Source organism: Lepidothrix coronata, unplaced genomic scaffold (assembly GCF_001604755.1).
Source record: "Lepidothrix coronata isolate B3197 unplaced genomic scaffold, Lepidothrix_coronata-1.0 Scaffold30, whole genome shotgun sequence".
Classification (NCBI taxonomy): domain Eukaryota; kingdom Metazoa; phylum Chordata; class Aves; order Passeriformes; family Pipridae; genus Lepidothrix; species Lepidothrix coronata.
Window position 1 is genome coordinate 1,931,107 of NW_016690210.1, and position 142,443 is coordinate 2,073,549.

The 142,443-nt window shown below is 44.0% G+C and overlaps 5 protein-coding genes across 6 annotated transcripts in view; 3 read left to right on the forward strand and 2 right to left on the reverse strand.

Annotated features, from left to right (window-relative positions):
- The window catches only part of LOC108495304 (mucin-12-like), a 15,280-nt gene extending 14,189 nt beyond the window's left edge, over positions 1 to 1,091 (forward strand). The window contains exon 11 of the mRNA XM_017810872.1: positions 1 to 1,091. This exon is cut by the window's left edge and continues 1,067 nt beyond it. The gene's annotated coding sequence lies outside the window, so the exon portion shown is untranslated.
- Positions 1,092 to 19,777: 18,686 nt separating this feature from the next.
- ABCG1 (ATP binding cassette subfamily G member 1) lies at positions 19,778 to 73,990 on the forward strand. Of its 2 annotated transcripts, none has more exons than XM_017811017.1 (15): positions 19,778 to 19,909; positions 22,845 to 23,088; positions 53,361 to 53,478; positions 54,225 to 54,357; positions 55,781 to 55,831; positions 58,304 to 58,449; positions 59,114 to 59,237; positions 60,333 to 60,447; positions 61,118 to 61,266; positions 61,447 to 61,548; positions 62,929 to 63,097; positions 63,848 to 63,948; positions 64,407 to 64,565; positions 65,797 to 65,915; positions 67,239 to 73,990. In XM_017811017.1, exons 1-15 carry the CDS (start codon positions 19,868 to 19,870, stop codon positions 67,465 to 67,467), a joined length of 2,001 nt encoding a protein of 666 aa, XP_017666506.1. In that variant the 5' UTR covers positions 19,778 to 19,867; the 3' UTR covers positions 67,468 to 73,990. The 2 variants fall into 2 exon arrangements, with proteins under 2 accessions (XP_017666506.1, XP_017666507.1); XM_017811018.1 differs by lacking the exon at positions 19,778 to 19,909 and adding an exon at positions 20,337 to 20,441.
- Positions 73,991 to 81,203: 7,213 nt separating this feature from the next.
- Positions 81,204 to 84,106, reverse strand: LOC108495305 (trefoil factor 1-like). Its single transcript, XM_017810873.1, has 3 exons — positions 84,028 to 84,106; positions 82,912 to 83,058; positions 81,204 to 81,364 (listed from the first exon to the last, which is right to left on the reverse strand). Exons 1-3 carry the CDS (start codon positions 84,104 to 84,106, stop codon positions 81,204 to 81,206), a joined length of 387 nt encoding a protein of 128 aa, XP_017666362.1.
- Positions 84,107 to 107,762: 23,656 nt separating this feature from the next.
- Positions 107,763 to 127,131, reverse strand: TMPRSS3 (transmembrane protease, serine 3). The gene is made up of 13 exons (XM_017810880.1): positions 127,114 to 127,131; positions 125,648 to 125,795; positions 123,603 to 123,713; positions 122,602 to 122,718; positions 121,069 to 121,192; positions 119,899 to 120,024; positions 119,128 to 119,171; positions 118,230 to 118,395; positions 116,595 to 116,764; positions 114,939 to 115,034; positions 113,716 to 113,858; positions 112,126 to 112,278; positions 107,763 to 108,392 (listed from the first exon to the last, which is right to left on the reverse strand). The coding sequence occupies exons 1-13, from the start codon at positions 127,129 to 127,131 to the stop codon at positions 108,372 to 108,374; spliced, it is 1,437 nt and encodes a 478-aa protein (XP_017666369.1). The 3' UTR covers positions 107,763 to 108,371.
- A 2,052-nt stretch (positions 127,132 to 129,183) lies between these two features.
- UBASH3A (ubiquitin associated and SH3 domain containing A) overlaps positions 129,184 to 142,443 on the forward strand; it is a 20,255-nt gene continuing 6,995 nt past the window's right edge. The window contains exons 1-8 of the mRNA XM_017810867.1: positions 129,184 to 129,296; positions 132,828 to 132,881; positions 134,215 to 134,401; positions 136,298 to 136,496; positions 137,001 to 137,170; positions 138,010 to 138,218; positions 139,032 to 139,158; positions 141,325 to 141,433. Of these exons, the coding sequence (XP_017666356.1) occupies positions 129,184 to 129,296; positions 132,828 to 132,881; positions 134,215 to 134,401; positions 136,298 to 136,496; positions 137,001 to 137,170; positions 138,010 to 138,218; positions 139,032 to 139,158; positions 141,325 to 141,433 (1,168 nt within the window). The remainder of the gene's footprint in view (positions 129,297 to 132,827; positions 132,882 to 134,214; positions 134,402 to 136,297; positions 136,497 to 137,000; positions 137,171 to 138,009; positions 138,219 to 139,031; positions 139,159 to 141,324; positions 141,434 to 142,443) is intronic.

Genomic DNA, 142,443 nt, shown 5'->3' on the forward strand with positions numbered 1-142,443 from the left:
CCTTGTGCTTTAGAGCAATTAAAAGAAATGGCCTTTACCTGTTTTCACCACTGTTAGCTGCAGTCTTGGTGAAGTCACAGTCTGTTTATCCCGTGGTGTAGTTTTTCCTACTTGGAATGTGCTGAACAAATGACAAAGGGCAATGTATTGCTGTACATATTTTCAGTAGGGTTTATGTGTTTCATTTCAAGCCAGTTCTCCCTGTGTCTGTGTATTTTGTCAATATGCCTGTGCTGGGCACTCCTGTTGAGGCACTGAATGTCCTGTGATGTCAAGGTCCTGGCTCACACCTCCTGAACAGTTCAGGGCCTTCGTTTTTGGGGATTATGCTCTGGTTAGCTGGCACAGGTTAGAGAAAGGAGGTGCCTACAAATGTAGCACATTTTGGGACCTCAGCAGGCAAAGGACCTCAGCAGACAAAGGTGGTGGTGCCTGAGCAGTTCTGCTCTCCTCTAGGCACAGCCAATGTTCCTTTTTTTTTATACCTCCTTTTTCTGGGCAACAGTTCAGCTCCTCAGAGAACCCTGAAGAGGACCCTGGTAAGCAGATGGGTGAAGCCCTCTCATGTGCTGCCTCACTGCAGAAAGGCTGATTAGTTCAGGCTGTATCATGACCCTGCTGAGGGAAGTGCCCTCCAGCCTTGCTCCTCTGTCCTTGGCTTGGCAGCAGCGCTGCTGTGTGAGGCCAATGGGCTGTGCTGGCAGAGAAGGCAAGATTGTGTGAGCACTTTAAGGTGTCTTCACACACAAAGTTGTGCTGGTGGTTTATGTTCCTGTCTGGAACGTTATTTTTATTTGCAGGGACCTGTGAAACAGGGTTTTGCATGCTTTGCTCTCCTTTTGCTTCCGTGTAGTGCCAGCTTGGCTGTCCTTCTGATCAGGTCTGGGATATGGGGCCACAGCCCACCTCACTGGTGGAAAGTCAGTGTGATTAGCATTTGTTAAATTTATTGTATGTGGGTTCCAAATATAGCTAGCTCTGAGCAGTCACTCCACAATGTATAGTCTGTCAGTAAATTCAAGGTCTCCAGTGAGCTGTGTTGAAAATACAAAAGAGTGCTCTTGCTTATGTAAATACTGTTTCCTTTCTGTTTTGAGGGATCTACTTTGAATAGCAAATTCTTATTGTCATTAACCTTTCTGGTGTCCTTGTAAATAATGTTAAATAAGAACCATGTACAGCAGAAATCCTGGGATTGTTCATGAAAAATATATTTAATATTTTCTCAAAAATGCTTTACAAATAAAATCTCTTTTTTTTACAATTGTGCCTTCTGAAGGAATCTGTTGTTCTTATTTTTGCATGTAATTTGGAGCCTCTTCTACCTGCAGGAGGAGAGGGTGGTGAGTGCTGTCAACACTTGGTCCAGTATGATTACATAGAGAGATGATGTCTTTAAACAAGATTAAACAAGAGAATCTATATATAATGAATATAGCCCCTTTTTCCCTTTTTCCCAATAAAAATCCCCCTACCACCATACTGTGGTGTCTAGACTCTGAGAACTCTCTGAAAAGAAGAGCAGGAGGAGCCAGATCTCCCCTTTCCACAGGGGATCATTTCCTCACTTCCAAGCAGCATTCAGATGGGCTCCTCATGCATATTCCCTACTCAGAGAGACACAAGTCCAGCAAGTGGGACAGAGAAATAAATGGCTGAGGGTAAGATTCTCAGAAGTCTCTAGGTAGCTGACTCCTGTTGATATCAGTGGGTTTTAAGCAGTTCCCAGATCAGGGTCTCTATGACCGAGGAGAGGCACTTTACCTGTTTCAGACTCACTTTTTTTGCCCTGGAACTGACTGACACTATGACCCAGAAAAACTTGAGCTGCTCTGGCTTCAAGAGAGAGGAAGACCTGCTGCCTGAACAGCAGAGCTACACAAGTCTGGTTTCCTAGGGGTTGGATTCCTGCATGCTCTGTGCCCCATCACTGCTGTAACACACCTTCCCATTGCCGTGGCCTCCCCTGCCCCCAGTCCATGGTCATTCCATGGTGCCAGCTTTTCTCCCACAGTGCCTCCATTCTTGCCTTCTCCATCTCATCCTCTAAATCTGCTTTTGTAAGAAATGGCATAGTCTAAGTAAGAGCTGAGCTTTCTCTTAATACAAGCAGCATGAGAAGTCTCTGATTTCCACCATACTGCAGTGACCTTGAGACCTCTGGGCCTCTCTCCAGAGACATCCGTGTTGTTTCAAGTTTAACTGCTTGGACAAGAATTGCAGAAGTTTTTTGGAAGGTCAGCAGCTGGATAACCAGATGGGCTGGTAGAACCATTGTCAGCTCAGTCACACAGGTCTTGTCACCTTAGAAATAGTTTTTTTCAACAAGGACTTCTGGGGCCAACACCTTCTGGGATGTAGCACCATACTTACCCCTGGGGTGCTACTGTTGTTTCCCATCTGAGAAGCAACCTGGGAGCTCTCCTGCCTCCTGTTTCATTGAACCCTGATGTAAACCCCTCAGCATTCCACTTTGATGTAGGTGATTGGGGTCTCTCACCACTTACAGGGTCAGTCACGTGGGAGGAGAGGAAAATGTTTTCAAACAGAAGAAATTCTGCAGATACACGTGCAGAGGGGAGGAAGGTTCTGGGGCAATTCACCTCTGGGACTGCTGGGATTTTCAGCCCAAGGGAATTCTATACCAAACAGTAAAAATTAGAGGTAAATTGCTTAGGTTCATAAATTTGGAAGATAATAAAATGAGCAGTCAGTGGAGATTTAAGAATGTTAGAAAGCATGTATGGTAGGACAGCATGAAATATGTGCCTGAAAGCAGGACACTGACCAGCACACACCAACCAGAGCTTAATATATCCCCCATTTTTTGTAGAGACAGGAGAAATGTAGCCAGTTAATGATAACACATTTTGCTTATGTGAACCTCTGCAAGATGTGGCCTCTGGAGTCTTTGAGCTGGCATTCAATGGGGACTATCAGGTAATGTTCACCACACATTTTAAGCTTCTACCTTGTTTTGGAACAATTCCAGTATTTGGATGTTCCAACAGCTCCTTATGATTTACTTTGTAGTAAAAAATCTCATTTGTGGATCTCATCCTCCAGTGAGTGGTATCAGTCCCTGCTGCTCAAGCTTTTAGCTAACTTCTAAGTGCTAGTCACTGAACCTGCCAATCCCTTCATGCATGCTGGGATCACCAAGGTCTTAGGGAACATTGTGTTCTGTTCTTTTTGGAACCCATAGCAATGTCCCACATGACTTCCTGGTGGGATTGAGGCCCCAGCCAGCCTCTGTCCTCTGTCATGTCATGTGGTGGCCACAGAACTGATGAGACGAGACTCAAGTCTTCTGCTTATTTTTCAATAATTTCCCTTTGCCACAATTTATTATTCCCATTGCTGTCAATAACCAAAAGCTTTGCTCCAGCCTCATGGGTATGTTTTAGACCTTGTGGTGAAAATGATGGTGCTCTGAAACCAGGACCATGCTCAGTCACTGAACTACAGTCCCATGGGCACAGGCAGTATGGGACTGGATGTAGCCATGCTGTGGAAGAGCAGGTTGTGCAGTTGCCATCTTCTATCCAATTGGGATTATGTAGGCTATGCTAGGAATTTCTCTTAGTGCCCTTGTCATTGTGGACTTGTGATGGAGAGCAGGAACAACGCCTTGAAAGGGAGGAGAAAGCAACAGGACATGCTCTCAGACTTAATAAGACAGGCCTGGGAAACACTGGGAATGTCTTGTCTCCCCTGCTGTCCCCAGCCTGTGAGCCAAGTGCCAGAGGAACAGAAGGAACTGGTTGGTGAACACAGGGAAGCCACAGTGCCAGAAGTTCCCTCTGCAGAGAGCTGGCTCTACCCTGTGCTGACACTGGAATGAGAAACTAAAGGTTCTAAAGACACTCAAGTCAGACAAATTAGGAACAAGAGGGGTCAGAGCCACAGACTATCTAAGCCAATAGCATATTGTGCCTTACCCAAGCTTAGCTGCTTGCTTTCCTCTTCTAAAACAGCAAGAAAATGCTGTAGGACTTCAGCACATGCTAAATATTTGTTGGTCTATAGAGCAAGGAGTGCATGTGTGCACTCAGCACGGCCTGGAAAAATGAACTGTGGGATTTGGGTCTGCACAGGACCTTGGCAGCTGGTGCCTGGAAACGTGCATGAGCTGCTGAAACATCAGCCAGCAGCTCCTCAGGGCCACATTACCTGCACAGGATTATTGCCTGGCTTTACTAGGGACCATGGTTAGTCCTTATGACTAACTCTGTAATAAAAAAGCTGCTGACATCTGCTTTCAAGTGTAATAGTGTGGAAATAATCTAGGAACAGAAACATTACTGTTAGTAATCCAAGCAGACCTGTGTCATTTTAGTCACTGTTATGAGAGCTGGGCTGTCCCAGGGCATTGCATTCTGGGAATCCAAATCAATAACCTGTTTAGCTACCATTAAATGGATCGAGCTGGTGTATCCATCTGCTGGAAACACAGTTTTCCCTTTCTGTGCAGATCCAGACAGTGCTGCTGCTGAAAAGAGTTACCTTAAACATTTTTGCTGTATAAACACTGCCAATTGTTTCCAGTGTCAATGGGTTCTTTTAAGGACTCGGTTTCCAAATATCCAAGAAATTTAGGGCTGTGCTTAATTTTTGATGAGAAAGCTTGCAGTGAAAAGCTGGCATTTGTCCAGTTCACGTCCACTCTGCTGTCCCATGGCCCCAGTTAAAAGTTTGCCCTGGGGAAGTGAAGCTGTTTTGTGCTGCAGGTCACATCTCTCTTCAGTTGCTGCGAGGGACACTTGATCTTTGCATGGTGGAATATATGTGAAACGGGGAGGCTGAATGAATAAAACACTACATCTGAGCTTCCAAAAATCTTCCAAAAAGCTTCCAAAAACCTTGATCAGACATTCACGAAGGATTAGGATCAAGAAAGTGCTGCGCTGCTCAGCAGGAACCACCAGATAGCGCTCCCTGCACCTGTATCAGCTGCTCCAAGACCTGTTTGCACCAAAACCTTCAATAATTCCTGAATTTTTGGCTCAGTCTGTAGCACAGGGCAGCCTGGAAACTCGCTTCCCGTTCCCTGAAGTGGTTAAGTGCGCTTCGGTTCTCTCTTAAAGCCGTGTCTTCTTCTCCAGCACGTGAGCTGGGAGATGACCAAGTTTCATGACTCTGGAGGGGGGACATGGAACAAAGAGAGCCTGGACAGACAACGGGAGCTTCTGCTGCCCTCGGATCACCCTGGCTGTGTCCTGGCAGCAGCCTCTGTGGCCGTGCTGTCACAGGCATGAAGAGCCACGCAGCTCCCTGGTTACACACGCAGTTAAGCTCATGCGGGAATTACAGCCAAAAAAGGAAGGGATAAAGGTGTCTGTGGGATCTGAGTGTGACCCTACCTGTCTCTCAAGCGCCTAAACACCAGCTTAAAGCACAGCCCTGAACCCCGAGGAAACACTGGAAGAAAATGTTTTTGTTTTTCCTCCACAAAATTCCTCTTCCACTTGGTTTTGTATGTCCCGGGTTGGCGCAAGGTGAAGCGAGAACATCACAACGCAGGGAACCGGGAGCAGTCACCTGACTCTCCCCTCAGGCAAGGGATTAACGTGTTTGTTGGACTTTGCCAAAACCACTTTGTTATCGCCGTGGTCTGGTGTTGACAGCAGCTCCTAAACTTCTATTCATCTCGTCGCAACAATAAACACACCATTCAACTGATTAAAAGGCGAATTGTCTATCAAGCAAATTAAAAATCCTAATTTGATTTGCCTTCTCATAATCAGAAAGTTTAAGCAGAGCAAAGACTCTTTATTTTTTTCAGTTGTTTCTTGTGGAAATTTTTCACACTGAATTCACCGAATCAGCAACTTAAGTAAATTATTATTAAAAGGAAAAGATAAAATTTCACAAGCATGGCCAAATTATCTGTGTAAAGAACCACCCAATGAATCACAAATGTAATTAAATATTAGCTTTCAGCTAATTAAAAAATGTGATAGTCCAACTGTCATTTTCCCTGTCTATCACTAAGGTCATTTCACATGTCTAATCATTCCTCTTGTCTGAGGAAAGGGATAGCTGCAGAGTGCCAGCTATCAGTGAGCTTGAGCATCACATACAAGAGCCTGAATATGGTGCCAGTAGTTATCAAATACTAATTAGTATTTAAGGAGAAGATCCTTTTTGTTCAATTCTGCTGAATGGGGTCTAAATCCATGACTGGTACTCGCTGAATTCACCCCTGGAACAAGGAAATAAGAATGTATGAATGGTAATAGATGGTAATAAATGGGTGTGTCACTGCTGGATTGCTCAGTTTATAGGGCAGGTAATTTGCCATAACCCTATAGCTACTCACCAGTGAATAGCCCTACAGGGCCAAAGGGATGGGTGGAATAATCTCTTGGCTCTGCTTTCTGTCATTCCATAAGTGGACTCAGGAAGGACTCTCATCCTTGGCCAGGGGTGGGGATGGGTGCTGCCACCCAGCAGGATTGTCTAGGAGGAAGGAGCAGGAATCACAGCTTTGTCCCTTCCCAGAGGTGCAGCTGTATTTGCTGTGTGATGTTGTGGCAGGGGTGAGCCCATCTGTCATGCTTCAGGCTGGCCTCTGCTGTCAGCAGAGGAAAATGAGCACCTTCAGGACATAATTCATCTGCCCTGCTTCAGGTGTCTGCTTCAGATGAGATGAAATCACCCCGAAATGGCTGTTTCCCTCCACTGACTCTGAAGGGAATCCAGAGCAACACTAAGTCATAGACATCCCCATTACAGGACAGCTGTAGGGCCTCAGAAAAAGCCCCCTCCCCAGCTTTCATGACTTGGAAGGAGGCACCAGCTTTGTTCATCGTGCCAACACTTGGTGGGGTGGGTTAGGAGATCTGTGGCATTATAGACTTGGGAAAGGCATTATACTGGGTCATGGAGAGAGAGCAGCAATCTTTGCAAGCTTGGGGAGTTCAGCAGCAGCAGCAGCACATACCTGGGAGATTGTGGCTCTGCAGGAACGCAGCTGGCACAAGAATTTTTCTCTCTTTTTAAGGATGTTGCCAATAATGGGTCTACTTACCACAGCACCTTTCATGACTGGTGTTTTTCCTCCCCTCTTTGTTTGGAGTATCATGGAATCACAGAATCATTTAGTTTGGAAAAGGCCTCCAAGATCATGGAGACCAAGCTATGACCAAACACCACCCTGTCAACTAGACCAGAGCACTGAGTGCCACATCCAGTCATTTCCTGAACACCCCAGGAGTGTTCACCACCTCCTCCCTGGGCAGTCTGTTCCAATGCTTGACAACCTTTCTCATGAAGAAATTCCTCCTGATGTCCAACCTGAACCTCTCCTGGTACAGCTTGAGGCTACATCTTCTAGTCCTGAATAACTGTATGATAGGGATGGGTGTCACTAACAGGACTTTGGCCATAGGGGAAGACATGTGGGATGGCACATACATCCCTTTTGTCTTTCCATCCCATATCTCTCTCACCATGCCTGCCAGAATGCATCTTGACCCCAACACACACATGTTACAGAAGAGGCACTGTTGCCCGTGCCCTTGTCCCCACTGCACATAGAGCAGCAGCCAGGTCTTGTGTTTCAGCAAAGACTGGGCAGCCCAGGAGCTAACAAAGGAATGTGTGTGTGCAGATTATGTAGGAGGAGTGAGGAAGACAGAAAGAAAGGATTAAAGCAAGGATAAGCTGAAAATTCCTTTAATGCTAACTTAGTGCAGATGGGTAGAGGTAGGAAAACTAGCTAAGGGGAGTGGTGACTGCCTCAATCCTTCATGGCAGATCACTGCCCAGCCTCATGAATGTGTTGTGCCTCCTGCATGGAGCCCTTGGAGCAGGGAGAAAGCAGGGACATGTTATGACTGTGCAGGTCTGACAGGAGACACCTGTTCTGATTCTCACTGCCAGCATCCTGCCTGCCTCAGACAGGCAGCCGGCAGCAGCCAGTGTCTCATCTGATACTGTGATGGAAACCAGATAAACCCCTCCTCCTCTTGGTTTTCTTTTATTCTTTATGTAGGCACAAAGGCCTGTGGTTGGCCTGTTATTAATAATAAGAATGCTCCCACTGAATGCTCTCTGAAAAATTTCCTCAATTCTGGCAAAAAAATGCTGAAAAACTTAGTCAGAAGAGAGAAGGAATTTTCATTTTTATGCCATGCTTGAAAACTCATTTTTCTTCGAGTTGTTCACTCTCATGCCAGTAACTGGTTCCTGCTTTGCTGTAGCAACTCTGTGTTTGGGTTGTCCTTAATGCCTTTTGCAATATGATGGTGCAAATGCGTGCAAGGTATTTACAGTTCACTCACAGGAAAATATGGTCTAGGCTGTCACTGCCAAAGGAAGCTCTTGGGTCACTGTAAAGGGGAATCTGATTCTGTTCAGCTTGTGCAACGGTCAGAAGAGACTGATATCTTAAATATGAGGAAATGGATTTTCCTGCTTTGTCCTACAGCTTATACTGCAGTTGTCTCTGTCTCATTCTCTTTTATTAAATGATCTCTCCATGGGCAGCTGGGAACAGTCTCCCTCTTCATTCTCTACATTGTACAATGCAGTCTGTAATTGTTTCATTATGACTTTAATTAGTCTTTCTTTCATTAATGTTCCAATCATCACATATAGTGATTTTTTTTTTTTTGTGGGGGGGACTACTCAGCTCTTAAAAGAGCTGGGGAAGTTGAGGGGCTTAAAAGAGAGTGAAATGGCTACTCAGTTTTGGAATTACCTCTGGCACAGGCTCAGAGTCCAAAACTAGTTGTCATTTTTTTCAGGCCAAAAACATTACTCTGGAAAACTGCCAAAGTCAAAAGGCTCTGTAGGATCCTGCTGGTTTTCCTGTCAGCTCAAACTGGCCAGGGAGGCTGCAGGTTCTGGCCTTCAACCCACTGTGCCAGCAAGGCTGGGTGGGGAGCTCAGCAGTGAAAACTTCCAGCCATGACTTGCCTGAAGGCTCCTTCTTTCCCTAACCATCTTCTCCTCCTCACCTTCTTCCTTTCCCAGCAAGAAGCTAGCAGGCTTTACAAAAGTGGAAGTATGTCTTGAATAAAAGGATGCTGTGGAGTAAAATAATAATAAAAATACCTTGAACAAAATGATCCATTGTGGGGTTATGGGTCATGGCTATCGGGCCTGTCCTCCTCTACACAGAATAGTTGTCTGAGCCAAGTTTGAGGAATTTCTGTGTTAGTCTGGGATCCCCACGTGTGTGTTCTTGCCCTTAACAACACAGCCTGTTGGCATGGAGTGTGTGATACACCATGGACATGCACATGCATGGAGAGGAAAGGAGAGGAGAGAGAGGATGGTTTGGGTTGAGAAGAACCTTAAAGATCATCCGGTTCCAACCACCCTGCCATGGGCAGGGACAGCTTCCACTCCGCCAGTCTGCTCAGGGCCCCATCCAACCTGGCCTTGAACACTTCCAGGGATGGGGAAGCCACAGCTTCTCTGGGCAACCTGTGCCAGGGCCTCACCACCATCACAGGGAAGAATTTCTTCCTAATACCTAATCTAAACCTCCTCTCTTTCAGTTTGAAGCCATCCCCTCTTATCCTGTCACTTCACGCTCTTGTAAATAGTCCTTTTCCATCTATCTTGTGGCTCCCTTCAAGGTACTGGAAGGCCACAATTAGGTCACTATGAAGTCTTCTCTTCTCCAGGATGAACAATCCCAGCTCTCCCAGCCTTTCCTCCCAGCAGAGCTGCTCCATCCCTCTGATCACCTTGGTGCCTCCTCTGGACTCGCTCCAACAGCTCCATGTCCTTCCTGTGCTGGGCCCCCAGAGCTGGAGGCAGCTCTGCAGCTGGGGTCTCACCTGAGGGGGCAGAGGGGCAGAATCCCCTCCACACCTTCTGCCCATGCTGCTTTGGATGCATCCCAGGACACGTGGGGGTCTGGGCTCCCAGAGCTCATGGTTGGGGTATGTCCAGCCTCTCACCCCCCAGCACCGCCAAGTCGTTCCACCAGGGCTGCTCTTGGTCTGTTCATCCCCCAGCCTGGATTACAAGTAAGGCAACAGGAATCAAGTCCCAGCAGTGCTCTGTATATGGGACAGACCCGCTCTGAACCTGACATGACTCATAGCAATGCAGAAAATAGCACAGTAATTTAATAAAACTTGGAAAGGAGCTGCATGGTGTGAGTAAATCAATGAAGACAAAGAAGTGCTTTTCAGACCCTTAGGATGAAGATGATGTTACATAGCACTTGTAAGCTTGTAAGTCAATGGCCTGGATAGTTTACAGTTGTGATTGCTAAAAATACGTCTACAGAAAACCTTGAACACGTTGAATAAAATATGGATTCCTGAGGAAATACCATTCCTAAAAATGTTGCATCAGAATTCAGAAAAGGCTGGAGCAATGGCAGTATTAGATTGGGGTCATCAGATCAAGGCAAAAAACCAGAATGGTTTTTATAGTGAACTACACTATCAAACAATTGAGTAATGCCATGTGTTGAGAAGATTGTCCTTTCCTGAGTCTCCCTAAGCCAGGACAGACCTTTTCTATGAGCAGGTACAAAACCAAATTATGAAAATATATGCATGTTTACATATGATATAGCTACATTCTGGTGAGGTTTAACTTAGCATCCTATGACAATCTGTCCAATACTGTGCAATATCATAAAATAACATAAACAGTTTAGCAACGGGTAAACTAAATACCTCAAGGCAGTTATCACTGGGGAAACTTCTAAATGGGCATGTTTTGATTAAGATCACACTGTAGGCAGTGATAGGCCTGAAGTGATTAAATATTTGAATCGGTGATTTGGAAGCAAATATAACTCCTCCACTGATTAGGGTGTGTGACTTATGCAGAATGGTAAACAAAGAGGCTCGATGGTTGCATGCAACGATCTTGACTTCTTGATAAGCTTGACACACTTAAGTGAAAAGTATTTAAGTAGCTGACTGCACAAATGCACTTTTAGGAACAAGGAATGAAGGCCATGTCTACAGAACAGGATGCTGTATCCCAGCAGGGATGGATTCAGAAAAGGATTTGGCAGTGGGAGGATAAGCAGGTCAGTGCGAGCTCCCACAGTGGCCGAAAAAGGTTAATGGGATGCTTGGATTAACAGTGCACAGGCAGGGCAGAAGCAGGGTAATGTTCACTCTGAGCATGGCATTAGTGGGATCAACACTGAAATGCTACATCAGGTTTTGGCATCAACTGCTCTAAAGAAGGGCTGGAAATGCACAAAAAAGGAACCACACATGATTAGATGGCAGGAGAAACTGCCTTAGAGGGAGCCCTAAAGGGTTCAGTACGTGTAGCTTATAAAAAAAAAGAAGATTGGACACAATTTGATTATGTCTTTATTATTGTTATTGTGAAGTATTTACTTACTTGGAACCAGGGAAGGGAAAAGTACCAAGCCGTAAGGGGCTTTTTAACGTGGTTAAATACACATATAAACAAATAGTTGGAAACTTGAGTGGATACGTAAATACTCCACAGATTATTTTACAGCAAATGACAAACTGGGGGAGAAAAAAACTATCAAAGGAAACCTTGCTCTTCTTTGATTTGATACCTCAAAATAAAGCCAGGATAGCTGTCCAGGAGAGAATGGAACATTGCTGACTCCCACACAGGGTAACTGCATGGATGAGGGACTGGTGAGATTCCAGGGACTGGATTAGCAGATATGGCCTCTTGGTCTGACATGCACCAGCCTATCAATGGCCAAATAGGTGTGAATTAGGAAAAGCTCATCGTCAAAGGCTTTCATGTCAGGCCTGTGGACAGACCAAGGAAGTCAGACACTGCTGAATTCTATGGCTGTGAGGTTTGTGACAGTGAGAAATCATTTGCAGGGTTCCAAACTCGCCAGTCTCAAGCCTCTATCAGCTGTGCCAGGGACTCCAAGGAACTCATCTCTCCAAACTGACAGACTGTCACTGCAATAACCATGACAAATTTGAGTGGAGCCCGGGGTTTGCAGGTTGGCTCCCTCACGGGTAATGGCAGCTCTGCTTCCTTGGGAGGCTTCTTGCTGACCAGGCACCTTTTGCAGAGTGCATCACACTCATTTCCTGTTCCTAGATGGAATTTTGGACAAAAGCACTACCAAGTACAAGTAACAGGCAAACACACATGTACTAAGCTTACCAGCTCCTGCTATGTTCCTTTCTGCACACAGTCCTGGGAGCTGGTTGATAAAAGTTGGTTAGTGCTTCATTCCCCTGTCAGTCTCGTGTGGGCTCCTGGAAGGAGAGAGTGGGACAACTTTTCCAAAGCCTAGTTGCTAACTACAGTTTTGAGAGGGTTTGCAGCTTTCTTCCCCTCAGCTAAAGCAGAATATGCAACTTGCCCTTAAGACTGAAACTCCAGCAGACTGGTTTTGTTGCCTGGTGATCGTGGTCATTATCTTCCAGGGACTTCAGTTCTGCAGGAAATAAATGTATACATCTTCAGGGAGCACTGAGGGAGGCTTATGTCACTTACAAAATGATCTTTGAGATGTGCCAGATGGCTTGGTTGTGGAGAATAATCAGATTTTCTCTACTGAGCCTCAGAAAGAGTCTAAAATCTCAAATCTTCTGCGGTTCTGCTGCCAGTCATGTACAAAACCACCTGTACCTTGCCAACAGGGTGGGAAAAGGACTGTTTTTCCTTCTGATGTGGATGGTCAGAGCGCCCATCTGGCAGGCACAGTCACTGCTCCACTGAATCTGGAACTGGTGAGGTTATTCAGTCTCCTGCCCTTTCTAGAAGAGCTGCATATCCTGTGGTGAAACCCTGAACTTCACAAAGCTGTTTCACTTCACACAGAAACAAAGAGGAAACTGGCATTCACATCCCTTCCCCATTTGGTGTTGAGTTGCATTTTCAAAGCAGAACAACTCTGAAGGGAGAGACAGGCAAAACTTTCCCCAAAGAGCACTTGCTAGCAGTGACTCAGACCTTGTCCTGTCCCACCAGGCATGTCCAAAACCTTTCTGGAAACCAAGCAGAGACTGAATTTGAAATTCACTTTCCAGCTGCAGGATGAGTGCTCAGGGCAGGGCTGTTGGGTGCTGTGGGATAGGTGCTGCTTGCAGCTTTCGGTGAGAAAAACATGAGTTTGTGTCATGGCTGAGAATCCCCTTTGGAAACAGGTGCTAACTCCAAGTCAAGTCCCCTGGGTAATCTTTCCTTGGCATTTCCTTCTGCATCCCTTTTCCAGGTGCTTAACTCTGTCCCTTGGCACTGCACAGGGAGGATAAGCCAGAGGATTTCAGAAGATTGGTGCCATATCTAATTTTCACATTGCCTTGTGAATCGAGACTGCAGCCTTTTCATCAGACCGGGAAAATATTTATTTTCTTCACCTAATCTGCTCGTGACAGGTTTGCTGAATGTTTTCCCCTTGGCTATCACTGCACGAGTGATAGTGTTATCACTTGCTCCCTTCTGCCCAGACCTTGAGGCTACAGCCTGGGAAGGTGGAGTCTGGGGAGACATGATGCCTAAAATCCAGCAGCTCAGTCATTACTCTGAGCAATGTGCACCCGTGCCTGGTTAGAACAAGGGCAGTATGATCTGAGGGGGCCTGCACTGTAGGAATGTAGAAACATGTCCGAAATAGCCCCTGTGCTGAGGATCCTTTCCCCATAGCCCTTGTCTTCTCCCAGCATGATCTATGCATGGCAGAAAAATTTGCTATTTTTCCTTTCACGATAACTGCAGGAAAAGTAAATTTGCTGCGAGCGTGCTCTGTTTTCATCAACTGAAATTAGTGAGTTCATATAAATTATGTTCAATCTCTGACAAAATAACTCTATTTGTTGGAGCAGGAAGTCTGACAGTGCGTTTTCTTTCTCTCTCTTAGTGTGTCTTGGGATCAGCTGGCAACTGAGGGCTACTTAGACACAGACTAATGAGCCACCATCTCTGGCAGAGCTAAGCCAAGCCATTGCACCTACTATTACTTCTTTCCAGTGTTACCCCTTTTCAGTTTGCTTGAGCAAAGATGTTCAGACAAATAACTCCCCTGCATCCAGGGGAGGGCTGTACACCCTACTGATTGCCATGAGTACCACAGAGAGTAGCCACAGACATGAACTGCAATAGGTTGGTATTTTGCTCTTGAATTTCTTGCCTTTGGATCTCAGGAGAGGGACATTTCAGCACCCAGATGTAAAAATACAGGTAAAATCTTGTGTAAATGAAGCCTCTTGTGTTATTCCTGGAAATGTCAGTTGGAGACAAAAGTGGTGTAAGGACACAGCTTAGGTGGCATCTGTCTCTGTAACACTGGCCATGGCTATTCCAAGTCAGGTGTCTGGAGCCCTCCCCAGCTTCCAGGGAAGCCAAGATGGACCCAGAATCTATCCCAAATCAAGGGGAATATTTAAAAAGGAAAGCCTGAATTTTCTTTTGGGGATGCCCATTTCTCTCCACTGACTGAAAGAGAATCTTTGTGACTAGCTCAGGTGCCAATTTTCTATGCAGCTAAAATTAGAGACAAATCCCACCCATTATACAGAGTATACCCAACCTGAAAGGAATGACTGATCATGTACTTAAATATTAAATAAATCTGAAGGCAGATCTGTTTAAACTGACTGATCACATTCTTCTCAAATAGCATTATGTGGATGTTTCCAGTATGGATAGGGAAGTATTAATGTCATGTGCAAAAAGATGTGACAAAACTGAGAGGGGTTATGACTGTTTTTCCAATAAATAGGAAAGGGGAACAACAGGAAGGGATGTAGCAGTGAAATCAAATCTTCTAGGGAAGGTAACTTTGAAATTATAAAAGGCAGAATCAAAGCACACTCAGGGTAGACAGTCTCTTTTAACCATTACAAGACTTTGTTAAAAGTATGTGAAGTTATACTCTACCCCACACTGGTTTTTTTCCCCTAAGAAGTCTGTAATTTGGCCAAACTGTCTTAGGTTTGGCAAGAGCCACAACGTCACATCACAAATTATGCCATAGACAGTTTCTCAAATGATGGTTATAAAGCATGGGGAAAAAAAATCTGACTCTCCTTCTATTTTGGCCTCCAATATGATTTTATCCTGTCTGAAGATTCTTTCCCCAAGAAACCCAAGATAGAAAATTTCAGATCCAGTGGCTGAAGCTGAACAGGACGACAACTATTTGAAAGCAGAATTTCATAACAGAACATGCCAGGTAACCTTATGAATATGTATTACTAAATAGAAATAGAGAATATGGAGGTGGAATGCAAGACAGCCTCCCATCATGGATGTAACAAGCAGTTCAGGTGACAGAGAAAATATAACAAAGGTTCATGAGCTGAGATGAGGACAAGGAGACATCACTCACTGAATGCTGTCACGGGCAGAACAGACTTAACTTGGGGATATTAACTGAATTTGTTACTAAAAAAATCAGAGCATGATAAAGATAAGAAGAAGCAGATCTTAAAAACATCTTCCCCCCACACCTCCCTCCTTTCCAGCTCTATCTCCTCCCCCCCAGCAGCGCAGGGAGATGGGGATGGGGATCATGGTCAGTTCATCACACACTGTTCCTACCACTGCTCAGGGAGAGGAGCCCTTCCCCTGCTCAGGGTGGGGTCCCTCCCACGGGAGATGGTTCTCCATGAACTTCTGCAGTGTGACTCCATCCCATGGGCAACAGTTCTCCCCAAACTGCTGCTACGTGGGTCCCTTCCCATGGGGTGCAGTCCTTCAGGCACAGCGTGGGTCCCCCCCAGGGTCACAGATCCTACAGGAAACCTGCTCCAGCGTGGGCTCCATTCTCCATGGGTCCTCATAGGGCTGCCTGGGCACCTCATCCCATTCTTCCATCCCATTCCACCTCTTCCCACAGGTGGACCTCGGGCAGATGCAGGTGAACCACAGACAGGACAGGCAGAGCCAGGCCTTGTCCCTCTGTGGTGCCCTGAGCAGTGAGCCTGTGGGACACTGGGAGCCATCACTGGGAACCATCACATAGATGTAGGGAGACCACAGGGAATGGGGCTGAGCGTTTAGCTCAGTTGCTTGGAGCACAGTGCTAAGAATGCCGAGGTCATGGATTCAATCCCAGCCAGTGGCTGTCACGGCTGGCCTGCCTAGAGAGCTCATGGGAACCATCACAGAAATATGGAGAGACTGGACTGAACATTTAGCCCAGTTGGCTGGAATGTGGATCTGCCAAGGCCACAGATGGTGGGGACACCATGTAGGACCTCCCCAGCACATCTCTGCCAGTGCAACACAAAACTGTGAAGGATCTGAGCCTTGTGCCCAAGAGGGAGCTGAAGCCCCACAGCAGCAGAAGGCAAGGAGCCAGAGCAGAGCACAGACTTCCCCTCAGGAAAGCCAGCCAAATTCTCCAGGATAAGGAGACAATATATCTAGTTAAAACTACTCTCTTCCAGAAAGATACTGATTTGTTTTCCTCACTGTACTTTCCTTTCCTCTGTCCTTTTTTCCAAGGGCAATGCAGACCCTACCAGCTGCCAGAAACCCAGGGGCTCAGCCTTGCTCAGGATCAGACCACGAAATTTTTTTAAACTTCATCTTTAGGCTGTTCAAACCTATATTCTTTCCACTTTTATTTCCCTAAACCTATGAAAATAATTGGGGCAGGGCATAATAAGAAGTTCAGAAACTTAGTTCAGAAACAATCCAAACCAGTATGGCAAAATGACGCTCCAGGATAAACTGTTGTTGTTGGGCTTTTATTTAGGCAAATTATTGCATGAGAATTTCACAACAGGCTGTTTCTTTGTGCTCTCAGCTTGACTTTTTATGCAGATTTATCCTTGAATATTTTCCACAGACTTCCTTAAACTCTGTCCAGACCAGCTTAAATTAACAATAAGTTGCAAATTATTAAAGTTGAGGCATGTTTTTAATGAAAATCCAGTCTAAAATATTTTGCCTTTTACAGCTCTAACTTTCTTTTTCTCATCTGCCTCAGCAGTGAAGTCCACGCTGGCCTCTGCATTTCCCCAGGCTGTAGCACTTCTATACATGAACTAGTTCTTGTGGAGACACCAGAGCCATCAGTGCTGCACTAAAATGCCTCCTGTGGCTCTGCTGTAAATCTGCCCTCTCTTGCCGTTGGTGCATTTCCACTTTTCCCTGCCCTTTCCAGTGCATTTCTGCTTGCAATGTTCTTTTCCTTTCCTGTGGGCTGCACCAATCTACTGTCTGTAAAGCTTATCCTGCTGTAAAGCCTGGAAGCTACTACTATTTCCTCATCTATTTTAGGAGTTCAGTTTTGTCCCTGCCTGCTTTTCCTCACCTTCATTTGTAACTTCTCTCTCTTTTTTTTTTTTTTTGCCCTGGATTTTTTTTTAAACATCGTTTTATATCTCTCCCTTTTTTTTTTTTTTCCCACAGAGTTGTGTTCTTGATCTTTTTGTCTGCAGGGACAAGGGGATCACCTGTAAAGTTAATGGAAGAGTTAATGAGGGAATGTAGGAATGCAGGAGATGGCTATTTTTAGCATGCTTCATCTTATGTAATCTTTTTTTTTCCTGTGTGGTATCAAAATAGATACCAAAATACCAAATAGAACTTGGTTTCTGATAAACCTGTTTTATGTCTCTGTGTTTTACAAGAAGCTCCTGTAGATACTGATACTGCAGCCACCATGATGAAAATAAGTCCTGAGGATCTGATCGTGTGTTCTTGCCCAGGATAAACTTTTGTGGAAGGCAGTACCTTAGGACCACAAACTGCTTACAGACAGAGCTGAAACTTTTGTTTGTGCAGCAGATCTCAGTACTGTACATTTCCTCTCTCTGTATCTAGTTCCACCTCACAGTTAAATAATAATGTTTTACCCTCTAAATGTCTTAAGCATATATATCGGTATTTCACAGCCCTTCTCAGTTCCTGTAGGGAGATAAAGCAGCTTTCTCAATGTTTCTAAGGGAAAATACAAGACACAAGCTTGAATAAATTTTAGGTGCTATACACATGTTCTGAATCAAGATAATTAAAACCCTGGACCCTCACTTGAAGAATGGACCATAATTTCTCTTTATTCCCAATATTAGGAGATAATCATCTTTGAAATTTCTACTCAAACACAGTTTAAGCCTTCAGTGAGGACTTCTGGGTGGGCCCATCCATGTTTGGTGTGGTATTCCACAGCAGGTAGATATTTCTTCATCAGTACACAAGTTATAAGTAAATAACATTCTGCAACATCTAGGGACTGAATCCAAGGCTTAGTAAGTCTCCACACTATTCCTTGACAATAGGTTGTAGTGGATGATAAAAGTTTCTGTGTTTCCAAGGGGGAGCCTTGTCTCATGGAAGGGATACTGAGGGTTATTAACACATTCAGGAGGGACAACTACATCAAAAAATCCTTGAGCCAAAAAGGGCTGTAGGCTGTGAGAGTATCAGGGAGAGATTTAATACAAGTCAGCCCTGTGCTTAAGCGCTTGTTTGAGCATCCATCTCCTGGCCACGGCCAGGAGGGAGGGTACTGCAGGAGATGGGCCCCATCTGACCTGGCACAGATGTTCTGTGCAGCAGTTCCCTCCCTGCTGCCTGCAGTAAACACCCCTCCACAGCTCAGCAAGGATAAAATACTTACCTACCCTCCAGGGGCTTTGTGAAGATTACTGCCGTGTCTGTACAATGCTACACGAGTACGAAGCATTATGGCAAGATCCCTGCTTGGGAGATTCCTCACAGATTATAAACTCGTGTACATAATGTTTCGTAGATGCTTTGAATCCAGTTCTTGGACAACCTGCTATAATTTATTCCCTCTTGCTGCTACTTCCAGAGTGTCTTAGCACACCCCAAAAGCAGGTCCAGTGGGTATGGGGGCACTCAGAGGGTTGGTGGGTCTTCCAGTACCTGGATTCTTGGTGAAGTGGTTGGGCAGAGCCTTGTACCAACAGGCAGCATGGCTAGTGAATCTAAATCAAAACATAGTCATGGGTCTAGATTCAAACCAGCAGTGCCAACACAGCCCTAATGGCAGGACCTCTCTTTATAAGTATTTGAAGGGGATGTCAGAGGATGGCGCTTCTTGGTGGTTCCAAGCAATAGGACAGGAGGCAACGGGCAGAAACTGATGCTCAGGAAGTTCCACCTGGATATGAGGAAGAACTTCTTTCCTGTGCAGTGACCAAGCACTGGAACAGATTGTCCAGAGGGGATGTGGAGTCTCCCTCACTGGAGATATTCCAGAACCGTCTGGACACAATTCTGTGCCATATGCTCTGGGATGGCCCTGCTTAGGCAGGGAAGCTGGACCAGATGACCCACTGTGCTCCCTTCCAATCTGACCCATTCTGTGACTCTGTGACCCTGCCGAAATGCAGGTCTCTGATTTGAGGAATAAACGAACAGGGACTGTAACTCAGTGACAGCTTTCCTCCCTCTCCATTTCTGAACCACAATGGCTCGCTTGTAAATCAATGGTGTGCGAGTCCCAGGGTCAGAAGACCCATCTCGTCCTCATCCCCGGGCGGGCCGGCACAGGGCGCAATTAGACGGTGCTTCGAAACCCGTTTCCTCAGGGAATGCCATCCCAGTCCCCTCCGGGAGCCCATCGGGAAGCCGGGCGAAGGGCGACCTATGCCTGTCATGAGCTTCCCATGTCCTGGCGAGCGACCTTCGGTCCGCAGCCCCCTGCAAAATTGTCTGCCGCCTGTTTGGGTTGAGGGACAGCCACATCCATCCGCGGGATGGGGACACGCCGGATGGGGACACGCTGGATGTGGACGCGCTGCCCACCCTCCCCAGGGCGGAGGAGCTCCCCGACCCCCCGGCTCTCCCCATCCCCGCGGCGGGGGCGGTCCGGGACGGAGGCGGCCCCATCTCCATCCCAATCCCCATCCCCATCCCTGCCCGCCTCCCGCAGCCAGTCGGGGCGGAGAGGCGGCACTCGAGGGCTCCTCCGCCGGCAGCCGGGCGGGCAGAGGGACACATGGCATGTCTGATGGCGGCTTTCTCCCTGGGCAGCGCTTTGGTAAGGCGCGCCCTGCCCTCTCTCCCTCCGAGGGGCGGGCGGGGGGCGAGGGGTGCGAGGCTTGGGGGGGGTGGAGCGAGGGGTCCGCGGGGCGATCCCCGAGTCGCTTCCTGAGACGCTCCCCGAGTGGCAAGCGGGGCCGGCGGGTGGGTCCCAGTGAGGGATGCGGGATGCAGGATGCGCGGTGCGGGATGCACAGGGGATGCGGGTGTGCGAGGGGCCGGCGGCGCACGGCGGGACTTGACCGCTGGTTACCTCTGTCTGTAGCTAAGGCGGGGGGGATTATCGCCGAGCATGCTCCCTGCGCCGCTGCGCCCCGCCGGCTTCCCGGAGGATTTGCGGAGGGACCGTAACCTTTGCATAACGCGCGGTGCCCGCGGGGGACGGGCCGGGCAGAGCCCCCGGGACCCTCCTGCCGCTGGGACCGGGCGGGCGCTGCCGTCCCCGCCGGGCGCCCCGAGCGGCCCGGCCCCTCACGGGAGACGCGAAACTACATGGGAAATAACCAAAACTGTGTAAAAGCAGCGGAGAGGTGAGCGGGGTCGCGGGGAGCAGCCGCTCTCGGCGTGCCTGGAGCGCAGGGGTCGGGGATGCGGGGCTGTAGCATCACAGCGGTCTGCAGGTGTTTGGGGCATACGGAGGGTTCAGGTGTTTGGGGCATACGGAGGGTTCAGGTGTGTCTGTGCCTTACAAAGGGCTCGGGTAAGTCCGTGGGTGTCGTGGCCCCGGGAGTTGCCCGTCTCTTTCCAAGCGATTGGGAGCCACTGGTGCCGTGCCAGGTACTCGGGGGACCCTCACCCGTAGCAGGTGGTCCCTGGAGAGGAGGCAGGTGTGTGACAAAAGGCTGCTGACAACAGGCATTTCTGTCCACCGAGTGATTGAAATTGTTTATTGTCCCGGTAGCAAAAGCCTCTGGCTTCGTACTCCCGGATGATTAAGTAGTTAGAGACAAGGAGCTTATCCAAAGGATGCTTGGTGTTTGAATTGATCCAAACTGGAGGAGCTCTGACTGTCACCTGAACAATCAAGGTGACCTGCTCGTTGCGAGTTAGTTTTTGGGTGTTCCCTCTGATGCGGGAAGGTGCTCAGTGGTTCCTCAGAACAAAACAGCTTATGAGTGCCAAAGTAAGCCTTGGAAACATTCAGGGAAGAATACTATTAACTCTCCTTCTCTTGGTTTTTAGGGAAAAGGGAGGTTTCCTTGCTTTAATTGTTGAGTTCTGAGATGTTTCACATTACTCTTGTTATGTTCAAATTACATACCATTGCAGTCAACTGTTTAAGAAATTGAGAATAAGTGTTACTGGATACCTGACCTCTGAGTAAGTTGAGAGCACAGCTAAAATCTTTTCCTTGGGAAAAATGTGTTAAGCAGAGCTGATTTTTACATCCAGAACTTGGTGCTTGTGCATGAAGAATGTGAAGACACTAACTGCAGAGTGGTTATGTAGGACTACTTTTTTTTCATCAGTGATTATGTAGGACTGTTTGTTTTTTAATGTTTTCATCAGCATTCATGACAAGTTGACTGATCTGAGCTGCACTGCTTTTGCAGCATAAATGGGAAGACAGAAATCATTAGGGAGAGGATGGAAGTGGCACAGTGAAGAGGAGGCAATGTGACTTCTTAGTTGCATTGGAGGACAAAGAGGGGGAAACAGTGGCAGGACCTGCAGCTCTGTTTGGGGGTGTCCAACACCAGTGCCTTGAAAAGTAGTGCAGCACATATGATTTCCAAGAGATACCTTTGGGGACATGTAGATGGTTGGGCAGATGGGCCAACATGGAAATCCTGACCAGCTACAGAAATCTTTTCCAATACAGATCCGCATTAAAAATACTGAATTTTCTAATAGACAAATGTGCAGATGTTGGGCCCTGCTTATGACACCCTCCAAACAACAGATGACAGTGATCAGCCTCTGAACTCTTCAAAAGTATGTTCAGCTGAAGAAAATTCATGAGTGTTTTGCTTTTGACCTTACACACATTCTGTTGATATTGATGCAAGGTACCTGTGAAGGTAAAAGGAATGGAAGAAGTCCAGATTTTGTGTGCATAGTGAAAAAAGAAAAGAAAGGCAGCTGAAAGGCCCTTGTCATGAGAAGTCAGGAGAGGAGGAGAAGGGGATTCAATCCAAAAAATGCCAAGTGGAATTGCACTGAGTGCTGTAATGGGCAAAGCACAGCAAAGGTATGGCTGTGAGCACAGTTGACCTTACAGTGTCAGCTGTGCAAGTACTGGAGCAGGGTTTAATATGTTTATGTAGCTGATAAGATTTCCATTAGGGATCACTATCAAGCAAGGAAAGCACACAAGGCTTTTGGATGGAAAGCCTGTGTGCTTTCCTAAAAGACCTCCAGAAAAGAAATTGTACTGTTCCAGGTTGCAAAGTCTCCAAAACTATCAGTGCAGGAGCAAATAAGGCCTAAAATAGTACATTTAAAAATTTGCAGAAATAAAACACATTTCACATTTGCAGAGTATATTCTGATCCAGAGGAACAAGAGCTCTTAGACTTTTTGAGTGGCTGTCTTTTGAAAGGTCTGCACAAATAATTGTTCACCCAGCTCCCTTCCCCCTTCGGCTCTGTCCCAACACAAGCCCTGGAACCAGAGTAACTAGAACCAAATTCTTTGAGTGCATGAGAAACCAAATACAATGGGAACTGAACTTATAAATGTATTAATCTGGTGCAAGGCCTAAAAGGGAAACCAGTGCTAAAGGAACTGTGTGCTGCAAGAGCTCTTTCACCTCTTCTATCAATGCTCAGGCAGAACGAACAAAAGATTGTTTTATTTTATTCCTCTTTCTCCCTTCAGCGCGTTACTGTGCTGGATTCTTGTGTTATTTAGATCATAATTCTTCTAGTGCAGGGGGGTTTGAAATGTGTTCCTAAACAGAAGCCTTTGAGCTCTCTCCATCTTCCCTGCAGAACGGCAGCAGTTCCGGGTGCACCATGGCCGAGCCGAAGTCGGTGTGTGTTTCGGTGGACGAAGTGGTCTCCAACGGCACAGACACCCAAGACATTCGGCTCATGAATGGACACTTAAAAAAGGTGGACAATGCTCTGACAGAGGCTCACCGTTTCTCCTACCTACCCCGCAGACCAGCCGTGAACATTGAGTTTAAAGAACTGTCCTACTCCATCCAGGAAGGGCCGTGGTGGAGGAAGAAAGGTGAGGAAGACAGTGCTTCATCTACAAGAAACTGTAGATGCAGCAGTTTGTACAACTGCTTATTTTTGCCTCCCAATTCTAAAGTATCTGAAGTAAATATGGTATTGCTGTGCTGCCAAATATCTGTCCTGTGATCTTGCATGTCTACAATTTATTGTTGAGGGTGGGTAGAATATGCAGCAGTTTAAAGATGGGGGTGGGGGGGAAAGAGGAGGCTTTTTTCTTTTACTCTTGCAACTGGCTGTTTTGTGAAATGGTTATTTTTTTCAGTACTCCTTCGGAACAGCGAGTATCTCAGAATTTCAGAAGGCATCTGACACCAGGATAAAAAACATTTTCTTAAAATGCTGAGCTTGGAAATAAATGCTTTGAGCTGTAGGAATGTCAGCCCATCCGTGCCTCTTGGTGTTCTACGAGGGATCTCTCTAAGCTGATAATTCCTTTTAACTGATGGAATCACTGGCTCTTGCTAGGACTGAATCCTGAGGTTTAGTCAAAGACAAAGATGCTCTTTTGCTACCTCCTTTGGTGATATACACAGCAAAGAGTTCACAGCCTACAACACAGGGCGTACCAAAATGATACAGATATTGGGGGCATCTTCAGAAAGAGAAGTGTTGGGAGTAACAAGGGCATATTCAGCTCTGTTCTTTATATGCCATTGGTCAGTTCCATCTCTGAAAAGTTGATGTAAGGTGACTCTGTCATTTCTCCTGGGCTTGGCATCCATTCCTTTTATACCTTCACTTGCTTTGTGTAGCCTTGTGTTTCCTAGAGAGTTTTTGGGTTTTGTGTGTGCATGTGACTAGTCATCTCTGAAAGGAAAACTAGGTCGTGCAGTAAATTCCTGCTAGTGAAAAGAAGTATGCCCAAGAGAAACTATTGAAATCTGCGGGAGAATTTTGTGTATTAAATGGCATAATTGCTCTTCCTTGAGGAATTCTCTCTCAGTAATGTAAACTGGTATGGTTGTGTGCTTTAGTTCTTTTAAGAGATAAGCCCCTGCCAATGGACTGCTCACCTGAGCCATACTTCATACCTGCACAGGCTCTGCATCTATAAATCCACTGGCTTAAACATTACACTTGAAATTGTTTCACAAAGTACATTGCTGCTGTCTGGAAATTGTGTCATTATCACAACATCAAGGCCTTAATGGTCTAAAAATGTGTGGTATGAAAAACACTGGAGCTGTTGCCATGAAAGTGCTACTGTACATGGACAGCCTGTGCATACAATTATTCATTTGTTGAAGGATCTACAGATTTCATGCTTTAATGGGTTTTTCAACATCAGAACTGTATGTACACACACTGGCCATCTTTTATTTATCTATTAAAATTGCATGGAGCCGTGCTGTCCATAGGAGAACAATTGGTTTGGCAGCAACTTCGGTGCATTCAAAATTATGTTTTATCTTATCAGAATGAACTCAAACGTCGAAATGGAGCAAGGCCAAGATGTCTCGTGTGAGATTTAAAAGCTTGAGATCTCTAACTGGGTGTCTTTCTCACTGGCCAGAAATGATTGAGGGGTTCTTTGTTCACATTTGCTGACATGCCTTGACTTGGCTTGAACTGAATGGCACGTCCTGGCAAAATGTCCTGCTGCTGAAAATGACCTGTTGAGGTATTTAGCTCTAGGGTATGGCTATGACTGTGTCACTACACTTAGGTTTGAAAGAGGAGATTAAACTTTTCTAGCTGTCTGTGTTCTCTCCTCCTCACTGTGTGTCTTTCCTGGGGCCACCGAGGGCACCCTCAGAGGGGCTGTGAGGTTGTGTCTGCCAGCAGGGCTTGGCATTCTTCTTCTTGACAAGGACCTAAAACAGCTCTGGGAGGTCTACAGTCCATGCCAAGTGACTGTGAACCAAAGTGTGCTCTCATTGCCAGTAAGATAAACCATATAATGTACTGCCTTTGGAGGCCATGGCCAGGTGGAGCCAAGTTGTTATCTTTCCTGGCATCAGTGAGAGCACAACTGGGATATTGTACCCATTGTTGGGCCCTCCAGATCCACAGAGATATTGGGAAGCTGGAAAGGGTCTGTCAGAGGGGTAAAAAATTATTCAGGGGGCCTACAAAAAATAGCTGAAGAAACTCAATATATTGGTTTTAATAGAAGAGATTTTTCATTAGAGAAAAGAAAATTGAATTGCCTGAATAGTCTCCAGTGAAGGTAAGGCCCAAACGATCAGATTCCTTGAATTGTTTTAGTGGTTCTGCGAGCAAAATTTTTTGTGTGTGTGCAATTTGGGATATTCTCTGTTTCACACTGATTGATTTGTAGATGAATGAATTACATGTAAAACTGTTCTAAATGCCTTATACTGGTCTCTCCTCCAGTGGGAAAATGGGACTTTTCAGTGGGTTTTAATCTGCCACTGCTCAACAGAAGGGCAATACTGGGCCTCCTAACACTGGTGGTGGTCGTAGTTCTACACTCCTTGTGGATTCCCTGTGCTAAAAGTCTCAGTGATGTGATGTGAAATGTTTGAATTCACTTTTTTATGAGAAGAGGAGCAGAAAACACTAGGACAGTCCAGTATAGGAAATGCAACTGAAGTAAAATTGTGTGCACAAGTTGGGGGAAAAAAAAAAAGGGAGATGTCTCAGTTCACATTGTTCTTGAGTGCTGGTTGTGGTAAGAAGCGATAAGGGAAGCTGTTTAAAAAATGTGCCTTTTAAATTAATGGTGTTTCTATTCTGAAATGGAGCTTGGGAAAAAAAAAATACTATTTCTACATCATTCTCCATGACTGTAATGAATTAGTTAAACCCCTTCAAGAGTGTTGGATCACAAAGGCAGAAGCATAGTTTCCTTACAAAGCTGATTCCTGCCAGAGTGTTGGAGAGGAATTCAGCTAAAGAGCAACTCCCTTCAGTAAAAATGGTATTGCAAAATGATGTTAAGGTTAGGCTCCAGATTAACAAAAGGAGGAATAATTAGTAGTGCTGCCACTGTGTTCTGTACTTAGCTTGATTGTTCAGAACAATGAAACTCATGGTATGTCATGTCATTTACTTTTCATTAAAAGCACAAAAAAGGTAAATTTGCATTGCTTGTCAACAAGAAAGAAGCTAAATAAGCTGTAGTAGACTTCAAATTAGAATTTTTCATTGATTTGTGTGTCAGCCTTTAAATGCCTAATTTATCTATTGAATCTCTTTTTCTCTTGTAAAGGAGGGAGGGGCATTTTGATTCTAAGGTTTATGTGATAAATGCCTCTCTGCTCATGGTGTTTTATCAAATTCATAGCAAAGATTGGTGTGACTCTGGAGCTGATTCATTCCTGGTGTAATTCCTCTTGTGGTCAGGGGCATTTACAGGGAAGGAAGGTGGCAGGTCAGTCCTTGATCAAAGCTTGATGGAATGGTATGTGACCCATTCCATTCAGGAGGAGCTGTTGCTCCTGTATGGGAATTTGGAAAAGCTGACAGAGGTAAAAGTTCCAGAAGGTCTCAGATGACTTTGGTGTTTTCCCCATAAAGCTTTTAGGGAACCAGTCAACAGAGAGAGTCAAACTGTTTCTTTAGTTTTGAAGGATTTTTAAGTGACTTGATCCAGATCAGGTCAAGGATCTTCCATAACTGAAAATGTGTCTCAGTCCTTGTTCAAGCATGTTCTGGGGGTTTCCTGTGGGTCAGCGAGTTTCAGGATTTATTTAAGAAAGGTGCAGGACTCCTGGAGTAACTGTTGTAAGATTAGTTAGTCCAAGAATGCCTTCTCCTTTCTTTTAGGACAAGGGAGCCAGCTGGCCTGGAGGTGAAGAGAAAAATGAGAGTCTTATGTTAGATCCAGTGTGGCTCTTTAAATATGGGAATAGCAAGATCTGCAGAGTTTCAGAACAAAATGTGACCAAAAGTTGTACTGTCTCATAACAAAGCCATTTATGTAAGGCTTGAGAAAGAGATGAAAGTGGGTCTTATCTTGGCTTCTGAGCTGTTTGTTTAAACTGCAGTTTGAAATGCAAACCACAGAAACCTAGATTGGTTTTACCAGTTCGTAGAAAAATTAGAGACTTGTAGGTTTTAATACTAGGACTGCCTGAAAACTGTTTGCAGGGGGATTTCATAGAAAAGTCAATGCCTCAGGTTTCTGCCATTTTTTGTTAAAAGCACCATAAAGTAATCTGAATTGTGATTTGGGGATGAATTATGTATGGGCCCACATACAAAGAGGGCAGGACAAGTACTTTGGAGCTTTCCGTCTTGGTCAAATTCATTCAGCTTTACCTAAAAAAGATACATATGTTCTATATACCCAGCAAAGGACATTTGTTCTGTTGTTTCTAGGTGGTTTTGCTATAATACAGGATGGAAATGGAAATATTCTTCCTATAGAACTTGAGTGCACCCGGGAAGAAAGTAGTAATAAATTTGCTTTCAAAACTCCACAACAACTCAGGGATTTCTTTTTTTTTCCCCCCTTCTCCGCCCTCCCCCCCCCCACTTGTCAGTATTCATGGTTAATTAGGCAACGTTTTAGTTGGAAATTTCTCCGTTGTTATTTTTAGGACTGTAATGACTCATTTGTGCTGCGTTCAAGAGTAAGTTCTGCTAGGATTTGGTCTTTAGTAACCTCGGAGGGAGCGGGATTCAGCCGGTCAAAATCCAGCCGGGTGCTTCTGTGGAGGGGGTTTGGTACCGATACAGAAATTCATGGTCAGCAGAAAAAACTGTGCTATTTCTTGTTATTTTGGGTTTGTGCTAATGGCTCAAACCCTGTGGAAGCAGTCAGCTGGAGGGGTGCTGTCTTTTCTGTCAAGGTTGTTGTTTAGTGGCTTTGAGATTCAGGAGTGGCAGGGGAGGAATGAGGGACTGGGCTTATCCTGGGTGGCTCCCTCGTGTCCGGTGGGGAAGCACGGAGTCTTTGGCAGGTTGTTTGGTATTCGTGAGCTGTGAAAGGTGGCCATCACAGTCCGAGATAGTGTCATCAGAACCGCGAGATCCCTGCATTTCAGCTCGGAGGGCTGTGTATTATGTTAATGCTGTTCCCTGCATAAGATGGAAACTTCACCCGCTGTCAAATCATCAGCAGAGATTTAAACAGCCTGGGTTTTGCTGATTTGCCTCGGTGCTGTCTCATGAATTAGTTCTGGTACACGCACTCGGACAGACCCGTTTCTTTCTATTTAGTTGGGGCTTTTTTTTTTTTTTTTTTTCCCAGCATCAGCATCATCAGCATCCTTTCTGTGACTTCATTTAAAAGATTTCGCACCCCCCGCTCCGGAGTTATCCAAAGACCCAAACGAAAAGGAGAGGCTGGGGGGTGGGCGGCAGGGAGGGATTTGCCCTAAATTATTTGCTAATCCTTGCTGGAGGAGTCGGAAAAAGCCTGTCCTCATCCGTGGCAGGTGCACTGCGGTAGAGGTGCCGCATGCCCGCTCCGGGCGAGCCCGGCGCGGTTACTGGCGGGCAATGCACTGCAGTAACCCGCGCCAGCCTGGTTGGCTGCTCCAGGCTCTGTTGCTAAGATGGGAGGAAGGAAAAGATGCAGAGCTAAACCCACTTTCCGAAAGCAGGGTTTGGGGGTTTTTGGTGTTTGGTTTTTTTTCCTTTTTTTTTTTTTTTGTCGTTTTTTCCCCCCCTCGCCTGTCTATGACAGATGGGTTGTATTGTTCTCGACCATTTTTTTTTTTTTCGCCTGCTTTGTCTGAGAGAGACCGCGCGTTTTCATCATCTCGGAGAGATGCCTGTATGCAAATTGAGATCCATATGTCGGAAAGAATAAACAAGTTAGGCTGCAACCCTAGTAAAAATCTCTGTGGCCAGCTACTGTGTGTGACCAACTATTCTTTTTCGGTGGCTTAAAATATTAGAGAAAGTAGAAAGGGAACGCGATTTTTTAGCGGAGGATTTCTAAGCGCGCGTTTCAACCTTGATAAAATCCGTGCAGTTTTTCTTTTTAACACTTAAGCTGTCTCAAGATGGTAAAAATATACTGAGTACTCACTGTTGCTGGAATAGTTCACAGTGTTTTATTAGGTCATATATAACTCCTCGTAGCATGGGTTGTATAAAACAGAGGTTATTGGGAACAAATCTTGGTCAACCCCTTTGTCTGATCCTTCTGTTTCCCAGCTGAGTAAGACCTTACTTCATCATTGCTTATTTTCCTCCAAGCAGAACCCGTTGTTATTGTGGGTTTGGCTTTGTTGGGGTTTGGGTTTTTTGTTTGTTTGTCTGGGGTTTTTTTGGGCCTGGAAATGTGTCTGAGTTTGACTCAGTGATTTTTGGTCACTGAGTCTTTGTGGGAGTAGAACCTATTTTTCTTTTTTCTCCTTGCTGTATTGTTTATTAAAAGTAAACATGACAATGACCTGACTGTTTTTAATTCTAGCTCGTGTTTTAATACAATAAATTTTATTAACCACCTGTTGTGAAAACTTGTGACTGAGGAAGGAAGTTTTAGAGAGAGAGAGAGAGAGAGAGAGCAACTAAAACATTTCAGAATTTATATGGCAGGAAGTGGTGATGGCGAGCTGTTGGGAGTCTGAGCTGTGGTCTCTGCTGTTTCCATCTCCCAGTAACTGTGTGTTGGGGGCTGGCTGTAACTCACCCTGACAGCCTTCCACTACAACTTTCTGTGTGCTGAGTGGGATTTGATGAAATGCTTTGCTGTCCTCTGCCCATAGGCAGTCATGTCTTGCTCGAGGTGTTGCGGAGGTAGAGATGAAGTGCACCATAATCTCGGTGTGCTTTTTTCTCATTTCAAAGTAGACTTTGGCTTCCGTAGTCTGAAGAAGTCTGAAGGAAGATGAAGCAAAACTCATTTTGCAATCGAAGCCTTCAGACATCACATGGTTGATCACAGTTCTCCATAACCTCCCTAAAAGGAAAGAGAAATCACAAAAGCAGCCAAGAATAGAAACTAGCTCGAGTGAAAATGCCATTCAAGTTCATTTTTTGTTGTGTATTCACATGCCATTTTGAAAAAGTGCTTTCTCGAAGTCCGTGGGGTCTAAGCTTAACCAGCTTACTAGGGCAGATCTTTTGTTCTCAGGGGTTTTAATATCTCAGAGTTCAGCTCTGTATTCTCTAAGAAATTAATTGCTTCACACTTCCCTGTAGCATTGTTCCTGTAGGTAAGCTGGCTGGCTTTGGGAAGACAGGGAACATGATTCTACTCAAAATGTGACAGACCCTCCACTGCTTTGTAATTCACCGCTGTGTCCATTAAACTGATGGGTACCTTTGTCCTCTGTTAGAAAACAGTGTTTAGCCTTGCTATTAAAATTAAGATCTCAAAACTTACACAAAACAACATGCAAGGAGAATCCCAGCAAAATCTGAATGGTAGTTGAGCACATGGGAATGAACTGCTTTGGATTTAAAATTAAAGCATTGCAAACTGAAGAGTGGGTGTTCATTCTCAAAATGAACATCCCTGGGGCAAGACCTAAACACCTTAGGTATGGTTTACCCCTGGAACCTCTGTGACTCACCTCTGCTGAGGGGCATAAGGATATATGTCCAACCTAGAGATTGAGTTTTTGACAATATAAGGTGGAAGTTTAGGTCAGCTTGCCCTGTGTCCCTTCTCTGACAGCAGGCAGAGCTGAGTGTATGGGGAAGAGTTCAAATCTAGGGCAGGCAGGTGTGCAGCAGTGTTTCTGCAGGTTCCCACAGCCTGCAGCTCAGAGGTTTCCTCATCTAGGTGTGGTATCTTTGTGTATCCTAGCTCTAGCTCTCACTGGGTTTTATTTTCGTGAAATCATTCCCTTGCTCTCTGAACCTTTTGTGTTCATGCTGTCACCTCGTTCTTTGCCTTGCTTTTTCAAACCATTCAGCAGTAGGGTGGACACCACGTAATTCCCTGAGGCTCAGGGGTTAACTTGCTTCACTGGTTGACCACTGACTCCTACTCTTTTGTTTCCTGTTGCTCTATCTGCTTTCTCATTTATTTGAGAACCGGCCATCTACCTTCTTGTCAGGTTAATTTATTTAAGAGCTTTAATGAAAGACCTTGTTGAAACATGACATCCATGTAAGATGACAAAATGCCCCTCTTTTTTAAGGTATTCCTTCCAAAAGACATCACATGCATTTAATATTACCAAATCTTGTATCAGAGGCTTCTGCACAACATCGTTTTTCTCTGTCAAAAGCTTTGGGACAGCAAGAAACTGAGGTGTTAGTGGTTCAGATTGCCTGTCCACTGTGCAAGATTTGAACCTAGAAGTTAGCAATTTTTGGTTAACGCCATTGGTACAGAGGGCAGCAAATCCACCAGCCCTTACTTAGACTGTACCATGTGGAAAACTTGGTTCTCTAGTGTGAAGGCAGTTTGCAAGTACAGCTTTAGTGCCGAGGACTGGCAGAGCCCTCCTCACCAAGCCAAGGACCAAACCTTATAGGCATGTTCTTCTTGATATCAAAGTCTGTGTTAATTAGGAAATGGGAAGACTGAGTGTCCTCAAATTGTCCAAATGTAATCACTTTTTTACCAACTTCATGAAAAGAACATATAATACAATATGTATGGAAGAATTACTTCCCTTTTCAACCAATCCTTTGACTTGTTCATCCCCAAGTATGATGGCAAGAGGTAACAGCACATACATAGAAGGCCAGTTTTGGTGGTTTTCAGTGGCTGTTTGAATCTCAATAGCTTCCTACAAACATCAGGAGGCCTGTGGAAATACCTCATTAATGATGATTCAGATTTTGAAAGTGGCTCCCTTGTGAATTATGTGCTTCAGTGTGGACGTTTGAGCTTAATTTGGCCTTTGGACACTTAGTCTCTTAGAAGATTTTAGAATGAATATTTGATCAGAATGTAAGTGGTGGCATAAAATCCGGAAGGACTGGTCCCGTGTAAGTGTCTCTGGAACGGGGACAAAATAATTCTGTCTAGGAAATGGCGTGGCTGGAGATGCTGCAATATGTCTTGAGTCACGCTGTGGGAACCTGTGCAACTGCATTTCCTGATTGGACTTTACTTTCTTGTCGCTGTTGGGCTTGTATTCTCATTTCCAGTTCATTTAGACTTTGCTGATTTCAGGGGAAGAAAACAGATGCGCTCTGAAGACTTAATTCTCTTCAGAGGGTATAGGGCTGAAGCCATCCAAATTCTTATCAGGCAGAACTATCTAGAATTACATAATAGTCAGATGGAGTTAACCTCTTGTTCTTTGTCCATTTTTTATTTTTTTGTTATGTATCTGTTCCAAGTAAAAATAAATGGCAGAGACCTTGGCTTTACAAGCTAATTTACCATCTGCTTCTCATCTAGCATCTACAGCCTACATCTTTTGTGTAAGAATCATATTTCTTCCTGCTTAGCGTGTTTAGATTAATGACAAATGTTGTTTATAATTGCAGTACATCTGCTACAGGAGAGAGGAGAAGATAGAACATGCAGTGGTCAGGTTCCTGGGGGAATGAGAATGGACCTGTGCTCTGTCTCTTGCTGATCTTTAGAGGGTAGGCTTTTATGCCACACAGGAGAAGAAAGAAGTTTCAAGTGAAGTCATGCACCTGGTAAAGATAAATTTAAAGAAAAAAATCGGAAGGTTTTAATGCCTTTGCTAAACAATGGAGTTAAATTCTGTCCTGTTGCATCTGTTTTGTTCTTGTGGAAGCAGTCAAGTGGATGAGGCTGCACCAACAGAGCATGGCTAGTATAATTTTTTTTTTTGTCATGATCCAGTTATTACCTTAAGTGCTTTGGAATTTAAGCACTCTAATAACACCAGCATGACAGGGCTGGAATTGGTAAATGAGTACACAATTAAAAGAAAGGGGATTGAAGCTAAATTTGCTATTAGAGGAAGGGAGTTATTTTTTCTGGGTCAAAAAGCCACAAGCTTCTGCCAGATTATTGCATATGAATATCAAGGCCTGATTATCTAAAATAGCTATTTGAGGCTCATGGAGCTGAAGTCTTTGGGTGGCTGGCTGGGACTGAGTTTCTCTTCTGTCTCCACTCAGAGAGATGAAGGTCATATGCTGACAGAAGAGAAATGTAGGAGTCAGAAAGGCAAGGACAGTGCAGAGGGACACATCTGTGCACAGCTGGCCGTGAAGAGTTATTCCCCTGGGTTTTCATTTTGACTCTGAGTCTTGAAGAATTACTCAAAGGAGAATTTGTCCCAGAGGAACAAATTGACAGTACATAGATATGAAGTGTGCAGGTGATTGATGGGAGACCAGCTGGGTGGGTCTGATTTGTAATCAGAACTGTGAGTTCTTCACAAGAAGTTTGCAAGGGTTTCTAATTGTGGTGATTGTAAAACCAGACTGTTGGTAGTAGCTGAACCTGGTGGGGCTTTGGGACCATTCCTCTCCTCTGGCAGTTTGTGGGCTGCACACACACCCCCCCAGACAAGGCAGATCTCTCCACCAGTGTGTTTTGGACACTCTGTCAATCCAAACACTAGTCTGGGCTCTGGTCTCTTTCTGTTAGTGGTACCTGGACCTACAAGCCCTCAGGTTTGCAACCTCTCACTCCAGCAGCTGATGTGAAAACTTCTGCTACTCACCACTGATATTTTATGCACACGAGCGCACAGCAGTGAGTGCATTCACACAGTAGAAAGTTGGGAATAGTGTATAGCAGGAGTGCAAGTTGGATTGCAGTGTTTAGGCTCTTGGTCAGACAGGTGTGCTGACCAGCCACCCCTTCACATGTGTCTGGCCCCTTTAATCCCCATTTAGACACATCTTGGTGGGCTTTCCTCCAGGAACAGCAGTCCAGTCCTTTTCCTTGGAGCATCTTCAGAGTGGCTGATTCAGGGGGCTGTGTTTGCACTGGGTAAGTTTGTAGAGTTGGTGCTTTTAATCTCATAACTGAGTAAAGACCATTTTAGACCTTCTTGGCTGATTTGATTTGTTTTTTAAGCTTTGTTTTTGAAAACAAATGAAAAAGTAAGGCTTGGCAGTCCTTTTTTTGAGCTCATGGAAAGTTTCCCTCTGTTATATATCATCATAGAAGTGGAATTCACATTGGCACATTTTTTACCCTCTTATGTGAAAGTTTGAGGGAAGTTGTGAGTAACTGCAAATGGGGGATCGAGTTACTGCCACTTGTGATTATAATAAATCAGGTTCTGCTGTCTTAAAGGCTGAGTTGTGACAATATGTGTGAGCTGCTATATCAGAAACAGTCAGAGGAGCTTGACAGACACTCCTGAAGGGGGTTGACTGCTTGATTTCTTGTCTGGGAGAAAGATGATGTAAACCTCAAGGAGAAATGCATTACCTGAAGTAGTCACAAACCCGTGAACCCTGGGATTACTGTAAGGCTTAGTGTTCATAAAGAATGGTTATGTCTTGTCCAGTGGTAGTTTGACACCTGAGGACACCAAAAGAAAGATGAAACTTAAGAATATACATAATGATACTTATAATATTTACCCTTTAATCTCCAAAGAGAAGCATTAGCACTGGTCTCCTGAATCCCATATATTCCAAATATACCACGTGCACATTATAAAACCAAACAAACAAATAAAAATAAAGCAGCCTGCCCCATATAGGGCATGGATATGACATTTTAGCACTCAGCATTTGATTCCTATTGGCAGGCAGTAAAAATAAGCTCCCCAAGCAAAGTGAATTGGGATAAAAGGTGGCACACATTCTGCAGTAAATAAAAATAACTTCAAAGCCAACCTACAATTCATCTCAGACATTCATACTATATTGCTTTAAAAGTACAGAGCCAAGTGAACCTTGAAATCACTGCAGTGGCATATTGGATGGAGTTTACCCAAGGAACAGGTATCAGCATTCTGCCAGGACTGTTGTCTTATGATAGAACATTTTGAACCAAATTCGTTCCTGATATAAATTATCTGAAATGAATAAATCTTGCTGAAGGAAGAGTATGGCCTGATACCAGAAGACAGTTTTTCATTTATTTGTATGTTTTACTGCTAAAACTGCATTCTAAAATATACAGAAGCCAGTGCAGTTCATTTTAAATGTTAGTGTTGAATGCCACCAATATGCTCTTTGGGCCAAATAGACTTTAGGCTACCACTGTAATAAATCAAAGGCTGTTTTTTCCCCCGCTCCCTCCCATCACCAAGTTTTAATCTAAGAAAACTTGCCCTGGCTTGGATTCCAACTCCTGTCCAGATATTCACCATTACAAGTGAGAGAGTGCAAGCAATGTTTATATGGTGCTGGAAATGTGTCAGAAGGCAACATCCAATTCATGTTCAATATTATATTTAATATCTCCATACAGATACCTGTAAATATAAGTGTGTGAGTATATAAACATATGGGTTATCTCTGTTTTCATATATATAGATGTATGTATACACCCATACACTCAGATGTGCTTATTTATGTACAAAAACTGACTGTGTATCACTATAACGAATATTTTGAAGATAACATTTTTATAGAGGTGTATATTCCTCCTCCTCCTCCTTTGTAGTGACAAGATGATGTAATTATAGGAAAGCAGCAACAACCTTATTTCTTTTAAATGAAAAGCAGAAGAGTATCAGTTGCTTAGAAGTGGTTCAGGTCTGTTGCTACTGGATTAACAGCATAACAGGCTAAAATAGCAGAAAAAATTACTGTAAAATGGAAGCTGTTTTATCTACCTGAGTGCCAGTGGTGTAAAGAATGGTATAAAGAAAAGACAGCATTTTGTGGATGCTTTTCAATAGGGACTTATTACATTACATAAGCTGAGTAATTTTCTATTCTCAGTCATTTCTCTCGTAATCATATTGTTTGTGCTTTGTTCTTGTTTTCTTTAGAAGTTCTAGGAAAGAATGGGTTGGAGCTCTCATATGTGTTAGTGGTGGGTCCAATTCATACCTGTTTGGGCAATTTGGGCTGTTTATAACTGTTGACATCATTGTCTGAATTTCTTTCTTTACATAGCTGAGCATTATTGCAACTTGCTTTCCTGCTGGGTGTAAAGGAGAGTATGCTTATGTGCCAGATAAACGAGTGCTACTTCTGTTTGTTTGAACAGTGGTTTGCTGGTGAAAGCTGGAAGGAGTTGTGTATCTTGGGGTGCAAAAGGAAAATACCAAGGTTTTATGCAGACAAACAGAAATGTGCTTTGATTTGGAAGAGCCAGCAAGAGAACGGTGCAAGGAACAGGAATGTGGCAGAGATGTTCTTCTGACAGATTTTCTTGGGGGCTAGAAACTTTCCATTTGCCTTCTCTTAGCACCTTGGGGGTGGAAGGGAAAGGGCTGGTGAGGATATTGTCAGCCTTGGGAGGATCCAGACTGGGTACCCCTTACACCTGACACATCTCGGAGGTGTGAACGGGAGTGCTCCGTGTTCTCTTCTTCACAGGGATGAGGGGAGTGGGATAGAGCTGATAAGAACTGTATTGGCACTTTCTTTTTTGCTAGCCACACTGGCACTAATACATCTCGTGATCTGTGTGAGTTGCCTACTGTGTTTTAGAAGATGGTCCCTCCTGTCTCCTCCAGCTCCACTAATTATCCACACTCGCAGCCATTCTGTGGAAGTGCTGACACTGAACACATAAGAAGAAGTGGCTCCAAATGCCTCCAAGGTGTTTACAGCTGTACACAAGGAAAGGAGATTGGGGATATAGTCAAGATTAACCTCTCCTTTTGTATCAGAGTATCATTATCTAATGAGATCAGAAGCAAAGCCCGGCAGCTTAGTCAGTGTTACAGCGTAGGCACCCATTTCAGGAGGAAGCCTTTGAGAAGAGCAATCTTCAGCCGTCCACCTACACCATTTTCTTTGTGGCTTTGCAAGATGGAAAAAGTGACAGATGTAAACCTCCCCAAAAGCAGTTGCATGTTCTCCTTGCATGCATTGCCTTCGGAGACTTTTGCCCCCCAAACCACTGACTCGTGGACGAGCTCCGTCGGTGCCCCTTGTCCTTGCTGTCCCTGGACTGGCTAGGCACAGCCAGAACTCTGTGCTCTGCTGGAATTCAGTGAGGAGACAGGCTGCTGGTTTCACATCATCCATGCTATTTCCACTAGACCAGGTCCCATTCTTGGGCTTTATGTACGTTGGGACCCACGCCCAATTCTCTCGTGTTGGTTCTGCATCAGTTCCTAAATGACCTTCTGGTTTAGGTTCATCACACATCCCTCTACAAGAGCATGCCTTGTGCAGTTTCCCCAAGCATTATTCTGACATAACAGATGGTGGGATATTTGTAGGCAAAGCCAAATTATAAATTTGATTATGTTTTGAATATACCACTCTATGTGAAACTAATCCTGGTGTGATCTTTACTGGCATATGAGGGTCTTGAGAGCACTGCTTTGGATTCCTCTAGGAAGTGTAGCAAACCCTTCAATTGTATAAGGACAATTTATCATCAGCAAACAAATGGAGAGTGCGGGAGAGAAGAAGAGATCAGATTCTGTCCCTACTCCAAGATCTTGATCTTAATAGTTCATGTCAATAGACTAAGAACATGGGGCCAGGGCATGTGGAAGCTATTGTGCTAACAGTAATATCAGCTGTAAATATAAAAGAACTCTTCCAAATATCACAAATGCAGAAGTAGAAACTCTTCTGTTGAGGGCAGATAGCAGGGCTTAAAAAAAGTTTGTTGTGTTTCGCTCAGGTCTGAAATTTAAAAATACAGCAGTATTTTGAAAACATTGTGATCTGGTAAGAGAGCAGCGTTCTGTACTTGTGCCATTACACAGATTGTTGCAGCCCCTGTCAGCATAAGGTAATCTCACCTGTTGGCACAGGGACAGAAAAGGCACAGGTGGTGCATTCATCACTTGCACATGATGATCAAAAGCATTTAGGTAGCACTGAAATGAAAACTCGCAATATTAGAGGTGCTTATTTTTCCATTTGCACACAGGCTACAGCTGTCATTACTTTCCCCTGTTCTGTCACATCCACTTAGAAAAAATTACTTGAAGACTTCAGACTTGAGCATCACCCGTATGGCACTGAACACGCTGCCCCTAGAACTGTCTGTGGCCTGGCAGACCACAGTGGCTTTATCACTGTGTGTAATGGAGCTGCTCAACTCACAATGAGATTTTAAATTAAAGGTCTATCAGGTGTTTTCAAATACATGGATTGCATTAGTGGTTGTACCTAGTAGGTAGCACACCACGTTTTCCCTTGGGTGTTTTATGGTAGTGAGAAACAGGCTTGACAGAGTAATAGAAGTTGGGTTGGAAGAGATCTTAAAGATCATCTCGTTCAAACCCCCCTGCCATGGGCAGGGACACCTTCCAGTAGGCCAGTGTCCAACCTGGCCTTGGACACTTCCAGGGATGGGGCAGCCACGACTTCTCTGAGCAACCTGTGCCAGGGCCTCACCACCCTCAGAGTAATGAATTTCTTCCTAATATCTGATCAAACTCTACTCTTAGTTTGAAGCCCCTCCCAGCTTTTGGCACACTCCAGCCTGCTCTATAAGAAGAAAGCCTTGACTTTGTGCAAGCACTGCCCAGGCAACAACAGCCAAAACACACCGTGTTATCAATGCTGTCACAGCTCCAAAGCAGCACCCTGGGGGCTGCTCTGCAGAAAATTAACTCCGTCCCAGCCAGACCCAGTAGAACAGCTCACATTAAATGTTTGTGTTGTAGATGTTTGCAGCAAAATCTCATGCTGAAATTTTGAGTTCCTGCTATTTCATTATTCTGATGTGGAAGGTTTCCACCTTCCAGTCTTTGAATCCTTGCAATACTGCCTTGTGTCTGGGTTGTCATGAATCCCTGCTTTTGATCCCTGAGCCTGTGTCAGCTGCTGAAATAGCACAAGCCTGTGCTGCTGTATATTGATTTTAGTGGTGCCGTGTTTCTTGACGGGAGCTGAGTCTGGAGAGGGCCTGTGATTTTTAGGATCAAAGCATGTGTTTTGAGGTGACAGGGATATTTTTCTAACTGTGTCTCTTCATTATCACTTTTAAAGTGACAGTATTTGTGAGGAAAACCATGTAAACACCCTGGACTCTTTGTCTCCTTTTTCTCTCCTGTGTGTACTGGTGTGTTCATAGGCAGCAGAGATAAATGACTTACAGAAGTATGTTAAGTGTAGGTGGTCCACTGATATAAAATCATATAGGAAGGGAATAAAGAAATGTCAAATGACAAGTCAAATTTGATTTTCTGGTAATGTGTCCAACCAACATTTTTTTTGAAATGTCGTTGTCAGTTTAGTTGGTGGCCAGGACAAAATGGAAACGTGTTGTTCTGACTTTGGAAAAAAATGTATTTTGGAATATGGTTTATAGAGGCATCTAATTAGAAGGATGTGAGATGACCAACAGTTTTTTATGTGAGTTTCTTTTATAATGATATACATGAGCCTTCGGACCATTGACATAGTTCATCTCTTTTGATGGACTTCCAATTTGTGGAGGAAGCAGCTGCTTTTACTACCAAGTTTTTCCTGTCTAATTAGACCAGTTGGATCAGCCAGCTTAAGTCAGTCCATAGTTTGCCCGTTGCCTCTTCACTGAACAGCTGAATACCCTAATTGTAAAGAAGGACAGAAAGTGTCAAAGGACGTTACAGTTGTTACTGGGAAATGAACCAATGCAGAGAAAAAAGTAGGAGGGAGAGGGCTGTTAACACAAAGGGCCTCCTGATGAGCCTATAGTGAAAGTCCCTCTGGAAATTTTCAATATCCTCTTTTGGTTCTAAAATGACGGTGCATCAGAGTAGAAACATGTTGTTTCTTCACTGTATGTTTTTTCTGACTACATTTTCATGGAGATTTGTTGGGTCGAGGACTTTGTAGTTAGGAAGACAGAAAATCCAGTCGAGTGGATGCGACCAGATCTCTTCAAACTGTAAGAGACCCAAGTTGGAGTTCTTGATCTGACTCAAAGACTTAGGTTTGGTTCACCCTTGCCTCAGTGAGTTCCACTGGCCTCTGGACTGGCTTGATTCTGGTTTGCCAAGAACACAACCAAGCAAAAAATCTGCCACCAAACCTCAAAGCTGAATTTCCTTTCTGCCTCAGAATACGAATAAAATGGAGATCTGAGGTGAAAATCATGCTTTTGTGAAATGAGTTCCCGCTTCCCAACTTGCTTCACTAATAATTCTGTAGATAATTTAGAAAAGACAGGATTTCCAAAATGCTGATTGATTCTGATGCCTTATTTTAGCATGTCCTGAAGTTATGAATAAAAGTTCATTAGGCTTTTTTTTAAAAAAAACCCCTTCCGATAATTTTCATTGTACATTTGAATTTTTTGGGTGTGTGAAGTAAAATTTAATCAGTTTGTTGATACCTGCACTGCAATCTCAATGCATCTGAAAAAATGTTTAGGGTTTTTTTTTTTTTTTCCCATTTTGTGTGTGAAATGTTGAGTTTTTCCTCTTGAAAATTCTCGTCTTTACATGGGACATATTACTGATGAAGCATTCAGTTGCTTGGGATATATGGTTAGCAGGAAGACTCTAACTTTCTTCATGCTGCTCTATAAGCTTCAACTAATCCATAACATAAAATGTAGGTCAGCTGGAGCTTTTAAAAACAGATGGAAATTTAGTAGTTTACGGTAGTCCAGTGGATATATGTCCCAGCAAGGCTGCCAACTTCTCCAGTCCCAAACTGCAAAAAAAGCAGAAATCATGCTGCTGAAAAGCGCTTGTTCTACTTCATTTCCATTCCAGAAGTAGCAATGCCCTGTGCAATGGGCTTTGTTTGTAACATATTCAACACTGACATGCCACAGAAGATGATAATTAGTTCAGTGGTGTTTAGAGGATTTTATATTTAGTTTGCTGACAACGAAAAGTGTTTTAATTTGGGCAACTTAATAGCGTAAATATTCTAGAAGAGAGACAAAACCACAGTTGTTCTAAGTAAAATGCAAGAACTGGAGGTAATCCAGGGTTTATTTCGGCACAAGCTTCAGGTTTTCCTATAATTTTACATTCAGGCTCATAAGTTGTATCCGTTACTAGATCAGTGCTAAAATAAAGTAAATATATTATCCTGTGGTTTTGTTTCATTAAAGTGTTGAGGAGAAATGATCAGAATCAGTTTGGCTGTTTCTGAAAATAGAAGTCTCCCAGGACTTGTGCTCCAGCTGTCCATATGGCCACAGGGATGTCCTGCTGCCAAAGGAGCTTCTTCAGCCTCAGCAGTTCTCCCAAACACAGCTCCTGTTCTCACTCACCGGGCTCTTCCAGGTTGGAAGGCTGATCACGGAATTTTCTATCCCTGCCTCTGCTCCTGGGTGTATATAGTAGGATTAAAGACTCAGTGCGTGAGTTTAACATTTGCTTTTTTGAAACACCTCTGGTATTTGCCTCTGAGTGCATTTCAAAAGGTCCTCCTGGCTCCAAGCGTTCCTCGACCTGCCTGTGGGAGAGAATGGGGATGGGAGCAGTGGGAATGTGAGGGGATGGAAGTGTATCTTGCAATTGGCAGGGAGGAATTGGTTCGAGAGTGTGAGAAGAGGCAGGAGAAGGATGTGCAGGAGTTGTTTAGAGGGTCAGATGGCCGAGGTGCTCAGCAGGTGCCTGTTCTTCAGAGAAAGTTCCTGCACCAGGCTGTCATCACTACTGCAGTTGAATAAGACTGATGTGAAAAAATGGTATTTGTTTGGAGTCAGATGCGGTATTTTGAGTTATCAAAGCTGACTTGTGAACTGTGGTGGTTTTTTAAATCTCAGACGGTGTGGCAGGTTTTTAAATTGCGGCGACCACAACTGAAAACATTTTTCAAAAATCCAAGAAATGCATCTCTTCACGTCTGTAAGGGCTAGGGGCACAGAGTGTTGTCTTGTGAGCGTGTGAGTCATCACAGAAGTCTGTTTCAGACAACAACTTTTGTTTCAAACACTCCGGGAAAACGTATGTTTTTTTCCCTATGCAGTTTACAGGAGACATTTCATCACATTCCACTTTAACCTAGACTTTGTGATGGACGTGTACACAGAAGTGTGAGGGAAAGCTTTTCTTTATGCACCATTTGGACTAGATATTGCCATGAAGCCCAGTTTGGAGGAAAGAGATGCAAAATAACTTCAGCTGCTTCTGCTGTAACTCTAGAAAGCCCCAGGGCTTCTTTTCTAGCCCTTGCACAGGTGGGTAGGAGGAGAGAGCCAAAGTTTTACTTCTGCTTTTTTCCCCCCTTGCTTTGGGTACACGTGGGTGGGGATAAGTTGGAAGGAGGAAGGGAGGGGACTCTGAACATCAACAGAGGAGACTCAGTAGTGTTCTCCGAGGGAGGAAGGTTTTCTGTCTCCCTTGTTGCAGAGTGACCCAGCTGGATCCACACTTGGAAATATAGGCAGATGGGGCAGTTCAGTTCACAACAGCTGCTGGGCTATTTTGGAGTATCTCCTACTTGAAGATTTTATTTTTTTTTTTTTTTCCAAAAGGAAGGGATGCTGGGAAGGGTTCTGGCTTTATTTATTTGTAAGACTGTGAATAATACTATTTGTACTTGGAGGTATGAAGGTACTTATGAGAAATTGCTTTCTGCCGGGCTGTCACACGTAAACAGCTTTCATCTCAAAATGTGTGTATCAGGCTCGTGACTTCAGTTTGTCATTCGAGGAAATGTGTCAGCCTTTCATTTCAGATTGTGTTGGCTTTTCTTTTGTCAGGAAAGACCTTTCTTACCCGCTTAAGTAACAGAAACAAAGGCAATTAAAAAAAAAAAGGCAACGAAAAGCAATTATCAAACAAGGATTAGGCTATAGATATTGCTTTGAAAAGACATTTCCACTAGATTCATAAGAAAGATGAAGCTGTGCGTCATTCATACTTTTTTTCCCCCCCTCTTTCATATTTCCTAAGGGTTGAAGATAAATTAGGGTAGCTATTTTCTGTGCAGGCGAAGTACAAGCTATGCCCCAGATCTCCAAATGCTTCAACATGTAAATACTGCTTCTGAAGCCATCAGGTCTTGCTGCAAGTAGAGATTTATTTGCATTCATGTTTGAAGGTTACTCTCGTTCATTGACCTATTTAATTGTCATTCTCTCTCCTCAGTTGCAGGCATATGGCTTCATGTGCATGTGTAGGGAGAGAGGAACAGCTTTAACTCTCTCAGGCAGAAACATTCAACAGAAAAAACGACAAGAACTGAATCTTCTTGTGGATGTATCTGATAACAACAACAACAACAATAATAATAATAATAGATAGGACCCATATATAAGCATAAGCATCCTGTAAACCTCAGCAGAAGGCTGTAACTGTGCTCTAGGACCAGATAAAGGGATACAGAAAGGGTGAATCTGAGGAAAGGCTCAAAGCAGCTGTCCTAGTGGAACTATTATCAGCCAATATGAGATATTTCTGTAACAAGAAGGGTGTCTGGTAGTTACCTGGCCTCTTACTGGGTCAGGTTGCATATGCAGGTTACTTAAGGGCCTCAGCTCTGCCTGGTTATAGCTGTAAAGAGCATAGAATTAAAGGGCACTGGCACAAACCCATCCATCTCACATCGTGGTGGGGAGGTGTAATCAGTAGTTGCAGGATCAGGGATTTTGCCCACAGTGCCGCTGACACCTGTTCTGCTCCTCTGTACTCTTGGAGAAACGTGTGTCAAGAAAGTCTGTAAACTCTCTGTCCAGAACAGAAGCAGCACTTCAGTTTCCTGTCACTTGGAGGTCTGAGTTCTCTGTACGTAGACCCCAACTTTTCTGTAGAGAAACTTTGCCTGGCCAGCAGTGCAATCCAGCCAGACAAGGGGAGTGGGGGTTTATAGTCCAGTAAACCTTCAAACTAAAAATTAGGAGGTGGCAGAGCTTGCAGCCCAACAGGGTGTCAAATCTAATTAGTTATTCTGAAGAAGAGCTGTATTCAGATACTAAAATAATGTGATGAGCAGCCTGGATAATAGAGAAAGAGCATGGTGCACACAACTCTTCAGAGTTTCAAAGGAGTGAAAGCTTTACTTAGTCAGGGCTTTTTTTTTTTGTTTGACTGCACAATGTGAACTGTCAGAACCAGTGTCTTGCATAAGTTTAATATCTAGTCCAGGGATCTGAGAGAACAATTAAAGGGACTTTTCAGATTCTTTATAATCTGCAGTTTAAGATTCTCCCTCTGCTAGAACTTGGTTTCTTGTCTGGATTGCAATCTTCTCATCTTTCTCTGTTATTATAAAACATGGCCCAGAGTAACCAGGGATTTTGTGTCACGAATCTTGGCTTGGGGGCTCATGATCTCCCTTTAGGCTCTACTTTACTGTGTGGCCACAGAAGGAAAGCTGACACGTTTAACACAAAGGGAAGTGCACTGATAGAAGTCAAACCTGAAGGCACCCATGCAAACAAAATTCAAAAACTGCTTTAAAATTAGTTTTTATACATTTAGCTTTCCATTAACCTCTATCTTCCAAAGCATATTTGGATTTTTCAGTCTTTAAAGTGTTTTGCTTAAGTTTGAACCCAGTGCTAGCAATACAGTGCTGTGTGCTTGAGTTAGTAGATTACTTGAAGAAAAAAATTGCAGTTTTGAACTGTCCCCAGTTACCAGAGTGCAAAGCAAGTGCTAACCACTAAAGACAGAGTGAAAACACAGTGTCTGATAGGTTTGTACATCCTAGGAAGCATCTAAATATGTGAAGTGTCAATCCAACTTGGAGACTTGGACTGTGCAATTGGTGTGTTTAACTGCTGCAATTGAGGGACCACAATCAAAATTGACATTTAAAACCGCAGAAGATGTCTTGATATTAATTTTATTTGTGACTGATACTAAAACCAGCTGTAATTTCCTTGGCAATAGATGAGATTTCTCACAGCTTTTAGAGTCTTGGTGTCTCACCTAAGCTAATTGTCCTAAACTTCCCACTATAATTAAGAGAAAGAGGCCCTTCCAGAGGGTTATTTATCCCTTCCCAGAACAGGAATGCAAAACAGGTAGAATTACTTACCCGTGAGGTGTGCTGGTTTCTATCTATTGATATTTTGCAGGTCCTAAAAATGAATTTAGGTTAAGCATCAGACATTCAGATGTGTAAAATTAGGTAGATTGAATGCTACAAGGCTCGCTGTGAGCACGGGCTAAGCTCTCCATCTGAGTTCCGACTAATCTGTCCCATGATCACTAAGTGGGAAATCGGCTGCGGATCAAGAGCAATATGTTTAAGAAGGCCTGGCCGTGGGCTATATTAAGAAATGCAGTTTAGTCCACTACAAAGAAAGAGCTTTGCTGCCCACAGGGGAATTTCTTTTTTTTTTTTTTTTTTTTTTTTTTTTTTTTTTTTTTTTTAAAGGCTTGAAAGACTTATTATTTTAGGTTGAGAGGAATGAATTCCTCATTTCTGAGTTGGAAAGGACTTTGAGGCAGAGGAATTTGATTTGGTTACTTCAAGCACTCACTTAGCTTTTCTGCCCTTTCTGTCCTGATGTTTTGGTGCCTGGCAAGCTGTTTTATAGACATTTACATAACGAAGGTCGTTTCTCTGAGGCAAGGTACAAGAACACATTACAATTGTAAATTCCCTTAATTGTCCTAAAGCAGGGCTCAGAGCTTAGACAATGGAAAATCCTATTGTTCTATGTCCCTGAGAGACGTGTGAACAGAATTGAAATATATGGATGGGTTGATTCTAAAGCTGGAATGGAAAAATGATTCATAAAAAGGTTTTTTCACTTGTGATACACAATGGATGGTGGAAGTCATGAACCAAAGATGTATGAGTTTATGTATAGGTTTTATTTGGTAGACAGTTACCTTAAACATGTTTATTCCTTCTAGTGTGACTTTGCCCCCTAAGGCTTTATAGGGGTACAGTTCAGGCCAATATACAATTAAGAAGGTTCTTGTTATTAAAGCAATATATTTTTTTTTCACTGTTTGTCAGGAAAGCTATTTCTGTCCCCTGCATTTTCTGGAAGTTAAAAAGTGCCTTTTTTAATTCCCAAATATCGGTACCTGTAATTCACTTTAACTTAAACTCGTTTGAACTCAGTGGGGAGCTTGGGAAAGAAATGTCCATTTAAATAATCCCCATCAAGAGGGTTTTTAAAATTCAAATTATTTAAATAATCATCGACTGATACAGATAATCCCTCTCAACTGAGAATTTACAAACTTAAACATTAACAAACCCTGTTGGTACCACTGAGAGAGAGAAAAGCATTCTGTGCTCCCAGTAGTGAGTGGGGAACATGGTGTCCTGGCTGGTTAATAGCAGGATTAGAAATACATGGCAAACATCTCCCTGACTATATGCCAGGTTAGGGAAACACCCTGCCTTTGTACTAGCAGTGATTTAGGTGAAAAGCCTCGTGTTACTTCGTCTGATCACTGGAAAGTGATTTAACTTTTGTTTTATACTAAAACAAAGTGAAAAAGCAGTCCAGTTTGGAGTGAAATGGTTTGAATGGCCCAGCATGAATTGTAATGAGTAAAGGGGTAATTTAATTTAACTCCTGTTTGTGTTTCAGAATGGAAAAGGTAGCTTGAGAGAGTGATTCCTGGGGCCCCAGCTGCTGAAAGGACTGTCCCACCACCCCTGTTCCACCCAGGACTTTCCCTGGCAGACAGCCCTGCAGGCAGAGCAGCTGGAAACAAACCCTCTTTGCTCTTAATTTCCCAGGGGAAATTTCCAGGTAGATGGGCTTGGTCGTTCCTCACTTCTGTAGGTGCACTTGAAAGCCAACTCAGGGAAGGTGTTCTGGGGGGAGAGGGCAGAACAACATCATCTTCTAGTGCTGTAAACTGCTTCTGAAACTGCATGTTCCAGATATCCCAGACCCACAGAGTGGGCCAGTGCTTTGCAATGGCTGCTGGTCACTCCACACATCCCCTGGAACACGTATGGCTACATCATGTTTGCTGGCACAAACTGGGTGTGTGTGACTGCCGAGTTGTCAAATGGAACTGTAAACCACCAGGAGCTAGTTCACATGTGCAGTTGCATTGTTTATGTGCAAAGAAGAGGAAGCTGCACCTCTTTTCACGCGCGGACGGACAATGTAGTCGTGACTGTGCGCTCTGAAAGTGGCACAGCAAATGCAGGGTGTTTTCTGTCCCTGCCCTCAGCGGTCTGCAGTGCCAGCCTGCTGCTCTGCTGCATGTGCAGACCTTGCTTCTGGGGTTTGGGGAAGGTACTCACTGAGTGCAGGGGGAAACGGGGAGAAAAGCATGAGGAGAACAAGAGAGACTCCGTGGAATGGCAATATGGGGTAACTTTCTCCAGGGACTCCACATAAATCTCTCTACTGCCACTGCTTGCTTACCCCTGTCCCACAGAGTTCAAATTAGATGAAGCAGGTTGGTGTAGTCTCTGCTGGTAAACACGTGGATGCTTTGCTATGAGAGTGGCTTCTCAGGAGTGAGAAAAGGGCTGAGATGCAGAAAGTGAATAATAGGTTGAGAAGGAGCAGACGAGCGAATTTTTTGTTGGCATATTTACACCTCAGTGTGCGGAAAACGATGATGTAAAAACGATAAAAATGTTTCCTAGCTAGTGTTTTATTACATCTCCAAATGTTTCCAGTGCAAATCTGGCCTCGAGCTGTTATCTGTGTGTGTGTGTTTCTCGTCTTGTGCAGAGTTTCTGCCAGTGTTCCCCAGCCGTTCAGTTTTCTGATATAAATCTAAGGAGTCTACAAAATTAAATGTCTGCCACGTAACACGAGGATGGTTTTCCACGTCTGGATGGACTTCTGCAAGCTCTTTCTCTAATCCATAAGTTACTAAATTGCCCTTTAATATCGTATTTGGCTGAGTTAGCCTGTTTTTTCCCTCACTTGTGCAGCTGTAGACCAGTACCTGAACCAGAGAATGGCCTTCAGCCGTCGGGGTGTGACTGAGGTGGATCTCAGGGGCAGCAGCGAAGTGGTGACTTTTCTAGGAGCATTTTTGCATAGTAGGAGGACTCCCCACTCCTGCCTCAAGGGGAAAGATGTAGGTGTGACTCCTCAATTCCGCTTTCCCTTATTCAGGTTTTGCAGAGGAGAATTCCCTGGACTTTGGCATAGTATTTTTTTTGGATTGAAACAAGAGGAAATGAGATGAGGGTTAAGCCCAAAAATTTTAGAATAGGAAAATACAGTGGAGTTTCTTTAATGGAACAGGGTCAATATACAGCATCAAGAAATTGCTGCACTTTCTTGTAATGATTTAAGAAACAATTTGACCAATGATACTGTAAGAGAACAAACTTGTGTATTGAAACTTAAACTGCTGTTTTTTGTTGAAGGTATTGAAGTGAAGCAGATTAGTAATATAGTACTTGCCAGGGGTGCCTTCTGTATTTCCAGCTGGGTATTTCACATCCTATGTAAAAAAGCACCACAAAAATACAAGGAAATATAGTCCTTTTGTAATTTTTTTTTTTTTAATAAAGAAGTGCTACCTTTTTACCTGGCAGGGAGTCTGGAAAGAGCAGGTTATGACATCTCTGGTTTTGATTTTTAAGTGCCAAATGCTGATTTCTTTGTGGCTCAGTTTTCAGTTGTTTATAGTTTTGCCGAACGTGGACTTTTTGAGTTGAAATTTCCTATGTTACCTTTTGCTATAGTAAATTTTCTGAGAAGCCTTTGAGCTGTGTCAGGCCAGTGGCACTTGCAGGGCAACAGTGGTGATTTCCTGCCTTCAGAAGAGCTTGTGATGAAAGAGAAGCAGTTCAAATACATCGGGAAGGGCAAACACTGCTCTAATTGCAGCAAGCAGGGAAAGCCTGCTGTGCTCACCCTGGACCTGAGACGGGCCCTTGGTGCCTACTGATGGATGCAGAATTAGGCTACAAAGCCCAGAAACTTCCAGGAGTCTGTGTGACATTTCTCTGAGTAACAAATGAGTATGTTGCTGGCAATGAAATGCAAATGAATGAAGCACTTCAGTCAAAAACCTAGAGGCAGTGTTTACCTGAGGAAATTCACTGCCAGGTAGGAGTGAGTTTTGGTTATGTTTTTGTTGGTGCTGACTCATACACATTCTGAAGCATATGCTCCTACCCTGAGGATGAGGAGGGGGTGGCTTGCTTGATTCTTTCCAGGTTGATTATAGTTTCTCTGAGAATGGGAAAAACGAATCTCCCCATAAATCTTGGTAAAATCCAGGAGGTAGCAAATAAAACCATCAACACGCTTCTCTCTTGCTGAATCCATTGGCAAAAGCTTTGTAGACCTGAGCAATGGGAGCACCTTCATCAGTGACATGAGGTCACCCTCTGCTCGCTGAAAAAGGGGCTGCTGTGGGTTTTGTGGTGCTGCCAGGCAGAGAGGGAAACCCACCTCCTGAATGGGGGGGGCTGGTCAGGCCAGTCAGGTGCTTCTGGCTGAAAATATGATCTAATATCACAGTGCCTCACATTACCTTCATGGGAAATCCTAACATGAGAAAAAAGCCACACATTTTGCTTCTCAGGAGAAGCAAAACCTTGAACTCTGGAATGCAAAGTGTGGTTAAATTAAGACCAAAACATTTTGCATCACTCGAATTTTCTGTTTAGGGTTTGATTTCTTACTTTTGTATTCAATTTTTAGTGTGTTGGACTGAAAAATTTCAGAGTACTTACTCTGATTGGTGATGGTGTGTTAATGTCCTGTTAATGAATCTGTATTTTAAGCAGTTCTTGAAAACTTGTATTTGGATTCCCAAGGGTTATCAGCCCCTAAATATATTTTTAATGGTGATGTCACAATAACTTCAGGAAGGGACATTGGAAAATTGAAAGATTAAATTTTCCATTGGAAATCAAAACGGTTTTAAGAGAAATAACTGAAAATCAAGATGCTAAACTTGCTCCTGATGTAAGTCCAGTCCAAAGGGAAACAGCTGCTGTGGTGCTGGAACTGAATGGCCTGTAAGGTGCTTCCACTTTGGGGTGAGTTGGCTTTGAGATTCAGCCTTTCACTAAACTCTGTGTTACTTAAACTCCTTCCTGCATGGATCGTGAACTAAGGAAAACGAGGTGGTCTGGAATCAAAGGTAGCGAGAAATTCCTAATATATGGCAGATGGACATGAAACAGTCCCTGTACTGTAAGAATGCAATCCCCTTCAAATGCATAATCTGTTTCTCGTGAAAGACATGTGGCCTGATATAGAAGTTTTAGGTCAACTGATTCTGTTGAAGATTAGCCTCGATATTCTGAAAAAGAAGACTGTAGTTACTTAGGGACTTTAATTCCTTATAAAGGATTATACTGGGCACCACACTACTGCCACAGTGTCAAATCTTTCTCTGGGTTTGCTAAATTAACCTTTGTAATAGAAAAGCTCTTTATGCGCTTCCAGTCAAAAGAAGAGACGGGTTTGAGTTTGTAGCAACTTAAAATGCCAATGATCGGGATCCTAATCTAAAATTCATAGGGGTTTTTTTTTCCATTTCTTCTTAAAGCATGTTTCTCTACTGTATTGCAAATGACTTGCAGAGAATTTTAGGAAGAATTTCTTCACAGAAAGGGCTGTCAGGCACTGGAATGGGCTACCCTGGGGGGTGGTGGAGTCACCATCCATGGAGGTGTTCAAGGAATGACTGGATGTGGTACTCAGTGCCCTCGTCTAGTTGACAGGGTGGTGATCAGTCAAAAGCTTGGACGTGATGATCCTGGAGTTCTGTTTCAACCCGATTCTGAGATTCTGTGATGTGCCCTGCTCTGATTTAACGTTGTGTGCAGGATTCTTAAAATGGAAACCTGCATAAGAGGGGCAGAAACAAGAGCAGGTCATGAGGGGGAAGATACTACAATTAAAGGTAAACTGATCATCATTTGTGAGATTATGTTTGGAAACATGAGTTTAATATATGTGATGTTAAATCTCACAGTCGTATGTAGTGAGAGGAAAGGTTTCAGTTTTAGGTAATGGTATATACATTACTACACATTTTCAGACAATGAGTGTGTTTTTTAGGTGGCACCTTCCTCATTTATGGCAGTACATGTTTTTATCCTCCCTGTTAAGTTTGTGCAATATTTACTGTCCTGATCTTGAAACTCATGGTGAGCTGACTACTACAGAACTCTGACAAGAACCCTTTCCCCTGGAAATATGGGTCAGAACAAGCCCATGCAATAGAAATTGTCGTGGTGAAGTTGGCATGAGATGTTCTGTCATGTTAAACAGCTTTGCAGGGCAGACAGGGAATAGAGACAGACACCTAACCCGTGCACTGTGTGTGGGACCTGGTGAAAGAAATCCTGTCCCAGTGGAAGCTCAAGACAAGGCACTTTGGCCAGCTTGTGACCAGTGTGAGAAACTTTCCCAACTACACATAACCTGTGTGCACGATGGGTGGGTGCATAATACAAATAATTGGAGGTACAGTCTAGTGTTTGAGTCCTTTACAGGTTTAATAATAGGCTTGGGAGGGAGCTGGTTCTCTGTAACGAGAGGGATAGAATGAAGGACTTTGTCTCTCTAGATCCTATTTATTAAATATTGTCATGCCTGAAAGGTCTGGCCTGTCCTTGCACTTGCCCTTCAGATGCTGATTTGGATGGTGACATTGGTGTGAAGGACAAGCCTGTTGGCCTTGCCAGGGTGCCATGAATTTCTCTCTTTGAAATAGCTGTTCCTTTTGATAGACTGTCCTTGCTTTTGTTCTTAGAACTTGTGCCATGAACAGGCAACATGAGTGCACTGCTATTTTCATACCCGTGCTACCTTGTAGCTTCCAAACAAGTTGTTTTCTTTGGGTCCAGGAGAGGATTTGCAGTGAAAAATTACTGGCCTGTTTAAAAAAAGGCACTCAAGAAAATGGCTATTTTGAGACATTTGGTCAGTTATTTTTTCTAAGACATTTGCCATGAAAACAGTAGGATCAGATATTTCTAGAGAGCTTCTGTGGCTCCTGTTTCCCCCCTGGGCTGGGGGATGCTCAAGGAAGGGGATTTGCTGTGGATTTGGGAGACCCTATGGCAGCATGACAATGTTTTTAGTGCAAAATTTGCTCTCTGTGGCATGGAAGGAGTACCAGCTCAGACTAGAGAAAAGAAGAATATTTGAAGAGAATGCTAAGTGGAGATGAAAGGAAAACAAATCACGGAGTTAGGAAGAAAGATAAACCAGAAGAAGATAATCCACCGTTCTTTTTTCTAGGAGCTTGCAGACAATGAAGTTGTTTGTTTGCTTTTTTTACAGCATTTCAATGTTCCAGCTACAACCTGTGCTAGAGATAATCAAAGGACTGGGATAGTTTACACGTGAAATATAAATTCTGCCTGCATATGCACCAGTGTGCAAAATGTATTGTCAAATCCTAACACTGCATGTAAATGGATTTTCCACCCTTCTGTTTCAGTTTTAATTTAACTACAGGAACATTTTCAGCATTGGAGGTTGTTTTTTGACACCTTACTTAACTCTTTTATTATTAAAAGTTTTCACTAAAAGCACTTGTAATTAAAATGAAGTAAGCAAGCAAAAAAAAAAAAAATAAAAGGGGAAGAGTTCCTGAAAAAATTAAATGCTGGTCAGGGCTCTCTCCACCCTCCCCACACAGTTCTTATGCCTTAACATGGGAATCATGCAGGGCAAGGTGGATGCAACTAGTCCAAATCTGGAATTCTCACTGGAGCCCAGTTTGCTTACACCTAGAGCAACAAGGAGTTTAGGCTTTAAATAAAGATTTGTTGACAAAGGTAATTCATTCAGGGATAAGTTGAAGGAGGTGTTATCCTAGAACATCTTTGCCTGAGGATGTAATTATCGTGGCATGACGTTCTGGAGTGGATTAATCTAAATGAGAAAAAAACTGCGTGTTCTTAATCCAGAGTAAGTATTTCCCTAGGAGTTGTTTTTACAGAGTTACTGTGGTCAGCCTCCCTGTCTAGACAAGCTTTTGGAGTTGTTAGGATAAGAGAGTCCTTGTGGTAAGATATTGAAACAGGTTTGTGTGTCTCCTTTTGCTGCATTTCTTGTCATACCTCTTTTAGTGGGGAATGAACAAAGGCAAAGGGCTTTGCCTTTGAGGTCTTGGCTGTTGCTTTCTCTAAGTTGTTGTTGTTTTGGTGAAGAATTTTGGTATTGAAGCTGCAGTGGTTGGAGGGCAGTCTGCTCCAAGGCTCTGGAGTCATGTTAGCTTTGGAATATTAGATATTTTCACAGCATTCTAGTAAAATATTGTGAGAAAGCACTTAGAAAATGGCAGCAAGTTTTCATAGCCCTGTTTGAAAGTCTTCCTGGAGTGAACCGAGAGCCTGTGATCCTGTAATCCCACCATACTACTTGTGTTGCAGGAGGAGTCTGCTGCTCCCACTCATAATTTGGCTTTTGATAGATGTTTTTGACAGTTCTTGCAGTGTGCTGATCTCAGGCATCAACCTCTCAGCAGGTGCCTGCTAATGCCTGTTTGTCACCAGCATTCAGTGGAAATGAACTGTCATTGCTCCCCAGCCGTGATTGTTAAGGGTTCAGTGAACTTTTCTTTCTTCTTCCAGGTTATAAGACCCTTTTGAAAGGAATTTCAGGGAAGTTCAGCAGTGGAGAACTTGTTGCAATTATGGGTCCTTCAGGAGCTGGGAAGTCAACGCTTATGAACATTCTGGCAGGATACAGGTGGGTAACATTGAAAATCCCAAGTTCAGATAAGCAGAGGAAATATTACCCCAGTGTTTGTAGAAAATAGGTATTTCACAGATTTTGAATTAGATTCTTCCTGCTTATATTGTTTCTGTTTGTCCCATTCTGTTCCCTTGGGAATTTATCTCTTAACAAGTGAGATCCAAAAATAAGAAGCAATTTAAAACCCAAAACACACACACACAAAAAAAAACCCAACTAAAAATCTCCTTTTTGGCTCTGTAACAAATCTGACTCAGTGTCTTATGTTTGTGGTGGTTTTTAAATCACATTTTATAAACACTTGAAGAAATTACTCTCTTTAGTCACCACTTCATAGTGTTAATGTCTTCTTGACCAAACTGCAATGACTGAAGTGATTCACCCTCCTGAATCCCCTCCTGTATGGCCAAACGCGAAGTGTCTCCGTGTTGTTGTCATTTGGGGCATAAGGAACAGGATAGAGAAACCTAAAAAAACCCTATTTTTAATGTTTTGATGTTTTTTTAGGCACCAATATAGGACAGCACACATTTTGTACTAACCTTGAGTAAAATTTTCAGCAGCATTGCAAGAAGCCTTGTATGAAAGAGAGCACAATCAGGAAATGAAACGATTTCTAGCCACTGCATCGGTTTTATTTCATGGTGGCAATAATTAGCTAAGACTTCCACACACTGAGGCCTCTGGCAGCACAAGGGAAGGCAGGATTCACCTCTGGTTGTTTTCTGGGTTGGTTTCAGAGAGACGGGAATGAAAGGAGAAATCCTCATCAATGGGCAGCCCCGGGACCTGCGCTCTTTCCGCAAAGTCTCCTGCTACATCATGCAGGATGACATGCTCCTTCCTCACCTGACCGTCCAGGAAGCTATGATGGTGAGGTTTTTCTTCTTGTTCTAATTTATCTGAGCAGGAGAAAATGAAAAAAAAAAATAATCTCTGTGTATTGTGCACGTGTTCCCACTCCTGGCAACACCACAACCCGTCGTCTGTGTTTGATCCTGCTCGGTGAAAGTGCTTGGACTTTAGTGTTGCCTCGAATTCCGCTTCAGGCTCATTCTTCTAAGGGTTGTGCGAGCTTTTTTAGCTTTGTGATTTTCAATTTGTGACCAGCGTTGTGATGTAGAAGAAGATCTAAGGCTCTTCTCAGACCTCCTAGAGAATGGAACCCGAAATTCTTCACAAATGCATCTTTGTAGGGACGATCTGTTCTTACCTGATGAGTAACCTTGTCTCTCCCTTTCTCCCCATCTTCCATGTTCTGACTGCTAATTATTATTTTACTTTAGCATGGTCTCTCTGTGCTTTCTACTCTTTTGTACCTTTTCTTTAATAAAGGCATTGTATAAAATCTCTTTCATTTCTTCGTGGGAAAACAACAGGAACAGAATAATTCCAACATATACAGGCAACATAAATTCTTCTTACTCCTTTTCATGGCATTAAGAAGTTTGAAAATTGCCAACTTGACCAGTTAGTCTAGAAGTGCCTGTTACTCAGCCTGAGAAATGAGCCAGTTTTTCTCAGAGGTTGTTCCCAATACAAGGCTAAGGATGCTCACACTGTATGCTGGCATCAGTTCACAAATTTTAAGGCCAGAAAAAAAAAATCACTGTAGTTTTTTTTGTAGCTAATTTTTCTACAAAAGTTCTTTTCTGTGATGAAGTTTTTCTTCTCTTTTGTTTACTTGAGCATTGTAGTCAGAATCCCATAGGACCACTTTCATAGAATTGGGCCCAGGTTATACTTGCTGTCTAAATTAATCAATCAAGGCTCTGACAAAAATAATTACCTAGCAGTTTAATTGCTTTTAATAAAGGTTAATCATGATGTTTTGCGGAGCTGCCTCTCAGGACAGCAGATGACATCTTTCACAAGATTATTTATTTCTGTGCTTGTTTGTTTGCATCCTGGAGAATGCAGAGTTCAGTTATCCTTGTGATATGGATGAAGCACAAATAAACTGGTTTTTTCCAGTGTTGCCTGAGAATTTACTGGCTGTGCAAAAAACATGACTCTTTTATCTTCTTCTCAAGCTCTTTGACTGTCAGAGTGGCCTTTCTAATATGTTTTTTGTCAGGTGCTCCAGTGATCGTTAAGTCAAATTACACTCAGTTAGTGCACAGGCATATGTGCTGCTTGTGATTTGAACATTATAGTTCAACTTCAGATTTGCTGACTGGGTTTAAAGAAGTTGTTTAAGTTAGACTTTGGGATGTTGTGCCTGAGGCAGCTGCTGTAACTGGTGGTTGTGCTTCAGACCGGTTCAAAATCCAATTGCATTGGTTTTGCATTCCAGGTATCTGCTCATCTGAAACTTCAAGAGAAAGATGAAGGGAGGAGAGAAATGGTATGTACACTGTCCATCAAACTTAGAATTTTGGGGGATGCCAAGGCCATGAAGTGAGCTCTGTAAAGCAGACATTTTTATCTGACATAGAACTGCACTGGATTTGTGATGACAGAATGAATCACAACCTCGAAGCTGACAGGTGTCATTAGGAGGGATTGTTAACTGCAGCCTCCATGAAAGTTGCTTTCAGTATGAGACTGGAAAATTGTAGAAGATTTGCTGAAATAAATGTACAGGTTTTGAAGGATTCCTTCTAATGTACCTTAGCACCTTAGGTTCTCTTATGTGTGTGTGAGGGCTCAGGCATCTCGTGTGTGGTGAGATACATCAGTCACGTGTGGCAATGGTGAGTGTAGCCCTTAATTTTTCCAAGGACTGATAAAAAGCTCAGCAGTTCTTGTAACTGCTGCAGAAATCTCTGTGCTCATGGTTGAAAGAGCAGATCTTTATGGCAGTTGCAACTAATGTATTTTGAAGCTGTGTTGGGTGACTGTGGGTTGGACAAGCAGAAAACCAGGCTAAAACATGCACATGTATTTCCTAAACCATGTGAATGAGCTGCACATTTGCTGCACTGCCCTGCTTCTGCCTCCTGCTGACATAGGGCTTTCCTGAGGGGGAGAGGAGTCCTGGTATGTTTTTGCCCATGGAAACCTGTAACCCAGCTGGACCTGCACTAGGAAGTGTGCTCCTCTCAACCATCCATGGGGAAAAGCGCACGCTTTTCCTGAAATGTGAAAACTGTGTCAACTTCCTAGGTAGAGCAGCTATTTTTGTGGCTGTCCTCTGTCTGTATTTATTTCCAAATTGGAGCAATTGACATTTCTCTAGACTCAGAGAATCCTTGAAAATCAGAAAGAGCTCCACAGAGGGAAACTTAACAGGAATCTTGATAGCTCAAGATTGATTGGATTCTCTCAAATACTTTTTTTTTTTTAAATAAGCTGGACACAGATTTTTTTTCATTGGGAAAAATTTTTCAGAAACAACTGTTGATTTTATTTGTACTTCGAAAGTCTTAAGTCATTTACACTCTAGTAAGTTAGGCCAGGCAAGTTAATTCACTTGTTTACGCTGTCACTGTAATTGCAAAGAACTCTGTGAGTCAAAAAACTGTGCTGTATGTGTTTATTCAACACATGTTAGAAGGGCGTTTTCTGGTTAGTGTTACTGGCTGAGCTGGACTAGATAATTCATTTTATTGTTGTAAATTTTAGTGTAAGTATTTATCGTAGATGAACATTATGAATTTTATGCACTTGTGCTAGCAGGATTACTTGTTTCAAACAGGGACAAGTGAAAAATCCTCCAGTGAACCATAGTTTATGTTTCTAGTTGGCCTAGCTTGTGCTGCCCGTGTCCTGTGGCATCTTTCCTAGAGATAAAGGGAATGAGGTAGTTGAGATCTCCTCTCTGAGAAGAAGAGTTAGTGGGTTGTGTTCTTTTTTCACTCTCTCTCACTGAGAGAGGTAACTCCTGGAAATTAAAATCAGGACAAACAAAGACCATTTTTTAGCATGTCAGCCACCCTTTCTGGTAAACTCCCCCCATCCAAGCAATTATCACTTTCAAAATGATGGGCTCCTTTTCCTACACTTAAGTGAAATGTTAAATGCCCAGTTTTGCTTCCTACCTTTGAAGTGGTTCACTTTTTCGATTGCATGAGCAGTGTACCTTGGATTCACTCATTTTTTATGTCCATGCTTTTACCGCTGCCAGAGAGCTGCTTTTCTTGTATAGCTCTGCCAGGCCAGATCTACAGTCACTGAAACAGAAAAATTCATAGTGTCTGGGATTGTTCTCCTTTTGCTCCAAAGACCCTGGGACAGGCTGTGCCCTTCCTGGGACTGTGCCTTGAGGAAATCCCGAACATCTGAGAGTACCTGTGACAACTGAATCGACTCTGGGGAGCATGAAAACACTTAAAATCAATGGCTGCACTTCAAAGAGTAGACTGTGAAGAAAAGAACAGATTAGATAAAGCAGGTCATTGCTCTATAGAAACCACTGACTTTTGTTGTGCAGTTCTCCAGTCTCTTGTAGATACAACCCAGAAGTTCTGTTGAAAGAAACTTCTTGGTCTCTCTGTGTAATAACCCCTCACATGCTGCACAGCTCTTTTGATGTCAGTGCCATATCCATATATATACAGCAGTAGGAGAACTGATTTCCACTCCATTTTCACAGGCAAGGCTTCTCTACTGAGTAGTGAGGTCATGTAGGACAAACAGGTAGAATTTGGGTCGAAATAGTAAATGATAGATTTGTTAAGACCCGCTGAAACTAATAAATGCTACATTAGATGGGAAAAGGCTTCGGTGCACGGATGATGAAACAAAGTTATGGGCTAGTTTACAATCTGCATGAAGATCAGTAAAGAGGCTCTTTTTTTTTTTTTTTTTTTTTTTTTTTTTTTTTTTTTTTTTTTTTTTTTTGTGCTGACAACTTGGAATGTTTTGTTTCCTGCAGGTAAAAGAAATACTGACAGCCCTCGGTTTGCTGACCTGTGCCAACACGAGGACTGGGAGCCTTTCTGGAGGCCAGAGAAAGCGTCTTGCCATTGCTTTGGAGCTGGTGAACAACCCCCCTGTCATGTTTTTTGATGAACCAACCAGGTACTTCAAGGCCAGAAATTAAAGACAAATACTGGTTTATATAGCAGAACAGCCCTACAGAAAAGCTATTCTCCTCTAAGTCCTTGGAAAAGGCTCATTTTGTGTTGCCTGTAAGCACTGAATAAGGCCACAAGAAATAATTTGATTTGGGTACTTAGTGCCTTGGGTCACTGCTGTAACTGCCAGACCATGGGACTATAAATAATACTTAAAGGAGGCACAAGCTGAAGCAGGAAGGGAGACAGGAAAATGTTTTCAGGTTGTGGCACGAATTTTCTTTTTCAAGCAAAGGTAGCTTGAATATAAACATTTTAAGATGTGACTCTTAGTAATGAATGTGATCAGTCTTTGAGGAGGCTGGGAAAGCTATAAATATGTATCTATTCATTAAAGTTGGGAGAATTTAAATCTGCAGTCTTAAAATGTAAGAAGTCCCTTAAGGCAGCTTTGAGAATACTCTGTTTTTCATTCTCAGGCATGCTTCCAACTTAATTAAAAGACCGATGGAGAAATACAAGCATAAGGTTGGCATATGATAAAATTAAACTGCTACAGAGAAAATTTGTAAAAGGATAATAAGGAGAGGCCAAGCAGCAAATCCACGTGCTGGTTTTGAGTGTTGCCTATGGACCTGTGGATAACAAACTTCTTTCTTTTTATTCAGTGGCTTGGACAGTGCATCATGTTTTCAGGTTGTCTCTCTGATGAAGGCTTTAGCCCAAGGTGGCAGGTCCATCATCTGCACCATTCACCAGCCCAGTGCAAAACTGTTTGAGCTGTTTGATCAGGTATTATTCTCAAACTTCCTCTCTATGCATGGTTTAGGTAAATTATACTTTCAAGGCTACCCTCTTTAAGTGAAAACGTGAATAATTTTGGTCTGTGGCAACAAATCAAATGAAGAAATTAAATAAGAGCGAAATATACTTTTTGGATATGTTTTTTTCCTTCTTCTCTGCCTGTTTCCATTATTTGCATATAATATTTTTAGAGAATCTGGTTGGTATGTTTGTGAAATCATGATTATTGTGCTTGTGATTATTGTGCTTGTGATTATCATGCCTTCACTCACCACTGCTCCTGTGCAGAGGGCTGTCAGTAAAGTAAATTGGAATAATATAAAAGCAGGAAAGGTTTAATGTCAATGTCTGCAATGTTGCTGGTAGATATTCTCATCCTTGATACATGGGTGTGGATTCAGAAGAGTTTATTCACATGAAATGATAATAATTGAAATGAAGTCAGTTGGAGAACTTTTCTCCAACCTAACAATGGGATGTGGACCATGTGTGTTTAGACTAGATATAAATTTACTTTAGTCTTGTTCGGAGATTTAGATTAGACCCCTGAGAGGTGAGAGAAAACCTACTACACCACAGGTGAAGAAGCTCTTGCAGACTGCCAGTCTGCCAGGGAGGTTTATTTAAAGCCAATAGTATGGCTAAAAGTAAGACTAATCAAGCTGTTTCCCGTTGCTGTACTGTCCCACCTCTCTTTCCATTACTGCATTCACCAGCCTCATCTCCCAGCCCAAAATATCCATAATTAAATGGAAATTAAATGGCTTGACTCTACAGTTTCTTGCCTATTTTCAGCATATGTCTGAGGCTGGAATTAGTGTGTTTCTATATTAATGTGCTTTAAGTCCTGGAGGGAATGTTTGCAGAACTCAAACCTTAAGCATTTAATTTTCCACTAGTTATAATTTCATACAGAAATTAGTTTCAAGTGGTGACAAATTTTCCCAAGGTGTTCTTCCCCCACAGACAAGAAGACATCATTAGGTTCATGGATTGGTGTCATACAGGTAGCAGGTTCAAATATTTTGATACTATTTCACGTTTTTCTTTCTTCCTTTTCTTTTTCTTTGCCTTGTTTTCCAGCTCTATGTTTTAAGTCAAGGTCAATGCATTTACCGTGGGAAGGTAACAAACCTAGTCCCTTACTTGAGAGATTTGGGTTTGAATTGCCCAACCTACCACAATCCTGCAGATTTTGGTAAGGACAATTTGAATAGTTCATTTAAATTAGTTTGTGTTAGATTAGTACCTTCAGGGTAATGGGGACCATGGTGTGTGGTACACTTTTGTATATATATTCTTATGTGCACGTGTACATATATGTACCAAAATTCAAAATAAAATTATTCAGATTTTTTTCCTAAGTAATTTGAATGCCATCTAGTGGTGCAGTTTAGTGAATATTTCTCTCTGGTGGAAGTCCAGGTTCAGGAGATGAAAGATAAAGTATATTCTTTAGTGTTTCATAGTAATTAGTGGCTTTTCAAAGTGGCTCCAGCATTCTGTTCTTCTTAATCTTGAACAATCCCACTGTGGTATTGTAGAGTTCATAACACTGAGAGTTTTATTCAGTGTTGCTTCTTAATTCCAAAGAAGCAGTAAGGACCACGAAAATAGACTTTTGTAATTTCTTTTATTACCAGGACTATCCTCTAAAATGGCTCATTTAACTTCCAGGATGAAGAGACCTCTCTGAAGATTTACAGAAAGATGATTTAAATGTTGCGTGTATAGATGGGAATTTGCATGTGGCGCTTTAGGGCCTGCTCCAGGCCAAACTTCTGTTTCTGTCAGTGCTGCAGAATCAATAACAAAGCTTGTAGCTCGTCAGTAGTGCAAACCAGCAACTTAAGCTCTGTTTCTTGTAGTTATGGAAGTGGCATCTGGCGAGTACGGGGACCAGAACAGCCGGCTGGTCAGGGCCGTGCGGGAGAGGATTTGTGACACCGACTACAAGAGGGATGTGGGTGGTGAGAACGAGCTGAACCCCTTCCTCTGGCACCGGCCTTCTGAGGAGGTATTTTGTGCATCACAACTACTGGACATGGCTGGAGGCTGGAGGGGGAGGAAGGGAGTTTAAAACCTTGGCCAGCGGAGGTTTCTGGGCACATTCAGATGGCGCGAGTGGGGTTTTGTGAATGAGAACCAAGCAAGGTACTGCAAAGAAAGAAGTTCATCCTGTGATGTGTTCCTGCAGGATTCCTCCTCCACAGAAGGCTGCCACAGCTTCTCTGCCAGCTGCCTAACCCAGTTCTGCATCCTCTTCAAAAGAACTTTTCTCACCATCATGAGGGATTCGGTAAGACTGCCTTTATAATAATGTTTGTAGCCAAAAGGTCTATTCAGTTGGGTGTGAGATACTGTAATACTCCTCAAAGGTCATGTCCAACAGCCCATCCATGAAGATTATCACAGAATTTCAAAGGAAAGAGACTGATCTTTCACTCTTGCTGTTAACTGTACCATTTTCATTGTGAACAACAGCTTTCTTCACAGCACTCAGAAGCACCTGGCCTAAAAACCTGAAGCTTAAATCCCCTTTGTGCTGGCAGGTTCCTTATACACTTATTAATCCTACTGAAAAGTGAATGAGAGGTTGTACTAGTGTGTCACAGAATTAGGTTTTCCAGAAAATTCAGGATGACAGAAATAATAACTTCAGTGTGATGCAAAGAGTTAATACTTGAAGTCTATTCTTGGAAACAGACAACTGGGAGATAAAAATTTTGCTTCTCTGAAAAGGGAACATTTCTGTTTTCATACATTTAATATCAAGATGAACTAAGTGTCATAATAAAATTCTTCATTCCCAAGGGAAAAAAAGAAGCATATCTTCCACCTTTTTTCTTAAAATAAACAACATCCATCAAAATCCCAAGCCCTGCAGTGTTTGTATCTGTTCAGTAAATGTTTTGGGAGCCTAGTTGTTTTGCCAGCACATTTCTTTGCCATAACTTGTTCTCTCTCACTGTTTTACACTTACATTTGCAATTTACTTTGCATTTGTCAACAAGGACTCATTAAGTTAATGAATTAAGATTATGGGAAACTGTAACTTATTTTCTGATGCATAGATTGAAAAACATTGTTGTTTTTAAGATTTTTTTTTCCTGCTCAACTCTAAAGGCTTGCAGCTACAGATTTTGTTATTTCTTTTGTTCTTCCAAGCCTCTTGTAGGAATACAGTATTGCAGAAAGGCACAGAAAGCTAATGTATGCCTGGTGAAGTTAGTTTGGTCTATACAAGCCTGAAATACCTTTCTGCTTTTCTTCTGCTCTGGGAAATTTATATTTTAGTCAAAGAGAAAGTGTCCTTCTCCTGATGAATGAGAGCCAGTGACACGGTCAGAGTAAGATTTCAGGTTGCAGCATTTGCAGTTTCTGCCTGTATGTACTGGAAGAAATATTCATGTATCTGATGGAAACTGGGAAGCTCATAGTTTTTCTTGGCTGAAGCCCAGTTTACCAGTAGGAAATGAACATTTTTCATGGCAGGGGGGTTGGAACCAGGTAATCTTTAAGGTCCCTTCCAACCCAAACCATTCTACGATTTCTGTGCAAGTTCTTCTGGACATAAGTGCTCCTTTTCTGCAGCCTGTATATCTGATTTCAGCCATGTTGCCATTGTTTTTGAGCCCAGACTCTCTGATCAGAAATACCCCTCTTTCCTTGCTCGTAGGTCCTGACACACCTGCGTATCACCTCACACATTGGCATCGGGCTGCTCATCGGGTTGCTCTACCTGGGCATCGGCAACGAAGCTAAAAAAGTCCTCAGCAACTCCGGCTTCCTCTTTTTTTCCATGTTGTTTCTCATGTTTGCTGCGCTCATGCCAACTGTCCTCACCTGTGAGTACCAGTAATTCTGTTACATCAGCGGGGAAGGAGTTGCAGAAAGATGGGAGGGTGTTTGGATGAATCTGTTTTGTGTAAGAGAACATTTGACTTGTGCTTCTACTTCTAAGACAGGTGCTGGGAGGCACTGCTGCAAGCTGAGAAAAGCTTGGCCAGTGGCACTTCTCTCTGCCTGCTTTTGTTAGTGTTTCTCAACAGTTTGTTCACTGTCACAGTCCTGGGCTGGAATTTCCCCTTGTGCCAAGTGCATCTCAGCCAGTGAGATGAGCTTGTGACTGGTCTTGGGGAGGATGTAATTATTTCTTTACGACTCCTGAGTCCTGACTTCTCCATAAAATCAGCGTATTCATGTGGTGTCAGAAGCAAACTCTTGCAGTATGGACTGCTTGGGAGCAGAGGACTTCCTTTGGGAGTGCTATTACTTTGGATTCCCTGTTAGACCAAAAAGGAATAACCAAGTTCTTTAAGTTTTTGACACCGCTTTTAATTGAAAAATCCTCTTTAAGTGAGGTTCAGATAACTGAGTAGACTGGTCTGTAGTCTGAACAGTGAGCAACTCTCAGGGCTGACCTCTTACATTTTATTACACGTCACTGGAACTGTTGCTGCTCTGTCAGAGACCTGAGAGTTCCAGTCCTGCCATGGGACTGCAGCAGTGCAGGATTAGATATGGATAAACCGTGTTGTTATGTGCAGCAATACTGCACACTGGCAATCCAACTTAATAATTTGTGTCCTCTGCAGTTCCCCTTGAGATGGGAGTGTTTCTCAGAGAGCATCTCAACTACTGGTACAGCCTGAAAGCCTATTACCTCGCCAAAACCATGGCTGATGTTCCTTTTCAGGTATATGCTCTACTCTTCAATACAGTAAGAACCATTTAAGTTCATGACAAGCCCACTTGCCAGGAAGATTAGTACTAGTATTTTATCCATCTGAATGGTGGACAAACTAACTGTCTATACATGTCTGCTGAAGCTTCAGGGCCAAGTCAGAAGCACCCTAAGAGTGCAGGACTTCACAAAAGCTGAGACCTGACCCAATACTCTTTTCATAAATAGATGACCATCTCTGCTTTTTTTGCAGAAGGGGAGTTGAGAAGGGCTGTAAGTGAGTGGGATCTGTTTTCTAATGCCCAAGTAAGATAGATATCACAGTCTGTGGCAGACTCTCTTCAGCCATGTTGTGTAATGGAAAGACTGAGACCTGTGGGTTAATTAGAACTCCCCATGTTTTTGTCTTACTCAGAGTAACAGCAAATGTTTGGCTTTAATGGACTAACTCCGAGTGTATCTCCCTGCAGATCATGTTTCCTGTGGCTTACTGCAGCATTGTGTACTGGATGACTTCACAGCCATCTGATGCTCTCAGATTTGTCCTCTTTGCAGCCTTGGGAACCATGACATCCCTGGTGGCTCAGTCCCTGGGCCTTCTCATAGGTGCAGCCTCTACATCCCTCCAGGTACTAATGGTGTTTTGTGGTCTCACGGGAACCCTGCTGTTTCCTTACACTACTTGCTGTGGCTGCTGCTGTGTCCCCAGGATATTTGTTGAGAGGTGACAGGCAAAAAGTTGTCTTGGTCTGATGGAGCTCTTGATGTTTCCCATTAGCATCAACTTAAACATGTGAGGCCCTGAAGTTCCTTCCCCACCTGAAAAGGGCTGTGCCTGTCCCTGCTTGAGGGGATTGTCATTTCCTGTTCATCGCAAACTTAGCAGGTCCTGGAAACTGCAGGACTGGTGCACTTCTGTTCCCCTACAAGGTGGAGGTAGGATCAATATCTCAGGAGAGGGTTCTTCATACACATCAAAAAGGGTTGCAGGAGGCAAGGTAGGAAGAGGCTTGCCCAGGAACCAAACTTCTGCAGAGGGAGGGAGAGAAGCAGCTGTTGGCATGACTGGAAGCTGGCTGTGTAACTCCATTCTGCTTCTTGTCAGGGGATGTGCTGAGGTGACCATTCCACAGCAGAGCTGTTCTGGGCTGCTGGTGATAACAGATGATACTGACTTCAACATGCATTGAGGATATCGAGATTTCTGCAGTAGAAGACTTGATTCCCTCTCTGTCCCCACTCTGTGGAGACCAGCATAGCCCTGTTGTGTGATCCCTGTGCTTCTGCTCTTCCCAGATACCTACATGGGTCTATGCCCTCAAGGGAATATAGAGAGGATAGGCTAGAGCTGGGTCCAGCTCTGTCATCCCCACCAAAGCCACCCAACTGGAGATGTTCCTAATCCTCTTCACAGTGTTTTAGGACCAGTTGAAGCTACTGTTTTTGTGGGATTTGGTGAGGAAGGAAATCTGTGTGTTCTTAGAGGAGAGTGAGGGGAAAAAAGATAGTATTTAGAAGAGGGGTCTTATACCCAGAGAAGCAAAGGAATCCCAGTGCTCCTCTGGCTCTGTAAACTTCTTGGTGGGTTCATGTCCTTCGAAGGACAGATCCCAGCACAACAGTGCTGTCAATGAGTAAAAGGGTTAAGGAAGAAGAGAGGGACCCCTTTTCCTCCACTAACAGCATCTCCTCCTCACAAGAAATTTGATAAGAAAAAAGAAATCAGTAATTTTCTTGTATTCAGAACTGTGATAATTTTGGGGAGTAGCATTACTCGCAAGAGTAATGAACAAAGCAACTTAATTTTTATTTTTTCCGCTCCCTTTCTGATGAGAAACTGTCCATTTGTTTTCTTCACAGGTGGCAACGTTTGTGGGCCCAGTTACTGCCATCCCAGTTCTTCTCTTCTCTGGGTTTTTTGTCAGCTTTGATACCATCCCAACATACCTCCAGTGGATGTCCTACATTTCCTATGTCAGGTACTGCTAAGGAGGCCTTCAGCCTCCCATCTGGAAATGCTTTCTTTTGCTTGCCTTTGCTTGGTTGGTTATTTTGGGTGCCAGAGAGACTGTTCACAGCATGTTCTTTCAAGAGTATAAACATATATATGATGTAAACCACATCGTGTCACTGCATTTTATGTTGTATGTGTTGTAAAATAAAAAGGAGCAGGTTATTGGCCACAAGTCCATGTCAGTCCCTTTGAAGTCAGTGGGATTCTTCCTGGATTTTGCAACAGTGGATTTCTGAAATAATGGGGACAGTACCCCCAACTGAGAAATTGATGCCAGTCCCTCATGTTGGAAGAAAATGTTGTATAAATGACTGTTGTATCCTAGATGGACTATGTTTTTGAGTTTTCCAGTAGCGCTGCCACAAGAGACATGGGATTTGTGTCACCCGTAATTTAAACTTGTGTTTTAAGATCCATAGGCACCTTATATCCCATCTATGTCTGTCATTCTCACTGTCTGACGCAGCTATCCTAAGATGGGACAGTTCCCATCAGGAAACCTCTGGAGCTTGGCACGGGTAGTTTAGACTAGACACTGAAATGTTTACAGCTGTAATTAGGAGGGGTGCCCAAACTGCACTATTACTGGGAAAACCCAAGCAAAAACACCCTCTCATTTGGCAGGTGAGGTCTTACACAGACACCTATCAAAGGTAACGAGACTGCATCCCCCCAGTTAACACCTAGAATTCAAGGTGAGGCCTCAGGCCCATGTGGGGGCTCCTGAAGCTGGAGGGGACTATCATGTGCATGGGATCCATCATGGGCTTATCTGCTTGGAAGAATCAAATGCTGGGTGCACCCAGTGCCAGGGGAGATGTGAGAACATTGTTAGTGGAACCATCAGTGCATGGAGGGAAACGGAAGACATGTTCCAGATCGATGCTGTTTTTAATATTTCTGACTTCAAACCGTAATTGTATCCTTGTTGCTTATTTAAAAAGGAAAGTAAATTAATGATGTCACATTTTAAAAGGAAATTTCTGGCTATGAGCTGAAATTGGGCTGCTTTCTGTTTTAACGTTTTTCTTTGGAGAAATTGTGCTATACACTAATTTGAAGCATTTAAAGGCACAACTTATGTCCTTGTTCCATCTTACATAAAATGCCAGTGACGTGTCATGTGCTTGATTGTAACAGGGATAGAACTTTGCCCCAAGACATGTGTGTCAGAATGGTATTGAACCCCCCAGTGTTTCAGCTGAGCCCTCACAGGGATTGTGTTGCTGGAGTGTTTCTGAACAGATCACCAGGACTTTTCCTTGTAATCCATCCCTCTTCTTTCCAGGTACGGGTTCGAAGGAGTTATTCTCTCCATCTATGGACTGGATCGGGAAGATCTGCATTGTGACAAAGACGACACTTGCCATTTTCAAAAATCAGAGGCCATCCTGAGAGAACTGGATGTAGAAAATGCCAAACTTTACCTGGACTTCATTGTTCTCGGAATTTTCTTCTTCTCTCTGCGCCTGATTGCCTATTTCGTTCTCAGATACAAAATCCGAGCGGAGAGGTAAAGGAGAAGCAGCTAAACCAATGCAGTAGGGAGATCTTTAGACATGCAATAGAGGGCACTTGACATTGTCTCACTGTGGCAGGCTGGTCCCCAGTGCCCAGCCAGACGCTGTTCTGACCGAGCCCATGGAGAGCCACAATGGGATAGTGGACATACAGTGTTAAGCCAATCAGTCCAGTTGGGTTGGGTCATGTTTTCATTACACTTTCTAGCTTTAACTAGGAAGAAGAACTAGAAGGGAATTTTACACCACAGAGTATCAAAACCGAGGCAGTGTAACTGTAATAAAAAACCTGCCTGCAGGAGCTTTCCTTAGGAAAACCAATTTCGGGATAAGGTTGCTGGGATATAAGTCCTGGTAGCCAGAATAGTATAATGTCCTCTCTAGTTGACAAGGTAATGAGATGCAAAATGAGGAATGCAATGAAAATAGGGTTCTCTCATCTTTTTAAATCTAGAGTTTCATCTTTGCGGTTTTTCTATATATTATTTTGCAATTCTTTTCCACAGAATTACCCCTTCTGGCCAAAAGTCTGTAAATGTATTAATAAGGTAAAGACATCTTTTTAATATGGATACTTTTTTAAAGCAAACCTAAAGTGATTCAAGTAATTATTTTTGTTTCTGTCTGAATTTAGAATTCTGGTGCTTTACTTGTCGAGCTGGTCTCCTATCTGAAAACTGTAATGATAGGAGGAAAAGGCAGATTCCGAGTCTGCACTAAACCTCTGGTCCTATTTGGAAGCATCCCTGAATAGCACACGCAGTTAGACATGTTCAAGCTGTCACTGAACGGTTGAAAAAACCATTATTTTGCAGTGTCTTTTAAATCCTTGGTATTTGTGATAGTCAAAATACTAACTCTGCTCATTACCTGTTTGATCTACCTCCTGTGAATATAAAAATCAAAGCACTCCAAGGCTCATTTTTTTCTTAAATTGTGAAAGCAGAATTTGTCCCTAAAGTGATTGTTAAAGCCTGATGGAGTGCAAGAGTTGTCCAGAGATCAAAGCCTGGGGTACTGTGTTAAAACACTTGTGACTGCCTCATACAGCAGGAGTCATTTTGTCTGCACTGTGTAGAACCCTCCTCAAACATACAGATGACCTTGTAATCCTGCAGATCTAATTATGCCAGGTAGTTCTGTTCTCATCCTAAAGTCCACGTGCACAACGTGGGAATTAATAGCTACTTCATCTAAACATCAATGAAACTGTTGTTTTGTGTATCTCAGCTGTGTAAATTTGGTAGGGGGAATTCTAGTTCCAAGCTGATGTGAATTTTGTCACCAATTTTGATGGGTTTGGATTTTCAAATCTTAAGTGGAACCGTGGGGCCCATACTTGTGTTGGACACCTTGGTGAACTTCAGTGCAAATTCCACTGCCTTCTGCCATTCCTGTGAATTTATCTTGGTGTCCCAAACCTCTGAGTGAGACCTACACTCTCTGTAAATGTATTATTCCTGTCAGGATGCTGAAGTCTTGTAGGTTGGAAGCAGCTCAATGTCAGCAAAACATGCAGGAGCTCAACAGCTCGTGGCAGTAGAGTAGATAAGAGAGACCTCGTGCATCTGCTGGCCCTCTCTGTTTTCAGAGACTCCATGGCTACGTCTGTACTAGTGAAATAAATAGTGCCAGGGCCAGCTCTGTTAGTCCTCAAATGACTGGGGCTGACAGGAATGGTCCCTGTACTGACTTCTAAACAGAGCCATTGTCTGGAAAAGCTCTGGCTGTGCTGGGCTGCAGCTCTGCCATTGTTTCCCAGTTTTTCTGGCCTATGCCCAGGCTCTGTTTAATTTACCAATACAGACCAGGTATATCTGTTAAACTCAGGACGTTTGAATTAAACCTGTGTTCTGGAAGACTTTAAATCGAGTCACATATTTTGGGAAGGTTAGCTGAACCTTCCCTGAAAGTAAGATTGGCCTTTGAAAGCAAGGTCAATCCAGTGTAGAGGAAAACCAAAATCCTTTCACAGCCTCTTTGCATAATTTTTGTTGCTGTTTTTTCTCCAAAATCTTTTGTACAGCTCTGCAGCTTTTCCAGGCGTAATCACAAGCAGGTATAGACCTGTATGGCTGTCAGATTTGAGAAATTAAGAATTTTAGGTATTCTAAATAATACTCATAACTGTGAACAGTTTGTAAATAATTCACAAGTCTGAAATCCCTCGGCACGACGTGCCTTGATTATTTCAAGACCCTCAAAGTATTTGTGAATATTTTACAGGCAGTTCAAACGCTGTTTGCAGGCAGACAAAAGAATACATTTGCCAAATGACTCTTTGGTTGCACACTTTTGGTCCAGCTGCAGGCTGGCTGAGTGTGAGAGAGTGTGACATCCAGGGCATTGAACACCTTCAGGGCTCATGTGTTGTGTTTACCAGCACCATTTACCAAATACCACACTGAAAATCCCTTGCAGTGTTCCAAAGGAGGTCACTTTGCTGACCATCCCAACACCGGTGACTTACACGATGCTGTTTTCTCCCCTCCAGACCAGTTTAGCAGTACGAGTTCCCTGGATGCTGTCTTGTTATCTGTGCCTGTTCCTCTGTCTGTAGACCTTCTTATCTTACCTCTTCAGTCTGCAACGTGTCCTCCTGTACTGTAACTTTGTATGTGTTATGGTAGCCAAAAGTCTGGTCCTGGCGGGTGTTCCTAATAAGGAAATGCAGGCTCTGGAATATTTTTTGTCACTCCTTTTTTTGTTAGATACGCTTTTTCCCAGCCATCTGCTGACAGCACTTAGCTGGAAGTTACTATTCTAAGGAACACTTTCAGACTGTAGTATCCCAGTAAAGAAATAATTCTCTGGGAACTCAGTGGTACTCATAGATGAGGTAATTGTTCTTTCCCTCCTTAGCCTGCAAATTACCTAATGATCTCTCTTTTGTTGCTACTGCGGGGCAGAAGTATTTAAAATCCATCCCAATTATGTTTTCATATACTGCAAAGATTTTTAACATAGTCTCAGGCTGGCTTTTTTCTCTTCATGTGGAAATAAATTCTAGCAGGCTGGTATAAAATGCATTCCTGTTCATTCAAAGCTGAGCATTCATGTGCTGTTGTGTTAAGCAGCACATTGTGAAGCTCTGGAGGCTTCACGTGGAAGAATAATAAGGCCAGCAAGGTTCTGAAGTCTTCAAATCCTCAGTTTGTATAGCCATGTATAAAGAGCCATAAACAGTTTGAAATCAATGCCATTTTTGCCATTTGAATCAGTCACAGTCTGACTAAAAGTTGCATAAGAGGCTAAAGGTTTCTAAAGGTCACTTGAAGACTGAATGTATGATTTCTGTTTTGATTGCAGGAAGACTCTAGTGTCCTGTTGGCCTCCTTATTATATTTTTACTTGTTTTGACATGTTGCTTTGGTTACTATGTGCATCAGTTAAGACTTTAGGTGCTTCATATTCTTTTTGTTGTTTTTTCTTTATGGAAAACTTGCGTATAATATGAAACACCCTGGAAGATTTTAAAAATTACCTGAAACATTATTATTTACAATTAAATAAAAGATTTGGAAAGCAGATTCTACCCATAAGAAATTGAGAAAATTTCATCTTTATAGGTCAAAGGGAGTAACAGAAGACTGGTGCTGAAATGCTCTTCAGTTCTTAGAATTTGGAGCCCAAGTTATTGATTTTTGTTAAAAGAGAGGAATATGTAGACATGTAATAGAAGAGCTGGTTATGTAAGTGGGAGATAATGAACACTTGAGTCCAAGTACTGGATGTATCAGGTGATTGACAGTTCCATTTATGCTTTTGTGTCAAAGCCTGTGTTGTCAACAGAAATGAGTGTTTTACGAAACATTTTTTCTGGACAGAAGTGTGGCGTATACTGACCTGTGCCACCCCAGTGATCCTCACAGAGGAGATCTTACCTGTCCTATTTACACAACGCTAGATGGATGTTCTTGATTCTGAGGATCTAAGAATCAGGGGGAAGGGCAACAAAGCAGATACCCTGCTGGGAGTCTGTTACAGACCACCCAAGCAGGGTGAAGAGGCAGGTGAAATACTCTATAAGAAGTCTGGTGATCTGAGCAGAGAAGGACTGGTGGGTGACGTGATGGCTGGAGGTTGTCTTGGGCACATCATGAAATGGCAGAGTTTTTGGTTCTTGGGGAAATAAGGAGGGGGATCAGCAGAACTGCTGCCTTGGACTTCTGAGGGCAGCCTTTGGCCTGTTTGGGAACCTGGTTGGCAGAGTCCCTTGGGAGGCCATCCTGAAGGGCAGAGATGTCCAGGGAGGCTGGAGGTTCTTAAGAAGGAAATCCAAAAGACAAGCCAGCGGAGAAGAAGACCAGCCTGGTTGAGCAGAGAGCTTTGGCTGGAACTCAAGGAACAAAATAAGAGTGTATCACCTTTGGAAGAAGGGTCAGGCAACTCAGGAGGACTGCAAGGATGCTGTGAGGTTACACAGGGAGAAGTTAAAAGGGCCAAACCCCAAATAGAACTCAATCTGGCTCCTGCTGTAAAAGTCAGTGAAAAATGTTTCTGTAGATACAGCACTAAGGAGAATCTCCATCCTTTACTGGATGCCATTTTCTTCCCAGAACAGCCCGACAGGGTGCAATTGCTCAGGAATTTCTTTCCTTTAGTTCTGTGTGGAGATGCATTTATAAAGTCTGATCACGTGAAAAGCTGTTGGGAACTAGAAGTGGGCAGCAAATGACACCGTGTCATGTCCTCTGTAACAGTTTGTGACAGGCTGATCATCGTGGTGCCTGTGACACTGCCACACAGCACTAGTGAGTGCGTAAATTAAGTGCTGAGTGTCACTGAAGTTAGTCATCAGCTCTGCTATTAGTGGACAGGGGCAGTAGAATTTTCAGGGATCATCTCTCGCTGTTCTCCTCTTAAATACCCATTTTCATAATACAAGAGGTTGTTGTAGTGTATCCCACTGAGTGACTTTTGTAGCCCCACGTATCATTCTTCATACTACAAGTCCAAAAGTTGCACATTGGGCGTGCAAGCACAGCAAGTTTCATTTTAATTCTGTTTAATACTTTGTTTCTGTACATTCTTCAAGTAGCGTTTCTGAAGGAGTAATAGCACAAAATGTACCTTCAGTGTTATTGTTACTTTGGAGTCTTAGGATAAACCATGATCTTATGCAGCTGTCAACTGTAGAACTTCCCTTTAAGAGGTTTAGATTTCTGTTGAGACCTGTTGCCAGCACAGTAAAACAGAGGGTGACCAGTCAAAATGTGTCTCCTTTGGCACAAGACATGCCCATGGCTCAGCCTGCGTTCTTCTCTGCGTTGTTTATGCCTTCAAAATCCAAACAAGTTTTTGTCAACCCATTTCCTTTCTGGGGGCTTCCATGCAGCTCAGCCCATGCCTACCAACTGCTTGTGTCCTTACTGCTGGGTATTTGTGGTTGCTGTCCACGTGAGGGTGGGAAAATGAGCTGCTTGGGAACCATGTGGGATAGTTAGAGGTGGAGGGATGACTCTTAGACTTCTTTGAGCTACCAAATACCCAATGTGCTGGATCTCTGGGTGTGCTTTACTCTTTCAAGAAGGAGAAAAAAAAACTTTAAAATGTCTTTCTAAGCAGATTGTAAGGCAACAAGGAAGTTTTTACTTCTAATGGTCATGCGGTTTTCTACTTCAGTGGCATCTGTGATGTCTTTTTTCCTGACCCCATTGTAGCTTATTTTAGTAGCCCATTGAGGGTAATCATGACACAAACTCCTTTCTATTGCTTCCAGCAACCAGCTTTCCTGACCTCAGTGATAATTGTACCAATCTTTAAAAATGTGAATTAGTTGTTGAACAATTTTTTAAAAATATGTAAAAAATGCTCCTAAATTACAGTAAAAGTAAATTAAATCTAAGAAGATTACACTGATATATCTAAAAAGAAGACAACAAATCCTGCAGTGGAGCCAAGCCTTTACCTGTGTCAGTAAAGATTTGTCAAACACCTTATCTGAGTCAGTTGACCTTATTGTGAGATACTGCCCTTGAATCTGTTACTGAATTATTTAACATTTGGTTCTTTTGTTTTCAAAGCAAGAGTCAATGCAAGGTATGATTTTAAATCGGCGTGCTAAAGTGTGCATATTCTGTATATCTAATATGTCATTGTTGTCTCTTGTTTCTGTAATGCATTTGCATTACTATGAATCAATTTTATTATGCTTCTCTAGAGACTATCGCTGCCTGCACGCTGTGATATATTTGCACTGTTGTAGATATATATATATACATATATGTAATTATATTATATAAACCATGTCTTTTTCAGGTTGCTTGTTACCTTTGTAGTTTACGCTTTACCGGTACAGTGGACCTGAGTAAAAAAATGTGGGATGTGGGGCATTCTGATGATATATCACAGTAATAGAGAAACCTTTGTATATTTCTGTATACTTAATACCTGTAAGAAGAGATTTGTATGTGCATTATTTTCCAAACTAGGGCTTTGTTTTCTGAGACTAGAGAACATTTATGATAATGTAACAAACAAACAAACAAAAAAATCAAATAAAGTGTTATTATTTTCCGAGAGATGCCTTTGTGCCTGTTCTCTCCCGGAGGGAAGTGCCAGGTGTGTCGGTAGTGATAACATTTCACTGCCCCTTGATTCTGACAGTTAAAATTCTTAAAAACATAAAGTGTGGTCACATTGGGGGTTGAAACTCAATGATCTTAAATGTCCCTTCTAACCCAAACAGAGGTGCTTTTCTGAGAAACCCTACACAATTTAAGGACTTCCTGAAGCAGTGCAATTGATAAGCTTTGTATTTTCATCCATCTTTGATGGATTTTTCTTCCACAGACTAATCTGCTGTTCATCTTGTCCGTGCTACCTGTAAGTGTCAACAGATGTTCCCCGTGCTCTTGCATTACAGGAGGCAACAAAGGATCATTCCCTGTTTACCTTCTGGAATGTATGAATTTCTTTCTCCCTTCCTCCCTGCTGAAGAGAAACCACATTTTATTTTGCCAGTCACACCTTTCCATTCCCTGTTTTACCAAACACCGTTCAGCCACACCTGTGCTGTGTTCTCCTGCAGCCTTCTGTGCGTTTCTGTCACCATGAGAGTCTTCAGCTGGTTTCAAAAGCCAGTATTTTTCCTGTCATGTTTCTCTTGAAGATCCATGTTGGCCAAGAAATGACCTGCTTGCTGTTTCTGCTGGGCTGCTGCTTCCTGGTGCACCAGCAGGGAAATTCTTGGGTAGAAAACTCGACCTGTGTAAGGCCTGAAGAACTGCAATGTCTGCAGGAGGCTCCAGTGTTGGTGTCCTGTGCTTTGCCATATATTTAGTTTGGCTGGGTGGCTTTTCATGCAGCTGTAAGGCTGTTTTGTAGCATTTGTATGTTGGACTTAAAGCCAAGCCTAGACAACATCATTTGTGCCATCCCTCCTGACCACCACAGCAACAAAATTACCTGCCTTGGTCACCACAGTTCAAGGATAACAGCCCTAACTTTTATAAGTTAGTTAAGTGTCCAGTCATGAAGAACATCAGCAGTGATGCTTAAAGGATGAATTGACCTAAGGATGCAATAGGATTGCATATCCAAGACATTTTTCTAATTATAACAGAGATCATACTTTATGTTACATTTTATAGGCCTGCAAATAAGACTGGGTCGGAGAATTATGGTCCCAAGAATGAAATGCCTCCCTGTGCCAACTATTATCCGTAGATCAGGAAGGGAAAGGGAGGAACAGTAGTCCTTCATAGCCTGAGTGCCAACATAAATTACTTTTAAGTATTTTATATTGCAGTCAGTGCTATGAAATAAGCCAACCATAAACTTCTCATTAGCAACGCTGCAAAAATTAATATACCTCACATGCAATTACCATCCACTGTGTACTCCAAGTAGATTCATAAAATAAAGAGCGTTTGGAAATAAAGGAAATTTTATGCTGCGCTTTCTAATAGCTATCCGTGTAAAACCTGCTTTGGAATGCAGGTTGAAAGGCATAGGAAGCCAGGGAAGGGGCTACAGTAAGAAGGGTGGCCTTGTTCAGCGTGGGAGGGCACAGGGATCTGAGCAGTGCCCAGGTGAGCAACGAGCAGCTGCTGTGCTGTCAGTTGTCAGCACTGGCATCTTCCCTTGGGAGAGCCTTAATGAAGGGCTTGGTGGGAAAGTGTGTGTTGCCAGCTCTATTTAGGGCAGAAAAGCTGTCAAGGGCTGGATTAGTCAAATTGACACTAATTGCATCAATTTCTGTTATTTAGTGTATTTGGAATTCCATAGCCTCATTTGGTTTCTTTTATGTTTTTCTGTGCCTTGAAGGTTTTTTCAAGATCTGTGGATTTTGTTATGCACTGTTAGCTTTGTGTGATGGCATTGATGGATTCCTGATGTTCCAGTTTTGTGCCTGTGCCCTCACACACATGGGAAGGATGAGAAGGAAGTCAATACTTGATCTTTTCCACAGATGGAAAGTATTATCAAAGCATGAAGCTGATCCATTGTCAGCCTCTGATTGCAAAACACCCCATGGAGTTGCACTGTTTCCCCCTAATTCTTTCCAGCACAATTATTCTCTTACTCCACTGCCCATTCTGCTCTGCTGGGCAGGTGGAATAAAGCTCCACCTGTTCCTAGAACCTTCTTGCTCATCCCCATGGCGTCTGTAGAGTCAAATATGAAGAAGATTTCATGGCTTCATCAAGAGTCTTAAAGGTGCTTTTTGTCTTTCTCCTGCGTAAGAATCGGGCAGGAACCCCAAAGTACTTAGAGAAGAAACAAAAGTGACACCAAGGTTTTTGATTTTGCTTCTTCTGTTTGTCAAAACTAATATTCTGTGTCTTGGTGAAGCGTCCCTTTGATGGGGTGCAACACCAAGTCTGAAAAAGGGGAAAAAGCAGGGGAAATCCTAATTTGTAGCAGGAAGGAGCTGGATTTTACTTAACAAATTTACCTCTCAAGAAGCTTTCTGGAACATCATCGACCAAAGCCACTGAACTGATGAAAACTGCTTTTAAACAATCATCAGTCCACTCCAGTAGTGAGTCATACCTAAAAAATTTACATGGGCTTTGAACCTGAAGAATTTCCTAGAGTTTCTGCAACAAGCTCAACAAAAAAAGGTGTTAGGCTCAGCTGCAGTGAAACACTTTGATTCAAAACTTCCAAAGTTTCATTTCAGTTGTGGTATTTTAGTATTAAATCCCTTGAAATTTCTGTTTACCAGAACAACATTTTATTGTGTTTGGAGATGGAAGCATGTGTGGAAGGAAGCCCAGGAGTCCCAATTCTGAGACAGATGGGACCAGGACCCTGCAAGAGCCTGTCTTTGTCTAGTGTCTTCTCCAGGGGGGGATTTCTGGGTGCCCCAAAGGCTGGTCACAAAGCACAGGAAGTCATTACAGCTAGATGAATAGATACACTGGTCTCCAGCAGAAAAGTACTTTGTTTTCTTACCCTGCCCACCTCCAGTAAATGGAAATTTTATGAAATAAATTTTTTTTTAATAAAAAAATGAAAATTTTACCATTCACTGGCAGGAGGAGGAGCACCCTAAGACAGCAGACACTGGAATAAACCACTGTCCTCTTTTGCATCCCCTGTGAGTGCTACTGAGCTGGTCCTAGCGCTTGAATGCATTCTGCTTTGCAGCACACCTTTTACAGCAAAGTCTGGCTGGCTGGCTGTTGTCTTCTAGCACTGAGGACACATTTGTAGTCCTGTTGTGTACCTGGTGGGGTGTACTGGGACAGGGACCATCCCTGCTGTCTAAAGTACTCAGGCAGTCACTGTTTTGTATACCAACACTGGCAGCTTTCACATGCTTTAGAAGGCAGCTCAGATGGGGAAAAGCCTGTAGAATAATAATAGACTGTTCTGCCCAAGGAGGACTTTTGTTTCTGGCACGTTTGTTCTTGGGGAAACTCACCTGAGAGCTTCTGAAACTCTCATCTGAACTTTGCTCTTAAGGAAGGTTTTGCAGCCTGCACCTCAGAGCAGTGATTTTTCCCTTTTGGACTCAGTCTCGCAGTGAGGGCAATCTGCTGGAAACTGAATCTGCATCTTGAGGTCATCATTCTGCCTGGGATGTCCTGACTGACGTCCTGACTGACATCCTGACACAGGAGTCAGGTTTGGCTCTTTTGTTTTACCTTCTGCTTTTCTTGGTTGTGTTTTCAAGTTTTAGTAAAACCAGTAACTTGCTAGAGACCTGTGGCAGCACCATGTGATTTAGCTGCTCTCAACAGAGGAAGATTTCAGTTTCCATATTCTTTTTCACTTCAGTTTAGCACCTTGTCTGAAACCTTCCTTCTGAACGCGAGCTTTGCCAGAGGAGTGTGTGATACTTGCTGTAGCAGGATGCACACCCTTCCCAGAGACATTTGGGACCGGGATGTGAACTAAGTGGGCACATTAAAAACCACGTTTTTGGAGGTGTTTGCAGTTATATCCCTTTTTCACATGGCTACAGGTTTGCTCTTTGTTGCTAGCACCCATCTGCTCTGAGCTCCTTGTCTGTCCTAGTTTTCTGCCCTGTTATTTCTCCATATCAGCCAAATACAGCTTTCCTCCACCGCTTCAAAATGAATGATTTCTTAGACCTTTCCCTTGGCTACAATTGCTTTAAAGACCAGTAGAATATCTTCACTCACTGAAGAACCACAGGCAATCAACCTGCAATGTCAAACACGTTCTGTTCAGCCTTTATTAGAAGCTGAAGCATTGGTTGCAGTCAGCTGCCATGGTTGCAGTTTAGGACTATTGGACATTTGTGATTTTAAACGTCATTCACTGCCTAATGGCCTCATCAGCACAAAGCCTTTGTGTCACAAATTGACATAAATGAGTTCCTGTTACAGTAGCACCTTTGCTGACAGACATCACATCCTGACCTACTTTTTTTCCTCTCCAGAAAAATATTCAGAACTTTGTTTACCTATTCAGCCCTCACTGTGCAGTGATGTGGGCGTGCAGACAGAGTTGCAGATACAAAAGGTTAAGTCTTCATTTGAGCTTCTAATATTTGCTTGTTAAAACTGGTTCATATTTGTGACAATCCTGCATTTTGGTAGAAGAGAAACCTCATTATGTGCTTATCCATCACCTCTCCCTAGACAACCCTTTGGGTCACTGTTGGACAGAGGGCTCTGAGGGCCTCACTCAGGACTGCTGTTCTTAGGGTCACAAGGTGATTGGCTTTAGTCACCAGTGAATTTTAATCCTGGACAAAGTCTGGGTCAGTAGATACTGGAATTTTCCTCAAAAAATCCAATAACAACACTATTGCTCCTCTCAGGCTACTATTCATACAAAAAGAAAGTTTCATGGCTATCTGCTGGAAAACAGAAGCTCATTAGGCAGCAGAAGTTCTGGGAGCAGACCGTGTTTCTGATAAGCTCAAGGGGAGTTTAACTACCCAGGTGCCACTAATCAAGGCCAAGGCCTAACGAGCATTCCTGGGATCATAGGCCAGCCTGAGGAATGAGGGATGCACTCCCACAAGGTGTCTTTTTCTTTCTGAGGGCTGTGAATGGGGCCCAGGGACACTGATTCAGCTAAGGGGAGCCCTCAGAGTGACCCTGAAGGGGAGGAGGAGAGGAAGGTCCCTCCTTCTGTAGCCACATCTCTGCAGGTCCTGCACACTCCTCTTCAATGTGCATTCCTGTTTTGGGATCTCCCCTTGCTCTGCCTTGGCTCTGCCTCTCATCTTCTCCCAACAAGACTCCTGTGAAGGCCCTGTTACCTGGTGAAGGCACCTAGTTGTGGCACCAGGTTTTGCAGTGCAGTATCACCATGAGGACACTGTGCTTGGGCCTTCTGAATTCAGCTGGGCTACAGCACCAAACCTTCCCTGGCAAACACCTCCAAAGACCTTCAGTAGACTGGCCAGTTTATTGCTCATATTACAACCAATATCCTATCATAAAATCTATGTTACTACCCAATCACGTTATAACCAATTCAAATCATATTATTGAGCCTTTGAAAGTGCTTTATGAATGACTAATTTTTACCTGTTTGGATAAACATACTCATCACAATAGTGTACTGGGATAACTCTCTAAGGAGGCATGTTAAGGGGAAAGCTTTTTACAATTGGAGTGGTAAAACACTGCAACAAGTTGCCCAGGGAAGTGGTAGATGCCTCACCTCTGGAAAAGTTCAAGGGCAGGTTAGATGGGGGGGCTCTGAACAACCTGGTCTAGTGGAAGGTGTCCCTGCCCATTGCAGGAGGTTTGGACTAGATGACCTTTAAAGGTCCCTCCAAATCTATGATTCTATGTGTCTCCACCCTTTTTTCCATGCTTGCAGCACAACTCTGTACAACTGTTCTTCCCTGTTAAGCCCTGAGCACACCTTGCTGCCATACCCATCTTGTTCCCCAACAGATTTCTTAGAGGTTCAACAGTGCCTTTAAAGTCTCTTTGCTGGGCTCTCTGGGTTTTTCATGTTACCAGATGGGTTCCTGCCTTCCTGAGCTGCTCCATGCCCCGCTGGCAGCAGCACTGAGGGTCTGGCAGCACCAGAGTGATGCACAGAGCAGGAGGTGTCTGAGTCAGACCAGTCAGATCAGCTAACAAAGGCACCCTTCCCTATGTCTCAGAGGGGAAAAAAAAAAAAACAATCCCACAGCTATATCTGTATAATGGGAAAAGCTGAATATTCTCAGTGTTCAGAAGGACGAGTGGCCTGTGTGAAGCCATGGATCAGCTAACAAATTCAAGCAGTCACTTGCAAGTGTGAAGTGTAACTAACACAAAAAGCTGAGTGCCATGTTCCTTTCAGAAGTGTTACTGACTGCTCTGCCATCAACAGGTTGCTGAGGTGCCAAATTTTTCCTGGGAAACAGAGAAATACACAGCTTCAAGATAAAGATAGCATAAACCCCCACAAATTGTGTCTTAGTTATTTTATTACAGTGAAAACCTGTGCAGTACTAACCTACTGAGAGACTAAAAGCTACCAGTAACTTTACATCCAAAAGGAGTCAATCCCAGGTAAAAACAGTCTAGAAATCACGGCTGTTGTAAAATACAAAGTCTGAGCTGGGACCTCTGTCTCTTGTTCCAGTGAAGTAGATCCAAAGTTTGGAAAGTTCTTGATGGAAGTTTCTCCTTTAGCAAGCTGGAGAGTTGAAGAGAATAAGCAGATTAAGTGACACGTTTTCTCCGTAAATTGCACAAGATGCTGGGAACTGTTTTGCCTAGATGCAGGACATCTAAAAGGCAACTTTTTAGCAGTTTCCCCCAACCCCCATCTGTACATGTTGTCCCTAACTGTGCCTCAGATCAGTAAAACCATATGATGGTGAATTGTACCCAGTACAAAACACACTGTGGCTGAGGCTATTGGTTATCTACATTAGATAATGCTGAAAGGTTCAATTCTAATTAAAAAAAAAAAAAGTCAGTAGAGGATCAGAAATTACTGTAAGTTTCATTCCACATTTCCAAAGCACAGCCTTTTATCTCCCATGATGATGAAGCAGATGTGAGTTGGGCAGCTGCACCTCTACCAGGGCATTAGCTGAGAGCTTGACTTCACGCCTAAGCCCACACTACCTGTGCAGCCACATTGCCTAAAAGTCCCTGGTTCAGATGTATTGGCACCACCCCCCTCTCTGTGCAAGAAGCTGCTTTTTTAGGGTTTAGCCACCTTGTTCTGCTCACACCCAGAGCAAGGAATCTCTGGCTGGCACAGCACACCAAGCCTGGGCAGAGCACAGGCCCTGCCAGGAGCTGTGGGGCCTCCACAGGGACACAGGGGACGATGTCTCATGCGGGTCACTCATTACCTTCCTCCGTGACACGGTGGTAGAAGCACCAGGGGACCCCAGCAGGACGTGCCCTGAAGCAGCAGCCCTTCTTTGTGCACTCCTTGGCCGTAATGCCGGGGTGGCCGCAGTTTATCCTGGCGTAAGGATCGCTGGGACACACTTTCTTAACTGTGTGAAGCGAAAAAAAACAAAGGAAGGAAGGAGAACGTGTCACTTCATGCTCCGTTTACCTGGTGATGTAGTTCACAAATAAAAGGCAGGACACAAAGGTGAGGTCCCTGAGCAGATGTGACAGCCATGATGAACAGTTTCACCCAAATCCTCACCACGTCTGTTAGGCAAAGCTAAATACCAAAGGGTGATGAATTGCTGCTGTGACTCGGGGACCAGAAGAAGCAAAATTCACCCCTAGAAGTGTCATGCAGCAACTCATCTTTATCTTTCCTATATCCAGCAATGGGGTGAAAAGCCATGTGTCTCCCATAATGGTAACACATCCACTGGCTTCAGGCCAGGGTATATCCATGACCTGACCCAGTCTTAACCCCAGAGCAGCCTGGCTAATGCAGGGACGGGACAACCCGGCTTCCTCTGCATGCCAGTTGAGTTACACAAAGGAGGTGGGTCATTTAGGGGGAAATCACAGCTCTTCCAGCCAATTAGAAGTAAAATCACAAGTAAAGAGGTTATACCACCCAGCTGGAATACTCTATTCTTCTCTCTCAAAGCAGTTCTGCTCAGAAAAGCAATTCTATGAAATGGCACCATAAGGTGCTGCCGTTCATCCTTCAAGATTTACAAGAAATGCAAACAGTGTTCAAAAGCAAAAACATTTTTTTCCCTCCAGCAATTCTGATCCCTGTTGACCAATCTTGATTTATATCAAGTTCTTCTGCTGGGTAACGTTGCCTTTGCACCCTCATTTCACCTGTGCAACTGCTGAGACTGCCCTGAAGTTCTCCTAGGAAGGAGTCAGCCCAGCAAATGTAGCTTACACTCAGTTAATTAACACAGTTAATTACACTCAGTTATCTAACACGGTTCTGTAAAATATACACCCAATCCTTGAAAGAGTGGGAGGGCAGCTTTTCCCCTTCCTGAGAAAATAATGGCAACAAATGGAAACAGGACTTCAGAAGCTTTAGAAGGAAGAAACTAATGGAGAAAAGGATTTCCCTGGGATATTTTGGAGATTTCATTGAGTGAAGACTGGGAACAAAAATGGCAGAGAAAAAGGGACAACCAAGTGCAACTATGCTGGGAAACATGAAGGAGAAGAAGGAAGTAGCAATTAGCAAAACAGGCTGGAGAAAAGAGCAAAAACATAGCAGTTAGAGGATGCCTGTGGCCTTTTGTACAGGTATCCAAGAAATCCTCCTCAGCCACATAGCAAAACCACTGAAATAAGTGCTGAGGATCCCTTGCTCTACCAGTGAACAAGATCACAAATGACAGTGAAATGTTTTAAATAATCAGCACGGGTTGCTTGAGAACCAGAAGCCTGAAGGAAGAGGGAATACATTGTGTGAAGAGGATGAGGCAGAAGTTTGGTGGGTAAGTAAGGCTTGACTTCGCATTTTACTACCACTGGTCTTCTAACAGAGGTTTGCTCCCACTTTTCTCACCTCAGAAGAAAAGCAGAACTGGCCCCTGGTTGTACACATTTCTAGATAATCAAACACGAGGTAAATCAGTGTTTCTGGCAGAGAAATTACCTTTCTTCTGTTTAGGAGTGAAGCACCAGGGAACGTTGGGGTTCGAAGAGTTGAAGCAGCACCCCATTTTCTTGCACTCTGCTGCTGAGATTCCTGGGTAGCCACAGTTTTTCCTCTCCTTTGGGAGCATTTTACACTGGCATTTTGCTGTTCAGGATAGAAGGAGCAAGTTACTGGGCATCAGTTTGCACACTTTTTTGTGGAGGTGCAGTTATCAGATGACCATTGGGAACAATGCTCTTTTCCTAAACTCTGTCCATCTGTGCAACTGTACATTTTCTGTTCCCTGCCAAGACCAGAGCCTGTGTGGCTTAAAAGCTGCTTTTAAACTCTCACTGATTTTGGCAAGGGCTGTACTGCACCCTTTGAGAGTCTGTGGTCCCACTTGCAGCCAAACCAGCCCAGTTTGTGGACTTTGAATTGACCACATCAAATGGGAAAACCCAAGAACTCTAAATATTGTGCTCATAAATGTTGCTGATTTGCCCAGGTCTTGTGAAGAGAAAAAGAGTTAAGGGTCCAGTGGATATTCAAACAGGTGTAAAGATAAAAAATCTTTGCGTTCTGGTCAGGTGACTATAAAAATGTGTTATTCTGTGCAAATAGTTATGACTGTACTTTTAACATTTTAAGTCTGCTGCACAGTCATCCACAATCAAGAAATTCTGGAGCTGTCCCTAGGTGTCATTGAGTTGCTTTTCACTTCTGAAGCTGTCTAAATTACTTGTTTCTTAATTAGGAGGCATATAGACTCCTTTGAAATCGTATTCACATAGCAAAGCAGCAAAAAATAATTGCCAGAAGACTATTTAGGCAAAACCAGCTCCTGTTCCAGCCGTGGTCCTGTTCTAGAGAGCTCCTGGGCTTGTCTGTCCTCCTGCCTTTGCAGCAGGTTCCTGGTTATTCCACCAACACAGCAGTGCACCCGCAGTCTTTAACATTTTGCCATAGATTTTTCCTGAAAAAATTAAAAAGTCGAGTCCAGCTTTGGTGATGTCTCACTAGAAGAAGCTGTTTGCTGTCTGATACATTAATAAAGACAGGCTCCGCCTGCAGCTGGTAGGACCAGGCCCCCCCATACATACCTGGAAGGCAACAGTAGGTGAATGTACTTACTTGGTGCATTTCCCTCTGCCAAGGTGCTGAGGGCTATGACGAGGGTGGCAGAGAGAACACAGACCACCTTGAGATCCATTGCTCTTGGAAGGTGGGTAGAGCAGAGAGGTGCTGCCTTCCCTGGAAGCAGCTGGTTTTATACACTCCCCATGTTTGCCCAGCGAGGTCTGATAACATTGTTCCATCTGATGCTTCACCCAGAGGCTGGGTTTTCTTTTGTTTAGTTAGGAAATGTTGCCATGAATATTATGATATCCCTGAGATAAATTTCTGGGCTCCCCTGAGCTATTGATCACGAATCTATTACGTACCTATAGATAGATACATATCTATTACGTGATCCCATGATCTATTAAGTGGATGCTGCTGGTTGCCTCTGGGTGCCAGAGGCTCTGGCTTTGAGCTCTGGGTGCTCTGGGTGCCAGGTGATTTCATGGCCATCAGAGTATTTCAGACCTCTGGGCAGCTTTAAATGGCACTACTGAAAAATGTGTGCCTACATTTCCTATCCAAGTGTATCTTTTCTGCCTGAGTTTTTCCTTGGCCTTAGGGTTTTGGTTATGCTTACTCTGAGGCAGGTAAGGCAGGAGGGCTGGAGGTGTGACACCTCCAAGCTTCAGGAGACCACAGGGCAAACCGTGCACCTGAAGAAATGCATAAACGCAGAAGGTGGAAGGTGTGACTGTGAGATACTGAGCTTAGGCCACTGTTGGTTTCCACACAGGGGGATATAGGAAAAGAAGGTAAGATCAAGGGGAAAAAAATCCTCAGAAGTCCAAGAAGATCAACAGCACAGAGACTCGAGAGAAGAAAGGAGAGGGCGTGTATGATCTCAGCCTGCTCCACAGGCACTGTGCTCATCCAGGGGTCAGACCTGAGTGTCCCAGCCAGTATTTCGGAATTGCTGACCTGCACAAGGTCCTGTCTTGGGGGGCCATGGCAGGGGCTGCTCCCATCCCCTCTGCCCGATCCCCAAAGCAGTGAATTTCTTCACAACTCACCCAACACCACCAGCCAAACCCAAACTTCTGAAGCACCACGTTCGATCTATTAATTTCCCAGTTGTTTTTCTCCTGGTTTCAAGGGTAGCCTCCCTGCTTGGGGCAACAGGCCTCAAGACTTGGGTTGCCCAAGGCTTTAATCTCATTTTTGGACATTTTTCTACCATTTACTGTAACATTTCCTAACTCCTAGCTACTTCTCAATCTTAAACACAAACAGAACAGTGCCAGGGAGGGGGAGACAAGCAGTGGGATGGTGGGACCGCCTCTTAACCACCTCCCACAGGAAGCACCTGCAGAGGAAGCAGGGCTGGCTGTGGTTCCTTCAGTGCTCTGCAGCATCACTTTTCCCATGGGAAAACCACCAGGTAACTCTTCCTGTTCCTCACCAAAAAAGGAGACTCAATGCATTTTTTTTTTTAATCCTTGACAGAATTGTGTCTTCACGCCTTTGATTATTGTATATGAGCTTGTTTTGTGCCTCTTTCCTTGACAAAGTTCAAAGTGAGAACTTTCTACTTCTACGGTTGTGTTTTGGAGGTAATTTATTTATTGAAAAGTATTTTCAACAAAGTGGGAGGGGTTTTGGTCTAAAGGGAAAACAAATAATAGAGCTCATTTTTCTGATCATTAATTTATTTAATACTTCATGGGGTTTATTTATATCCCTCTCTGTTTAAGATATGGATGGCACTTCTCATTGACAGTCACAATTCATAAACCAGACATTTTGTGCGTCCTTCATTTCACAAGAGACCAAGGTGCAAGCAGAGAAGGACCGTGTTCCATCGCTCATCAGTCCACATCACACTTTTTACCTTCATCACTTAGAGAAAACGTCAGAGGTAAAGCTTAAAAATCCAGTTTTTCCTTATGTGCAACATCAACATTGATCCCAAAGGCCCACCACCATGATGGCTGGTCCAGAAAAGTCATGAGTAATTTTTCCATCAGCTTTCTTCTCATGGTGCAAGGAGTGAGTTTGGCTGAAATGCTGCCCCTGCACGAGAGGAAAGCTGTCATCCCGAGGGGGACAACGTGCTGCTTTTGGACTTTCATGGAATTCTCAATAGGTTATCGGCCCATCGTGTGAGTCAGGTGAAACTGCAGATAACATTAGTCCCTCCTGCTTCTTTCTGGACATTAATTAAGTCCTTATCTGCTGGCTGTCACCTCCTGGGCCTGATCCCAACCACAGGCACAAAGGCAAATCTACCCCTGAGCTTTTGCTGCGGAAAGAGCGTTTGATTGGCATCTTAAAGCAAACACAGCGAAAGAAATAAGCTGCTTGCTTTCTGCCAGGGGATTACTTTAAGATCTTTAATATGTTTATATAGCAAAGCCTTGAAAATTATCTGGGGTTTCCCTGGAAATATGTTTCCTTCAGTGAGGCCAGCACCTACCTAAACTTTTTGGTAACTCAGTGTAGGGTGCCCAGGCTTTGCAAGTGCCCATGGCCAGAAAAGGTTTGGAGGGCTCCTTCCTCCTCTCCAGTCTCCATGTCCTCCCTCACCACCCTCCTCTGGTCCCACAGGGCTCTTACTGTGGTGCTCTCTTTTCCTTACCAGCAAGGACATGGAGAAATCACCATGGCTGGTAAGGATCTTGCTGCAGATCAGTAACAGCCTCCAACTCTTTATTCTGCTAATCCAGAACTTTTCAAGGATGTTGGTATTTTTTTCGTCTCTTTTCACTTATAAAAAATCCAGCAAAAACCAGTACAATTTAGATTTTTCATCCTAAAGGGAGTGTTTTGTCCTAAAGGGAATTTCATTCAGTGGTAACTGTGCTGACCTGAGAGATCTGTCATTGGGTGAACATCACTGCGTGTGACCCCACAAAATACACCCCAAGTTTTGAGTGCTCCCTGAAATAAATCATCATGAAAGAGGAAAAAAAAATGGAGGCAAAGGAGAGGTGTGTCTTCACTTTGCTCCTGCCAGCTGTGGAAAGGGCTCTCAGCAGAAGGAGGGACTCAGGAGCAGGGATGGTCTGAAAAAACCACTTAGGTGAAGCTCATCACATGCCACTCACTCACTGCAAGACTGGGTTTTATGAACGTGTTTCTAGAACCCACAGCAGTGAGTAGCACTCTCCTCCCTTATCATTAGGCTGCCTGCCTTGTTTCACAGTGGCCCTGCTACGTCTCCCTTCCTCCACCCTTTTTGGAGGTGCACAGGGGGTGGTGTGGGGAACAGGCAGTGCAGGTGCTGCTCTCATGGTATGGCCTGTAGGACCAGGCTGTATTTTTCAGGGTATACTTCCCATGGGGCACATAGGACCATGTTGTGGGGCTGCCCACGAGGAGTTATGTGAGCAGTTTGTGTAGCACCAGCACAAACCATCTATGTGTGGGTATCACACATCCAAGACACACTGCACCTTTTACTGCATAGATGATATCCTGCATCATTTGATGGGCTGCAGCAAAAGCAGTGTGTCCAGCAGGTCAAGGGAGGTGATTCTGCCCCTCTGCTCTGCTATGGTGTGACCCCACCTGCAGTGCTGCCTCCAGCTCTCAGCATAAGAAGGACATGGACCTGTTGGGGCAAGTCCAGGTGAGGCCACGAGGATGATCAGAGGGATGGAGGACCTCCGCTGTGAAGACAGACTGAGAGAGTTGGGGTTGCTCAGTCTGGAGGAGAGAAGGCTTCAGGGAGACCTTAGAGCCCCTTCCAGCACCTAAAGGGGCTCCAAGAATGATGGAGAGGGACATATAGAGGGACTAAATGCCCTTACAAGGTCATTTAGTGACAGGACAAGGGAGAATGGGTTCAAAATGAAAGAGAGTAAATTTAGATTAGATATTAGGAAGAAATTCTTGCCTGTGCAGGTGGCGAGGCGCTGGCACAAGTTTCCCAGAGAAGTTGTGGATGCCCCACCCCTGGAAGTGTTCAAGGCCAGGTTGAACGGGGCTCTGAGCAACCTGGTCTAGTGAAAGGTGACCCTGCCCATGGCAGGGGGATTGGAACTGGATGATCTTTAAGGTCCCTTCCAACCCAAACCTTTCTGTTGCAGATCCATGCTTGGGAGCAGTGAGCCTACCCTGTCATTCCTGGTGTAAATGAGGGAGAGGGCTGTTAACCTCCCACACATTTTGACTAAATGAGTTACCCACAAAAGCCCTCAAACCAGGATGATATCTGTCTGTCTACCAAATAACACTGTGGGTTCAAAAAACAAACAGAGAAAACACTACATTTTAATTCTGGGAACAAACAGTTCAAAGTAACCACTGAGATCCTCCTATTTTAAAATGCAGGTGTCAAAACCAACTTTAACCTGATCTGTTCAAACTCCTTCGGGGGAATTTTGTAAAAGAATATGTCATTTCTACAAACCAGAGGGGGTTTGTGGCATTTCTATGGCCAACATCCTTGAACATGGTAAAATGGAAAAGATAATTACCTAAGGTTATCCAAATACACAACTCAGAGCTGAGTCAGATATGAAAGCCTGAATTTCAGCGCCCAACACATTGCAAAAAGGTTTGGTTGTGGCTGCAAAGCTCAGTGCCAGTTTAGAAATACAGATCTGAGCCTGTAATTTTCCCTAATGCTTCTGGGACCTCCAAGCAGCCCCTGATATTGGCATTGCCAGCATTCGTCCTTTTTTTGTCAGGACAAAGCAACACCAGAAAATGCTTATTTTTCCTGAGATGAGATGTAGACCAGCCTGTGGAGACAAGGACACACTGACTGTGACCAGCCAAGAAGGGAAATACGTATTTTGTTTCTTTTCTAGACCCCCTCAGTTTTGCAGTGACCCAGAGAGAAACTCCTGAGAAATGCAGACAATCTGATTCAAGATGTGGCCATTGCAAGGTCTCTTTACGATAGTGGTTGTGATGCATTCCAGTTTGCCATGCCCCAGGCAATAAGAAAGTCCAGATCCTGACTTATTACCTTCTAAAAAGGGAAACACACACCAAGAAGACTTATTAAATGGAACTCAGAGGAAGAGTAAAATGGGTGAAATGTTCACAAACAGCAGGAAGCTGTTGAAAGACACAATATGAAAGATTAAGTAAATATTTACCACCGAACAAAAACTATGAAGAGAGTGTCCTCAGGCACACATATAGACCCAGAATAATTAAATGAGAGAGTAAAGGAAGCTACTGGAAGAAAAACGACCTTTTTTTCAAAGTCAAATAAAGAAAACAGAAAAAAACCCTGACTGTAGGAAAGTAAAATCATAAAGGGCTAAACAAATAACTTCTTTTCAGATAGGAGACAAAGGTCAGCAATCACAAGGGAGAGAGGAGGATTTTTATTGTTCAAGATATTCATAAATGATCAGGAAAGCTTGGTGAATAATGAGGTGGTGAATGTGCTGATGATTCAGAATTATTTCTCATATTTTTTCAAAAGTGCAGCTAGCTGAACAGTTGTAGAAGTATCTTACAGGATTGACTGGGTGATAAATGGCAAACGAAGTGCAAAGTAAAGTGCATGGTGGAAGAGTAACCTAACTATATAATCACCAAGATGGGCTGCAAATTATCTGTTGTCACTCACACGGCTTTGCATCACTGTGGATATGCCAACTGAACGTTCAAAGTGCCAAAAAGGCAAATTGGGTTTCAGTAGTTATTAGGAAAGGGGCCAAGTGCAAAGCAGAAAACATAATTCTGATACCCCCCGCCCCTCAGTCCCTGCTGCTCCCATGCCCACGTCGCGTTCTGCTTGCCCAAAGTTAAAAAGGAGACAGTGTAATTAGGAGAGATGCTGAGAAAATCCCTCTGGCTCGTGGGAGCAATGAGCTATGGAATAAGACTTTGAAGAGGGTAAGGATCTTAAAAACTAAGTTGTCACAGAACAGATGGGGAAATTGTCTCCTGGATGAAAACAAGGCAACAAGCAGAGGGTGAGAGCCAACAGATGATTTTCACTGAGGGGAGAGGTCATGAGGAGGCTCCTTGAGAGAGTTATGGTGGGACTTTTGCAGCTTAGCAAACCCATAAACCATCTGGAAGAGGGGACAAGAGGGTAGAATTTGTTGATGACACAGTATTTCTGTGGCAGTAAAACTATGAGCCAGTTGCTCAGATGGATTGTGCAAAATGGAATGACTGCAGAGTTAAATGGCAGGTGATGCTTCATGTCTGTAAACATGAAGAGATGCACACCTGGGAAAGGAGCAATCCTACCTTTTCAAATGAAATGATGGGCCCTGAGCTGATTATGATCACTGGGGTTCATGTGAGTGCAATGTAAGAGTGACAGGAGCATATGGAAGATAACAGACAGCTTTATGGAAACACCAGCTCAGTGCTTAGCAACCGTGAGAAAAGCAAATGGCAGATTAACAATTAGTAGGCAAGGGATAGAGAATCACAGATTCACACGGTTTTGTCATTTTATAGACTAAAACTATGCCTACTTTTTCATGCTGTGTTCTAGGCTTCCAGCGTAAGAGATCCCATGGGGGGATGGCGGTGTCGGACAGCATCCACACCAGGAATGCTCACATATCTCCAGGCCTGAAGCTCCATACAGGTTACAGGAGACACAGCTCGTGGTCTCATCTAACATAGGAGTCCAACTGTTAGGTTAGAAGCCTGTTAACTAAGACAATTCTTCACTGAGCACGTGGGTGAAGCAAGTCAGCTGTGGAGTTCACTTCTGCAGGACGTCACGGATGCTAAAACGTCCCACAGGTCTGAAAAGCAATTGGGTCAACTTGTTGAAAAAAAAATTGTTTGGGGTTTTTAAATCCTCAAACTACACATCTGTCTCAGGAAATTTCTAAGCTGCAAGTCCCTGGAGGTTGGAAGGGTATTCTGTGAAAGTATCACTGCCCATGGCTGGCTGGACTTCAGCAAATGTTACTCGTCATTTCTCAGAAGACAACAAGCAGAAAGCTTTCAATAAAATGATGGGGCAGGGGTGGGAAATGAGAAGAATATGGTGCATGACTGTGTTCTCTTTACTCCTTGAAGTTTTTCTGTAAGAACCTGTAACTGGCCATGCATGGCACAGGGAACAGGGCTAGGGATGGATTAACTTTGGCTGATCCCATGATTTTATCATTGCTTCATTTGATTTCCATCATTTCTTGGGGGCATCTTTTCAAACTCTCCCGAATTGGTGACTTTAATCACCTGGTGAAAGTTTCATGATCAAAACCAAGATAATCTAGTTTGGGTTTAACACTGAATCTGGTAAAAATGACTGCTGGGAGGGAGAGATTCTTGCAGGTGCTGCGAAACAGCATCACCTGCCAGCAAGGGGTACCAACCAACACCTCCCACCTGCACCTGGGACAGGGGAAGGAACAGGGAGTCGCTGAGATCACTCAGCAGCTCCAAACACTGACATTCTGAGGGCAATGACATGGAACAGGTGACAAATATTGCCTATATTATCTTATTTTAGCATAATTCAATAATTAATGTCAGAGCAAGTGGTAACAAATAGGAGCAGGGAGTGCTCAGCAGACACTCACCCTGCAAGCTAAAGGGAAATGTTCCCCTCTTAGATTTCTTGCAGCTTCTTAGAGCAGATTGTGAGCTCTGGGTTTCACCTTACTTGTCAAGAACTGAATATTATTGGGGACACATGAGAAATGAAAAAAAATAAATCCATAGTTCTCATTTGCTACTGTGGGAACAGTGGGTGATCAAAACTTTGAAACCAGGCAATGCAGCGGAAGGGCTGTAAGGTTATTTCTGCCATAAATAGCTAAAAAGATAAATACAAAGTGAGAAAAGCCTGAAATAGGAGAAGCAGGAAACCTAGGAAATAATAAGTGAACCTAAGACACCGTGTGGGAGGAAAAGGTCATTTCAGAGAAGTTTTTCCTGGTGGTTTCAAAAGTGGGCAGTGAAAAAATACTGCCTAAGCTGCTGCCTCCAGCTGATGGTGAGGACTGGAAATGCTCAGAGGGATGTACAGTGTGGCAGGGTCTGCAAAAAAAAATTAGAGGGCAGAAAGTGACCTGGGCTGGCTCTGCTGAGCTGCTGGCAAAAATTGCCTACAGAGGTGGCAGGGTGGAATCAAGACAATTGTACTTTTAGCGAGTTTCTGTTATTGCTCTTTTCATTGATGACACTGAGGGGGTGAAATACTGGCCAGGAAGTGTTTCTTCTGCACCAATTAAATGTGGTTAAAAATACAGGGGGAAATATTAAGCTCCAGTGTTAGCAAGAGTATACAAGGATTAATGGGAGAGCTACTTCAGGGGAAAGCTGTCTCTCTATATAGTTCAGTCCTTCAAGGGATTTAACAAAATGACGATAGAAAAAAAGTAGAGAGTAGAAAGAAAAAAAAAAGTGGAAATTTCAACAGAAAAGAAGCTAGCTATGAAATTCCTTTGAAACCACTCTTGTAAGGATTTTAAAGAGAGTGAGCATAAAAAGTGAACTGTAAAGTTCTGGCAAGAATCAGGAAAGGAAAAAATTCTCTTGAAACTAGAAAATCTTAACACCTTACTTTGCCGTGTTTTATATAATGAGTTACTGCAGGTGAGAGCATTGCAGAAACCAGACAGGTCCTTAGCTTGGGCCTAGACAGGCATGTTAGCAGTCTCCAGCTGGGATGAAGGATGCCACAGCAGATGAAACAGCACCTGAGGCTGCCCTTGCTGTGTCCTGCTTACCTGGGGTAACCCGACAAAAAATGATGCAACAGCCCACTAGTTTATAGCTGAGGTGCAAGAAGTAGATTAAAAGTACCCAGCAGGATTAAAACATGGCTGTTGGAGTTGGCTGGGATTTCTTCAACATAAAGTTTTGTCAGGATGAGTAGATTGAAATAGAAACTTGAAGCCTGCAAGGATTTCATTGGCAAAGCACTACTGTGACAGTTCTTCCCGACCTGAAGGTGTTTTGGGATGGGACAGACAGCAGGCTTGCTCTGTCAGCTCAACAAAAAGCCATTTGCAACAGTTCCAGGAAGGGAAAATCCATCTGGGCTTTTAAAAAACCCCAGAATATCACACTTGGTTCGTGAATTCCCCGAGTATGGAACACCCAGCAGCTGGGAGTACACTAGGAGGGGCCACTTGCCCTCTCCTTGTGGCCAAGCGTGTCCAGGGCCCAAGGCAGCCCAGCTCTGCCCTGCCACCTTGCCGAGGAGCTGGCACCAGCCCAATCTTTTCCACTTTCATATGAAGCCCTATCTCAGATCTGCCAGGCAAAGTGAAAGCTAAAGCCAGAAAAACCCTTTGACAGCAAGAACAAAAAAACAGTTTGGTGCAAATAGGAAAGCAATCAAATTCTGATGATGAAAGACATTGTTCACATCTTCCATGCGTGTCACACAGAAAATGCAGCACCCCAAGAGGGCTCTCACTGGATCACTGGATTAAATCTCTCATTTGTGGCACAATAAAGTAAATTGTCGAACATATATCTGTCCACAGTAGCAAAACAACAATTGATCCACGCCCGTAAATACAGGGAGGAAAATGTTAATATTGCAGTAAATCAAGCAGCTTCCCTCTCTAACGTATTTTGCTTTTCAGAAGTGAGACCTGAATTCTCAATGTCTCTCTGCTAATGGAAAAATCCTTAAAACCTAATTAAAAAGTCTCTATTCAATGGGCTGTGGAGAATTTATAGCAGTGAAACTGTCTGTGTCAGACAAATACGCTATTGATAGTCCTGTGGGAACTAATGATGAAGGGACTACAAATAAGAATAGGGAGGGAAAAAAAGGAACTAGGCAGCATGCTGGGCACTGTTTCAGACAGCTGTGTGGTGGTGTGAGGGGCAGCTGATGAAGGGAGAGGGCTGGGGGCATGCTGGTGTCAGCCCTAACAAATGCCACTCGGGGAGAAATTTTGGTGGGAGAATCTGAAATGTCCTGCAGGGTTTTACCTTTTCTAAAAGAACGGGCTGCATTGGTGGTTTTGGTTAACCAAAAGGGCAGTAAACCACCCCACCAGGTAGAACTGCCCAGTAACATCACAGATCCCTCTCAAAGGGCAGCACCAGGCCATCCTGGACACTCTTACTCCTGGTGACATTTGGCTGCTCCAGCAGTCACCCAACAGGTCGCTGTTTCCTGACAGTCCATGCTGCAGCCTGGCTTGGCTCAAACTTTCTAGAAGGCTTCTGGGGAGTTCAGGGGCTGCTGCTTCCCTGAGGCTACACTGAAATGTGGATGGTGGGGATGATCTGCACCCTGGGCTGGAGAACACGGCTGTAGGAGGTGTGGCCCATGGTGCTGGGATCAGCTGTGCACAGAACCCATCCGTCCCTGACCTTCTCCTGTTGGTCCCCAGGACCTGTGGTCCCTGCATTACAGCTCCCAGCTGCACCCTGCTCACAGGCAAAGGCACATTCACCACATCCAGTCTTGACAAGAAGTTCTGGGGAGTTCCAGGGACTTGTAACAGCCACTGGGGCTTCTGGAAGGGCAACAGCAACAACATCTGTGAAGCAACACATGTGCTGAGAGCAGGCTCTGCCACTGATGAACTTAATGCCAGCCTGATGGACTTCAGGCTGAGTTCGTGGCATTTCCCATTTCTCCAGCCAGAGAACAAACACTGCCTTTCTCCTGAAGTGAAACCAGTTTTCCCAAAGCAGGAATAGCCTCTTGCCCAGCCACTACAGGTGCATTCAGGCCAGGAGGGTAAGAGAAAGCAGCCCAGCCCCTCTCACCAGCCCTGCCCCTCTCTGTGTCTCATCCTGAGCCAGTGGTGGGTGTAGAGTACAGGAACACAGCACTTTGCAGCCAAGGATGTCTCACTGGAGATATTCCAGAACTGTCTGGACTCAGTCCTGTGCCATGTGCTCTGGCATGAGCTCAAGCAGGGAGGTTGGACCACTGTGGTCCCTTCCAACCTGACCCATCCTGTGAAGGGCTCTGCAGTGGCAGCACTCACTGCTGACAGGAGGCCAGCGGGGTTTAATTGCTTGTAAACTGGACGATGACTCTCTTGTTGCTGGAACCTCCTGTTCCTCTCTTCTACAAACACTGTTCCTGGGTTTTAGTCTCAGGCTGGTTGGACTTTGTTTGGAGAGGTTCAAAACCTCCTTATTCAGCTCCTTGATAACAAAGGAGAACTTTAGAAGCGCGGAGAACATGAGGCCCCTGTAAGAAAGGGCCTGATTTCTGGACAGCAAGCCAGGCACCCTTACCTGCCTGCCATATATTCTCCTCATTAGGCAATAGGAACAGCCACTTTCACCTAATGTCCATTTAATTGTTTGCATTTATGAGGGCCACTTGCAAGGGGAGAAACTGAGAGGGGTAATATGTGAGTCAGAACGAAGCCTTGGAAGTTGGGAGCCCCAGCCAGGTGCCCTCACCTGAAGGTTTCAGGGTTGGGACTTTTCCCCTCATTCTCTCCTCTAGCCTGGACTGGAGGTAAATCCCTGGCTCAGCCCCTTTGCCCTTTTAAAATATTTTATGTAGTGAAATTGCATTAACGGTGAGACAAGGTCCTGCCAATAATTTAACTTAAACTATTTTTTGCCACCTCTACAAGCCCTGATGTTTGCGTTGGGATCTGTTCAGAATAACTGTTATTTAGTAAATGCTTTATTTGCCATTCCTAAGAGTAGTTTTATACAAACTTTGATTAGATCATTCCCTGCAAATTATGAGAGTGAACACACTGGTCAGGAATTTTCAGTCAGGTTTCATCCCATAACGTTGGCCATTGTAACTGCATGATGTAACAAAGTGATTGTTGCCTAATATGGTGATTTTTGATTTTTTTTTTGTATTAAATTAGTCTCAGAGATTTTCAATGTTCAAAACAAAAGATCCCTATTTGGGATATTGCAGACTTGCAGATGGTGTGAAATAGTGACTCCGATGAGACATCCTCAGCTAAAACACTCCTGAAAAACAGCTTGCAAATAGATTCAGGTGGAAGGTGCCATCAGGACAGCTGGGAAGTCCTGCAAAGGGTAACCTTGGCAGTGAGGGTTTCTCCCTTTTTGAAGGGTGCCAGTCTTTCACCCCAAGGTCTTGACTGGCCCGATATACTCAGAGGACAGCAGCAGCAAGCCCTCTGCAAGAATGGAGCAAGAGAAAAGTGGATTTCAGCAGGACTTTTGCCTCATTCCCTTCCCATTCAGCTAAACTTGGAAGATGTCTGTCCTCTCTGGTTCTCCATAGCAAGCATTCTGGGCCTAAAATTTAGCAAAACTGGTTTTGAAATGCTCTTCCAGAGGCTTCCGGATGGGATTAACCATTCAGGGTTGAAGTGATGGGAGGAAACCCTCTCTGAAACGCAAGATCCCTGCAGGATACTGGGAGGGATGGGGTCACAGGGTTTCCATTTTGCAGGTTTAACCCTTAGCCCTGCACTTTTTTCCCCACTACCTCTGAATACACAAGTGTCCAGGGATAAAGGAGCAGAATTTCAGCTTTAACTGAGCCACAGGGAGAGCAGAAGCTGCAGCAGCAGTGGTTGGACACTCCCTGCCTATACCCAGCCCTGGTCCTGGGGCCATTCCTGATCCCAGGGAGCTGCAGCTCCAGAGCCAGTCCTGCCCTGCCAGCCCTCAGGGCTGCATGGGAAGGGCTGATAATTGCAAACCCCGTGCTTTCCTCCAGCTTCTTTCTTCTTCAGCAATACTGGGACAGGACATATGAAGGGACTAATTACTGGAGATAGAGGTCTTTATTTTTTCTTTACAAATTGGGCAAGTTTGAGTCTAGGAAGTACTGATCATCCACAGCTCTGTGCCCTGCTTTGTGAGTGGGCTTTGCACTCCCTCTTCTGCCACATGGACTGGCTGTGTGGAGGGAGGAAGAGGAGGTGGTGGTTCCCTGCAGAAGGGCAGCTGGCTGTGAGCAGGTGCTGGCAAGGGGGGGGGCTGCCTTCTCTGAACCCCTCTTGGTCCCACTAGCAACAACCCAGCTCTCCCCATCTCTCTTCACCCACCCAGAGGGGCTTCAGCTCCTCTCAGAGAGGGAAATTTTGTGCCTCTCTTTTGACAGGAGCCTCCTGCCCCAGCTGCCTCCGTGGACCCTGGTGGGATGGTCTCCTTAAGCAGACACCCCACTCTGTGGGTTGTGCTGGGGAAATGACCCTGATGCTTCCTTCCTGTGGGTTTGGGTATGACAGAGTCTCTGAAAGCTTTGCCTCAGGGCTCAGCTTAGTTGTCTGCACCCTTAGTCCCCACTGCAATATCCCCTGGTATCTGCAGCACTCCTGGGGGCTGGTCAGTACCACCCAGGACTTGAGGAATTTGCCACAGGTCACCCAACACCCCAGTCCACCCCTCAACCTCTCTTCCCTGTCATGGTTCCTGTAAACAGGTGATCCAATGCTGCTTGTTTAAAAGATTCCCATAAACCCCAGGCACTGGGGAACTAATCCTGTTTCCCTCTTCCCCTCCCTCCCTCCAGCAGCAACTGAGCACACTCTGAGGTGCCAGGCTTGCTGCAGGAGAAAGGAATCAATTGTTTCTAGTTAATTTGTGTACTTAATGACCTCGAGATACAGTTGCTTTCCTTTGGCTCCAGCCAGTACATAGATCACCCTGAGTTCTTCCTAGCCCTTGTTCTTGCACCAAGATTACACCACACCACAGGCTGTTCCCTGCCAGGACCTGAAGGCTACATGCCATTAAAAACTGAGGAGAAATGGGGGTGCTGCTCATGGATACTGACCTCCTGGAGGCAGTATGAAGCACCAGGGCACATCTGGAATGGCTGGATCAAAACAACACATCTGCTGTAAGCATTATGATGACTCTGTGATGCCTAGAAACCCATGGTTTTCTTAGCTTTGGGATCACAGCATGTTAGTTACAGACTATCTAAAGAAAAAGATAAGGAAAACAAAATACATTTATATATATATATATATATAAGCCATGTAAACATATGCATACATATACACACATACATTTATATATATATATATATATAAGCCATGTAAACATATGCATACATATACACACATACATTTATATAAAAATTTATAAAAGCATAGAGATATATAAGTTTTTTCCTAATTAATCAATGCAGCTGCTCCAGGGTTGCCTTTGATATTTGATCTGCCTGGTCAATTGTCAAGAATAACTGTGAACTCAGGAATGCATTTCCTTCTGCTATAAACAGGCACAACACAGGTCAATCCCCTAAGCAAAGGGCTACTTAGTGAAGTGGGTTGTGGTCTTGGCCTGCTATCAGGAGCAGAATATGTTAATCTTCACAGTTTAATGGTTCTTTCCATTCACATCAGTCCCCAGCACCCCTCTGTGCCCACAGCCATAACACTGCTGTGCAGACTGGTATGACCCTAAACATCACCCCGAGGAGCCTCTGAGGGATTGACACTGTGCTGCTCTGCTTCCCTGCGGAAAGAGCCTGCTGACAGTGCTGGCAAGCTGGAAACATCAGCTATTAAAATCTGGGTAGGTGTAAACACAAGGGATGACTTGGGTGTGGTATGAGAGTGATGCCATCGAGACTGTGGGCAATGTGCCAGGGATGCTCCAGGTGACAAGGACAAGGAACATTTCTGAGCTTTGTGCAGCAAGGATTATACGGGATGATGCCATAGAAACTTAATTTAAATAAATCTGACTTACATTATTAGCAGTAGCTTAACTAAACATTTAAAAAATCTATTTTCCTTATGAATATTGGGTTATTTTTTGAGTTCATTTAACTTGGAGAATGAAAATTGATTTGATCTGTTTTAACATAACCCTTAAGGGATGTTCTCAATGCCCCTTTATTTTTCCTGATGCCACATACACAACAGAGTCAGAGGCACCAATACACAATTTGAAAGCAGCTGAACAGCTTTACTCCCTGGTTCTCTGCTGGTAGAATGGGGCTGCTCCCTTTGAGCTACAGAATGGTCTAAATCCAAAACTAAATCAGCTTTTCAGCAACACAAAAAAGAAAGAAAAAAGCTGCAGCAATTCCTGAGCTGATTCAGAAAAATGTCAGTTTTGAACTGCTTGAAAAGCAGCACTGCTGGGAAAGCAGATCTGCATGTGACTGTGCTACCATGGCTGAGAGAAACACAGATCATTGGCACTCCAAATTCTATCCTCCCTCCTTCTCCAAGGAATGATGCTGGAAGTGTCCTCATTGCCTATTCCCATCATGATCCTGTACTGAATTGCATTTTACCTCTGCCCATAACTTTATACCTAAGAACACAATATTCACTTAATGTTTGTTTTTTCTTGATAATGAAGCAAGATGTCTATGAAAAAAATGCTCTGTAGTAGCATAGGCTAATTTCAGATACTTGATTTTACACCCAGCACAACTCCTGGATGCTGATGGAGAAACTCATGAGCTTAATCTCTGGGTTTCTGCTGATCCCGACAGCCAAGAAGGAGATGAGGAGTCAGGATAATGTCTGTCTGCAGGCTTTAGGCAGGATGTGTGTCCAAAGGAAATAGTCAGTTTTGAGGCTTTTATTTTACATCAGTTGTGTTTGTCCAAAGACACTGATTGACATTTGCTTTTTTATCTGTTTTATGTTTTTCAGTCACTCTTGTCTGACATACTGTTAGCACATTTGGTGTCCCATAACCAGGCAGGTGGCCGATCCCGGGCAAAGGCTGGCAAAGATGCCCAGTTCAGTGTCAGGTCTGTGTGGCAGGGAGGTTTGTCCATCAGACTGGGCATTCTCACCAGCCTGGCTCTCGTTTATCACTGGGTGTGTGTTCCACCTGTTGCTAAATAAGTTATCTTCAACGTGGTGAATCATCAAGTCAATGCTTTTATGTGTATGTACAGCAATCTTTTTTATTTACTTCTTAAATTATGCACGTGATGGGGAGCCTTCAAAGAGTGTTCAGTCCAGGGACAAAATGAACAGGGGCTGCAAGTGCAGGGAAAAAAGAAAGAAATGGGGGTTCCTCTTGGATGAGGCAAATAAGCACAGAGCCAAATGAGAAAGGATTTGCAGAGGGACTTGTTGTTACTCATCCTTTCTTTTAACAGTGTCTGGTGGGTATGTATTCCCAGGTAAATGACAGGGGAGCAGCAGTGCAGCTCCTCCACTCCCAGCTCTCACTGCCTTGCTGGATAGCATGCACAGGTTGTCTGCAGCACTGGGAAAAACTGGAACTACAGGTCAGGTCAGGTGGACCTGCAGTTCTCTCCCTCATGCTGCCAAACCATCAGCAGCAAAACTGTCCAGAAGCAGTCACGTTCCTGCACATATCCATGGTTTCTGTTGCTTCCCAGGAACTTCAACAGGGCCTAAGGAAAGGCCATTAAAAGGATTTATTATAACTATTAATTATTATAATGAATTGCTATCCACAAGGAGTGATAAAGGCTCAGTCAACATTGCAGAGCTGGTGGCGTCAGTGTGGTAAGAAAGGTGACGCTGCTGCCTGCCAAGTACGGGGGTGGAGGGGTTACCCCAGGCAGGAACAAGCCAGGGGCAGGCAGCCCTTGGGAGCAGATAGCCCTTGGGAGCAGGCAGCCCTTGGGAACAGGCAGCCCTTGGGAACAGGCAGCCCTTGCAGGGCAGCAGGAACCCTGGAGGGAAGGCTGTGGTGTGGGCTGGGAGCACTCCCCAAGCTCCAGGTGGGCACTGGCTGGCCTATCCCCTGGAATGGCCCTGAGTCTGTCCCTGCTATGTCACAGTCTTTGTGCTTCAGTTGTGTATGTGATTTATGTGATTCTCGTGAGTGACAAGTCTCCCCCTGCATGAGTCTCACAGTGACATGCCTGGTGTCTCACAAAGGGATGCTGGCAGTGCTCAGGGGACTGCCAGGAAAAGCAGTCACCACCCTCCTCTCCAGCTCATCCCTGTCCCAGGCAGGCACCAGGAACTTCAGGTCCCAGAGGAGTCAGCATTTGCTTACTGTCCTGCTGCAATGGGAAGGGGATTAATTAATCACCTGGAACAGCATTTTTAAGTCTCCAGTGCCAGCATGTCAGTGACTAGAGGGTGACCTGCACAGCAGCTGCCAAAAAAAAAAAAAAAAAAAGGAAAAAAAAATCTTTATAAATATGAACACGTGCCCACACACGTGCCCACACATACAGGTGGGTGAACAGGAAAACAAAAGTTGCATAAATAAAGAAGCATTTCTACCCGTAAATAAAAAATCATTTGGCTGCACGGTACAAGATGATCCCTGGCTTTGTTTAAAACAGCTCTGTGGCCCTTGGAATCAGACAGGTGGGAAGTGCTGATCCCAGTGCAGCACACATGCAGGATACCTGGCATTGCACAGCAGGCAGGGCTGCCAGCGATAAAGACCTCGCATTTGGGAACACGTAAACTGGGATGCTCCCAGTTTGCTTTACCTGCTGCTGGCAGGGAGGGAAACAGCTCTGAGTCCCTCTGATGGAGGCAGAGGCTCCACCACGGGGGTCCTTGCAGCCCCCTCAGGCAGTGAGATGGGCTCTGCCTCTGTAGCCACTGACCTGGGCTTGAGTTTCTCTGCGGAGTTTAATCTCCACCAAACACACCCTTTTGTGGCTGTGAAACAGGGGGAGCAGAAGGTCCTGGGGGATGCTGGTAATGAACCACAAACATAAAGCTCTTTAAGTGTTCCAAGGCTTTTTTTTTTCCTTTCCTTTTGTTGGTTTGCTGCCTTATGTTTATTTTCAAGCCCTACCTGCTTTTTTGAGGCTTCATTCTATTCTCTGCTTCACCCAAGAAGGCAAACACCCTGGAGGCTCAGTTCCCTGAGGCTGAAGGACAGAGAGGCCAGTGGGGCCACAGTTCCCTTAGGAAGGAGGAATGTTTGGAGCACAGACACCACAACCACCGCAGGGACCCCTCCCTGGAGCAGGGGACCAGGATCTGCTGTGAGTGACGCCTGTGCAGGGACAGCAGGAAAAGCACAAAGATGCTCAAGGACCAACTCGGGCTGTGACAGGGGCAAAGGTGCAGCATGACAGGAGGGGTGAAGCCCCAGGGGGTGAAGAGTTGAGGAGAAGGAGAGGATGCTGCCTGTGGAAGGGAATGAAGGTTTGAAGTTATCCCATGCCCTGGGGATACCCGTGGGGTTTTCCTTGTTTCATGCAAGCAGGCAGCACATCTGCCCTCCTCCTGCCAGGCTTCCCAGTCCCCTAACCACTCCTTGTCCTGGTTTTGGCTGGGATAGAGTTAATTTTCTTCTTAGTAGTTGGTACAGTGCTGTGTTTTGGATTTAGTGTGAGAATAATGTTGATAACACACGGATGTTTTGGTTGTTGCTAAGTAGTGCTCACGCTAAGCCAAGGACTTTTCAGTCTCCCATGCTCTGCCAGTGGGGAGCTGCACAAGAAGCCGTGAGGGAGCACAGCCAGGACAGCTGACCTGAACCAGCCAAAGGGATATTCCATGCCATGGAATGTCATGTTCAGTAGATAAACTGGGGGAGCTGCTCTGAGGGCAGATAACTGCTGGGAGACAGGCTGGGGATCCATCAGTGGGTGGTGAGCATTGTGCATCACTTGTTTCTCTTGAGGGTTTTTCTCTCCCTCTCTCCTTTTCATTATTATTATTATTGTTGTTGTTATTATTATTTTTTGGTGGTTTTTTTTCCTTCCAATTATTAAACTTTTCTAATCTCGACTCACAAGATTCACCTTCTCTTTCCAGTTCTCCCCACCGTGGCAGGGAGGGGAATGCACAGGCAGCTGCGTGGGACTGAGTTGCTGGAGTTAAACCTCAACACTCCCGAACCTGTTGGACAGAATTTGAGAGAGAAACTGAAGAAGAAACTATCGAAACAGTCATAAAAACTTCTGACAAGTTTTGTGCAAGTTTTCATCTGGGAGGAAGAAAGTGATCTGAGTGACTGTTCCCACTGAAGGAAAAGCAGGGATGTTTCAGGCTTTGGGTTGGCACTGGGATGATTGTCTGGTGCTTGTCCTGCCTCCTGCCCAGCCAAATGCCATGGGCAGGGTACCTGAGGGACATCCAGGGGAGGGAAGGTGGGTATTTAGGGATACAGACGGGTGGAGAAAGCAAAGGGCTTGTGAGGCAAGGAGGTCTTTGAGAGGTGGAGGGGATCCTGGGGTGATGCAGAGGAGGCACTATAAAAAGCAGGGATTATTGTGGCGTGGGTGGATGTGGGAATGCAGAGCCACGGAGGGGCAGGGACACAGCCTTACAGTCTCTGGCTGCCACGGCCCTGCCTTACTCCTCCTGCAGGCAGGAGGAGGTGAAGGAAACCTTCAATAGGCATCCATCTTTCCCTTCCTTCCTGCTGCAGCCACAGAGACACGAAGTAATTTGTTTCTGGAGAAGTTTATCTTCTACTTCCCCAATAGCTTTAAGAGTTCCTTGAAATTAATCTATGTGATGGGTATCTGTATATGGCTGTAAGTGTTGAGCCCTGGCTACCTGTACAGAAATATTTTTGTGTTCTGGTCATATTTTTGCCCTGAGGTCTGTAAATTGTGATACCAGGTAGTAGAAAAGCTAACAAAAAGGAAGGTTGTTAAATCTCTAAATAAACTTTCTTTTTTCCCTGCCATTTGTGAGTGACACTAAATAATTTGTAGGCAGAAGGTTCTTTTTCACTGTTACTGTCCAATTATAAATTCAGTCTGAGATGGGATTAGCCAGGTATTTGGAGATGTGGACAATATACTGCTCAACAGATCTCTCTGGATCAAAACCAGCTCTGCAGTAACATCTTATGGCTAGCCCACTGTAAATTTTCAGTATTTTAAAAATAACAAATACATCACTTTTAGATATATCAAAACATAAGAAAGGCCGAGGCTGTGATTTCCAGGGCATCCCATAGCGTGAGGAGCCAGTAGCACTAGCACGAAGAAGTCACACAGTTTGGGGAGCCAGGCCCAGCACCCACCAGAGGAGATCTGTGAAGGTTTGTGGATGCTCTGACCACATTCCCGTGTGCCTGGGAGTCCCCTCCTGTGCTGGGGAAGTTGCATCTCCTTGGTAACCTCTCCTCAAACAGCCAAAAGTGTGATGGGGACTGTAACTGTGTTCACATTATCCACCTCTGGTGGCCGGGGCATGAACTGTTCAGCGTTTATTTATTTATTTTTCAACAGAGGATGTAGGCAAAATTTTGCTGTCTGCTGCCATCTGCTGTGGGCTTAATATTTTCATAAGCATTTCAGACTTTTTTCTGATAGAGGTAATGCTGCTGAGAGTGAGGATGCCCTAAGAATAACACATGGAGTTGTATAAAATGGATCTAAAACTCCCTGACGCTTGGCCCTCTATGCAAAACGCACTTCAAAAAGTGAGAAGGAATTATGATTCCCCCACAGGAAGGAATTGTGATATACTGGTGATTTTATTTTTACGTGCAAATTATTTCCTCTAAGTGCTTCACTCTGTGGTGCTTCAAGACACTGTTGTCCTTTTCTCTTCCCTTCTCATTTTTCATCCTGTCACGGCCCTCCCTCTCTCACCTGAAAGCTTCAGGGGGACCATATTTATGGCTGGCAGCTTCAGAGCAGAGCTCTGATGTGTGTGGCTGAGGCAAGGCCATGCTCCTTTTTCAGTTGCCAGCCCTGTGCCTGCATTTGCCTTGAGTAAATACACTCCAGCATTAAAAGATGGGGGAATCACTGGGGTTTTTTTCCCTCCTGCCCATAACACTTTACAATTATGTTGCTCAGATTATCAGCTACCAAAGCTCTCTTCAGGAAAATGAATTAGTGATGGAGTCAGTTTTCCTTTAATCAGGAAAAATTGGCTTGGTCGTTTTTTGACATCCCAAAATACTGCATTTTTACCTCTCCTCTGCCAAATCTCGATGCAAACTGTTCAAAAACTTACCCATTTAACCCATGTCGATGCTGGGGCCACAACCTGCTCTCCTCTACCAGGGCTGGAGCTCTGCCAGCAAGAAAACGTGTGACAAAAGCAACAAAACAAACTTGGAAGCCTCTGCTCATGAAAAATACATAAAAAGAGAGATTAAAGGCAATGATCAAGTGTGCTCTTTGGGTTCAGATAAGAAACACTTCCTTGTACCCTCCCTGAAGTCAAACAGACCAAGCAAGCTCCTTTCTCACTGTGCTTTATGCAATCTCGGGCTCTTGCTGCCCACAAGTGTGATACTGGGCTATTTGTTGAGGTGAACAGATTTGATCTGCAGATCTTAAAACAGTGCTACACTCACAGAGATTTCTGGAGAGCGTGTACCTTTCAGGGATCAAACTAGTTTTGTCAGCAAAACCAGCAGGATGCACGGTGCAGTGTTTAGTTTTCAACCTGCTTTCTCTGGATATTGAAGACACTCAAAAAAATAAATGAGCCAGATCTGTTTTTTTAAGCTTAATGTCCAATTCTTGGATTTGCATTTACAGATTTACCTGAATCTTGCCCTACAAGCAGAGCTGTGCAGCATCCCCACCTCTGTGTCAGCATGTCAAAAACATGTTAATAGCATGTTACCCATCAGAAGGGACTTTGACATCCTCAGACACCAATATTAGGGCACTTGTTTCATGCTTATCTCTGCCTCTTTACAGAAATTTCTTGTATATTTGTACATCTCAAGTGGAAAAAACCCCGAATGTCAGACTGGCTAAAGCAGAGTTTATCCACATGATGTGTTTCAGGGTGTCTGGGAAAACTGCATACTGAATAAAAGTCACATCTGGTTCACCCAAATTTACCAGCTTTGTCTCGGTTTCCAAACTTAACTGTCACCATGACAGGAACAAAGGAATTTTGTTCCTGTCACCACGAACGGCAAAGGAATTTTTTCTTCACATGCTGGACACTTCTTGCAAAGCTGTACATTGGCTTAGCTTCCTGAGGGTCTGTTACGTGGTGATGAGAGGCTGTGCCTGCAAGCAGGTTGTATTTCCAAGGGATACCATGGCTGTAACACAATCCTGTGTTAAAGCAACCGTTTCAACCAGTGATCTGAGTTCACAAGCCAGAAGCTGTTTCGTCAGCCTCTTTAATAACGTGGCAAATATAATACTCCCCCAGTATAAAGACCTTAAACACTTCCAAGGTGTTTACCATGAGACTCCTAATCAGCACTAATTAAACCAGAGCTGCCTTCAGCCCCACCTGGCTTGGCAGGCCTCTCTACAAGCTCATGCAGTGTAGCAAGTTATTTTCATTAAATGAAGAGAAGAAATTCCAAGGAAAAGGAAAGGCTTGGTAACCTGCCATAAAACCTCCTTGAAAAGTTACTTTTCTGTGTACCAGTTCATTCCAGCTGCAATATTGATGACTAGTAGAGACCAGTTCATCAGTCCCACCTCTCTCCGAATAAACACAATGACCATCTCTGGTACAAAACCCTTCCCACAGCAAATGTCCTAAACCTCCACGTACCTTCACCTGGCTTAACACAGAGAAACATGCTAATATTGTGATTATATTTATTTCAAAACCTTTGGCATGCATGTTAATGACATAAGGTGAGGGAGGAAAATCCAGCTTTGGAGAGTAACTCTTTTATATGATAAGGGGGTTGGAGCTAGATGATATTTAAGGTCCCTTCCAACCTAAACCATTCTATGATATTAAAACATGCCTATGCATAATTAAGACATCACAGCAAGGGGCCTAACAGAAATCAGAGGGAAGATTCACAGGCTCACTGGGCTGGGTCTACCCATAACTGCCTTTCACTGGTCTAAGGGTCAATGCAACTTGTTGGGAAGAGTTCAGTAGCTTTCTACATTTTACATTGGATTTCTCTTTAATAAAAAAGCAGACCACAATGGATACTTATCATACAGTCTTTTTATGGAAACAGAGGAGTTCAAAAGGAATTTTCAGGAGTCCTTTCAGAACTATGAAATAACAACCCTGTCAGCTCCGAGAGCAGCTCCCTCATCTCCAGACTGCTGATGGTGTTAAGGCATGAGCCATGTTGGGATGTGAAAATGTAATGATAAGAAGCAATGAACATTAAAACTCTTCTGACAACGTCTCAGGGTTTTGTTTTAATTTTACCATGGTTCTGTCAAGTTGAAATGAATTCCAGTTTCTGTGTCAGTTTTGCAGTAATGTTTCCCTCTTCTTTTTAACAACGTGCTGGTTTGGGAAGTGCTGTTTCCACTGCACTGCAGTTTCTTTAGCCAGGGTGAAAACTTTCGATGCAGTGTCCTGTGATGTCAGAGTTTGTATCCACAGAACAACGTGGAGGTTGACAGTTCATGTGGGTTTGCTGTTCTTTCTCAATTCTGACCCGACACGTTGCTGTGAGAATGAAGTTCTGATTCTGCTGGTGTTTTCTTGCAGCAGTGGTGATTTAGAAGCATACAGGGTACATCCAAAACCACATTTCAAGCAGATCATCAGCACTTGATCAGATGATAAGATCACCTTTGGCTGATATTGAAAAGCTCTGACAATATTATCAATTATTCATCCTACCTCAGCCCCGGCAATCAATTCTAAAATTAACAACTTTCGTCCCAGGATTTTCACAAAGGGCAAGCACAGAACAACCGGAGATTTCCCAGCCTAATAACAGGAGACTGTTATATTAAAACTGAGATCAGGAAACCCCAGCAGCACTTCAGATGTTTTGTCCCTTGCCTGGCTGCCATCAGTCCATCCACACACCGATGTCATTAATAGATACAAAGACTGAGGGATCTATATTGTCCCATCAGCAGAGAAAGGGAGGGAAAGCAGGGAAGGTGACTGAGTGTGAGAGCCTTGGTGATGGTACTATGTGATGCTTAGCTTGGGAATGTTCAGTGGCTATTGCACTACGTGGTGCACCATAGTTAGAGGGATGATTTTGGCTCTCCAGCCTATTAAAAGGCCATAAGTAAGCTACTCTTCCCTTTAAGACTGTTCAGTAAGCTCAGAATTTTTTCAGTAAAGTTACAACCTGTGTGTTGGTCATTTCAGAGCTCTTTACCACAGGAAAGCACATAAGATTCAATTTTTAGGGACTTTGTTCACAGCCACATGATAAAAATATTTGAATTCTGAGATTTTTTTCTAGCAGGAGTTGAACATACTTGCCAAAATTACCAACTGCCTGCTTCCTGCTTGTTTCCTGGCTTCCAAGAAAGCTGCTGCTGCCTGTGCAACAGAGCATGGATCTTATATTTGAAAACTGCCAGGAGGAAAAATACTTTTTGTGGTTCAGATCTTGGAAAGTAAGTACTAAAATAATATCTTGCAACCTGATCTGAAGTTGCTCTAGTCCTTTGCTCGTGGTACCTGCAAAACTTTATCATGACAGCATCCTGGGTTATCAGCCTTAGCTTTTTTTCTACATGTGAAATTTGTAGTTGCCAGTAAACACACATGCTTGCCATCCATCATCCAGCTGCTTCTTCCATCCAGAAGAGGCTGAGTGTGCAACAGCCTCCATCAAGTACAGTTGCCAGTACCAAAAATAAATGGTAAAAAGCATTCTGTGAAGGTCCGAAGCTCAGAGCAGGTGACCAGAGGAGTGAGGTGGGTCCATCCACGGGGCTGGAGCATGGTGTGGGTTTTCAGGAGCCCTGAACATCGTCACTCTCCTCAGGTCTGCAGTTCTTCTCTCTGGGAAGAAAAACCAGTTATGCATCTGTTGCAAATGCTCATGTTTCTGCCCATTGTACTCCAAAGGGGTTTTCCTGTTGTACAAAGGCCTCCAAAGGAACCATGAGGCTGCTGGAGCCAGTCCCGCCAGCTGAACCACAGAATCACAGAATGGTTTGGGTTGGAAGAGACTTCAAATATCATCTAGTTCCAACCCCTGCCATAGGCAGGGAACCTTCCACTATCCCAGGTCGTTCAGAGCCCCATTCAACCTGGCCTTGAACACTTCCTGGGTTGGGGCAGCCACAGCTTCTCTGGGCAACCTGTTCAGGGCCTCACCACCCTCAAAGGGAAGAATTTCTCCCTATTTGCTAATCTAAACCTACTCCCATTCAGTTTGAACCATTTCCTCCTATCCTGTTGCTACATGTCTTTGTAAAAAAGTCTCTCTCCATCCTTCTTGTAGGCTCCCTTCAGGAACTGGAAGGAAAACCCCCAGCAAAACACACCACATTGACAAAAGAGGTGTTTCCATTGTGGGCCCCACGAATCTGAGCAAATGCCATCAGCTCCTGTCACCACTGGAGTTCACTGGTACTCAGCCTTACATGACTTGAGACAGGAACATAAGGCTCATAAAGAAATATGGTTGTGGGGGGTGGAGGAATATATTAGTAAGAGTGGTAGATACTGCATGCACGAGAAACTCATACAGGGAGCTAACTAGGCCTTGAAGAGGTTTATTTTGTTTCCTCTCAGTTGTTCCACTGCTGATTTTCCTTTTTTTTTCCTTTTCTTTTTTTTTTTTTTTTGGCTAGGGGGAAACCTTTCAAGTCTATTCAGATTTAACAGTTGAAGCATAGTATTCCTCAGACAGTAATGTGTGTAGGTCACTGGCACGCCTCTTAGTGCTATAAACTTTTTGCTTCTTCCCTAGTGGGAGAGCTGTTCAAAAAGAAGGTGGCAGAAATTCTCTTCACAATATTGGATTAACATCTTGCTAAAGGACATAAATTATTTTCACCACTTAGTGGAAAACAATAAAAAAACCTGTATCTTTGCATTCACAGGAGAGAGCCTTTAGCAAAATTCTCCCAAAAAGCTGAGAGACAGAAGTGCTTTATTCAGCTTCCAATACTGGAAGTTGAAGATCAGAAAGCACCACTGCCTTCTTTTTGATCATGCTTTGCATTAGATGATCAGTCCTAACAGGTGAGCTGTTATAAAGTTAAATTCCAGAAGAAGAGCTTTTTAAGGGCATGCTGGTGACTAAATTCCTCATCTTGCAATTTTACATCTCTTATATCTAAATGGATAGCTTTTCTAACTCCTTTGCTAAGCCTTTGCTACAGGAGTTAATTTTCCTTGAATAAAGCACAGAAACTTCTGGAGAGACCAAATGAACCCCAGTCCATGGTGAGCAATAGCAGGTGAGAGCAGATCAGGAGCATTTATCATAGAATCATAGAACAGTTTAGGTTGCAGGTGACATTAAAGATCATCTAGTTTCAAAAAGATTCAAATATTATCTGGTTCCAACCCCCTGCCATGGGCAGAGACACCTTCCACTAGACCATGTTGCTCCAAGCCCCATCCAACCTGGCCTTGGACACTTCCAGGGATGAACCATCCACAGCTTCTCAGGGCAACCTGTGCCAGTGCCTCACCGCCCTCACAGGGAAGAATTCTTCCTAGTGTCTAATCCAACCCTACTCTCTTCCACTTTGAAGCCCTTGATCTCTTTATAAGGGAGATCTGTGCTTTCATTGGATATGAGCTCTTCATCTTAAATGTTTGGGTGTTTGTACATGCAAATGAATCAAAATGATGTATACATTTGAGGGGGAGGAAATCAAGTAATATTAGAGGTCTTACAGATTTAGAAATGTTATCCTGTCTTCTTTAACTTTGTTGAGTGACAGATAGGCCTGTGAAAGCCTAAATCTTCATGTGCAATATAAGTTGTGAAAACAGTGTGTGTCATACAGTGTACAGACGTGGGCTGGGCTGAAATTGCACACATAACCTTATTTTGGGCATTTCCTTGTCAGTGAATGCTTGATATTGGCATTTTGGTTTGAGGAGGAAGTCTCACATATTTCACAAATGAGATGGGGACAGGAGTGGTCTCATCACGTGCCTGTATTGCTGGTGCTGGAGTAGCATCATTGCTATTCATTCATTCCCTCATTCCAGCAAGCCGGGTGCTGGAATAGCAGCACTGGCAGCATTACCTATGAGACAGAGCAGGGTGGGATGCACCCTTTGGTGCTTAGGGTGGCTTTACCACAAAGCTCAAAAAATGACCATTAAGAGGCTGTGCATAGGTATCTACCTGGGAGCTACGTGCCCAGGCTCCTACCAGGGCAGTGGAGGATGGTTCACTTCACCTTTTACTTCCACTTGAGGTGCCTTAGTGCACTTTGCCTGACCTCCAGCAGTTGGTCTGGAAGGCCTCAGATCTCCCATATCTACCTGAGCCGTTGCAGGATATCTGAGCCACCCCCACAGGGACAGAAGATGTAACCCGGGGCTAGCTGTAGGTCCTTGTCCTTCTGCAGGAATACCTGTGAGCCAGGCAGGACAGCCCAGGGTCTCTAAAATGGCTCTGGATGCCCCTGCTGAGGCAATGGAACCCTGCCTGGGAGTCCCACCTGAAGCACAACAGCTCTCTCTGCTCAGCTGATTGAACCCAGCATCCCTCTGGCAGCACTGGGGAAGTACTGACTGCAGCAAACCTGGTCTCCAGACAGTGGGCCACCCTTGGGTCAGGTGAAGGTGGCTGCAGTGTCCCCCAGCTTCCTTGCCTCTGCCCTCCTCTCCTTCCAGCCAACATCATGTTCCCACTGCAATTTCTTTGGCACACTTGGCTTTCACTCCCCAGGATTTTCTGTAGCAGCCTCACGGTTTCAAATAAAGCCATAGAGTCACAAAATGCTAAAGGTTGGAAGGGACCTTAAACAACACCTACTCCCAACCCCCCTGCCATGGGGCAGGGGCACCTTCCACTAGACCAGGTTGCTCAAGGCCTTATCCAAGCTGGCCTTGGACACTTCCAGGGATGGTGCAGCCATAGCTGCTCTGGGCAACCTGTGCCAGTGCCTCACCACTCTCACAGTAAAGCATATCTTCCTAATATCTAATGTAAATTTCCCCTTTCTCTATTTGAGCCCATTACTCCTTGGCCTGTCTCTACAGTTCCTGATGAACAGTCCCTCTCCAGCTCCCTTGTATCCTCTTCCGAAACTGGAAGGTTGCTCTGAGGTCTCCACACAACCTTCTCTTCTCCAGGCTGAAGAGCCACAACTTTCTCAACCTGTCTTCATAGGGGAGGTGCTCCAGTCCTCTTATCAATTTTGTGGCCCTTCTCTGGACTTGGTCCAATAGTTCCATGTCCTTCTTATGTTGGGGGCACCAGAATTGTGCACAGCATAGTCCCCTGTCACCTCCTCCCTTGGCCTCCTGACTTGGCCCTTTCACACCTCCTTGCTCTGTCTCCAGGCCTCCTCCCAGTCATTCCCACCCATATTGACATACTCTCCTCTCCTCTGTACCCCTGCAGGGTGCTCCCAGCATCTCACTAAAACCCCTGCACCCTGCTCTGCCTGAGGACCTGCCCCGATCCCTGAACGCACCCTCGAGTCACACGTGTCCATGCAACATAACTCATCTTTGACAAATATGAGCTAAGCCCTGTGTGGCACAAGAGGAGCAAAGCAACAATCAGAGATGGAGGAACAGGGCAAAAACAGACCTCCATCTGTTCATGTATCCAGTCCAGGAAGGAAGTAGTTCGACTGTAGACACCCGGCTTGTTCTTTTCTGCACAGCCCACTCCGAAACTGGTGGTCCCCACCAACTTCCAGATACTCATATCTTCACATGCTAAAGGGCCCCCACTGTCTCCCTGGAGGACAAAGAATTAAAACAAACATCAATATCCCAGAAAATGAGGGGAATGTCTATTTGGGTAGGTAGGGGAGAGACTAATTCAAAGACTAATTCAAAGTAATTCAAAGTTTCTTGTTTCTGCCCTATTCTGTGTCCTGGGAAAAGCATATGTTACAGTAGAAGTTGGGAGACTTTTGAGACATGTATTAGATCATATTTTTCTTTCCCTGGCTCATGGCTATTGAGCTGAGCTGAGCCCAGGGTTGCAACAACAAGCTCACATCTCACCTCCTTGCCTGCCTGCTCCCACATTCTTTTCCAGCCTTTCTCAGACATTTTGCTAAGCCAATATTACTCAATGAACTCACAACTAAGTACTGAAAACTCTCTTTTTTGTTTTCTCTACCCTATGAGCATCAGAGCCATCACAACAGAAAAAAAGGGAATTTGTAACAAGCCTCTCCCAGTGGTGAGTCGGGCTCCCTGTGTCACGTGGAGCTGTGTGCTGAGCACGCTGCCTTTGGGCAGCAGTCCCAGGCAGAGAAATGTGCTGGTGCCAGGTACCTTGTTAGGGAGGTTATGTGCAAACATGCGGTTAAAGGAGGATCTATGCACCCACTGCCTTTGCTTCATTTTGTCCCTTGCATGATGGAGACAGAGCAAATTGGAAAACATGAAGTTCACAGAATTACAGAATGGTTTGGGTTGGAAAGGACATTGAAGATCATCTAGTTTTAACCCCCTTGCTATGGGCAAGGACACCTTCTAACAGAAATTCCTCCCCAGCCCTTGCTCCATGACTAGTTAGGCGAGTCCACATCAGTTTGGATGTGGATGAGACCTGGCATAAGATTGGCACCATCGTGACTTTGACAGTGATTTGGAATCATCATCATCCTGTGTTGTGAAGGATGCTCTGCTTCACCACTGCTATGAACCTCCCTTCCCCAGAGTCATCACTAGCCCTCTGAGTTACTCAAACACCTCTCCCTTTCTTCCTTCCCCTGCCTTGCTACTCTTTTCAAAATCACGCACTTCTGCTTCTCTGTTGAGACACGTGTTGGCTGCTTTTCCCCACGGGCTTTCCACACCTGGCAGGTCTCTGGAGCTGCTCACAGTGCAGGGAAGTGCAACCCAGCACAGTGCAGAGGCCACAGCCAAGGCAAAGAAAGGATGGCACCATGCTGCAGCACATGCAACTAATCAAAATATGCCTTAAGTAAATTTTTCTTCAGAAGTAGCAGATAAAGTCCACTGAAGAAACATAAAAAGGAAATTGTAGCATATGAATGCAAGCACAGAGAGTGACTGATAATCGTGGTGAGCAGAATAAATGGCACAAACCCAAATGTTTGCCCAAGAAAAGCTTGGGAGTGCCTTCTGATAACTTATCACTCATGTTTTTCCATTGCTGGTGTTAATGAGCACAGTTGCAGTTTGGAAACTTCCATACCTGGCAGGTGTCCACCCCTCCCTTTAGGAAACCAGCACAGAGCATTGAAGAAGTTATGATCCCACCGTAGACATCCCTGTGATTGCAAATTGCATTAGAAATCAGAGGAACACCTGCATAATTCATGGTGTCAGATGTATCACCTGTTAAAAAAAAAAAAGGAAAAAAAAAGAAAAAAAAAACTTGCTGCCCTTGAAAATAATAACCATTTGTAAACAGAATATGTTTTAGTATACAAAGAATTGGCAAGCAAGGATCAAAGAAATACAGTTAAAATGACAACACACAAGTAAGGCAACTTGGTGTCTCATCACTTACAGAATAAAGTAACTATCCACTCTATAGAGCTGTGGACTGTCACAGTGTATAATAAAATCTGTTCATTATGTATTTCCACTTTAAACTAGACAATCAATGACAGTAATGAACTAAAAAAACTGGTTGAACATTGCCTGCAATACTAGTGCCAAAATTAATTTCAAAGTCATCGCCTGTTCTGTTAGTCAACGAATCATCTGTAAACATCTGGTTTCTTTTAGAAATATGTATTTTATTTTATTTTATTCTGAGCCTGAACAGATCATTGCTACAAATGGAAGTATTTGCACACTGCCTATTGTCAGATCAGAGCTGACTTTTTATGTGGCAAGCCTTGTTTTCATTTTCTCCCCACCTTTCACTGTTATCTGTAGATCAGGTAACATTCTGTTCTTGTTCTCTGAACAAGGGAACACGTTAAATGACACAAATGAGGAATGATAAAGAACAATTACCTGAGAATTCACGTATTTTCACATGAAAGTGATCCAGTGTAAATTATTGATTAACATGACCTGTGAGTCATGGTAAGAAAAAAAAAAATAATACCCTTTTCTTTCTCACATTATTCACAGATCCAATTTCTGCATCACCCAACCTGCCTGAAAATGTAGGGATGGTCAAATCTTGCATTCTTGCTGTGTTTTCTCTGCTTGAAGTTATAAAGAGCCCAGCCTCTCTGTTTCAGAGGATGTGCTCATCCATTCCTTGTGATAAATGTTTCTACAGAATTTTTGCAGTTCGAATTGACCATAAAATTTAGGAATATGTATTCTTTCTCCCCCTTCCCACCCCACTGATATTCCAGAAAATTAAACATTGAACAATGCCCCAACCAAGTCCTGTATTTACTGTGGGAAAGATGTTTATATGTAGTGTAATCAGTAGCAGACCATTTAAAATACCTCCTTCCACAGTTGCTCCCCATCCTGATACCCAACACATTTTCCCTGCTGGGAAATGTTCACCATAATTAGGCAGACAAATTGGTTCTATGTGACCTATTTAAAAAAAAAAAAAAAAAGAGAGAGAGGAGAGAATTGCTTTTTATAATTTTAGCAAAAAAAAAATTTGTGCCTCAGAAAAACTGGAAGATTTGGCTCTCAGCGAAGCTGTTATGAACACCACCCACTCCCCACATAAATAGCCTGGCAGTTCATCAGGTCTCTTGTCTCATGGCCAATATGAGGGGTTTGAAACAACACCCACGCAGGGCCCAATGAGTTTTGAGTATGAAGCAGCAGAAGGGGATGTCAGAAGGTCAGTCAATTGAAGAATGAGCAAACACAAAATGCACAGTGTGGGCAGCTGATGGGCAGATCAGAGGCCCCACGGCACAACTGCTCTGGCAAGACAAGGAGCTGTGCGTTCCTTGTGCTCTTCTGAAAGGGCAACCAGACACCCCAGGGGGCTCTTTGCTCCCCACCCATCAGCTCACGGAGTTCCTGTGTCTCTGTGCTCTGGGTTATGGGATGTTATGCCATATAATCAGTTTTTGATCCTTGCAGGGACAAACGGACGTGTCGAGATGAGCCGACGCTGAGTAAAGGGAGGGAAAATACAATGTATTACTGGGCAGTTCCAAGTGGTTCAGTTCTCCACAGTGGCCCCAGCTCAAACATCAACCCCCCAGCATGGACCATCCAACCCCCCTGGGGCATGGTGGGTATCTCGCTCAGGTGCAGAGCCACAACTGTTCTTGACAGCCTCCCAAACTTATTCCCGAGCAAAAGAAAACAGCATCAACTGAGATATAAACCAGAACAAAATCAAACTTAATTTTCATTAAAAGTGAAAGTTTAAAGTATTACACGAGAATTGATTTTGGAATTGACAATCTAGATGTGTCAGAGAGCACCTGCTCCCCTTTGCAGAGAGCTCACAGTGACTAGGAGGCATTGGCAGGCGATCCTGTAAACTCATTCAATATTATTATATATTATTTCAACTCGGTGTGTCAGCTGCAGGTAGCATCCTGATGAGAAAATAAAAGTAGTTTTAATTTAGAAACATAACTATATTTGAACTGCCTTTTCTCCTCTTTGAGATTTATGCTTGATTTTCAGCTTTGGACACTGCTGGATATCCCGATACTCACAGAAGGGACATGATAAAAATCTCTGTGACCTTCAAGTAAAACGAGGCAGGGCGTTTATTTTAGATAGGAAAAATATTTAGAAATAATAAAGTTAATGTTTGCCTATTATTAAATACCTTCAGTAAATCAATACTGGGGTGGACTGGGAACACTTGGCAGCACGTTGTTGCTGTCCATGCCTGGATAGGGAGTACAGAGGAGTTCCTGATACAGGTCAGGGTGGTTTGGTGGTTTCTGCTGGTGTTGTCTGAACAGGAATCACGGCCTTGTCATCACAGCAGCAGTCTGCCCACATCTACACTGCACATCTCTCATTGATTTTAGAGGGGATGGGAATCCACTCCACTGTCCTGGGGCAGGCATAGGCATCAACAGAAGTTTCCCTGTCTGTACCAGGAGAGACCCTTCTTTCTTTTAGCTGGAAAGGTGAGAAAGTCTAGTGAAAGCCAACAGAGATAATTACCATTGAGAGCAAGTGGTGCTGCCAGTTTCATCAGGGCTATATCATTTCCCATTGTCTTGGGTTTATAATTTCGATGGTATATGATTTTTTCCACTGAATAGGGGTGAACCTGGGTGTCTTGCTGAGTCACAAAACCGACCTGCACGCTCCATGAGCTCGGCAAGTACAGGCTGAAATAAAGAGGCAGAAGACAGTGAAAAACCTTCAGGAAAACCCTCAGGTTTTCTAGTTGTCCTCTGAGCTTATGGACCACATAAAACTCTACACTCAAATAGCTCTAGTCTGCTGTACTTGCTTACCTGTCCATTAATATTGGCTATGTTTTACACCTAACTTCTAAAAATGTAGAAACGATGACTAATCTTACTAAGACATTGGGTCACTGATATATTATCTGTGCAAATATCTGTATATTTCCACAAATATATGAGAGTTTTGCTTTAGCCCAGCTGTCTGTCCTCCTGTGAGACCCCACAGCTGCTGCCTGGCACACCTCTGCTCAGCCATACCCCCCCCAGCACTTGTGGCAAGGCATTTTCAAGGAGAAACTTTCCTTCTGGAAGGTGTTTCTGCCCCTAGTTCATGAGTAGGCACACCTTTCAGCCTCCAGCACATGAGCAGCTCCTCTTCTCTTGACTTCACCCCACTGGCATAGCAGAATAGCTGGGAAAAGGCTCCAGGGATGCTGGTTGTGTTGCCAGCTCCCATCCCCATCAGCCTTTAAACACATCATGACCAACTGGGTTGTGGGGGACAGAGCCAAGGAAAAAAGTCCTAAAATGCTTAATTCCTAAGGGCTCTAAATAGGATCTAGTAGTGGGATTTGTCTGTCCCATCCTTTGTCTTTTACTGAATTAAAAACACGCTAGAGGACTTGCTCAGAAGAAGGCATCCATGTTGTGGGTGCTTAAAAGTGGTCAGGAAAATCCCATTTTAGCTGTCTAAATGTCTTTGGTGAAAGTGGTATGGAGTTTGTAAGGGCAAGAAGAGCTCTCCTGCACTATTAGCATCAAACAAGACTGCAAACCCAGACAGCTCATTACAAATATGAGAGAGGGCTATGTTTGTCAAGATGATGAGTTTAAACTTCACAAAGAAGATGAGTTTAAATAACTGTTTAACATCTATTTACAACTATAAGACCTCTTCAAACTGCATGAAAGGGAGCAGTGAGTATGTGGCAAAGGGTACAAAGCTCAGCACAACTGACTAACAACCACTGATTGATCCTGTCACCCTGAAAAATGATTTTTTTTTTTTATTTTGGAGCTCCAGTGGATCAGAGGAGCCAAATACAAATTCCTCTTGAGCTGCTAACTCGTATGCAATGTACAGAAATTGCAGATCAGGATACTTAAAATCTAGCACTTAAATGTGGTTGTAAGCCGATTTCCCACAAAGCTGGGAGTGACCAGAACACCTTGAAAACAGGGGCCCTGGATTAGGACCACTTCTAGGGGAGGCTTTTTTTAATAAAGACTCGTGTGACAAGAGAGAGAAATGGCTCAAATGCTATGGAGCCCAGGAAACAAGGATAACCCAATGCTGCCGTTTGTTTTTAGGAGACAGCGGGGTGCATGAGCAGCGGCCCCACACGCAGTGGGACACCCCGAGCGGGGGGATTTGGGGACTCACTCGTAGACGCAGTGGGCGGCCGTGAGGATCCAGCGCGGGGTGATGACGGAGCCCCCGCAGAGGTGGTGCCCCTGGAACTGCAGGCTGACCTGCCAGGGCCACTGCCGGGGGGACGACGCGTTGCCCCCCACGATCCGCGGCCCGTAGCTGGCCCGTGTCCCGCACGCTGCCAAGAACCAAAGGTTACGGTCCGTGGAGGAAACACAGGCCTGGTTTTGATCACCTTCAGCCCCTCCTCTGGGAGGCTGGGAGGTCTCTGCAGCCAGACCATCCCCATCCCAACCCCACGGCCCAGCAGGCTGTGGCAGCTCCCAGGAGTTTATCCTCCTCCCTCCCATCCCTGCAGCATCATCCATGGCCTGGGGGCTGTGGAGGTCACGTCTCTCCCCTGCAGGGAGTACTCAGCTGAGCTGTAAAACCCACAGCTTTGCCCTCCTTACACGCACAGGTCCCACACAGGCCGACTGAAGCATCTCCTCTCCCCTGGTGATGATTTTGCTGTTGTAATTTGATTTTTTTGTATAGCTGACATGGAAGAGTGTGGGATGAAAGTTCAAATGTTAAGGCAGAATTTCCCTTTCCCTGATGAGGTGGCAAAGAGTAGAAATTACAGTATCAGTCCAGGGACTCAACTCACAATCTTGAAATGCCTGCTTCCTACTGGGATTCTCACTAAAATGCTCCTGCTATCTGATGCTCCCAGTCTGCACTCCCAGACTATTTTCACTTGCTGAAGTTCTTTCAAATTTTACTCAAGAAATATAATTTTTCTTTAGTGTGATAAACTGATAGTGTAGTATGCCCTGAGTACAGAATTCCTCCCAACTCTTGACGTGCAGCAGATAAAGAAGGACAGAGGACAGTTTCTGATTTAATTTTCATTTTTCCTGGTTCTTACCTAAGCATTTTAAGATGATCACATTGCCAGAAGTGCACTCCTCTCTGAGATGAAAAGACAATGCAATGTTAGTTCCAATTCACAAATACTGGTTTGGGTTTTTTTTTTCAGCATTGTGTCATTTTCCTGTGCACATAAATATAAATAACTCAAACATTGAAAGAGGTACAAAGCCATGAACTCATCCAACCTAATTAGGGCATTTAACTGAAATACTTAAGTCAGGAGCTTGGCCACCACCAGGAGCCTGCAGACCATATGCTGCCCTGCTGAAGAGTGGTTCACTCTTCCATGAGGGAAGGCTCATCAGCAGTTTTCAACATGTGATCTGTAGTCTCCTTGGATCCATAGCTTTCTTCTCAGTGGAAGGTAACTAAGAAAAACAAGCATCTGTCAGGAGGAAGAAATGGACCATAAAGGGTTCATAAACCCACTGGGAAATATATAAGGATCTGTAAACCAAAACAAACTGCTTCATAATGGAAAAAGATAAGTGCCTGGTGTCTATCCATTTGCAAAAATGGGATCTTGGGACAAATAGTCTTTTCAAATAGCTCATTTGAAAGCCTTTGTTGATTTTAATGGGTCTTGGATCAGACTCAATTCATATTCCAGCAAGACTGATGCTGAATCTTGGTCTATGATGCATAACACCACCAACCCCTTATGAAGTACTACATGCCTGAAAAAATAACAAGAATCCCAAACTATTAGTAATCCCCCTTTTATTGACTTCTCTCTTTCTGTCAGGAGGAAGGAGCTAAGGCATACCTGAGGTTTGTTGCATTGTGCAGGGATGTCACTTGATCAGCTGAAAACCATTGGCTGAGGGATACGAAATGTCTTTGAAACTGTTTTTCGACTGCTGCCACGGGCAGGTAACCTGAACTCACGTAACTGCAAATAAACCATAAACACAGCTCCCTCAGACAGCATTTCAGCAATCTGTTTAAATAATTCAGCAGTTCCACTGATGAAAACCCAGTGTAGCAACCACAATAATCAGACTCTGACACTCGATAAGGTAATTCTATCCTCCCGCTATGCTTCTTACAGCATGCATGTATTTTTTACATAATCATGTGTGGAAGCCACACATGCTGAAATGCATTTAACTGGCAGAGAAAGTAAATTTTAATTCCAGTATTGCAACAACGCTTTTTATTGTAAGTGGTTGGCACATTTCCTGAGGCACTAACAAGCTCATTGTTTCCTTTTTCTAGAATTATGTTTTGCAGCAGGGAGGATGAGTAATTTGTAATTTTCTCTTCTCTTCATTGTTGAACAATTGAGATGCATTTTGTCCTAAAGGTAACAAGAGTTTATTCAAAGAGGCTTTATAGTGCTAACTATAATGTGCAGAAATTAGAATGATGCTGTTGTAAGAAATAACAGCACATCATGGCAAATCAGAAGTTCCAACTCTTTCTCAATGTTGTGAAAGTTTGTGAAAGAAAGGGTGCTTTTTCAGTAATGGGATCAATCCAGCAATAACCACGTCACCAGGTTCTTTTGTAACTGTGAGGTGGACATTAAATCCTACCAGATGTCATGACATGACTTGTACATACAAATTTTGTACAGAGGAAGTAAAAGAAATGGAAAATGCTCATATGATTTTTGTGCCTCCCCACAGGCTGTAAGCTACTGGAGTGACAGACAGGATTCAGGCACTTGCACCCCGTAGGCAAGATTTAACCAAACCACTGTATTCGGCCGTCATGCAGGATTTGTAGCAGTAATAAAAGCCATTTGCAGTGCACAATTATCCGGGACTATTTCCCACATCATCTCAAATTTCAATGTGAATCTCACAAATGTGAATTGTTAAGACATTTTTCTTTTAAAGAATGAGCTAATACAAGGTTTCATTAAAAACACTGAAAACCTCAGAGTTTGTTCAAAATGCCAAATACAGTTTCTGGCATTTGCTGTTCATACCTCGAGAACCCCAGGTGTTTGCAGGTAGTATTTCCATACTCTGCTCTCCAGTCGTCAGAGCAGACTGTTCTCCAGGATCCAGAAGTGAACACTTGCAGCACTGCCTTCTTGCCACTCAACCTGACTTTGAGATTCAGGAGAAGAGAAGCCTGAGTGAGTTGTGAAGATGAACCATTAGGCACACAACAGGTACACAACAGGTACTCAGCAGCATCAATGCACCGCTATGGTATCTGTGTTTTCTGGCTCACCAAATTTTTACTGCTTGCCTTTTTCATCACTTGGATTCTTTGACAGAATTTTTCTGTGCTTTTTTTTCCTCCCCATGAAGGAAGGGAACCTTCCCTAATGTTCTAGCTGAGCTAGAACCACCAGGAAAAAAAACATCTCATGGGAATGGGTAGGGAATGCCAGCTCTAATACAGGTGGAGAAGGCTGCCTTGCCCTCCAGCCAGCCTAAGCAATTCTTGCTGATTGCAGTGGGTTGGAGCTGCAGATTCCTGGCAGGAATTTTATGAGGAAACTTGTGGTCAAGATAAGTGATGAAAGGTGGCTGGCACCTCCTGCACTCCACAGCACAGTCAGAGATGCCCCTGTGCCCAGCTGCCCAGGAGGCATCTGGACCTGGGAAAGGCACATCTACATGGTCTCCCCAGGGAGAAGGGAGGTCACGCACGTGGTCACTGCTGGACAGGGGTTTCCCACCTGTCCCCATGAGACAGTGTTACGGAAAAGCAGAGGTATTGCCACAGGCCTCACAGAGGCCTGAAGGCTGAACATCTTGTGTGGGGTTAGATGGGGCCAAAAGCTTGTGGTTCTTTTCATTCCTAGTACTGCACAGAGGGAAAGTTGTGCTGCCTCCTCACCTTTAGGTACAGGAGCCAGAATTACAAGTGCACTGATCTAAAAACCAGTTATTCTGTTTACTAACATTAGACTCCTTTCTCTCCAGTGGCTGTGAACACCACATAGCACAGGACAGAGAGGGACCATTTAAAATGGCCCTGTGATGCCCAAAACCATCACAGAGAGAAACTCAGACAGAGGGTATAAATTTCACATGTAGCAGCAAACTCTGCATCACTCCATGTACAAAAGGAAGTTGCTGGTGTCTCCCAATACCTTATCCCTTAAGATAATATCAGGCTTTTACAATCTTCAAAACCAACAGAGTGCAACTGTATGCCAGTGAATACAGAGTTCTGTATTTACACACCGTAATGCAGTGGTGTTATACCTTGCAGGCAGAGGAAATGCTGGCAGTCAAAAAGCATCTGGGCTTCTAACAGAGAAAGATGCCCAATATGGCAGTTGCAATATTTAGGAATCATCACATTTATTTATCTTAAGGGCAGCTTGATTTCTCATGAACTGTAAATCAGTACCTCAGGGAGGTTGTTCCTCTGAAGTGGTGATTTAGATAATCGATCTCTCTCTATCTTTCTTGTCTCAAACTACCCCAACTCTTTACAGCATGCATTGTGCCAATGCTACAGGAGGAGGTAGGAGGGATTTAAATCAAATTTAAATTACCACATCTGTACTCATCCTCCCCTTCTTTGCAGTTGAAGACACCATTGCACCTGGCTGATTTCTGGATACACTTAAAGGACGATCGACAGCGAAACTTCCCAATGCAGTTGTATTGGACTAACAAGAATGAAAGAAAACAAAGTGATGCAAACACACCTGGATATTAATTTAACACTTCTGGCTTCCATTATCTGGCCAGATTTCAGTCTGGCTAAGGAAAAGGCAACTCCTGTACTCTAGGAACTTTTGAAATAGAACCTGGAGGTTGCTACCTGGTGCTGTTAAACTCATCCATTAGTAATGACTCGTAGGAGGAGTCAGCCTTGCTGTCTGTGCTGACTCCTTCCCAGATCCCTCTACCCAGTTTAAGTTTCACTCCAGGGCAAGTTGCTGCCTGGTACCTCAGTCCCTCAGCAGCCAAGCAAGGAGACCCTTGTAAAACACAGCCAGAGCACGCTCTTCCCAAGGGGATGCCTCAACCTCCTTTGAGCTTATCCCTGTTGCAGGTGTGAAGACACATCCACGTATTTGGCCCCCAGACTTGGGAGGGTCACACTTCCCAGTTGCAACTAAACTCATTCTGCGTTTTCTTCTCCTTTGTAGAAGTTGGTTTTGATAGGGAACAGTTCTTTAATTCTTTGAAAGCAAGCTTTGAGAAGTGAATTACAGGACAAAAGTGTGGTGTGAGCTACCTGGAGCCTCCCCCAGGTTCTAAACTCAGCTCATCACCCGAGGGGAGTCAGTGAAGTTTTACTAGAGAAAGGTTTCCTGGAGCTGTGTGTTCCCCAGTGTTGTAAATATTACACCAATCCTCTCAGGGGTGCCAGGCCTATTTCATCCCTACGTGTAAATAAAATTTAAAGCCATCACATCAACAAGATTTTTTACTTCAGCAAACAAGCTGCAGTAGTAGTTTAATTCCATTCTCAGTAAAAGGTTCATGAAAAATTAAGCATTTGAATGGTTAAGCGAGAACTTAATGAATAACTAATGGTACTCACCACCCAGGCCAATGGCAGCTGCTAGGATTACTGCAAGGAACAAACCACAGATATATGGAAAGTATTTTAGGGAGGCAAAAGCATGGCACATCGAAGGTGGTTCGATATCTCCTGGAAAGCAAACAGAGAACAGCTTCTGGGAAGTTGAACCTAGCTGAGTTTGCAACGGAAAAAGATTTATCTAACATTAAACTAGGTGGCATTAGAACTTCCTGCGTACACTTCACGAGCTGACCTGACCTGGAAGGGTTGGGATCCTCTGTCTCAGGGACTGAGAAGGCTCCAAGTGCTTTGGGGCTGTGGGTGCTCTCAGACACCCCTTCAGCATTTGCCTCGTGAGGGCTCTGAATTGTGCCCCTACAGAGCACCTGGCCTGTCCTCAATGCAGAGGAGAATGTGAGCTCTAAGTTTTCATTTTCAGGGGTTACATCACACTGTGAGCTTTTCAAGTACATGAGCACCTCTGCTGAAAATGTGAGTCCCGGAATAAAAGTGAAATTCAGACCAGTTTTGTTTGTGTAATCAAACCTGTGTGCAGGGCACACGTATCCTCTCTGAAGGCTTCAGAAAGTCAAGTGGACTAATAAATCTTTCAGTGGAAGCAGCAAAGAACAAACTAGTTTGAGTCTCCTCCTTATGACTGTTCTCCTCAGTGATGTCTCCTGACTCTTGCTGGTCCCAGTGCTCCCTTCAACCACAGCCCCAGCTGGATGCTGAGCATCCTGGGAATCCTGGGAATTTTGGGAATTCTGGGATGAGGCCAGAGGCCACATAGCTCTGCCTCATGCACTGGGGAGCTAAGTCCAACGTGTGATGAATTCCTCCAAAGCTGGGGTAATGGAGACACAATAATTAGTAGGAGGAGCCTACAGGTTCAGAAGCAAGAATATTGGAAAAAAAATAGGATTAGCTAATAAATAGGTACTCAAGACAAGTAGGAGGAGAGTCATTGGTCTTTTTGGACTTGGAAGCAAGATTAACTGAAAGTTATAGAAAACTAAATTAGCAAAAAACCAGGATGCCCAAACTGGTCTTGAAAACTGTGTGAAAAAGTGATCTGTTAAAAGTTTTGCCATAAAGGCAAGAAGGGAACTTGAGCGGTGGCTCAAGGCCGAGTCTTGAGTTTTCAAGTGAAAAAAATATGCATCTAAAGTTAAAATATAGATTGGTACTAACTGCTGAATATATTTCATGAGCTTGACCTGCTCACCAGCCACTGACCTCCATAGTTGACCTGCCATTGTCAATCTGGAAGACAACAACAGACTCCACTGAAAATAATGAACAGTTCACTTGTTTCAAATGTATTCTGATATACAAGGGGCAAACTATGGGGAAATAGCAAACACAGCTACACAGGGACTGGCAGAACCTTTTCTTCAATTTTAGTTCATACTGCTCTTCATCCTCTGATTATTCAAGCTTTGAATTTCAGATTGGCAAACATTTGCAATCAGTCAAGGATAAGGAGTGTCTGCCAGGGTTTATAGACTCTCTAGTAAATCCCAGTTTACACAGGCTCTCTCAGGAGAAGCTGAGTAACTAGTTTTGGCAGTGGAAGTGGTGCCTGGTATGCCAAAAATCTGAGACAGCTGTAGGAGCTAATGGACCAGAAAATTAAATCTCCATTCTTGAAGCTCAGCCTGCCTCTGTTGAAGCTAATGGTCATTTTGCCATGAAACCTACGGGAAGCAACAAACTTCCAGGCTGCTGTATTGTATATTTGGATTTTGTAATGGACCGATTTCCAGGTTGGTAAAATTTCAAATAAGCCATACAAAAATGTTCCTGAAAAGCCTGGGGAAATGTTTGCTGTGTGGCTGAAGCGTGTGAATAATGTGGCTGTGAAAAATGCTTGTGTGTGCAAGCCAACACAAGATGTCATCACGTTACTAAGCTGGCAAACCTCACAGCTAGGGGAGGGAGGTTGTGTTTCTTCTTCCTCTAAGTGATTGTTTTGAGTGGGCAAGCACAGTTTTGCAAGGCTAAATATCTGCATTACCCACTTAGATTGCAAAGGTCAAAAAGCTGTGCAATACTCCTACCAGGTCCATCTGCACTGGTGTCCACTCTGGCTTGTGGTATGAAGAAAAATCTTTTGAAGGTAAACTGAATTTGTGGTGCTGCTGGAGGTTCATCTTCTGCAACAGAGATGACTTCAAGACTTCCAGTAGTGGGATTTGTCTCTTGCACCTGACTCAACAAGAGAAAAAAAGGAGAAAGAACATAATCACCTTGTAAAATGTTGTCATAGAATCACAGAATGGTTTGGGTTGGAAGGGACCTTAAAGACCATCCAGTTCCAACTCCCTGCCATGGGCAAAGACACCTTCCACTAGAGCAGGTTGCTCCAAGCCCCATCCAACCTGGCCTTGGACACTTCCAGGGATGTGGCAGCCACAGCTTTTTTGGGCAACCTGTGCCAGTGCCTCACTACTCTCACTTTAAAGAATTTCTTCCTAATACTGAACATAAACAGTCTCATAGCCTCCTTTAGGTACTGGAAGGCCACAAACTGGTCTCTCCGGTGTCTTCTCTTCTCCAGGCTGAGCCCCAGCTGTCCCAGCCCATCTCCATAGCAGAGATGCTCCAGCCCTCTGAGCATCTTCGTGTCATCCTCTGGTCTCACTCCAGCAAGGTCCATGTCCTTCCTGTGCTGAGGACCCCAGAACTGGACACAGTACATTGTTATGCAGTTAATGTTCACATGAGGAGCACTTATAATTAATTTACCAGCAAACTATTGAGGTTAATTTTTGTTCATATTTTTCTAAGCACCATATCTACCTGTAATATCTCCCACTGGGGGTGTAAATCCATCCCCTGCTCTATAATTGCAGTAGGAAACAGGAGACTAAAAGGAATATGACAACTGCACAGAACCTGACAGGATCCTCGTTCAGGAGCCCCTGAATTTTACTCCAGTAAACTTTTGATGACTTACCATGCGGTGGAAAAAAACCCCACAATTAAAATGAGCTACACTAGAATTCAGGGGAAATAGATTTGAAATGCTAATTTCTGGCTCTGCACGTTGGCAAAAGGGGTCAGATTTTCGAGCTCACAGTGGTGTGAAATGGGTCCAGGTTTGTTAAAGACAGTGCAGCTGTAAAAGCTGCTGTAAAAAGCTGCTCTAAAAGCAGCATATTTTCATGGTCATTTCCAGAAAAGGCTTACAATGACAAATTTTAGGCTAAGAATACGTGTTTTATCTGTGACACTATCTTCAAGTCACCTGGAATATCTTTTCACCTTTCAGCAAACAACTGCAATAAGGTTTACACTCTTTCATTTGATAAAATTCCACGTGTATTTCAATGAAAATAAACGAAACTTCGTAGAGAACCTGCTAGCACGGTTTTTAATTATTAAAAACAAAAAAAGTCTTCTGACTGGCACACAATTTGCCCATCAGGAGACAAAACAGCATTGTGAAGCAAATTACACGAAAGACTGACGCTGACGTTTCGTTCATTTAGAGGTTATCACATGCTCCCAAAGCTTCACTCACCTCTTCCTGAGAAGTCATAGCTAAAAGCAAAACTGTTTTCTTTCTTCATTATCAAAAGCAGCCAAAAGGAAATTCTGAGTCTGCTGAGCTGCTCAGCTCTGGGACAGTCTCCGCCGAGCCCCACTCAGCCTGTTCCGTGCAGCGTTACGGCAGCAGCCCGTGTAACCCAACCTGGTGAGGGGTATCAGGTGGCCTGGCTACGGAAAAGGGAAGATAAAAATTCAGCATGCTTTCTAATTAGCCTAAGAAGGCCAGGTAATATCGTGGCATTTGCAAACCTCTCTGTAACCCCTCAGCAAAGGAGCACCACAAGCAGCACACCCTCATCTCCCGTCGAAGCTCGTGCAGCTGAGGAGCCTGGTGGTCCAGAGCTGTGGGTGGCAGAAGGCAGCAGCAGTCCCAGAGCTTCATCTCTTCAGCACACCTTGCTCTTCCCTCCCTTGGTTTACAGCCTTTGCTGCGTGCCTGCATGGGGGTTTTGAAAAAGACCCATCGTTTAGTTATGGATGATTTCTGTAATTAAATGTTGCACTGTGTTTTGGAAGTACTCTGCAAGCAGTTGTCTCGTGTTTCTGAAGTAGCAACTCACTTGTACTCAGGGATTTAGGAAATGAAAATGTATTCTCAGCTGCAACAAATGCTCAAGAGTAGTGATAATTTGGCTTGTTTTTTTCACCGAGAAGAGAGATCGATGACAGAGGGAGGGGTCAAGGAAGAAGGAGGAGGAGACATGAAGCAAAAAGCCACAGCAGCATAAGTGAAACAAGGCTGCTGAGAGGCCAGGAAAGAAATGAAGGTTTTCCATGACAAAATCCATGTCCCTGGAATATGGCTGCAATGAGAGAAGATGTTCAGTCCCTTCACTGTGCACGATGGAAACTGGCACTTCCAAAGGAGAGGACACCATATCGTAATCCTGTTAAATTAAGCCATGGCAACAAGAATTCTTCATCATCTCCTGTGTCACTCTTTCAATAGCCTTCCCTGGAAATGGGAACACAGGGGGAGATAAGAAAAAAATAAAATAAGAAATCAGACAAAGATGTATAAAACAAGCTGCATTTCTTGAGTTGCTCACAATGCTCTGACATTCTCCCCACCAGGCTTCAGAGACAAATGGTTGGACAAGCAGCTCAAACTGACCAGGTGCCCCAAGGGAAACTTTAGCCAAAGAGGGGGCAAAGTGAGGGCTTATTTCAGGAGATGAGCAGCTCAGGTTATCCTTCCAGTCCATGGGGTGAGATGTCCTGTTCTCCCCAGGGAGTGGTGATACCTCCAGTGAGGACAGCCCAGGCCAGAAAAAAACTTTCTCCAACCAATTTACCTGCTCTGACCATGCTGGAAAAGCCTGGGGACTAGCCATGGAAACTATGCAAAGGCTCCCACAGTGGGACTGGCACAAGTGGAAAGGACAGGCTTCTTCTCCCTGCTGCCACCCTGAGCTGCTCCAAGCTCAGCCTCAGGGTGTGATGTCTAGATGGGACACTGGCATTCATCTCACACTGTTGGGTTGCCCATTGCCTTTGGCTGAGAAGACCAATGCAGGAGTCACATATGATAGGGACAGGAGGACATGAAAACTGAGCCTAAAAGGAAAGAATCTGGCCTACAGACTAACTTCTTACATGCTGCAGGACAGCCCCACTTGCCTCTCACACAGTGCAGTCACAGCTGGGGTGGATTTCTTGGCTTTCAGGAGACAGTTTAAATTGAAAGGCGAAAAGATTCCATATCAGCCCTTTCAGCGAGTCCACTCTCACTGTGGTGGTTACCTTTGGGCTTCTAGTCTTGTTCTGCCAGGGTGGATAGGAAAAGCCTGAAGACAGCTTTTGCCTTTTTAGCCACCCTGCAACAAAAATTCAGACTCTATGAAAACAGGATGTCAGCTTCTGTCAGAAAAGATCACAAGAGGTTTGAGGCTTTTTTTTTTTCTTATTTGCTTCTCTCTCTCTCTCTCTCTCTCTCTCTCTCTCTCTCATTTTCTTCCTCCCCCCCTCCCTCCCTCTCACCCTCCTCTCACCTCCCAGTTTCTGTCACACTCAGCACAGGGTCAGGGGACGAGCGGAGGAGATGGCGGTGGCTGAGACGCAGCTCTATGCAAAGGTGTCCAACAAGCACAGGAGCAAAAGCACCTCTGCCCTCCTCGAGTCCCTCCTCGCCAAAGGATTCCCGGCTCATACCGCGTGAGTAATTTGTTCGGCTGCCTCCGCACAGTGAGATTTATTTAAGACATGAGGTGCTTCCCATAAAACCCTGACATCAGGCAGGTCGCTTTTTTTGATCAGGAGAATGTGCTGCTCCTGGGGTTGAAGTCCCTACACAGGGATCAGACTTGTCTCGCTTCAAATTTCACGTAGAGCGGTGTTTATTGCTCACATAGCAAAACCAACCTGCTCAATATCAATTTTTATAAATATATCTAAAGTATATCTGAAGATGTACACCCTTCCACATCCTGAGCCTGAGAGTCTTCATGGTGAGTTAAGAAGTTGGCCACAGTTTGCTCTCGGGATACATCATCTTTCATTTTTTTCTGCTTATCACTCTTATTATAAGAGAGTTAAATGAGGATGTAATTTCTATCCAAAGTTTTTTTCAGGCCTGGTAAAGATCTCCTGCTGGATATTGTTTGGATGTTTCCTGCTGGAAATTGATCTAAAAGATTAATTTTAATTTAAGATTAGGATTAAGATTAATCCTTAACAAGATCCCATCTAAATCTGTCAATTTTTCTTCCTGTCTTGAATCAGAATCTTGTTCTAAAAACTCTTGTTCAAGCTAGAATATATAATAGTAAAGAATGAGGGTCTATTCTTGGCAACCCAAATGATTGGGAGATTAAGTGGGGCAGATAACTAAGTAAATAAAAAAGAAACATGGTGGTCACTCGTCCCCCAAACATGTCTCTCATTGGACTGGCAAGTTTTGGGGAGGGTTTTCCAACTTCTGAAGGGAAAGCATGGACATTTTGGTTCCAACAGTTCAAAAAATAAATCTGATTATTGAAATAATAATCAGGTCGAAGAACCCCTCACAAATATATTTTAGAAAGGAGAGCAATATCTCCCTTTTGACTGAGAATTAAGCTAGTTGGAAAGGCTCCATTTATAAGTGCTGTGTTGCTTTTTTAGGAACAGCTGTGTTAGCAATTAACATCAGACATGATGAGCAGAGCTTACAGGGCAAATGTGGGTGCCTTGTTCCCAGTTATGCAAAGTGGAATTTTAGCTGTGGGCTGAAAATCTGGCTTGTCGTTTCTCTAGTAATACTGTAAGTTTGGTTGCCCCAAAGTAAAGGCTCGTTCTTCAAATTTTTGTCCTCTATGTCATGCTTTTCTAGTCCCCTTCAAAGCACTTTCTGCTCTTACTGAGATGGCTTTGTGCTTCCCAGGTCAAAACCAAAAAATAGTGGCAGAAATACCATGCAACTGACCCAAAATAACAAAATATCAAAAAGCAATTTTAAAAAAAATTATTTAATTTTATTAACTTTAAGACCTTCAAAATTTTGACTGTGTTTTTATAAAATCTATTGGCTGTCTCTGTTGTTCCTGGATTGAGCCATAAATTAAAAGTTTCTTTTGAGATGTCCTGGCCTGAGAAGTACGAGGCTGGGTGGAAGTACTACAAAATCTTTCATAATGTAGAACCAACAGGCCAAAGCAACATTTTCCCAAAGAACAAAACTCAAATATGTGAGGGTCAAGTCTAGCATTAGATCAACAAATTGGGCCTCCCCTGATGCTTATGGAGGATGGAACTGTGCCATCAGTTTTTGTGTTAGGGAAGAGCCAGTTTATTCTCGCTGTAAATTTATTTTTAATCTACTTTCAATACAGATTTTCAGTGGTTTATTCCTACTCTCTACATGAGAAAAATTGGTATACGCAGATTTTGTTCTGTGCATTATCGTTCAATCTTCACTGCTCATCTTGGAAGAGTAGGATGTTTAGTCACAGCCTCATGCACTCCTAGTGCTAAGAGCTCTGTAAACCGTGATGGAAATCATCAAACAGCCAACATGTATAAGGAGACAAAAGGTGGGGACAGGTGTGGAGAGTTACAACGAGATAGTACTGAGCAGTTCGTGGCCTCAGGTCTCACTTGTCTGATTACATTTGTTATTTTGAAGGCCCTCGTGGTAGAGAGAAGATGAAGCCATTTTGGCTTCAGGGCTGTTTGCACAGAGCTTGTCTCTGGGTGGGAAGAGCAGCATGGCACGAAGCCATAAAACACTCGCTTTGAGGTGGAACAAGTGGTTAACAAAGCCTGGCATAGTTGGCCAGGTGGCAGCAGGCAGTGACACTTCCACGGGACACTGCAGGAAGGGCTGCATGGGGAGAACGACAAAAACACGGGTTGTTCATGTTTGATGCGATGGAGAAGGAGGGGGCTCAGCAGAGGCACGGAAGGGAAACGTGCAGTGTTCAGTCACAGGGGACACAGGGTAGCTTTAAACCAGCCAACTCGTGGTTTTGAAGTGATCTGGCCATGGGGGTTGATTTGCTTTATGGAGAAGGAAGGCAGAAGGTAAAGTCTGAGTGGAAAGGCTCACCTCAGCCCTCATCCATGCTGAGCCCCCACTAAAGAGCCAGGCACGGTCACACATCCATATAAACACATTTAAATGTTTTTAGTAAGCCTGTGTGCAGTTTTTACACTAAAGGGAAGTCAGAAGACTCGGAGGAAGTATCAGGGATGAACCTGAGTCCTGCAGCTCAGTGCACCCACTGCACTGCTGATGCATGTTTGGGTATCGCAGGGATGGATAGAAAACAAAAATGAGAGGAGACAAAATGATTCAATGCCATCAGGATGCAGTGGCCAGAAAGGATGGCCTCAAGAGAGAAGGAAAGATGTGAACAGATGCTGAGTAATTCAGTGGGTTTTTTTTCCGCGTCCACTGTCTCGACCTCCCCTTCATGTTTCTTCTGAGAAGTCTGTACGTGGGTTTCAGGGGTGGAAATGGGGTTCATGGGTGCAGATGCTGCTTCAACACTGGAATCCTTCCCCACATCACCTGGTAGTTAGCCACAAATACGTGTTCACGTGAATCGCATAGCTGACATTTTAAAAGCTCTAGTGGGAAAAGGAAATGTGAATAAAATCCAACCCCAGAGGATGGAAGTTGCAATAACAGAGAGAAAAGTGAGACTTTGTCCCTCATCTTGGACCAAGCTGCTGTTTTAGATCTGGCTCTCTGCTGACCTACAGAAGACCCTCAGAGCAGATTTCAAACCCCAATATAAGTATTTTTTGCTTTGTTTATATATATGGGCTTGGGCCTGGCATCTTGAATCAGAACTTTTTCCTATGAACCAAGAAAACTCTGCTCTTACAGTGCGTGGATGGATGGTTTTCCTAACCCTAAGGAAATCCATATAGTCAGTAGGGCTGCTAAGGAAACACAAAAGATCCTGTGGGGAAGATATGTTACCAATCTTCAAGGAATTAAAGAATTGCAGTGGAAAAAGCTGCCTAGAGGGTCTCAAGAACATTAAAATATGCCAGGAAAAAACCTAGTGGCTAAAGGTCCTGCCTGTGCTGGAAAGTAAACTTGGTGACCACAATCACTAAACACTTTTACTTTCTAGGAATTCTCTTTCTGTTATTATGAGAAATTGATTTTGCTTTTTTTTTTTTTTTTTTTCTAGGAATTTTCTTTCTGTTATTATGAGGAATTGATTTTGCTTTTTCTTTTTTTTTTTTTCCTAGGCAAAAAGCTTTGGTTGCTACTGGACAAAAGACAATAGAAGATGCAGCAAAATGGTAAGCATCTGTGATTTCTAAGGCGAGCTTTTGCGTTAAACCTGGTTAAAAATCCTCATTTATGTGCTGATCCTGTCACTGAAGTTGAAGTTAGCTGCCATAAAAAAAAAAACCAAACCATGCACCTGAGATTTCTTTTTCCCTCCATTTATTTCACTCAGAGAGAGAGAAATTTGTATTTGTGCTTATTCTGGGAAGCAAGGTGACTTGCAGAAGGTCCAAGGTAAATTAAAAAGCCGGGGAGGAAAGGGCAGTCTTGGGCAGAAGCAGCTACTTTTACCCATAACTGGGGTTACAAACGTGTGCAGTAACAATATAGGGTTAAATGGCATTGGCTGAAGGGAAACAGAAAGGCTCAGCTTACAAAGCAAACTGAAAGTCTAGTGGTCAGAGGGAGGTATTATTAGAATCAAAATCATATGTTAGTTTGAACCCCACAACATTTTTTCCTCTCTATCAATACCCTCACAGAGTGTTTTTATGTCATTCATGTGATGTTAATTGATTTTTTATTTTTTGCTTTAATTCACCATCAAATTAAATCCAGTCTTTCCTTGCATTTTCTTCTGGTTTTTGTTCTGCTTCCCCCCCCCCTTGGTTTTGTTGCCTTTTTCTTCTTTTTTTTTTTTTTTTTCTTTTTTCTTTTTTTTTTTTTTTTTTTTTTTTTTTTTTCCTTTTGTGAAAAGCCAGAGGAGGCATTTGAGGATGGCATGTTCTTTCCTAATAATTTTTTTCAGGGATTCTACCACACTTTCCAACAATCACTCCCAATCCTACAGCTGTGAAGACAAACACACAGCATGTGAAGGACAATGTGAAGGATATCACATGGCATATGAGTTTCTGACCTTTGCTTGTGCATTTTCTGATTTGTCTTGTTCATTTTTCTTAGGGTTGAATAAAAAGGTTCTTCTAGAGTATTTTTTAATCTTCAGTGAATTTTTACTTATTCCATTTTGTCACTCTTCAACATGTTCTACCCATTGCCTTTTTCCTCCTCCAGTCCTCTGTTTCCATCACGAAAAAGGGGGAAAAAAACCCAAACACCTAAAAAAAGGGTTTTTTTGTTGTCTCTCATTTTCAGACATTGATAGAAGCGAAGGCACATAATGAAACGTAAAGTACTCAGAAAATAAGCAGAAAAAAAATCTCTCCATTATTTAGTACTTCAGAATGAAAATTTTTAAGGGGCTTTTACTTCAGCTTTTGGTTTGTAAGAAAATAGTAAAATTGTGTTTCCTTTTTCTGATGTCTGCTATGGGTACTTTCAACCACAGAAAACAAGAGTAAGCAGCGCGCGCACTCAGTCTCAGTGATATGCTCTTGATTTCAGGTTGCATTCTCACTGCAACGATCCCTCTCTGGATGACCCAATCCCTCAGGAATATGCCCTTTACCTGTGTCCCACCGGCCGCCTGCTCGACCGCCTGCAGGAGTTTTGGAAGGAGAGCAAGCGCCAGTGCGGGAAGAACAGAGCCCACGAGGTTTTCCCGCACATCACCCTCTGTGATTTCTTCACGGTGAGGCTCGAAAGGTGTGCAAGGGGCGGATGTCAGCTGGGTGATGTTTGGTGAAACTGGGCCACCTGCTGTTGTCTGACACCAGAATTCCTTGGTGACCAAACGACAGGACCCGGGTCCAGGAGCGTTGCTCGGTGTTTGAGTGGGATGTTTGGGGGTAGCTGAGTGACACGTGTCCATCTAGAGCAAACCTGTGCAGTCCAGGCTGCTGTCAGGCTTCAGAAATTGTGTCCATGGCTCATGGATCCAGGACTGTAAGCCTTCCTGGCTAGGGCAGCAGTGGCTGCCACCAGCCAGCAGGGACAGTGTTATAGGATGCAGACAACTTTGGTATCATGCCTGAGGGAATCTCAGGGAAACCTCTGCCTTTCCCAGAGACCCCCATCGGCAGGTCATTGCTAGGGTGGCATGTCCGAGATGTTACCCTTTCTGTTGAAGATTTTGTGAAAAAGAGAGAGGTAAAAGTCACAGGGATGGAAGGGGAGACAGGCTGGACTCCAGCCGTGCAAGTCAGTAACTTTGTCAATAAGTTAACTTGGAAGTTTTGCTCCTGAGCTGGACTCCTGGTGAGCTGTTTTCTGGTTCTAGAGAAGCTGCTGTCCTCCTTCTGTATGCTGGGTAACCCCCTAGAGAACTTCCCAGCAGAGCTGCCTCTCCTGCATAGGTGAATGTGTCAGTATCAGCAAAGTCCAGCAAAGAGTCAATGGTCTGGGAAAGCTCTGGAGCCACCTGGAATCTGGTTTTCGTATGTCGATGGTGCAGCTGCAGCTGAGATGTGCTGAAACAGGCATGAGCCAGAGCAGCTGGACAAAAATTATTCCGTTAAACCATGCCAAAAAATATAGACAGTGAATATAAGAAATTTTGTTGCAAAATATTGAATGGTAGTCTCTGGCCATTAAACACAACTATACAGAACAAAAATCATTAATTAGTAAAGAATGCCATGCTTTTGGAAGGTGTCAGGTTTAAAGGCCTGCCTGCAAAAGACAACTGCATTGCAACCCTCACCTTGCACATCTTTGCCCCATTCCAGGTAGCGTATTTCCAGGGATAAATGTACCCCCTGGGGCTGTTCTCTGCTCCCTGGCTGTCAGCAAGAGCTGACCTGGGCACCTCACAGGCAGAAACTGAGACTCACTGACCCGGCTCCTACCTTCTTTTCCTGACCTGCCCTCTTCTGTTTCCCGCCTTCCCATGTCTTTTGCAGCTCCCAGAGTTGTCAGCCCCAGGAGGAGCCCTGTTGTTTCCTGGCACTTGCCCTGGTGTAGGTTCCCCCCTGCCCTTGCCCCCCTACACCCAATCTGCCCAGTGCCCCTGCATCCCCTCCTCCCTCTGGCCTGGATGGCACAAATCCCACCTTTGTCTCTTCACTTCTTATATTGCTTAACTGCAACTTTTTCAAGGAAGCGTGGCTCTGTACAATCCTTTATTTTGCTGAGGTTGGATCACATTGACAAAGGTGCCTCAGGAATTTTGCTGGGTGTGTTGCTCAGCGTCTCAAATCTTGGAGTTTTGGCAGGAGCGATTTCAGCGAAGGACTTTAGGGTAACAGTAACACAAATTATCACTTAGAATTGAAGAGGAAAGTCATGCTTCCTGCCTCATTTCAGAGAGGTTGCTGCACACCTGTCAGACCATAAAATCTTTTCCTACCCAGGCTATATACACCTCGGGTTGAAGGCTCTGTCTCCTGTTACAGAACAAGGGCAACACCCTGATCAAAATGCCTGATATTACTGATTTTAATACCAGGAATTCCAGGCAAATTCATAGGTATTTTGTGTTTCTCAGGCAGTTTAATGCCCCATAGTTTTCTACTGTATAGCAGAGGTTACAGTGCTGGCTGTTGAGCTGGTGGGTAAAACCCGCTCCTCCTCCTCTGTTTTCTTTCAGTGTGAAGACCAGAAAGTGGAATTATTGTATGACACCCTAAAGCGGGTCGGTGATCGCTTTTCCCAGTGCTTTCCACCATCCATTTCCCTAACACTACATGCATCCCCCAGCTACCTTGGCTTCTTCATTGATGACACCCATGCCAACGTCCTCAAAGACTTTGCTCTGGCGTTCTCATCAGAGGCTTCGGCCCTGGCAGGTAGGGCCAATATCAGAGGGAAAATGGGTGAGTCACAGCACAAATGTTTAGGCACAGTACTGAAAACCTCTGCTGTGTCTCCAGGGGAGCTTAGCTGATGTTTTACTGCCAGCAAGCACCCTTTCCTCCCACAGATTTGAAAGCAAAGTGGCTACAGGATCATGTTTTAGACTTTGAAGACACAGCGCTTTTGTCTAGAAGCTGAAATGATTGTCTCTGCCTAATACCCACTCCACTGACATTCCAAGAGGAATGTCAAACCCTGTGCATTTTTTTCCTCACATGTGAAGGGAGGAAACAAATCTAGTCCATGTTTGTGAATTATTTTGGCATATTAAAGCCATGACACTCTTCAAAACCATTATTTAGCAGACGCAGTAGTAGATCTACTCTACTACTGGTTACTGTGATATTTCCTGCATCATGCAAAGCATGTGGTATGAAACAAAAAGAGCTTTAAATGACCTTTGTTTCTACATTGTGATGTTATTGTTTCATCCCTAGACTGCCATGTGAAGCCCTGTCTGAAGCAGTTCCACCTTACCCTGGCTCACAAGTTTTATCCTCACCATCAGAAGACTTTGGAACAACTGGCCAAATGCATTAACCCTGGGGAACCCTGCCAGTGGGTGGCTGCTCTCTACTCACGGGACATGCGTTTTGTGCATTACCAGGTACTGTAATCACATTTATTGAATTTCCTGAGCCTGTGGTCGGACTCTTTGCTACAATATGTCCCTCCTTAAGAAAATCAGTGCACGGTCAGCACAGTGTTTCAAAGAGCATGGTTGTTTCAATTGCCTTTTTGGGCTGAAAAACTGGACTCATGAATCAGTAGACAATACCTTTATGGTAGGCTGCTTGACCTGTATGTCTCAAGATCTAATTCCAAACTCCATCAGAAAAAAAATAATCTTACCATGGCATGAAAAATTAAAAGAGACAGGAAACCATGATCATTGAATATTTGCCAGCATTTTTCAGTTTGCAGTTTTGCAGTAAAATTCCACTCAGCAAAATTAGATTTCTTGTTTGTTCCAGCCATGATGAAAACTGCACAGGCTCAGTTCTCATCAACGATTTTCTGCTTGATAGACTCTTCGTTAAAACCGGTCAACATTTTTCCAGTTCTCATTTCTAATTTTAAATTATGGAATGATCAACAGTTTTTTGCCAGATCAGTAAATCGCTTTGTCCCAGGTCTCACACTGGATTTTAGTCACGCTCAGGAGAGCTGCAAGTGATCACAAAAGTAGCTGATAACGCTTTTGCTGTGTTTGCTTTCAAATAAGTCTGTGCTAGTTACAGGGGGGGGAAAAAGTATTTCTATTAAAACCAAGTGCCTTTTTTACACATACTGCAAGAGTGGTAGAGTCTTCCTTTTTGTCTGCCACCAAAGACCACGTTGCAGAGCGAAAAATAAAACCCATTGCGGTGTCCATGAGAGGTGAACAAGCATCCCCTGAGCTGCTGCAGAACCAGCATCCTGACCCTGCTGCATGTTCCCCCGCAGAGGCTGAGGGCCCTCTTCCAGTACAAGCCCCAGAACATTGATGAGCTCATGATCAACGCCGGGGATTTCATCTACGTTGACCCGACGCACCAGTGCGACGTGAGCGAGGGCTGGGTGGTCGGGACCTCGCACCGCACCGGCTGCAGGGGTTTCCTTCCAGAAAACTACACTGAGAAAGCCCACGAGTCAGACACGTGGGTTAAGCACAGGTGAGTTCAGGATTTTGTGGGTGTTGCTTTACGTCAGCCACTTTGGTTTTATTTTTAGGTGTTCCTCCTCGCCGGGAGCTGTGGGCAGAGGAGAGGAGGATGGGGTCCTGAGGGTCTGGGTGGGATGATAATACGCCTTCTGAAAGAGAAAAGGCAGGACATGCACCCTCAGACACCCAGAGTTCACAAGTTCAGCTGCTAGAGGGATGACCCCTGTTTGCTCCTGAACAACCTGAACACCCTAATGAATTTTAAAAGACCACATTCTGCCAGGCAGGCTGAGCCTTCAGCCTGGCTCTCTGCTTTCTTCGCTTTTCTCATTTCAAGAGCTCTGAAAGTTAACTTGAAATGAAGCCACACAAAGGTTGCTCTACCACCTCGAGACTACCCTCATCTTGTTGATTTACCCTCCATCAGAAGGCACCTGCCTGGCTTCCTGCACTTCACTCTGCAGCTGACAGCACCGCTGATGCTGCTTGTAGATTAGAGCTGATTTTTCTAAGCAGGGAGGTTTAGATGCATTTCTTGCTGAACCCTCAGAGGCAGGGAGGAGGCAACCAGGTAGTGTTTTCTGCTTGAAGGTCCCACTTTAGCAGGGTTACACCCAATATGTGCCATCAGTTCATATTCTAAATCAAGAGCAAAGTGATGAAGTGGATTGCAAGTGTGCAAGAAGCATTGAATGGAACATGAATCCTGACTTACAAGTGCCTGTAGACATCATCATGACTCAAAAATCTCTTCTATTTGTGTGTGTGCTCATATATTTGTGTGTGTGTGCGTGTGTGTGTGTTGCTTCTGCTTTTTCTGCAGGGAATATGTTTTTGGGACAGCTTCAAGATCCTTCACCCAAACTGAAAGGGAATCTAATGTAAAGCTGAATGGAGAAGCCCATAATCTAAGTATGTCAAGGAGTGGAACCAATGCACTTTCTATTCAGGTAATTGTTTTTTCCATTTCTTATCTTTGCCACATGCTTGTGCAGATAAATTACTAATTAAAAGTAAATGTAATAATAAATGTAAATGTACATTTAGTAAATGCTTCCCTTTCCTCCCTCACATTTTCATGTTATGTTGTAATGCATATATATATATATTTATATATATATGTACACACACGCTTTTATTGTATGGTATAGTATCTCATAAATATTTTGTAGTGTATATATGATGTATACACTCTTGCCTTTCATAACACTCTTTTTGTTCCTGTCATAATGGCACAACGCATGAATTCCCTGCTCAAGTTTCTCTGAGCAAAGCCTTCCTGGGCAAGCTCTGCAGAGGTATGGGGACAAGTCTGACAAGTGAGACACAGGCACAACTTCTCCTGAGTTCCATGTGGGCTCAAGGCAGAGCAACTCTATCTGAATTAGGCTCATTGTTCATTTGTGCTCTTATGTCCAGATTCTACAGCTGTCATCTTCATGGTTTCCATTGCCCCAGATCACATTTAAATGTTTAGTTTTCTTCTTTATTTTTTTAGATATGTAGCTAATGCAAATAACAGCCCAGAACAGCTAGCTGGAGTGGTTAGCAGCACTGATAGGATTACACTTTTGTCTGACCTTCAAAATCAACAGCTATCAATTTTTCACAGTGTTTTCCACTGGTCTTCTGGTAGAAAGAACAAAGCAAATAAGGACTTTTACCTAGAGCACATTTGCACCTGCATTGGACTGTTGGCTCTGGTTGTCAGGGATGCCAAGATGGTCCTTTCCAGCACACTGACATGGTGCAGAAACTCCTTTGGGCTTGCTGGCCCCACAGCCTCTCTTCCTGCTGTGCTGGGGGATAACCCCAGGCTTATTTGTGTTAATGTCAGAGAAACTTGAGGGCACCTCGAGGGAACTTCCACCTGGGGCCTGCAGGATGCTGTGAGTGTATGACTGTGGGACAGAGAATTCTGAACAGGTCACATCCCCTTCCTCTGGCTCTTGGTTGCTCTTGGTCTCACTTATCTAGGTCAGATCTGTGGCAGAGCCACCACTTGGCCTGAGGAACATGTTGTGCAGATGGGCACCTCTCCAGTCTAGAGTCTTCCTGGCCTCTGGTTTCCTCTCAAGCAGAAGAGGAAGACCACAAAACCTTGGTTTTAAACTCTGATCTTGTGGTAGTTGATTGGTGTTTCATGGCAGAAAAGCAATGGTGTTTAACAGAATACATGAATAGCCATCTCATAAAGCTTCTTAAGAATTTCCTTCTCTGCTGCCGAAGATGCACATCACTGACCTCAAGGCTGCAGCAGTAATGCAGTTTTTAAAGTTTTAAAGCCTTTGACCTGTTCCTCATGTTCTCGTCCATGTTTAATGTGCGTTGTACGCTAACCTCAAACTGCTTAACATTTATTTGTAATTCCATGCAGTCTGAGATAAAAAAAAAAAAGCAGCCTCATAGAAGATCTGGGTTCACTGTTGACTTGGCCACACAGTTATGAAAATCAGAAGTACTGTTTTCATTAGGAAAAGAAGGAGAAGCTTGGTGTTAATCCTGGTGTAGAAAAGGGCATTGTCACTTAAATCTTTGCTAATTTTCCCTTTTTTTTTTTTTTGTTTATATCAACTGTATGATAGAAATTAAAGTTGTAATTCCTTCCCACATTGGGATTGAAAGATCTGTTATCAGCACTACCTTTCACTAGTGTAAATAGAGTTAAAACCTCGTGTAGCCCACAGGGGTCGGGGATCTGACCTTTGACAGGACAAGACAAAACGGCCTCAAGCTGCACCAGTGGAGGTTCAGGTTGGACATTGGGAAGAATTTCTTCAATGAAATGGTGGCCAAGCATTGGAACAGGCTGCCTAGAGAGGTGGTAGAGTCACCATCCCTGGGGGTGTTCAAGGAATGACTGGACGTGGCACTCAGTGCTCTGTTGTTCAGTTGACAAGGTGCTGATTGGTCAAAGGTTGGACTCGATGTCCTGAACGTCTTTTCCAGCCTTAACAATTTTATGATTCTGTTTCTTTCACTTGCCTTCAGTGGAGAGCGAGTCAGGCTTATTGTTGTCCTAAAGACAGGCATCTATTACATCCACCCTGTCCAGGAATCCAGACTTTTAATGCAGGTTATGTGTAACATCATAATGACAACCCCTTTTCCCACAGCTGCCTCAGAACAGCCCCCTGCGCAGAGCGGTGCTGGTGATGCGCCACGGGGAAAGAGTTGACCAGGTCTTTGGCAAATCTTGGCTCCAACAGTGCCTGACTGCAGATGGTGAGTGAGATAACAGGAGCATCTTAGCAAACCAGAGCTAATTAACCCCCGTAATGGGTACAAGAGATTCAATCTTCTACCCGTTACTGTAAACATGGACACAAAATAGTGAATAGCATTGCAAGGCAGGCCCAGCTTTGACTGCTTTGACCTCCACCTAACTAGGTCATAACATCCCCAAGTCCTTCATGCTTATGCTCAATAAACCCTGCAGACAAACAAAGCCCTTGTGCTACTGATGGAAGTGTGTCTCACTTGTGGATGAACAAATCACAAAATCACATTCACCACCACTCACTGCAAAAGGTGGAGGTTGTCAGACCCCTCCAGCTTTCCATGACCGAGTCAGAATTATGGTCTCTTGATCAGAGTCACAACACATCACTAGTCCAACCTGGAGAAGGTGAGCAAGAGCAACCTGTGGTGGAAATGAAATGCCAGCAAGTGACGTAAATTAAAATCCAAATTTCCTGGCCCTCTCCCTCTCTCTCTTAAAAAAAAAAAAAAAACAAACAACAAACACAACCAAAAAACAAACAAACAAAGAAAACCAAAAAAACAAAGAGTATGTTTTCAGGTGAAGAAAACTGACACAAAACAGGGAAATGTGTCAGGGGGAAGGAGGGGAGCAAGAAGGTGTGAGTTCAGAAGCAAGAGCTTTATGCTGAAAGTCACACCTTTGCTATGGTGGAGATTCCCTATGTTCAGTGGGTGAAATCCACATCAGATGAGGGGAGGGGGCACCTTCTAGCTGTACAATCAATGCATTGTTTTCACTTTTCTTCAGTGTAAATGTTGGGTTTCTGTCATTTTGGCAATGGTGAAAGAATATAGAGTTTTTTGTTTCACTTGAGCCCCACAAAGCTGAATTCTCATGCTTTCCTGTTCTGCCTCTCCTCCTCCCCATTTGCTCCTTCTGAGCTGGCAGAAGAGGTGCTATTCTGTTAGGACAGGTGGTTCCCCAAGCCAGTGTTGTGACCTTAAAATGTGACCCCTTTAAGGTAATAGCA

Excerpts from the sequence above, each read along its gene's own strand:
- LOC108495305 (XM_017810873.1), bottom strand. The coding sequence starts at position 84,106 with ATGGATCTCAAGGTGGTCTGTGTTCTCTCTGCCACCCTCGTCATAGCC. Across the intron at positions 83,059-84,027 it reads GGCAGAGGGAAATGCACCAA|CAAAATGCCAGTGTAAAATG; the intron begins GTAAGTACATTC and ends TATCCTGAACAG. Across the intron at positions 81,365-82,911 it reads CACTCCTAAACAGAAGAAAG|TTAAGAAAGTGTGTCCCAGC; the intron begins GTAATTTCTCTG and ends CGCTTCACACAG.
- ABCG1 (XM_017811017.1), top strand. The coding sequence starts at position 19,868 with ATGGCATGTCTGATGGCGGCTTTCTCCCTGGGCAGCGCTTTG. Across the intron at positions 55,832-58,303 it reads ATGAAGGGAGGAGAGAAATG|GTAAAAGAAATACTGACAGC; the intron begins GTATGTACACTG and ends TGTTTCCTGCAG. Across the intron at positions 59,238-60,332 it reads TGTTTGAGCTGTTTGATCAG|CTCTATGTTTTAAGTCAAGG; the intron begins GTATTATTCTCA and ends CTTGTTTTCCAG.
- TMPRSS3 (XM_017810880.1), bottom strand. Across the intron at positions 120,025-121,068 it reads AAACACCTGGGGTTCTCGAG|TTACGTGAGTTCAGGTTACC; the intron begins GTATGAACAGCA and ends GTTTATTTGCAG. Across the intron at positions 119,172-119,898 it reads CACAATGCAACAAACCTCAG|AGAGGAGTGCACTTCTGGCA; the intron begins GTATGCCTTAGC and ends TTTTCATCTCAG.